This window comes from Equus asinus, chromosome 15, assembly GCF_041296235.1.
Source record: "Equus asinus isolate D_3611 breed Donkey chromosome 15, EquAss-T2T_v2, whole genome shotgun sequence".
Lineage (NCBI taxonomy): Eukaryota > Metazoa > Chordata > Mammalia > Perissodactyla > Equidae > Equus > Equus asinus.
This window is the reverse complement of record NC_091804.1, coordinates 39,475,294-39,616,155: the sequence shown is the minus strand read 5'-3', so window position 1 is coordinate 39,616,155 and position 140,862 is coordinate 39,475,294. Positions and strand designations below refer to the sequence as shown.

The 140,862-nt window shown below is 58.3% G+C and overlaps 3 long non-coding RNA genes and 1 other non-coding gene across 4 annotated transcripts; all 4 read right to left on the bottom strand.

The window, feature by feature from the left end:
* Positions 1-11,993: 11,993 nt before the first annotated feature.
* On the bottom strand, positions 11,994-12,121 carry LOC123277487 (small nucleolar RNA SNORA19). The gene has a single exon (XR_006514438.1). It is a non-coding gene; the product is annotated as a small nucleolar RNA SNORA19 (small nucleolar RNA).
* A 58,087-nt stretch (positions 12,122-70,208) lies between these two features.
* Positions 70,209-80,826, bottom strand: LOC139040338 (uncharacterized). Its single transcript, XR_011494679.1, has 3 exons — positions 78,739-80,826; positions 78,136-78,229; positions 70,209-73,554 (listed from the first exon to the last, which is right to left on the bottom strand). It is a non-coding gene; the product is annotated as an uncharacterized lncRNA (long non-coding RNA).
* Positions 80,827-100,187: 19,361 nt separating this feature from the next.
* Positions 100,188-112,319, bottom strand: LOC123277357 (uncharacterized). Its single transcript, XR_006514245.2, has 3 exons — positions 108,077-112,319; positions 106,467-107,905; positions 100,188-106,087 (listed from the first exon to the last, which is right to left on the bottom strand). It is a non-coding gene; the product is annotated as an uncharacterized lncRNA (long non-coding RNA).
* Positions 112,320-136,571: 24,252 nt separating this feature from the next.
* Positions 136,572-139,992, bottom strand: LOC106825687 (uncharacterized). The gene is made up of 3 exons (XR_011494678.1): positions 139,681-139,992; positions 139,226-139,288; positions 136,572-136,992 (listed from the first exon to the last, which is right to left on the bottom strand). It is a non-coding gene; the product is annotated as an uncharacterized lncRNA (long non-coding RNA).
* Positions 139,993-140,862: the final 870 nt, after the last annotated feature.

The following is a 140,862-nucleotide window of genomic DNA, read 5'->3' as shown; positions in this document are numbered from 1 at the left end:
AATGAATGAATGCGCTGGTCAGCGGCAGAGCCAGGATCTGAACCAGGCTGGCCTGAGTCCCAAGTCAGTCCTCCCGTCCACAACGAGAGACCAGGGGCTCGGATCCAACTGGCCGGGGGGCCCTTGACCGTGGCTCGTGCACAGGCTGTGCTGCCCGGAACCCTGCGCCCTGCGGACAGGCTGCCAAGGAAGCTTCTAGATGGCGAGGAGTTTGGCCACCGTCTAGGGGGGCTGCCCTCCACCTCGGGCCTTCGCGGGCCCCTCCCCCCAGCTCGGTCTAGTTTTTATTTTTAGCGGCGAGTTTCTGGGCGCAATGAACCCTCCTCAGGAGAAGGCCAGCGAGAGGATGAGGAGGCGTTTTGAAATCCGGTGGGAAAGTAGGTCAGGCCGGCCGCTGGCGGGGCTCCAGGCGATAAGGCCCCGGCGAGTCAATAACGTGAGCAGAGAGTTGGTGACATAACTCATAACCGGGAGGAAGCGGCAATTAAGGGCCATTGTGCAACGGGGACAGGGCTTCCTCGCAGCTCATAAAAGCAGGCGGGGGAGGAGGCGACGCTGTGGTTCTGGGGCCGCGGGGACCGGGGGCTGCCTCTACGGGGGGAGGGGAGGGGTGGCACCCATTGTCCCTCTCCCCGTCAGCCCTCAGGGAACTGGGAGGCCAAGTAAGGCAGACCCCTTCTGCAAGCACCTACTGCGCGCTGGCTGGGCTCAGGGCTGGGCTGGGGCCACAAAGCCGGCCTTCTGCTGCTGTGTGGAGTTTCGGGCGCAGCTGCACCATTTTGATGCTGCCTTGTCAAACGGAAGATCGCTTTGATTGTGGAGTGAGCTGTACAACAGACACCTGATCCTTATCCCGTCCCCCCTCCCCGACTCCAGTTACTGGGGATTTTCAGTTTCTCCTTTATTGTCTCTATCGTTCAGTCCTTCCATGAGCGCTCTTTGCTTGTATAATCAGTTATAAAAACACACAGACACAAAACATCAAATCCGCATGGGCACTTTTCTCTTCCTTGAAGAAGCCAGGCATGTGCTCGCCCCAGGACCTTTGCACTTGCTGTGCCCTCTGCTGGAACGCTCTTCCCCTAGATATCCATACTACTCATCCCTCACCTCCTTCAGATCTTCGCTCAAATGTCACCTTCGCATTGCAGTCTCAGCTGACCAACCTTTTTACGACAGCACACTCACCTGCTGCTCTGTCTACCTCCCCTGCTTTACTTATATGCGCAGCCCTCACCGCCAATTAACCCTCTCCATCTGCTGCTCACCTATTTTATTGTCTGCTTGGTCCCACCAGTGTGGACCAAGCCATCAGTAAAGGGATTTTTGTCCGTCTCGTTCTCGGCTGCATGCCCCGTGTGGGGAACTGTGCCTGTGACACCCTAGGTGCTCAGGATGCATTGGCGAATGAATGAATGAATGTTTGCTATTATTATTGACTGATGAAGAGGCTGACCCTTTGCTGGTGTGGTTTGGGGGCTGCCCCGGGTTGGGCCCTTCCTGGATGCTGCTGGTGGGTCAGAAGCTGGGGTCACCTGAGCTGCTTCGTGGCCCTGGTGTCTGCAGCAGGCGCGTGTCCTGACCGGCCAGTGCCGTCTGGAGGTCCCCGCTGCTCCTGGAGCCCCTCGGCCACTTTAGCTAAGATGCCAAACGCCCACCCGGCCGGGCCTGCCTGGCCGTGGACGTTCTCGTGCAGGTGGCCACACTCTGCAGGCAGGGGTGTCCTGGCAGAAGTTTTCACGGCAGTGTGCACACTCACACAGTCAGCGACACACACGCTCCCACACTCACGCTCAGACCAGGGACACACTCACAGGCACACAGTTAAACATACTCACTTAGTCACTCACACGACACTCGCTCACACGCTCAGACATGTCTGCACACACAACTGTGCACACGGCTCCCTGCCCAGGCTCCCGCACACACAGCACCCACCCGCTCACACCCACACACTCTCGTCACACACGCGCACAGGCATCCGCACGCTCACTCACCTTCCTAGAGCCACACACTCACACTCTCACACGTTCTCAGACACGCTGTCGCCCCATGTGCACGGACTGTGTGCCCCACGCCTTCTGGGCCACACACACCGCCTGCCCATCCTGCAGGTCAAGGACCAGGGGGCCGGTCCCCAGCTGTGTTTTGAGGAGTGGGGACAGACCACCGGCCCTCACTCCTGCCCACCCTGAGTCTCTCCACGCTGACGCCGGGAGGCTACCACGCCACTGGTCCTGGGCACTTGGGGTCAGGGCCAGGTGAGGCTGCGGCGGTGCAGGCCACCCACACCAGCCGTCACAGTGCCGCCTCGGCACGGCCACCACTCATCCCGGGCCCCCGCCCACTTCCTCCCCATCGGAGGCAGTTTCTGGGCCCGCCCGGCACCCGGGACAGAGGAAGGAAGCAATCTGTCCCAGCCATGGGGCTGCCCCGAAGGCCAGGGACGTGCCAGGTGGCTCCCTGACACAGGTCCCCTGTGGCTGGGCTGCCACCCCGTCACCCACCGGGGCACCAGGGCCCAGGCCTGGGCCACGATTCAAGGGACCGGGCTCCCTGAATCCATGCCCGAGGTTGCCCGCACCTTCCCTTCCATCCTCAAGAACAAGGATGACTGACAGGCATGGAGTCTCGCCGGTGCCAGGCACGGTCTCACTCACCACGTCACCTCGCTCAACCCTCAACAGAGCCCTGCTGGCCAGTGTTCTCACCTTGTGTTACAAACAAAGAAACAGAGGCACAGAGAGGCTCGGGGACTGGCCCAAGGAGCAGGGTTTGGTGCCCAGCGGTCTGGCTGCAGACCCCTGCTCTCGACCTGCCCTGGCGCTCCCAGCTTGGCTCTTTGTTTCTTATTCGCTTTCTTGAGCCTCTGGCGTCCACGGCCTCCACCCTGCTCGTCTCTCTGACTCCTGGAACAGTCTCGTGGGCAGGGACCAGCGTCAGCCCCGCTTAACAGAGGAGGAACCCGAGGCTTAAGTGACCCGCGGGGGGACAGCAGGGAAGAGGCAGGCCTGGTGTCCTGGGTCCCAGGGCTCCTTCTGCCACGCCAGGCCGCCTCCCTCCCATGCCAGAGGCCTTGACAGGCCCAGAGGGAGGGGAAAGGGGCTGTGGGGTCTTGGTGGCCACACCACAGATCAAGAAATAATAATACACTTATGACAACAACAAGAAGCTTTTTTCGCTTTTTAAAAGAAGTGGGAAATAATGACCGTTCAATAAAATACACAGACATTTCTGGGTTCGGTTTCACGAGTCCTCACAGGTGCCGTCGAGAATCAGCCACCCAAAACAAGACGCAAACCTCCCTACGACCAGCTTCCCTCCTTTCCAACCGCCCCCCACCCCGCAGCCCCAGGCGCCCCCGCTCTGCTCCGCGGAGGGAAGCTCATGGGGGGCGCTCGCGGCCCCCAGCTCCTTGCACGACCCCTGCGAGATTCCTCCAGCAGCGTCCGCGCTGGGGCCTCTGACCTCCGAGCGGCGTCCACGGTGAGACAGCCCCACGGCCCGCGTGTCCGCCTGCAGGGGGCGGGGCCTGGGGTTCAGCTGCTGTGAAGTCCTCACACACTGAGCACCTTCTCTGGGCCGATCGCAGCTGCGACCCGCGGCCTCCGCAGGTCCCCAGCCCAGGAGGCGGCACCGTCCCCACTTTGGGGCAGGAGGAAACGAAGCTCAGGGCGAGAGACCCAGAGACACACAGCTCACGGCGGCCGAGGCGGGGCGGACGCAGGAGCGCAGGTGGATGGAGACGAGGGGGTCGGCCGGACCCCAGGGCGTGTTGAGCGGAAACCGAGGGGGGCAAGAGCGGCCGTGGCAGCAGCCTGCGCTACTAGGCAGCTGCTAAGGGCCTGGCCCTGCGCTAAGCTCTTTGCACAGGGCAACCCTTTCAGTCCTCCCAACAACTCTATCTCCTTTTACGATTGGGGAAACTGAGGCACAAGGATCTCCAGGGTCACCTAGCTAGTGAGGGGCGGAGCTGAGTTTGGTCCCGGGTGCTCTAGCACTGAGTGTGTTGCAGCCACCGGCGACCCTGCCACAAAGGCCCTCCTTCTATTTAGTCGGTGCCCCTAGCAGAGCGGGCTCGGGTCCCATCTTGCCCTAGAGGCATTTCCACTTGCGGTCATCTCCCTGCCCAACCGGGAGCTCCCCTCCTCTGGTCAGCTCAGGCTTCAAGGGCCTGGTGCTGGGAGAGCAGAGAGCAGGGCGGGCGGTCAAGAGCAGGACTGTAAATTCAGCCTTTAAATCCTGGCTGTGTCCTTGGCTGGCTGTGTGACCATAGATCAGTCACTGAACCTCTCTGAGCTTCCATTTCCTTACATGTAAAATCAAAGATGATGACGGTGATAGCGACCTCGTTGGGACTCAGTGGGTTGGGTGTGGACTTACCAGAGCTGACATTTCCCTGCATGTTGCCACCTGCCTGGGCCTCTCGCTGCTTCCCCAGCTGCACAGCAACCTTGCAGAGCAGACACTGTCTACTCTCCATTTTGCAGACAAAGAAACTGAGTCTCTAAATGCCATTTCCAGGCTAAAACTCACCAAACACCCGTCTCCTGCCAGGATGTCTCTCCCCTGAGCTCAGGATGCAACATCCAGCTGCCACTCAGCACCCCGCCCCCACCCCGGCAGCCGTCAGACCCGCAGGTGAGAAGCTGACTTCCCTCCTCCCCGTGTGCCTCGCGCCGGCTCTGTCCTTCGGGGCCTCAGCCAGAAACCTTGTTGTCCTCACCGCCTCCTGCTTCTCCAGCCCCCACTCGCCCACAGTGCATCTGTCAGCCCCCAGACACGATCACGCCCCCCAAAGCCCCACCCAGCCTGAGTCACCCATTATTGCAGTGTCCTCCAAACTCTCTCCCCCATTCTGCCGTTTCTCCCTCCCCGAAGGAAGTCAGGTCACACCTCTCCTCTGCTCAACAGCCTCCCGTGGCTCCCATGTTACCCAGAGAAAAGACAAGGCCTGGCAGTGACCCAGCATGGCCGGCCCCTGCCTGCCCCTCTGCCCACTCCCCCAGCCATGCTGGCCTGCTGCCTGCTCCTCGAACACGCCAGCCATGCTGCAGCCCAGGGCCTTTGCACGTGCCATTCCCACTGCCTGGGACTCTCTTCCCGCAGATAACCACACGGCCCCTCTCTCGCCTCCCTCAGGTCTCTGCTCGCCCAGGACCTTCCTCGCCCACTCCGTCCCCATGAACGAACCGCCCTTCATCGCACTCCTGCCCCCTTCTCTCCATGGTACCCACCACCTGCTGACACGGGGAACTTTCAGTCTTACTGATGTTGTTGTTATCAGTTGGGACGCCCCCCTCGCTCTGCCCCGCAGGGCAGGACTGTTTCTGGAGTATGCACCGCAGCGCCCTCCACTCCCAGCGCCTCCGTGTCTGGTTTAGCGCTTGCTCCGTAAATGTCTGTCCAGTGCTCGAATGGGCATCACAGGGGCTCCGTGACTTTCCCAGGCCACCAGCTTAGGACAAGGCGGAGCCAGGATTTGGACGCAGGGGTCCGAGTCCCACACTTCATCCTTAACCTCCCAGAGCCTGGTTCCAGGCCAGCACCCCGGAGAGGGTGGCCGCTCCTGATTCTTGGGGTGATGTGCCCTTCCCCAGCCGCGAGGAGGGCTGGGGGCAAGAGGGAGAGGTCAGGCCGGCTGTGGCCACAGCCAGTAGGGGGTGAGTCATCAACCCCATGGTGACAGGTGACATTCCATCCCCTTCCCCAGGGGACTTTGGCCCGAGATAAAGGGCTCACCCTGCTTCTGGGAAGAGGAAGACAAACAGCGGGGGGGGTGGGGGGGGGTGGGGGGGGTGGGCGGGGGGCTGTGCATTGTGCACATCTGGGCTGGAGGCCCCAGGGTCCAGTCAGGAGGGTCGGGCTGGGCTGGCGGGGTGACCCCTGAGCCTCCCTTCCGGGGTCAGACCCAGCACCCGAGTCCTCTCCTCGGGAGAACGGAGGCCCTGCGAAGGCAGCGCCAGCCTCCCGGCGGGCGGGCAGGAAGGCCCTGTGTGCCCCTCCGGCTCCCCGGGCATTTCGGCGTGGGGCAGAACTCAAGCTGGCCGGCAAACACTTTCTAAAAAGGACTGTCGAGGGACCTGCAGACTCCAGCCAGACGGGCTGTATTTGATTCACATTTTAGTTTTTTAAAAAGTCCTAAGGATGGGGGCTGGCCCCGTGGCCGAGTGGTTAAGTTCGCGCGCTCCGCTGCAGGCGGCCCAGTGTTTCGTCGGTTCGAATCCTGGGCGCGGACATGGCACTGCTCGTCAGACCACACTGAGGCAGCGTCCCACATGCCACAACTAGAGGAACCCACAACGAAGAATACACAACTATGTATGGGGGGCTTTGGGGAGAAAAAGGAAAAAATAAAATCTTTAAAAAAAAAAAAAAAAAAAGTCCTAAGGATGCAAATAATACTTGAATAGGGTTCTGCTGAAGAGACCGGAGCACACCCTCCCCCGTGACTTTATCACGTCCCCAGGACGGCGTTTGGCTGCAAGCAACAAGCCACAGGCTGCAGTGGCTCTGCCGGCTGGGGGTCCCGTTCTTCTTGGGTAAAAAAAATGTCCAGAGATGGGCAAGTCCAGCCTGGCGGACTTGTTCAGGGACGTCACCAATGACCAGCTTCCTGGTCTCCCACTTTGTCACGTGACTTTCAAACTCATGGCTCAAGGGGGCTGCACCGCTGCCAGGCGTTGCACGCTCAGCCCAGGCAGGAGGCAGGGACGGGGCAGGCTGTGCGCCAGCTGAGTGCCCACTTTGACTGAGGACGAGGTGTCTTCCCAGAGCCCCAGCTGGCAGGTTTCTATTCACATCTCATTGACCAGAGTTGGGTCACACGGCCACCCCGTGGCGCCCCGTGCCTGCAAGGGGAGCCGGAGCTGTGATTATTTTGTTTGAGCTCATTGCCGTCCCATTAATTGGGGTCCCATGAGTGAGAAGAGGGGGCGATGGATGACAGGCAGGTGCCAGTGGATCTGCCTGGGGTTTGTTCTGTGCCAGCTGAACACACAGATGCCGTAAACGTGGTTTTCTTTTTGCACCTAATGATGCGCGTTTGGAGATTTGCCGTATCATCGTTTTGGTCTGCTGCGTGGCATTCCACGGGGGGCGGGTCCCGCAGTTCATTTACCTAATGCCACACTCGTGGACACTTAGCTTTGCCCCCCAAAGTCCTCACCATTCTAGACAACGCCTCGGTGAACGTCCTCACGCAGGACTCTCTGCCACGTGCGTTTCTCCAAAACTGGAAGTGCAGGTGGACAGTGTGTCCACCTGAAGTGAGGGGCGTGGTCCCAGACCCCCCCACCCCTGCCAGGCCTCGGCCCGTTTGCACTCCCCCCGCCTGTGTATGAGAGGGCCTGCTCCCTGCTCTCACCAGCCAGGGAATTGTCACTTAAAACTTAGTTTTCCCATTGTGTTGGGGGAAAGAGTGATTCCTTTTGTTTTAAGTTGCATTTCCCTGATTAGGAGAGGGGAAGCTGTTTCTCATTTATGCGTTGGCTCTTTGTATTTTCTCATGTGTTAATTTGCCTCTTAAAATTATCTGGCCATCATTTTCTACTGATTGGTTTCTTTCCCTTCTGATTGGTGTGAGTCCTCTTCCATTCGGGGTAGAAATCCTTTTTTAAAGTATCAGCTTTATTGAAGCGTGATTGACGTGCAGCACGCTGCTCCCACGTAGGCCGGGTTGCTCAGTCTTCGTGCTGCTGATACTTCAGGTGGCAGAATTCTTTATTTGGGGGCTGTCATCCGTCATAGGAGGGTTAGCAGCCTCTCTGACCTCTGCCCCTAGATGCCGGCAGCACCGCCCCTGGCAGAGTGACAACCGCGAATGCGCCAGGGCATCTCCACAGGCCTCCGGGGGCAGAGTCATCCCCAGTGGGAACAGCAATGTAAAGCGCATGCCGTGAGCTTTGACCGGTGCGTGTGACCTGGAACCCACCACACCTCAAGATTTGCGCGTTTGGGTTGCAAGTATTCCCCTGGTCTGAGGCTCGGCTTCAGATCCAAGACCTGCCCCTTCCTCTGGGAGAGGCCTCGGCAGGGTCACGTCATTACTCTGGTCCTCAGTTTCCCCAGCTGTGAGATGAGGATAATCCGAAGGGGAGAGTGGACATGGCTGACACGTCGTAGGTGCTCCATGAATGCCAGCTCCCCCGGCCTTCCATGATGGGGACGTGCTCACTTAGTCAGCAAGTGCTCACTGAGCGCCTCCCGTGTGCCAGGCCCCGTGCGAGGCTCCAGGTACAGAGGAGAAAGGACAGACACGGCCCACGTGCGCAACTGGAGGAGACAGAGGGTAAATCAGCAAACGAGGGGAGGAAGGAGAAGAATCTTCCTATAATGACCACATGCCAACAGGTGCTGGGAAGTCAACCAGACGGCACAGTGTGGTACACGGCTGGGTGGGCGGTGGCTCTTTGGGGAGAGTGAGGAGGTGACATCTAAGTGGAGAGGAGGAGAAGCTGGAGGAGAAGGAGAAGCTGGAGCAGGGGGAGAAGCTGGAGCAAGAGGAGAAGCTGGAGCAGGGGGAGAAGCTGGAGCAAGAGGAGAAGCTGGAGCAGGGGGAGAAGCTGGAGCAAGGGGAGAAGCTGGAGCAGGAGAGAAGTTGGAGCAGGGGGAGAAGCTGGAGCAGGGGAGAAGCTGGAGCAAGAGGAGAAGCTGGAGCAGGGGGAGAAGCTGGAGCAAGAGGAGAAGCTGGAGCAGGGGGAGAAGCTGGAGCAGGGGGAGAAGCTGGAGCAAGGGGAGAAGCTGGAGCAGGAGAGAAGTTGGAGCAGGGGGAGAAGCTGGAGCAGAGGGAGAAGCTGGAGCAAGAGGAGAAGCTGGAGTAGCGGGAGAAGCTGGAGCAGGGGGAGAAGCTGGAGCAGCAGGGAAGGGAGGTCCAGGCAGAGGCAACAGCACGTATGACAGCGGTGATGCTGGCGCCAGTCAACACCTTGGAGAAACAACAGGGAGCAGGGGTGGCTGGGACAGAAGCATCAGGGGGGAGGGACAGAGGTGGGACCCAAGGTCAGGGAGGGGGCAGATGGTGCAGGGCCCGGCTGCCGTGGAGAGGAGCTCTCTTCTATCCTAAGGTACGCGGGGAGAGCGCTGGCTCTCCGGGCACCTGCCTGGAGGAGGCGCACGGGATCCGTCTGTCCAGCTCCCGGCCGCTGCCTGGCAGAACCCTATCAATAACACAGTAACTGGCCTTTCTCCACAGGACCCCCGGCCTCAAGCCGCCTCACGTCCACGGTCCCGGAGCGTCAGTCAACCCTGAGAAGCCGGCCTGGGCTGCGGGCGCCCGTCTCACAGATGGGGAAGCGGGTGAAGCCACTGCGGGGACGTGATCCCAGGGTCCTATCAGTTGAGCCGCTTGTCCTCAAGCCGGGTCACAGCCCTCAGGGGTGAGAGGGGCGTTTCTCTCCCTTCCTGTAAGACGCCCCTCAGATCTGGGACTCAGGTTGCAGTGCTCCCTCCAGGCAAGGCTGCGGGCTGCCCACAGGGACCCCCCGGGGAGAGCAGGGGGGGCAAGGGCTGGGGTCGGGCCCAAGGCCAGATAGGGTTGGGGGGGGACAGGAGGTGCCAGGTGACAGGACTGGGGGCCTGTCCCGCCGTGGGCTCTCGTGGCCCCCTTTCTGGGGTGGACTCTCCTGTCCCTGGGCTCCTCGGCCGCCCCTCACACCCGTGCTACCGTGTTTGCTGGGATGCGCTGGGCCAGGCCAGCCTCACCGCCGCCCTGTCACCTCGGCTGGGCTGGGAGCCGCAGGACCTTACATGTCCTTACATGTGGAACTTAACTGAGACCTGCCTCAGTTTCTCCACCTTGCACCTCCGGCCTCTGCAGTTCCTTCTCATTTGCCGAGCGCCAGGCATGTGGCTGTTGCTGGGGATGCAACAGGGACCCCACCCCTGGTCCCTGTCCTCAGGAGCAGGCAGCCTGGCTGGCTGATGGATGAACAGCCAGCAACACCGCTCAGGGCGGAGGGGCAGGGGCTCCCGGGGCCCACACCCTCCACCATCTCTGGGCCCAGAATGAGAGCATTTTGGAGGGTTAGCAGGGCACACGCTGCCCAGATCGGGATTTCCCAGCCTCCTTTGCAGTTAGCCGTGGTCACATGACTGAGTTCAGGACCATGGAATGTAAGTAGAACTGATGTGAAACCACTTCTGGGTTGTGCCTTTAAAAGGAATGACCCTTTCTCTCTTCCTGCTGCCTGGAATGTAGATGCGATGGAGGAGCTGAAGCAGCCATTTTGGACCTCCAGGAAGCTGTGGAGTGAGGATGGCAGAGCAACCAGATAGAAAGAAATGGAGTTTCTGGAATGGCCCTGAATAACTAAACAAACCTGTCAACCTTAGACCTGCCCCTCCTTGCTGGAAGTAAAATTCTGTCCAACTGAGCCATTTTGGGTCTCGGCCATAGCAGCTCAGGTGGCAGCCTGACTTACACAGAGGGGTAAACACATGGTATTGGGGGAGCCTCAGAGGCATTTCACCCCGCCTGGGGAGGGTAAGTATAGAGGGCTTCCTGGAAGAGGAAACTTTTAAATTGAGGCTGACAATGACAAGGGAGTTTTCTCGAGACCACGTTTCCCGGCAGAGACGCAGCATACGGCAGACCTAGAGGCGAGAGACAACGTGGGCCTCAGGACACCTAAAGAAGCGGCGGGGCCAGTGGCCGCGGGGCTGGGTGGGTGGTAGCGTGCACCTCGAAGGGCTGGGAAAGCCACGAGAAGCCCGCTGGGTTTTGCCCCAAGGGTAAAATGGGAAGCTTGAGGCGGAGGCTGAGCTGATTAGATTTGCTTTAAAACATTTTGCTGCAGAAAAATTGAGGGCTCGCTGTGTGCGACCAGGCACTGAGGATTCTCGCGAACAGACGGGCGTGGCTCCAGGCCTCGCGGGGTTTGCGGCCTCGGGGGTGAGACACGAGGCTCGTGATCCCGCAAATACACACAGAGTGGGAGCAGGGCCGCGAGGGGGCATCGGGGGAGGGGGGGTCGACTGGGGTTCACAGGCGCTTTTCCGGGAAAGGCGATGGGGGAACAGCAGCGGGAGGAGCTCCGGGCAGCGGGAACAGCACAGGCGTGGAGCGCAGACGGCGGCAGGGAGAACAGGAGGGTCAAGGTGACCGTGAGCGAAAGCGGGGAATCCCGAGGACCAGCCGGCTTCGGCCTTGAGCAAGGGCGGCAATGACAGCAGAGGTCGAGGATGGGGGCGATCTGAAGAGCAGACCCTGAATTCAAACACGGTTGTTGGATTTGAGACCATCCAAGCGGAGATGGTGAGCAGGTTCGCGGATACGGGGGTCGTCTCGCACGGATGCAGGTATCTGGCGCGAATACGGGGGTCCGGCGTGAATACGGGGGTCCGGCGCGAATACCGGGATCTGGCCCGGATACAGCTGTCCGGTGCGCAGATGGGCCCCCTGGCTAATCGCGGTCACCCTCCCCCGCACGGATTCGCAAGCTCACCGTTTGCTGCCCTTGGCGTGCCACACGCGTGCCAGGAACTGTGCCCGGCAGAGGCAGTGGCTGCCCCGTGGCATCCTCTTTGCTGGCTGGGTCCAGTTTTGTTAGATGTGCGTCCACCCCGGTGCTCAGGGGCAGTGCCCATTCCCCTCCCCAGCCTCGGAGTGAGTTATTATAGGTCTAGGCCCATCGTGGCACTTCTCCTTTCCCTTGTCGTTGATTGGTTTGGAATTAGGTATGTGATGCAAGCTTGGTCAATGGGAGGTCCTCAGGGGGGGCCTTCTGGGAACAACTTTCTCCCTCACAAAAGGAGACACATGGCAGGAGATACCTCTTCTCTTCTTTACTTGATATTATCCTGTGTGTGTGATGCCTGGAGCTGCAGCAGCCATCTTACAACCATGAGGAGAGTTATCCATAAATTGCTGGGAGTGGCAGAGCAGGAAAATGGAAAGAATGTGAGTTTTTGTTCACATCTTTGTGCTTTCATACTCAACAACCATATTAGATGAAATTATGAATCTCCTTTTCTTTCTGTTTCTTTTCCTTTTTACTTGTCTGAAGGTGACTGACAGCAATGGCCGAATGAGTCATGCTGCTAATTTACCTCCAAAGGTTTGTTCAGCACATCAGAAATATCTTTTCTCTTGACGAAAGAAAAAAGACAATGAAATGTGCACGCCCTTCCCTTTCGTTGCCACCTTGAGTCAAGGGTTCCATTCCTTGCAGCTGGACACATTCTGAGAAAGCGTTTCGTGTGCATTACCTCATTTAATCCGCTCAGTAAACCTCTGAGATTATTAGTGTTATAGCCATTCGACACGGAGGCTCGGGGCAGGTGAGTGGCTTTCCCGGGGTCACAGAGATAGTTCAGAGGTGGGATTTGAGTCGAGGCTGTGAGATTCGAGAAGCCAACTGGGCTAAAGCCGCAATCTCCTTTTAAAAGTCTTTCCCTTAACACGTTTTTAGGAGGAAACCAGGACCCGGTTCTTACTTTTCCCTGGAAAGCTGTTATTATGGTTGGTGGGAAATTCGGAGTGGGCTGCGTTTCTCTGTGCACAGTTGATGGCTGCGATGATACGTTCCTGGCGTCTTCGCTCCGAGAAAGGCCGCCATTGGTGGTTCAATATAATCAAATCATTTCTTATGTAAACAGCCGTCTGGCTCGGGGTCAGCAGCAGCTCCATGAGCAGGAAGGTGAAGATGAAACTGCGTTTCCAGCCCCGGAAAGCAGTCTGCTCTTCAGCAGGAAAGGATCAAGGGTTAACGACGCGGAGCCGGGCGAAGGCAGCCGCTGGGGCCCTGAGCGGCATCAGGAGACGGCAACAGAGAATGGTTGTTAAATGGGTTTGTTACAAAACTTATTTTCTAATGTGATTCATGAAACACTTGCCAAAACATTAGGCACATCCTTCGAAAGCACAAGGGAATAAAAAAAGAGAGGAAGAAAGAGAAAGAGCTGTCTAAAGTCAGTTACGGAACTCTTAAAAGAGTTAATATCCTTAATATACAAAGAGTTCTTGCAAAACAATAGGAAAAGGTAAACACCTTATTATAAATTGACTGCTCACAAATACAGAAGTACAGAAGGCAGGCACACTTATGAAGACAGGATCCACCCCGCCGGTAATCAAGGAAACGCAAATAAAAGTTACAACGATGTGTCATTTTCACCTATCAGATTGGCAGAGACAAAAAAAGATTGGCAATTCTCAGTGTGTCGGGAAATGTCATACTGTCACCCTCGGCTGAGGGACGAACGGAGTCTGCACCGTGATGCTCAGTGGGCAGAAATTTTAAAGCAACCCAGAAATTTAACTCTGTGACATTTATCCTGAGGATGTAATAGGCTGAGTATTCTGTGGACAAAAGTGTTCATTACAGTATTGTTCATAATAGAGAACAACTCGGGAAAAAAAACTCGAAATGCCAAACTGCAGGGGATTCATTGAGTCAATAGTGATAAACATGCATAATGCAATATTATATTAAAAACGAAACTGAGTTAAATAAATATAAAAATTATATTTAGCAGCTGGCCCAGTGGTGCAGCGGTTAAGTGCGCACGTTCCACTTTAGCTGCCCACGGTTCGCTGGTTGGGATCCCGGGTGTGGACGTGGCACCACCACTTAGCACGCCATGCTGTGGTAGGCGCCCCACATATAAAGTAGAGGAAGATGGGCATGGATGTGAGCTCAGGGCCAGTCTTCCTCAGCAAAAAGAGGAGAATTGGCAGGAGTTAGCTCAGGGCTAATCTTCCTCAAAAAAAAAAAAAAGTTATAGGGGCTGGCCCCGGGACCGAGTGGTTAAGTTCACGCGCTCCACTGCAGGTGGCCCAGTGTTTCGTTGGTTCGAATCCTGGGCGCAGACATGGCACTGCTCATCAAACCACGCTGAGGCAGCATCCCACATGCCACAACTAGAAGGACCCACAACTAAGAATATACAACTACGTACTGGGGGGCTTTGGGGAGAAAAAGAAAAACAATAAAATCTTTAAAAAAAAATCTAACATAAAAAATATATATATTTTAAATACTAATTAAAAATGGCAATATAGAGAGATGACCATGACGTAGTGTAGAGAAAAGCATTTTCACGTGCCTGATCTAATTCCTACTAAGCCGTGTGCATGTGCGCAGGTATGTACAAGAGCGTGTTCTCAAGGATGTTCGCCACAATGTCAGCACTGTTGACTTCCGGGCAGCAGGATTTTCAGTAATTTTTACTTTCCTTAAGTCAGTTTCTCAGCCTCGGCATGACTGACATTTGGGGCCGGAGAACTTTTTGTTTCGGGGCGTCCTGTGCGCTGCGGGGTGTCGAGCAACACCCCTGCCTCCCTCCAACAGAGGCCAGGAGCACCCCCACCCCAATCACAACAACCAGAAATGTCTCCAGACTTTGCCACAAGTCTCCTGGGGGACGAAACTGCCCTGGGTTGAGAACCCCTGTTTTAAATACTTTTCTGCATTATTTAAATATTTTAACAACAGGCATGTATTGTTATCACAATCAGAAAAACAAACACATTAAGAAAATATCCAGTAAAGTCATTTGTGGCTTTGCGAATTGGCTGTGGGTTCGGTGGGTGGAATTCACTCGGGGAGCAGAGAAATCTGTTATCTTCTTGCCTTTGATCCGAGGTTCTGGTGAAACGTCTGGGCTTTTGGCAAAGTTTTCCCTGGATTGGTCTTTGCTCAAAGAACAACTTCTTTTCCCTCCAGATTTTAATGCTATAGTTCAACTCCCAAAGTGGGTGTCTCGACTCTTGTGCCCGCTTTCTCTCCTCTCGGTGACTGCCCCCGTTTTGGGGAGCAGCCACACTTCTCTCACGTAGCCCTCCTTTTGAGAGGAGCTGGCTGTCCTCCCGGCTCCAAGCCTGAGCTGATTTTCTCCATCTCACTCTCCGGCCGTGGCTACTGGCTTAAGGATGGACCTGCAACCAGTTTGGTCCATTGAGTCTAGAGGCAACTCAGTACTGCGGGCTTCTGGAAAAGATGTGTTCCCTGCAAAGAGACCTTTTGCATCTGAAGAGAGCGAGGCCTGGAACTGCTGAATTCCAACACCGTGAAGAAAACCAGCCAGAGGAAAAGATCAACACATAGAAACGGGCAGAGCTGGGCGAAACACAGAGGAACAGAGTTTGTGCCCTGATCAAGCCAAGCCTGAAGCTCATCCCTCTGCTAGGCTTTCTGTTTATGGGAGCCAATAAATCTCCTTTTTAGTTAAGTCAGTTTGAGCTGAGTTTCTACTACTTACAGCCCAAAACTAACTGATACAACCCTCTATGATGACAGAAATCCCTCCCAAACTTCTGCTTTCATGTCATTTCAGCAAAAATGTATAGGACACTTACTGGATGCCAGACCTGATGCTCGATCCTGGAAAGGCAGAGATGACACAGTCGCTTCTCTGGCAAACGTGCTGCCTGGTTGGGGCGAGAGGGATGGAGGGAGGACAGCAAAGAGGCAATGTGACCTGTGCTGTGACCTCAGGGACACAACCCTGGCATGGGGTGGGGCGAGGAAATGCTGCCTGAGCCACTCTCAGTGGGAGCGTGGGGCGAGGGGGCGAGATGCCCGGGCGGAGGGGCAGCACGGTCGCCACCTGGACACTGAGAGGCTGCGATGGGCTCGGGCCGGGGAGCCACCTAGAGGAAGAGCAGAGCTGGCAGGTAGGGGAGAGGTGACCTAAGGACCTCAGGGGACCCTGCAGAAAGGGTTGGGTCCCCAGGGAGGGCCCTGCAGCTTCGGGCCATCGTCCCTTGCCTCCTCTGTCCCCTTGTGCCACCCTGTGTTGGGGGGGGGTGGTGGGGGCGGCATGTGTCAAAGCCCAGTTTTCGATTCCAAGGATGGAAAGTCCAAGGTGTCAGTCAAGATGGCGTTTACGACTAACATTCCTTCAGCAGCATTCATCCCACATGAGCACCACATGGCGGAGGGCAAAGACCAACCTGGGCTCGCCACCTGGTGGGGGACAGATAACCACCTAGTGATTCTAAAACACGTAACCCTCCGCCATGCTCTGTGGTCCTCGGATCCAGGCGTTTGATGTTCCAGGGAGGTCTGGGGAGGCTTCCTGGAGGAGGTAGCACTTGAGCTGAGAGCTGAAGGGTGAGAAAGTGTTCCCTCAGCAAAGCCAAGGAGGAAGGGGTTTCAGGCAGAGGGAACAGCTTGTGCAAAGGTGCTGTGGCAGGGAGGAGTGTGAGGCTGAAGGGCTGAGTCCTTCCCATTACACTGTGCTTTTCATGGGTCCTGGCAGCAGGCATGTATTGTTACCAGACTTTCAGGTAGGTCTTGTTATCCCATTTTATCCGTGAGAAAACTGAGACACAGAGAAGCCAAGTGACCTGCCCAAGGTCACACAGCCAGGAAGCAATGAAAATGGGAATTGAACTCCTGTTCCTGATCCTACCCCAGTACGTCTCTCCTGGGAGTCAGCCAGCAGCTTTCCGTCTGACAGAATATTGTTCTTCTTTGAGAACTCAGCGGTTCTCAAAGTGTGGGCCAAGGAACCCTGGGGTCCCCTTCCAGGGGGTCACAAGATTATTTGCCTTTTCATTCTCATTCTCACACGAGTGTGAAGAGTTTGAAAAGTTCATCCATAGGTATTTAGACCCCACATTACAACCAAACTGAGAAACCACCACTGGCGCGTCTCGGGGTGACAGCAGAGAAGAAAGTCCACAGCCGGTCGACGTCCCCCCACCCGCGGCGTCCGTGGGGCCATTTTCTCCAGATGCTGAGACGAGGGCAGCGGCAGAGCGCGGGCCAGAGTCTCCCGCAAGGCCGCCCGCAGAGAGAGTTGCAAAAATGTCAACAGTGCCACTAATGCCAGTTTCTCACTCCATTTTTTCGTTTTAAAATATAGAGTCATTTATTACAAAAATGTTACATTAACATGGACTGGCTTTATCATGCTGTTTAAGTGAATAAAATAAACATTTGCAGAATTTCTTAGTGTTCATTTCTGATACGAATACCGATGGGTAGGATCCACACGAACAGAGGTTCCTTGGGACCCTCAGTAATTCTGGAGCAGAGGGGTCTGCATGCCGCCCTCCCCCACGCGCCCTCCTGGGCCACCACTGGGAGGGGACGGGAGGGAGGGGACCCCAAGCGCAGGGAGCACGAGAGGCTTCCTGGCTGTGCGTTCAGAGCCGAGGGGGCGAGAAGAACTCGCATCTGGAACCAGCCCCCTGAGAGGGCAAGGCCCTGCCCAGAGCCAGGAGCTGGGGGCCCGGCTGGGGCCCGGGGGTAGCAGGGTGGCCCCGGGCTGAGCCCAAAGGGGCCTCAGGGAGGAACAGCTTCGGAAAGGTGGCCCCGGCCAGGCCCTGGGAGTGGCCGGCACACGGGCAATGGGGAGGGGACAGCCGCAGCACTGTCTGGGGCCTCGAGGTGGGAACCGGCCCCCCACAGACCCTTGTCCCTGCTCTCATTCCCGTCCCCAACACCTCAGCCCCTCAGAGGGTCTGGCTCTCATGGGAAGTGGGAAGGGGTTGAGGGAGCAGCGAATCAGCCCCAGACGGACAGCACGAAACGGAAATTAAGTTCCATTTGGAACAAAACAACACAAACAAAAGCTGTCCGCTTGTGAGCTGGGACCCGTGCTCTCCACATTCAAATGCCCCACCTGTGTGGGATGTGACTTTCCGGCCAGGCCTCTTTCTTTGGGCATCAGAGAGGTTGAGTCCCTTGCCCAAGGCTGCACAGCAGGAAGGAGCAGAGCTGGGATTTGCACCCTGGCTCCGAGCCCCAGGCCCTTGACCCTCAAGCTATGCTGCTGAGGGAGGTTGTTCGTCCCCAAGGCCTGGGCAGGGGCTCAGAGGCCGAGCCTAGCGCCGCAGCCCCTGAGGCTGGAGGTTTGGACCCCAAGGCCTTCGGCGGGCAGAGGGCTGCAGCTGGGCCGGGCCGAGTCCCTGGGAGGCGGGAGAGGCTGGCAGGACAGGTTCCTCCAGGTTCTCTCCTGAGCTGGTGGTTTCCCGCAGCCTCACACTCTTCCTGGAGATGCTCTGGACACGGCCCAGAGAGGCCAAGAAGTGGGTCAGGGGTCACACAGGGAGTGGCAGGAAGGCCATGGCCACACCTGAGAGTAGCAGAGGCCCGGGGCAGAGCTGGGTCCCTGCGCCGGCCCGTGGAGGGCTCTGGGGAGGCGAGTGGGCTCCTGACCCAGGCTCCTCATCCTTGTCCTGATGCTGCCCCCTCACCCGCACGTCCAAACATCATGACTGGCAGTTTTATGCCCTAAATATCTCTCAAATTGGCCCACGTCTCCTTGCCTCCACGGCCACCCCAGGCCAGGCCGCCGGCCTCTCCCACCTGGACCGTGGCTGTCACCTGTCTCCACCCTCACCCACTGATGTCTCTTCTTCACATGCCGCCAGGGTGTCCCGATAGAACCCAAGTCATCGCCTGTCCTTCCTCTGCCTACAACCTTCCATGGCTCCCAACTCACTCGGGAGAAGGTACAAACCCCCTGCGCCGCAGACCCCCTCCCGGCCCTCCTGCCTCACTCCTGCCGTCCCCCACCACCTGCCCTCCGACCCGCTGCTCCAGCCAGATGGAACAACGCGATTTCTCAACGCCCCACGTGCTGTCCACCCTCCAGACCGTTGTACATTCCATTCCCTCTGCCTGGAATCCTGTTTGCTCTGTTTTTTCCCTTTTCTTTTTTCTAAATAGAGATGAAATTCGCATAACGTGAAATTAAGCGTTTTGAAGTGGACGATTCAGTGACGTTTAGAACCTTCGCGATGTTGTGCAACCGACTTTCTGACGCCACTTCTGCTGATCAACCGTTTCACCCTTCTCGCTGTTCAGAGGTCACCTGCTAGACATCACCTCCCCGGGGAAGCCCCTCTGGACCCCACCTCCCACATTGTGGGGTAGGGGCCTCTCTGTGTTTCCCCTGTGCAGCACGGACCCCACAGTGCTGCGTTGGCCTCCTGATGTGTGTCCCCACCAGAGGGGGGCTGGCTGAGGGCAGGGACCCTGTCTGAGTCTTTGCAGTATCTCTGGCGCTTGCACATTATACGGATGTGGGACATGTTTGTTGAATGACTAACCAACTGTTGGGAGGAATGTGGACCTATCTTCGTGGAGCTGACGTCCTAGGGGCCACGGGGATAAACAAACGACCTGACAGTCACCAGATGACGTTGTCAGGTCTCCGATAGCAGATCGTGGGAGCACCTGGAAGATTGCGGGCCCTGCCTGGGGCTGGGGACGCCCCCGTGGGTGGCGTGGAAGGGGAGCTGAAGCCGGAGAGGAGCGAACGGGATGAGGGCAGAGGCGGGTAGAGGGTGTACCTGAAAGAGAGAGCAGCGGGGACTCTAGCCGGGCCCCGAGAGTCCCCGCCAGGGCGATGCTCCCCCGGGGAACCCGGCTGTGTCTGGAGACGTTTTCGGCCGTCACAGCTGGGGAGGCGGCTGCTGCCAGCATCGAGCGGGTGGAGACCAGGGGTGCTCGGGACCCCCCCGGTGCTTGGGCCCCCAGCACAGAGAGTGATCCGGTGGGGCTGGAGCACCCTGGCCTGGAGGCCGGCCCTGGGGGACCGGAAGTTGCGTCCGACTGGAGCGAGGATGCTGGGAGAGCTCGGCGGAGGGAGGCTGGGAAGATGTTTGGGCCACAGCGGCCTCATCCCGGGCTTTGGATTTGGGGACTTGGGGGTGGGGGCTTCAGCTGAAGAGAGGACTCAGGGAAGGCAGGACCTGCTGAGACTCAGGGTTCAGAAAGCCACCTCCGGCCATAGCGAGGACTGGACTCTGGGGGTGCCAGGGTGCAATGCGGGACTCGGGGGAGTCAGGGAGGGCCTCCCTGGGGTGGTGACATTTGGGCCGAGAATGAAGCACTTGTTTGATCAGGGAGCTGAGAAGGCTGGGCCAAGGGCACAGCACGTGCAAAGGCCCTGCGGTGGGAACCAGCTGAGTGGGCTCTGGAAATGGAGAGGAGGCCAGCATGAGTGAGGTGTGGACATTACTGAGGGATGCCAGGTGGGGCCTCAGGGGCTGTGACGAGAACTTAGGGGTTAGTCTAAGAGCGAGCGGGAGTCCTGGGAGGGCTTTTCCCCGGGGGAGGGACAGGCTCTGCCTCAGGCTCCAACAGGATCCCTCTGAATGGACCACAGCGGCGAGGACGGAGCAGAGAGACCAAGGGGGACTCTTCTGCTGTAGTCCAGGTGAGCTGGGATGGTCCTGGGTGGCCCCTCACTGTCAGAGCTGCAGGCCCCCGAGCCGGCGGCCTGAAGTCCACAGTAAGACGAGGGGCGGAGAGCCCCTGGCACCCGGCTCGGGCGTTACCAGTCATCAGCGGACGTTACTGTTACTGCGTGATGGTTGTTACTCAGGCACAGAAGATAGTGCCCCGCTCTCCCCTCCAGCCACAGGGCCAGTTTTGGCTCCAAGTCACCCAGGACGGTACAGCCGACAGCGGCCCAGGACAGAGCCCGTGCGACGCTCCGGGCACTGAGCCCTGGGGACGTTCCCGTCACAGTCGACAGCTTGTGAGAAATGCGGTTTGCAAGGCGCCAGTGTGGGGGGCGGGCTGCGGGGCTGTGGGGCTGCGGGGCCCCCTGTTCAGAGCCGGGGTACGTGGACAAGCTCCCGCCCCTCGGAGCCTCGGTCTCCCTGTCCACCACGTGGGAACCCTGACCTCCCGCACAGGTGGCCGGGAGGCGGGACTGGGCCGGCCCGCTCTGCTCTGGAGACAGAGGAGGCGACCACCAGCCTTCTGGGGACGGGACGCCCCCTTTGAGAGCTGGGCCTCTGGCTGGGCACTTCCACCGTCTCCTGTAGACCCTCAAGCCACCCCCTTAACTGTCCTCCCGCTGCGGACGAGCACAGAGAGGCTGGGCCAGGGGCCAGGCTTGCCCTCCCGGCCGAGTGCCCCGCCTGGCCCCCGACGACAGTCACCAGCCCGCCATCCCGAGCCAGGACGTGAGGACAGATGGTGGCAGATCCACAGACGTCCGTTGCACAATTGAGGGTGAAGAACGTTGTTTGTAATTAAACAGGAGAACTCAGACAGCAGCGGCCCCGCGGCAGCCCGGCCCGCTCAGGAAGGGAGGCTGCTCTCTAGCAGCCTGGAAGATTCTGGCTGGGGCGTGGGGGCACCAAGCCTGTGGAGGGCGGCCCTGTCTGCCTGCTCCCTACACCCCCGGCTCCCTCTCTGCCAGCTCCGTGGCCCTCCTCTCTTTGTGCCCCAGCTTCCGAGCTGGTGGCAGGAGCAGGGCTTGTCCCAGTTCTGTCTCAGCAGTTCCCACCCCAGGGCCTTTGCACTTGCTGTTCTCCCTGCCTGGAAGATGCTTCCCGCACCTCGATCTCCCCAGGGTGGCCCCTTCTCCTCCTTCAGGACACAGCTCCTAGAGGCTCCTGGACCACCTGTCACTGTCTATTTTCCCCATAGTACCCGCCATCTGGAAGCATCCCGCCCATGTCTGTGCTGACTCACCTGCGGCCCGGCCCGGCCCTGGAATGTCAGCTTCAGAAGACAGGGAGCTTGTCACACTCACTGCGTGTCCGCAGTGCTCACTCGGTGCCCAGCACACAGTGGGTGCTCGATAAGCATTCGTTAAATAAACAAGGCCCCTGTGTCGCCTCGTCCCTTTTGATCTCAGTCTCTGTCCCCCCGCAGTGAGGCCATCGTACAGATGAGGGAAACTGAGGTAGGGGGAGGGGACGCACCTTGTGGGCTGGCCCCACGAAGAAAGCATCTGCCAGCTGGCGGCCGCCGAGCAGGGCGCCTAACCACTGTCTGGGCTCTCCAGCAGGGCCCCCAGGGTTAGTCTCTGCCACGCCTCGGCTGGGTGACCTGAGACGAGCGACTGTGCCTCTCTGTGCCTCAGTTTCCTCATCTTAGAAACAGGATGGTTATTCTTAACTTCCGGAGTTATTCTTGCGAGGGTGAAATGAGTTAACACACAAGAAGTGTTGCGGCTGGGGGAACCCAGTGGCTGTCAGCTATATGGGTGCCTTTTGAGTGAAGGAGGGGCTGTAGTGGTCCCATTTCAGAGATAGGGAAACTGAGGCCCGGGGAGGTGAAGCTAGTTAAGCAATGGACTATCAAGCCCCTGTCTGTCCAACTCTAATGGCTGCCCTTGTACAAAGACGGTGGTGCTAGGGGAAGCCAGGCCTCAGGACGCCCTGGTCATGGAAGGCCGGTGACACTCGCGTCCAGGGCCTCTCCCCGAGAGGCAGGTGTTGGAGACCACACCGTCACGGCCCCCATTTCCACCAAGGAGCCCCTCTCTGCCATCCTCAGTCCATGGAGTTGAAGTGGTGCTGACCTCAACCCCAGCCTCAAGGATGACCCCGTGAACCTGGTCACAGAACCTGATGGTCACAGAACCTGATGGTCACAGAACCTGATGGTCACAGAACCTGGCCACGGGCCACAGGGTTTGGTTCTGAGATGGCCACACAACCCAACCTAAGCCGATGAGAACCAGTTCTGAGACTTTTATAGGAATAGTTGAGAAAGAGCGCTCGGTTTTTCTGAGTTGCTTGGCTGATATGATAACAGTAACAGTAATAGTAGTAATAAAATAATAGTTACTATTATGGAGCTTTAGATGTGTTAGGTGCTGTTTGATGCTTCACATACATTAATTAACTCAGTTAATCTTCCAGAGACACGGAAAGCTGATGATATCATTCAAGCACCTGGATCCAGCTATGCCTGAAGCAAACACACCCCTGGATTATTTTTTTTTTTACATGACCCAATAAATTCTCTTTTGCTTAAACTGGTTTAAGTTGGGTTTCTGTCCCCAGGAACCGAGAGAGCCCTGACTAATCCACCTGCCTTCCTGACATTATCTAAGCTTCTATCTCTCCATCATTACGGTAGCCATTAACTGTTTTATGCCTGTCACTGACTCACAGGTTTCCACTGTCGTTCTTGGTCCGTCCTGCCCATGTGGAGGCCGCCGGTCTGCCCCCTTTCCTGTGTGCCCCGAGCGGCAGAGTGGGCGTGCGGGCGTGTGTGCACGCCCTTGTTCCAGGAAGGTGCTCTGTGGGGTTTGCCTGGCCCCGAAACAGACCTCGTTATTAGCGTGACGGCGGTTAATGAGGAGTCCCAGCACCTCCCCCGGCCAGCTGCTTTGCATGCGGGTGAGCTCACCGTCCTCCCCACGGCCCCTCAAGGCGGACGCTGCCGCCCAGTTCAGAGACGAGGAAAACAAGGGCCGGAGAGGCAGGCCTGAGCCGCGAGGCTCCGGGCTCCTGAGCGCAGCGTCCACGCCCCCGACTCCAGAGCTGGGCCCTTCCAGATGCGAGGCCCCACCCGGGGCTGGAACTCGGGGTCCACTCGGCTCAGAACGCATGTGTGGAGTCTGTACCTGTGGAGAACACACACATGCGGGCATGAAATAGGCGTGGGAGCTGTGCGTGCAGGGCGTGTGAGTGTGACACGCGTGGCTCTGTGTGCCTGCGGTGTGTACACAGCACGCCCGTGTGTGTAGAATCGACACGTATGTAGAGTGTGAGATTGTGAGTGTGTCTCGCACGTGTGTACATGCCCCGTGCTTTCGCCTGTCCCGTCTCTGGGCAGCAGGCAGGTTGTCGAGGAGAGAGAACAGCGACCCCTTCTTCTCCGCCCTGGCTGGCCACGGTCACCTCCCATCTGGACAGCCGACTGGCCTCCTCCCCACTTCCCCCTCCCCCCCCCGAAGTCCGTCCTCGGCCCCGGGTCAGAGGGAGGCTGGAGCACCTAGATCCGCCAGGGCCTCCTGTGCCCGGAACCCTCCGTGGCTCCCGCCTCACTCAGAGTCCTCACCACAGCCCAGCCGGCCCTGCCTGGGCTGCCCCTCGGGGCCTCCCTGACCTCGTCCTCCTCCTTCCTCCCGCCCAGCCTCAGTGGCCTCCATCCTACCGGGCGCGCTCTGTCCTCAGGGCCTTTGCACGTGCAGTTCCGATGCCTCAGATATGACTTCACTCAATTCTCGGCTGAAATGTCGCCTCCCCAGAGAGCCCTTCTCTGACCACTCACCCTGCCTAAAACACCGCCCGAGTCACTCTAGCTTCCCGTCCTGCTCTGATGGCCTCGGGACTCTCCCCCAGGGCAGTCTGTGCTGGCCGTGTTGCTCATCGGCCACTGCCTCTCTCTCCCACTGTGACTTCAACTCCACGAGCGCGGGCACTATGTCTCCCCCCGCCCCGAGCACAGCATCTGGCGCACAGTAGGTGGAGGTGCTCAGCCAGCGGCCGACAGGTGAGGGGTATCGGCAGGCACAGACCCAGCGGCATGGGGCCAGCCCCGGTCGTGTCCAGTCTCCTCTCGGGCCACGAGGATTCCCGCTGCCTCGCCTGGTCTCCCACCACTGTCCTCTCCGCAGCCCCTCCCTGACCTTGAGGCCCTCCCCCCTCCATCTTGCCCCAGAAAAGGCTTGGATTCCTCGTGGGGGATGGTGTCCCGCCTGACCCCGCAGTGCTGGCCTGACTGCAGGGCTTGTCTCCTGCAGGTCCCGGGGCAGAGAGCCACGGCCCCACGGCCCCCGGGCCCCGGGACTAGACCCCGTCCCTAGGCTCTGCACCGTCCTTCCTGCACTCAAGGTGCTGCCCCCGCCTCGCATTACCACAGACCACAGGCAGGGGCAGGGGACAGGTCGGCCGCTCCAGCCTGCCACACAAGGTGCCGCATTCCAGAACCTTCCGGAAGATTCCGGGCTGTGCTGCAGGCCTCAGCTGCCCCGAACCCCAGGTTCACCGGCTGTTCCCTCCTCATTCGGGACTAGATGTTAACAAAGAGTCCCTTACTCTGCTCGTACTGAGTCGTCTATTTTTAAAAAGAGCAAAAAAGGAAGTGTCAGGAGCTGCCCCGGGGCGTATTCCCTCCAGCCGAGCCCAGGAAGCCCGTCCTCAGGGGCCGCCCCGGCCACCCCGAGGGGACCTGGATCCAGACAACCGAGGTGGCCTCCTTCCGCAGCAGACGGAAAAGCGAGGCCGCGGTTGACTCCGATGCCGAAGGGCTCTGTGAGGCCAGCGCCACTCTACGGTGACAGCTTTCTCCAGATAAAGTTCACATGTCACGCAAGTCCCATTTACGGTGTACAATTCAACGGTTTTTAGTGTGTTTATGGAGGGATGCAGCCTCCCCCACAAGCCACTTTACCTCCCAAACACCCCGAGCCCATTAGCGGTCACTTCCCACGCGCCCGCACACCAGCCCCTGATCCACTCTCTGCTCCTGTGAATTCGCCCGTTCTGGACGTTTCCTATAAATGGAATCGTATGAGACACAGCCTTTTACGTCCGACTTCTTGCACTTAACGCCATGTTTTCAGGGCTCGTCCGCACGGGGCGTGGATCAGGACTCGCTCCTTTTTGTGGCTGAATAATGCTCCATGTGCAGCTCCACAGCACCTGCTCGCCCCTCCCTCTGTCCGTGGACGCGCAGGTCATTCCCGCTTTCAGGCTCTTATGAGGGACGAGGCCATGAACAGTCACGCACGAGCTTTGTGCGGACCCGGGTCCTCCGTCCTCCCGGGCACCCGCCCAGGACGGGCACTGCTGGGGCCTGTGGTGACTCTGTGTCCAGCCCTCCCGGGAACGGCCAGACTGTCTTCCGAAGTGGCTGTGCCATTTTACAATCCCGCCAGCCATGTGTGTGGGTTCTGACGGCTCCACATCCTCGCCAACACTCGTTACTGTCCGTCTTTTGGATTATAGCCGTCCCAGAAGGTGTGAGGTGGTAGGCCAATGCTTTTTCTTAATGAGTCAGAAGTATTTTAAAAATGGGAGAATTGGTATAAAAATCTGGATTTCTGACTTGTCTTGAGGACACTGGCTTTCTGGAATGACTGGGGCGCGTTCCCCGTGGAAGCTGAGTCGCGGCCTCCCCTCCAGGCCGCCCGTCCTCACCCAGCCACCGTCCTCGTTGAAAGGACCACGGGCTCTCCAGTTAGGCCGAAATGCTTCTCGAGCCCAGCTGAGGTTTGCAAAGATGCTGAACCGTCATCGTTTGGCCTTTCTGGAATCATCTTCCCTCCGGCCAACCAGGGGGTGAACTGAGAATGTGTTTAACTCAGCATTCCACACTGCGCGTCGCCTCCTCGGGACCATCCTGCAGGGATTCACTGTCCCTATTTCCAGAGGGGGAAACTGAGGCTTCCAGAGGAGAGGGGGCAGGACCTGCGCTGGGTCACCCTCTGCGGAGGTCGGGGATGGGATGCAGGGCCAGCGGTCTGACCCCAAGCCCTGCGTCTCCCGTGACACCACAAGGTCCCTGGAGGTGCTGTGGCCCGTCTCCTCACACCCTAAGTCTGCACCGGGAGGCCCTGGGGTAAGATCTCTTTCTTGAAAAAGTTGTATTTGGGGAAAAAGCCTGGACAGGCCGCAGCGGCTGTGATCTCACAGAGACCAGCAGCCTCGACTCGAGCGGGAGCCACTCCACCATCGGGCTCCCCACTGGCCCGTGGGCCCCGGGGTGGGACCCGAGCCGCTTGTTCACGTCCGTGTCCCCTGCGAATAGCACCTGCTGACCCGCGGCATCTACTCCAGAAACATCCGGTCCCTGGATGAACGCACTGACGAGACATTTTCAAACAGAATTTCCGATTTTTTTCCTAACCATTCTGTCTACAAAGGCGCTTTGTGAAATGTCTAACTAACCACGACTGACTTTTGACACCAGACGCTTGGGTTCAAATCATGGCTCCTTCACTTGTTAGCGAGTTACTCGACCTCTCTGGGCCTCGTGTCCTCATCTAGACTATGGGGACAAGCGTGGACCCACCTCAAAGTCAGGACATGTCGGTGCTCAGGCCGCTGTTAGAACTGGTGGCTGTCGTCACCATCGTTACCGTCGTCGCCGTCATCCGGCCGGGGCTTCCAGGACCCAGGTGAACGGAGGCGCTGTCTCAGGGTGACTCGGGTTCCGGGCTGCACCGCAAGGGGTCACGGGAAGGGCCACGGTGTTCCCTGAGAAGGGACAGGGAACCAGCCGGCCGCTGAGCGTGAGGGGAAGTGGACGGGCGGCGGTTAGCGCGAGCTGGAAACGCACACGCGCCGGGGTTGCGCAATCTGTCCACCGACAGCGGGGTGCTCCGGATCCCCGGGAGCCAGGAGGGGGCTCCGGGCACCGTGTGGAGGTGCTGGGCAGTCTGGGCCGGGTGATGGGGGCCCAGGCCCGAAGGCCGGACACGCTGGGGTCCCCACGGCCTCGGGCTGGACTGTCTCCCCAGCCTTGGCGACATGACTGCGGGGGAGGAGGGGGTGGGAAAGCTGCCCCCGCTGCTTCTGGCTCAGCGCAGCCTGCCTCCCACCGCCCTGGGGCCCCCTCTCCTCTCGCTTGCAAGCAGAGAGGCTGCTCCCCCCAGGACGGGACCCTGCCGGCCCCCCGACTCTCAGGGCTCCACTTCTCGCAGCTTCTCCACATGCAAGTGGAGTCCTTGTTTCCACCCCAGTGTCCCCTCCTGAGGCGGCGGGTCTCGCTTGGCCCCACCACCCACAGTGGGTCTCCTCAGGGAATAATAACGAGGGCAGTAACAGTAGTAGCTCAGGTTTGCTGAGCGCTCACCATGTGCCTGGCATTGTTACTTTACGAGAAGTGACCCACTTAATCCTCATAACACCCAGTGAAGTGGGCGGCCCCATTACCACCCCCAGGTCACGGGGGGGAAACTGAGGGCCCGAGAGGCAGAGTCTGAACTTTACAGAGGAGCCGGCAGGTGCTCTCCTGGGAGTCCATCTCCGGGCCACAGCATGTGTCTGGCAGCCAGATGAGGACCCGGGCCCCCGACCTCGCTGGCAGGGGACGTGAGTCCCTCTGCGTTACTCAGACGGCGGGTGGGAAATGTCAGGGGCAATTCAGAAGCGACAACTTGTGCCTGGGACCCTGCACGTTGGTCCAATGCTCTCGGCTGTAAGGAACAGAATCCCAACCTGAAGAGACTTTAAAAATAAGGAAACCAGAGGCCGGCCCAGTGGTGTAGAGGTTAAGTTCACGCTCCGCTTCAGTGGCCCAGGGTTCACAGGTTCAGATCCCAGGCGTGGACCTGCACACCACTCATCAAGCCATGCTGTGGCAGCATCCCACATACAAAATAGAGGAAAACTGGCACAGATGTTAGCTCAGGGACAGCCTTCCTCACCAAAAAAAAAAAAAGAAAAAGGAAACATTGTCTCACACACCATTGGGAGTGAAGGGGAATTGAGGATTGGCTCGTTCAGCAGCTTAGTGACATCAGCAAGGACCCAGGTCCTGGGGCTTGGGCTTTGCCCTCCAACTATCTCTCCTTGTTGACTCAAGAGGGCTGCCACTGCTCCAAACATCATGACCTCTCTCCAACAACACTAGAGAGAGAAGAACCTGTTTCTTTTTTCCCTTTATCTAGGAACTTTCATATATAAAAAAATTTTAAATGTTGGTATCAGTGGGAACTCCACATAATGCTATTTTATAAATGCCCTTCTTTTACTGTAATGAGAGCATTTAACATGAGAGCTAACCTTTCAATGCATTTTTAGGTGTACAGTACAATATTGTTGGCCATAGACATGATGTACAGCGGATCTCCAGAACTTACTTCATCTTGCGTCACTGCAGCTTTATATCAACAGCAGCTCCCTGTCGCACCCCTCCACCCCCCCCCCGCCCGGCCCCGCCAGCCCCGGCAACCACCGTACTCTCTGCTCCTGTGCGTTCCACTGTGTTCCATAGTTCACATAAGTGACGTCATACAGGATTTGTCCCTCTGTGACTGGCTTATCTCACTCAGCCTAAGGAGCCAGCAAACCCACTTCTGGGTATTTCTCCAAGAGAATGGAAATCAGGATCTTGAAGAGACGTCGTCACTCCTGTGTTCACTGCGGCCTTACTCACAGCAGCCAAGACGTGGAAACAACCTGAATGTCCATCAGCAGATGAATGGATTAAAAAAATGTGGTCTTCACATACGGCGGATTATCATTGGACCTTAGGAAGGAAGGGACCTCCGCGTTCTGCTGAGGGGACCAAGCCCGGTGTCAGCCGGGGAGCAGGGAAGCCCCTCCCAGACGCGCGATGTCCTGTCAGGTTCCCCGGCTCCCCATGCAGCCAAGCGGAGGGCTGTGGAGGGCGGCCCCTGCGACGGCTCAGGACGGCGGGACCCCCTGGCTGGTGCGGCTGAAGCCCATCTTCCCGGAGGCTGAGTCCAGGGGGTGGGGGCGGGGAGGGGGCAGCCGGAGCAAGGGGTCTGTTAGGGAGGAGGCAGCCGGGGATCGCTCGTCCCCCGATCAGCGCGTCCCCTCGTGCTGTCCGGACCCTCTGAGCTGCCTCTGGTCCTGCGCTTGGGGCCGATTCTGCCCCTTCCTCAGATTCTGTCAGCTCTCTCTTCCCCCCGCAAACCCCTTTCGTGTGTCCGGCCCTTGGCCCACCTCACTCTCATCGAGCCACTCAGAGTTCCCAGTGAACATCCTAGGCCCCAGCGTCCGCACTGCCCCTGCTCATGTTTGTTGAGCGCTCGCTCTCTGCTGGGCCCTGAGCAAAGCGCTCTCCCTACTCCAGGGGGTCCCGGCCAGGGCTGAGTTTCCCGCAGGGACATCTGGGAACGTCTGAAGACATCTGTGGTGGTCACAACCCGGCAGGGAGCGCCACTTGCATCTAGAGGGTAGAGAGGCGAGGGGTGCTGCTACACCGTCCTGGATGCCCAGGGCGGCCCCACAACAGGAGCCACCTGGTCCCAAAGCCAGCGGGCGGAGGGGACAGCCTCTCCTGACGGGTTCTGGAGGAAGGACCCCCGGCTGGGGCACCTCCCGGAGAACTTCCAGTCCTGAAGGCCCTTCGCGTCCAGGGTGACACTCCTCGCCTTACGCTGTCGGGCGGAGGGGTGCAGAAGCGTCTCAGGAGCCCGAGCCCATCTCACTTCTTTAGGGTTTTCTGTTTGCCGCCGGCCTTGTTCCAAAAGTTGCTTGGGGCGGCCAGAACCAGTGACCATGACTCATACTATCCCGAGTGAGAAAGGAAACAAACACATCAGCTCCGTGGACGGAACTGCAGAGCAGCTCCTCAGGAGGGACCGTCACACGGGCCGTGCACAGACGGGTGGCCAGTGAGAAGGCAAGAGACATCTTCAGGAGAAAGCTCGTGTCTTTGTCGGGAATTCTTGTAGCCGCAAGCAGTGGGAATCCAACCCAAAGTGGATTTTAAAAGAGAGAATGGGAGATAAAAATTTACAGGCTTATATAACTAAGTTCAGGGCTATGTCGGCTTCAGACACAGCTGGATCCAGGAGCACCTGGGACGTTTTCAGGACATGGCCTGTCTCCATCCCTCAGCTCTGCTTTGGCCTGTGTCGGCTGTATTTCAGGCAGTCTTTGCTGTCGTGGTGGCACAGGGACCACAGCTGCTCCAGGCTGGCATCCCGCTAGACCAGCCCCCTCAAGGCAACGACATCTATTCCATGGAGCTCAGTTCTGCGGACTTTGATCGGCCCATGTGCCCATCCCTGAACCAATCGCTGGAGCCAGGGGCCTGGGAAGTGCTGACTGGCCAGGCAGGGTCTGGAGCCTGCCCTGGGGATGGGGTCAGCTCACCTGATCCACGCGGACCCAGGGGGTGGTGACACCGCAGGGAAAGTTAGTGTGTGCTCTTGAAGAAGGGGGACAGGCGCTGGGTGGGCCGAGAGCTCCATGAATGCAGCGTCTCGGCCACTTCCCGCCATGAGTCCACCAGGGACGGGCTCCGAGCCTGCCGTCGAGCCCAGGACGCACCCGTCTGCGCCCTGGGCGGGGGCGAAGATATAAATAAGTGTAATTCAAGGCGCCATGTGACACGTCCCGGGAGAAAGAAACAAACCAAGGGCCACAGACACTCCAGGCGAGACCTTTAAACTCACCCTGCGGAGAGGTGAGAAAGGGCACCCACCCAGCTCACAGGAACGGCCTGAGCAAGGCCGCAGAGCTGGGCAGGGACACGGTGTGTCTGAGGAACCAAGGCCACCTCTTCCCTGGCAACATGGGGACGAGGCTGAGGAGGTCAGGGTAGACGGTGCAGGACCAGGCTAACCCAGCCCAGGAGTTTGCCCTTTATCCTGGTGGCAGCAGGGAGCCATTGATGGTTCTAGAGCAGAGCAGATACAGCATCTAGAGTTGTGCTTTCTGAAGATGAACTGGACAGGCGGGGAAGAGGAAGGGCTGGAACGGGGGAAGCTGGGAGGACAATTAGGTGGCTGGTGCCATTGTCCTGGGGCAGGTTCTGGGCATCTGAACGGGGACAGAGGCCGTGGGGTGGTGGCAGGTGGCGGCTTTCCTGTTTGCCTGCCTCCAGAACACCTCAGCTGAGCGCATCCTGACCTGAGCGCAGCCTCCGCCCCAGATCTGCCTCCCCTCTTCCCCAGCAGGCAGCTCCAGCTTCCAGAAACTCCTGGAATGCCCCTTCTCAGCCCCTCCGTGCCCGCCCCTCGGGGCCGGGCTGCTCCTCCCTGATCCGCCCTCACCCTCGCTCCCCGTCCCAGTGTATTGCCCCCAGAGCCACTCAGGGGTCCCCTAAACAGACAAGGCCCCTTGTAACATGGCAGTTCCTGGTCCTGCTCGGAGCCTCCAGGGGGCCCGCCTCACCTGGAGAAGGAAGTCCGGGATTCCTGGCCCCACCCCCCACTCACGTCTGACCCCGTGACCGCTTGACCTCTCCTCCCGGACTCAGCCCTCGCTCACTCCCCGATCTGCAAACAGCTCAAGCCATTCCCTGCTGGAGGCCCTTTCATCGCCCCTAGGGGTGAGGCACACAGTGGGTGCTCAATAGAGGTGGGGCGCGCAGAGGGCTGGAGACAGAGGCCTGAACTCCAGCAGCGGCTCGAGGAGAGGGTGGGGACCCCGGGTGAATCCCCAGCTTGTCCCGTCACGCTGAGCAGAGCCCCCCCCCGCTGGTCCCCGAGGAAGGGACGGTGGCCACCCCCCTCCCCCATGTCTGCTGCACGCGTCCGGGCCAGGGCTGGGAGCGGAGCGAAGGCGGAAGGAAGTGGGAGGACCAAGGAAGCGGCTGCACGCCCGGCCCGACCCCCAGCCCGGCTCCGGCCTCCTCGGGAGCGTGGGCACCAGAGCCCCGGACCAGCTGGCAGGGGCTGGGCACAGGGACCTTGGCCACCACGTCACTCCTTTGCTCTCTGAGACCTGAGCCTCGCCTTTCGGTCTTCCTAAGACGGACTGGAAGATCCAGAAGCTGCGTCCTCCGTGCACTCCCTGGACTGGAGCATGTTTGCCTGGTGGCTCCGTGCACCGGCGGCCAGATGTTGTCCCCAGGGGCTGCCAGCTGGATTTGCACCCCCCCCCCGCCCCGCCCCTGACAGAGGGCTCTGTGTGCTGTCGCTGACAGGGGACAGGGATCCTGGGCAGTGGGGGTGGTCGGGCCCCAACCTTGGGAATGTCCTCAGAGAGTGGAGACCGTGACAGCCGCTGAGTAAGCCACGGCCAGGTGGGGAAACCAAGTCACTGCTCCCGCACAGGGCCGTGGCTCCACAGGCACGTCGCAGCGCCAGAGCCCGCCTGTCTTCAAGCACCGAGACTGAGACGGGACAGATGCCCGCGAGGGCTTGGCCCATCCGCAGGGACAGAACAACGTGCGGGGAAGGGGTGGCGACCCCCATCCCCACGAAGCCGCTGGGCTTCTGCGCGGCCCAGCGCCCTGCGACAATGCAACCCCACGCACGGTCCGCCACCACGCAGCGGGGCTGTCCCAGTGTGTCACACGTGCTCCCTGTTTCATTCATTCAACCAGGACTCCCTGAGCACCGACCGCGTGCGGACTCTGCTAGACACTAGCGGTGAGCCGCACGCCGGACAGCCCGCTCCCGTGGAAGTGACGCCAGTGCCACCGCAATCCGTGTACCATGGGGTGTGCTCAGAGGGCATCCTGTGACGGGCAGGATTTTCCGTGGCACACTTTAGAGGGATTGCGATTGTCCCCATTTTGCAGATGAGGGAACTAGGGCACAGAAAGTCTGTGTGACTTGCCCAAGGTCACACAGCCATTCAGTGGCAGAGACAGGGTTTGAACCCAAGCCGTCTGGCTCCAGAGTCCTGAGTCCAGTGTGTGCCTCCGTCTCCGCAGCCTTTGGGTCCGTGCTCCCGGGTGGGGATGAGCCGCCCAGGTTGGCCTGTGTCTCCGTCCCCTCCGGGTTTGTCTATGGGGCATCTCGACACCGAGGGGACAGCAGAGCCCCAGCTTTGCGGTGCAAGCTGAGTTCCGCTTGTCGCCGACACGTGAGGAAGGGGTTTCAGGCAGCAGAGACACAGGGCCAGGCTGGGGATGCGGGAGCTGCCAGGAGACCAGGCGGCTGCAGCAGGGTGAGCGAGGGGGGGATGGTGGGGCCACCGCGGGCTGGGCGCGAGCCGAGCTCGGATCTGAGAGGGATGGGGCCGGCAGGAGCGAGGTCCGCCTGCATCACACACACACACTCCAGCATCTCACACACACTCCAGCACCACACACACACTCCAGCATCTCACATACACACACTCCAGCATCACACACACACTCCAGCATCACACACACACTCCAGCATCACACACACACTCCAGCATCTCACATACACACACTCCAGCACCACACACACACTCCAGCATCTCACATACACACACTCCAGCATCACACACACACTCCAGCATCACACACACACTCCAGCATCACACACACACACTCCAGCATCACACACACACACTCCAGCATCACACACACACACTCCAGCATCTCACGCACACACACTCCAGCATCTCCTACACACTCTAGCATCACACACACACTCCAGCATCTCACACACACTCCAGCATCACACACACACTCCAGCATCACACACACACTCCAGCATCACACACACACTCCAGCATCACACACACACACTCCAGCATCTCACGCACACACACTCCAGCATCTCCTACACACTCTAGCATCACACACACACTCCAGCATCTCACACACACTCCAGCATCACACACACACTCCAGCATCACACACACACACTCCAGCATCTCCTACACACTCCAGCATCACACACACACTCCAGCATCTCACACACACACTCCAGCATCACACACACACTCCAGCATCTCACACACACTCCAGCATCACACACACACTCCAGCATCACACACACACTCCAGCATCACACACACACACTCCAGCATCTCCTACACACTCCAGCATCACACACACACTCCAGCATCTCACACACACTCCAGCATCACACACACACTCCAGCATCACACACACACACTCCAGCATCTCCTACACACTCCAGCATCACACACACACTCCAGCATCTCACACACACTCCAGCATCACACACACACTCCAGCATCTCACACACACATCAGCATCACACACACACACTCCAGCATCACACACATGCACTCTAGCATCACACACACACTCCAGCGTCTCACACACACACTCCAGCATCTCCTACACACTCCAGCATCACACACACACATCAGCATCACACACACACACTCCAGCATCACACACATGCACTCTAGCATCACACACACACTCCAGCGTCTCACACACACACACTCCAGCATCATGCACACACGTGCACACACACACTGCCCTCAGGCGCCCAGAACCGCTCTGTGCCAAGTGTCCTGGGCCAGCGCTGCGGCGGCCAGCCCTGGCAGGCAGGTGCCCTGGGAACAGCGCCTCCCCTCCCCCGCCTGCGCAGACACAGGGAGCCATTGTCCGCCTGGCGCGCACGGCGGGGCAGCCTCTCAACAGGCTCACCTGGCAGCTGTGCCTGTGCGTGGGCGCCGGAGGCTGGCGGCTCCCCAGGCCCACCTGCTCCCACCCGCCCACCTGGAGACCCTTCTCTGGAGCCTCCTGCCTGGTCCTGCAGATCCCCAGGGCCTTAACTCCCTGGCCCGCCTTCCCTCCCTGACTCCTCGGGTCCGGTTAACTCTCCCCAAGGGGCAGGGCTGGTGGCCAAAGGTGTGGGATGTGGATCCAAACTCACACGCTGTGTGACCTTGGGCAAGTCACTTTGCCTCTCTGAGCCTCAGTTTCCTCATTTATAAAATGGGATGATGGTACCAGCTCCCTCACAGGATTGGTGGGATGATAAGCTGCGTCAGAGCATACGAAATGCTGAGGCAGCGCGAACAGCCAGCGATCTGAGGGCCTGGGCCAGTACCAGCCCCACTGCTTCCCTGCCACAAGGCCTTGGCCAACTGATGACCCCTCTCTGTACCGTGAGGGGGATGATCATTGTCCCTGTCTCTGAGGATGTCCATTCTGTGGAAACCTCACATGCGGTTCAGAATGGGTCTGGCACACAGTAGGCGCTCAATCGGTGCTGGCCGTGATCACTGTCTAGCATGGACCAGGGCTTGTTTATTCATTTATCCCTTCTTTTCATTCGTTCGACCAATATTTTCTGTGTACCTACTATGTGCCATGACTGGTGCTAAGTATCTCACCCCGAAGTTGCTCTGTTCCACTAGGCCATAGTGGGCCCCTGATATGTTTGTTGACTGACTGAATGACAGAAGGTAATTCCGTGACAATCATCAGCTCCAGGTACCCCAAGGACAGCAGCTAAGAGTGGTCAGGTGGCCTGGGTCAGCCCCTCAGGAGCTTGTGACTTCCAACCAGGGCCCTTCGTCTGTGCAATGGGAACAGGACCGCCGACCCTGCTCCACAAGCCGGGCTGTGCTGAGGACAAAGCAGGGCAGAATGTGCCGCACAGTGAGCGATGACAATGGTGGGGCCACCCCGCCAGGGGCACCCCGATCTTTTCAGGACCTGCTCCTTCTCATCCTGGGCCTCTGCTCAGATGGCACCTCCACGGGCAGCAGCACCACCTCCTTGTCCCCACTGCCACACCCCGATGGTTCCATCAGAAAGCTCCCAGCACCGCCTGATTCCCCATGACGCATTTATTGGCTCGTCCAGTTGTCACCTCCCCCGAGACCAGGGTTTCTTGCGCTCCTGACATTTGGGACCAGATCCGTCTCTGTCGTGGAGCGCCGTCCTGCGCACCAACCAGACGCCAGGAGCAGCCTCTCCCCTACCTGGTGGTGACAGCGCCCAGTGTCCCTGGGGATGAAGCAGCACCCAGCTGAGACCCGCTGCTGAGCTCATGAGCTCCGGGGGGCCAGGAATGCTTACGTTCGGTTTCCTGCCACGGCCCAGTGCGTACAGTAGGCATTCAGTGCATACTTGTCGAGTGAATCTTGAGCAGATGAACCCACAGACACATGCTGTTCCGCTTTCCTAGGATGCTTTTCCGCCCCCTTGTCTGGTGAACTCCTACTCACACTTCAAGACCCTAGTAGGCGCTGTCTGTGAGGCAGGTGGGGTGCAGAGGAGAGTGCCCAGCACGTGCCTCTCTGAGCAGCACCCAGGACCCGTCCCGCTCCCTGGGCCCTGCAGGCATGCGGCCCAGAAGAGCCAGCGCTTCCCAGTTTTCAAGAAAGGCCAGAGAAATGGATTTTATGTGAAATCTCCTGGTATGTCAAATGTTGGCAACTAATTCACATTTTAAAAAAAATACTTCAAAGGCCAAACCAAACATATTCCGGGACTGGATTTGGCCTTTGGGCAGCTGGCCGGCAAGGTCTGCTGGGGGGGTGTTTCACGGGTGTGGTCACCTCTGAGCACGATCTGCGAGAAGACGGTTCTGCCTGGTGTCTCTCCTGCACCCCCTTTGCTGTAGCAGTTGGGGGCCGGGTCCTCGCACGGCTGAGGCTGCTCTCACAGGCGGGGGCAGAACCGAAGTTCTAGCATGACCCCCGGGCCGCTGCCCAACCCACCTGGACCGGCTGGGAGCCCAGCTCAGCCCCGAGTCGCGGGTGGAGGTGCGAGTGGCGGGGCTCGTCCCGGGCCCCACAAGAGGTGAACTTGTGGCCCTAAGATCCCCACCCGCCGGGCCTCAGGGCACCAGCACGCCTGGGCTCTCTAAGAAGTAAAACCAGGGAAACCAAGGCAGGGCTGGCCTCCCGGGGCCCTTGGCCTGCAGTCTCTCGGGCTGGCTCCGAGGGAGCCGGGAGGCGGACAGCTCTGGAAAGTCCCTCTTCTTCCGGAACTGGCTGGGTGCCGGGGACAGAGGACAGCCGGGGTCTGCTGGGCTCTCAGGCTCCAGAGCCTCCTCCAGCGTCTGCTCTCCCTGGGACAGAACTTTCCAGAAGGAGAAAAGTGAAAAAGCCCCTCTCTGGGAGCCCCGGGCCCCTGGATGGGAACTGTGCGACTTCAGGGCAGGGCCGTGAACCTCCGTCCCAAGGCCCGGCGTTGGCTGGGGCCCCTTGAAGGCAGAGCCAGCTCTTCTTACCCACGGCCCTCTCAAGGGTCTGAAGGGCCCCAGCAGCCATTTCCTGCAGCCAGACCCTAAACCAGCCAGGCCCAGGGCACATCAGACACGCCACCATCATGCAGGGGTCGGGAGGCCCCCAGACCAGACTTGAAAGCCTCCCCAGCTGTGTGAGCCGAGGCAGGTCGCTTGGGCTCTCTGGTCTTGGTTCTACATCTGTAAAAGGCATCTGTCTGTTATAGGAAGTCAACGAGCACGTGGCACGTGGCCGATGCTGGGAAGGGAGAAAGAGAAGTGATGCGTAGTGAGCATACACTCTGTGCTGGTCCAACTAACCATCCACACGCATCACTCTTCCTCTCACCACATAGCCCTGCACTTGTTCAGTCAACAAACACTTGGCAAGCACCTACTATGTGCCGGGCTCTGAAGATTTAATGGAGAGTGATGTGGATCTGAACTCTGCCCCCTTGGAGCTTATAGCCTGGAGAGTGCAGAGTAATAAACTCCCAAAATTATAATATCAAGTAGTGGGAAAAAAATAATGCAGGGTAATTAGGAGCAATTTAAAAGAGGAAGTCAGAGCAGGCCTCCTGGGGGCATTTAAACAGAGACCCAAATAGGGGAAGGATGTTGCAGGCAGAGAAAACAGCAAGTGCAAAGGCCCTGAGGCAGGGGTGTATTTAACACGTTGGTAGAACAACAAGGAGCCCAATGTGACTGGAGGGGAGGCAATGAGGGAGAGAGAATGAGGATAGGAGGAGATGAGGTTGTAAGGAGAGAAGACGGCAGATTATGGAGGGCCTGGGAGTCCATGGAAGGACTTTGTTTTTTCTGCCAAGTGAGGATTTTGAGCAGAGGAGGGTCATGATCTGACTTCCTATGATTATCCCCATCTTAGAAACAAGGAAACTAAGGCTCAGAGAGGTGAAATCACTTGCCCAAGGTCACACAGCCAGGGAATGGCAGAGGTGGCATTTGAACCCACATCTGTGTGACTCCCAGAGTCTGTCCGTTTCCTCAGCTGCCTCTGGTTCTGGCGTGAGTCTGGGGGCCGGAGCAGGTGGGGAGAGAGGGGAACCCTCATGGCGGCTCTTTGCAGCCCCCTGCCTCTGCCCGGCACGCCGGGTCTCTTCCCCACCCGCCTGCTCCCTCGGCCTCGGCCGCCAGGCCTGGGTGGGCTCCACACATTGGAGACTGCCCCCCACCTCAGGCCAGGCTGGACTTTCGGTGACGGACAAACGGGGCCATTCAAAGGGTCCCGCAGCAGCGGAGAGGTGACAGGCAGGGGCGGACCCTCCGGCGGCTGCAGCTCTCCTCTCAGTGGCAAGTCCCTGGCCTCCGAAGTCTTGCTGGCTTCAAGGACAATCACTTTCTTTTTCTTGTAAAAGGAAGCGAAATTGTCAGCCCTTTGGTTTCACATTGAGCCTGTCGGTGTCTTTCCAGTAACTGAAGAGCCGGGGCTGGGCCGCTGCCCGGAGGCCGCCTGTGCAGACCTCGGGGGCTGTGGTTGATGCCACCTGGCCCCCCTTGCATCACCCTCCTCTCTGCACCCCCCTCCTCCAATCATTGTGGTATCTGGTTTCCCTTCCACCTCAAATGTGAAACCCTCCAGGAGGGACTCGAAGGGGATGTGTGTGACCCTCGGGCTGTGGTTGGACGAAGGCGTTTGTTCTTAGGCGCCTGTTTGCGAGGGCGGTGAACTTCTGGTGCTAAAAGCAGAATTGCTTTTCAGTAAATGTTATTACTCAAAAGGAAGTTGTCTCCACCACCGCCACTTCGAGCCTCTTCCAACCGCCACACTCTCTGTCAGGCCCGAGGTGGGAACAGGTCCCTCCGCGCCTCCCAGTGACCCCACCAAGCCCCTGGGGGAAGTTCGGCCATCCCGGCGGACCCTGGGCAGCTGCAGCTGAAGCCTGAGTACCCACAGCCGGGCCCGGTGTCGCAGCTCAAGGTGCCCGCTGGCTGCTGACTCAGCATTCAGGTCTCCGAGCTCGAGTGGCCTCGGCTGGGCCCAGCTGGAGATGAGGGTGGGGCCCAGGGCACAACGGGGAGCTGCCTGTTGACTGTTTTTTCGAGAACTTGTCCATCTTGGCAACTCATCTCTCTTAATCCGTTTCCTCTTCTGTAAAATGGGGAGATGACACCCCAGGGTACAGAGCTAAGCTTAGGAGTTGGCCAGAGTAGACACTTAACAGGTGGGATGGCTAGTATCGATAGTGAAAACGACACTGGACTTCATTCACACGGCCCAGGCTCCCAGCCCCACCGTCTGCTGGTTGCACGACCATGGCGAGTCCAGTCACCTCTCTGAGCCCAGGGTTTCACTTGTATAAAGTAAGGATGACAATAATTCCCAAGGCACGAGATGGTTGGGAGGACTCAGTGAGGTGGAGCATGTCAGTCATTGCGCATAGTAGGTATGCAATAAGCGTCGGCTCCACTCCTCCTCCTTCTCGCCGTAGGGTGGCTGCCCTGGGCTGTCGCTCTGCCTGAGCCGCGCAGCCCACAGACGTCAGCTTTCTCCCTACCCACAGAAAGGCCCGTGGAAGCGACACCAGGATCCAGAGGGCAGACGAGATCCACCCGGGCCAAGCTTGGTGCAGCCCGTCCTGCACACACTCCCCGTGGGAAAGGAATCCACTGACCACAGGACGTCGGTCAGCGCCCACCCCAGAGCTACCAGAAGGGCCTGGAGGTCTGCTCCTCCACCTGCCACCGCCCGGAAGGAGCAGGCGCACTCAGCGAGCGCCGCCCGCGCTGGGCTCCCTGCCGAGCCTGCTTCACAGGCCGGCTCCTCTAGGCCCGGCAGCAGACCCTCGAGGCACGGCCTCCCATCGCTCGGCCGCCTGCAGGTGCGGGAACCGAGGCTCAGGTGGAGAGAGGGCTGCTGGGCTGAGATCTGAACCCACGCTGTCCCCTCGCCAAGCCACACACTCAACCACCGCACAACGTCCGATGTTTGAGGTTCTCCTGGGGCCTCCATGTTACCAAAGATACATTTATATCCAGAAGCGTCCGGGTGTAAAAAAATTGTATTTGTATTCTGTATTACATTTCTTATTTTGAGATTATGGTAGATTCACATGCAATTATAAGAAATAAACGGAGAGGTCCCACGTACCCTTGACCCAGTTTCCCCCAGTGGTAACATCTTTCAAAACTGCAGTACGGTGTCACCACGGGACGTTGACATGGACACAGGGAGCGGAATGCAGCATCTTTCCATCAGCACAAGGATCCCTCATGTTGCCCTTTCAGGGCCAAAGACTTTCCCGCCCCTAATCTGTCCTTGACCCGGGCCACCACTGATCTGTTCTCTATTTCCATTCGGTCGTGCACCGCATGGCGACGTTTCCATCAACGACAGACCGTGGATACGATGGTGGTCCCACAAGATCAGTGCCATAGAGCTAGCTGTGCAGTGGGCTGTCCATCTCGGCTTGTGTAAGCACCCTCTGCTGTGTTCGCACAATAAACTCGCCTCACAACACATTTCTCAGAATGTGTCCTGGTCGTTAAGTGACACGTGGCTGTAACTGTGTGAGTTCATGCATGTTGTATAAACAGAATCATATGGGATGTGACCCTTTGGCATTGACCTTTTTTACTCAGCATAATTCCTGAAAGATTCACCCAATTTGTGGCGTCTATCAACATTTTGTTCCTTTTTATGGCTGAGTGGCATCCCCGTGGAGAGGATGCGCCAGTTTCTTTAATCACTATCGAAGGGCATCTGAGTGGTTTCCAGTTTTTTTTTTTTTTTTTTTTAAGATTTTATTTTTTCCTTTTTCTCCCCAAAGCCCCCCATACATAGTTGTATATTCTTCGTTGTGGGTCCTTCTGGTTGTGGCATGTGGGACGCTGCCTCAGCGTGGTCTGATGAGCAGTGCCATGTCCGCGCCCAGGATTCGAACCAACGAAACACTGGGCCGCCTGCAACGGAGCGCACGAACTTAACCACTCGGCCACGGGGCCAGCCCCAGTGGTTTCCAGTTTTTGACAATTATGAATCAAACTGCTGTGAACACTGTGCACTGGTTTTTGAGTGAACATAAGTTTTTGTTTCTACATCCAGCGTGCAGCCACAGGGCCATATGTTAGCTTTTAAGAAATTGACCAACTGTTTTCCAGAACCCCGTGCCACTTTATGTTCCCACTAGGAATGCGTGATGCAGTTTCTCCCGTGCCCGCCACCGTTCTTTGTTTTAGTCCCTGGGACAGGAGTGTAGTAACATCTTGTTGTGGTCTTAATTTGCATTTCCCTAATGGCTCATGACGCTGGGAAGCTTTTCATGTGCTCATTTGCATCTGTGTATCCTCTTCAATGAAAAGCCTGTTCCTGGCTTTTGTTCATTTTCCAAATTGCTAGGTTGTTTTTTTTCTTCTCTCCGAAGCCCCAGTGCGTGGTTGTATATCCCAGCTGTGAGTTCTTCTGGTTCTTCTGTGTGAGACGCCGCCACAGCACAGCAGCTGACAGACGGGGTTCGGGGGGACCAGGAACCGAACCCAGGCCGCTGAAGCAGTGAGAACACCGAATGTGAACCGCGAGGCCCTAGGGGCTGGCTCTTTGATCGCTGAGCTTGGAGAGTTCTTGATGCATTCTAGACACCCGTCCTTTGTCAGATACACGGTTTGCAAATCTTTTCCTGCAGTCTGTGGCTTGTCTTTTTATTGTCTTAACGGGACCTTTCACCGAGCAAAAGGGTTTAATTTTGAGAAGGTTCAATTTATCAATTGCTTCCTTTTCTGAATCGTGCTTTTGGTGCTCGGGTCAATTCTTTGCCTAGCCTTCGATCCCGAAGGTTGATTTTCTCTACTTTTTAAAAAATAGATGTTTTATAGTTTTATGTTTTGCATTTAAGTCCATGATGCATTTTGAGTTAATTTTTGTGTAAGGTGTAAGGTTTGGGTCAAGGGTCAAGGTTTTTTTCGTTTTTTTTTTTTTTTCCTATGGATGCTCAATTCCTCCAGAACTATTTACTGCAAGGGGATCCTTCTTCCATCGAAATGCTTTTACACCTTTGTAAAAAAAACGTGTGTGCCTACTTCTGGCTTCCCTATTCCGTCCCGTCCGTCTATGCGTCTAGCCCTTTGCCAACACCGCGCTGTTCTGATTACTGAAGCTGTGCAGTAAACCATAACATCGGGTAGAATGATTCCTCCCACTTTGTAGAAAATTGTATATTGTATTTTAATTCACTGATAAGCAGGTGGCAAAGCTCTGCTCCTTACTCCTTTAAAAAGAGAAGACTGAGGCAGAGACGGCCAAGGGTCCACCAGAGAGTCATGCTCCATCTCTAAGGAGTAGGGCTGTGGACGAGTAGCCACCCAGCCAGGGGACTACATTTCCCAATGGCCTTTGCATCTGGGTGGAGCCATGTGACTAGTTCTGGCCAATGGAACGTGAGGGGAAATGCTTGTGTCCCTCTGGGCTGATGGGCGCCTGCTCCACCATCTCTCCTCTCTGGCTGGACGTCAATCTGGCTGTTGAAGATGGCAGAGCCCCATCAGTCGGGATGCCTGAGTGACCATGTGAGGTACAATTTCTCCTTCCTCTGGCCACCCCAATGACCAAAAACATCTGCATTAGAAATGAAATGCTATAACTCCATGAAATTTAACAAGTTAAAATAAAAAGTACAACTTATAAAATGTCCATCCACGTATAATTTTAAACCATTTCATACACCCCTGGCATAGTCACCGTTTGGGAGATATAAATTCCAATCCTGTATTAGAAGTGAGTCCACACTCCTTCCACAACTAGAAAAACAGAGGCCCAGAGAGGGAAGGGATTTGCCCAAGGTCACACAGCAAATCCATGCTTGAACCCAAGTAATTCCACTAGTTAAGTATAACTGATTTCTGTGAACCTTTGATTCCTTCTGTTAAAGGATGGACAAGTCTGAGCGTGTGTCATCCGAGACTCCAAGTGGACGATTACAAAAACAAATCATAATTAATAATTCCTCATGAGGCAGGTCAGAGAGGTTCCGGGGCCGGGTGGCGCCTCTGAGCACCGGTTTGGGAAGAAGTAATTTTAAGACTTCCTGCCTTTCATGGGGGGTGGAGGGGTAATTTAAAATAGGCCTAATAAACACGGCTCACACAGCTGTGACCCAAGGAACGGAGCGCTCGCCTCCAGAGCCACTCAGCCTTTATGATGTGGGTTTGTCTGTATGCTGAGGTTAAAGGAAAAAAAAGACCGTGAGGGATTTATGGAAAAAAACAACATCAACACGATGATTCCTTGTGGACTGAGCGGGTCAGCTCCTCGCGGTTGCTGAGCTGAGTGGGTGAAAAGGCAGCAGAAAGAGACACTTTGGAGGAGGCAGGAGGGGGCGGGCAGGGGCTCCGCTGTCAGACCCGCACACCCCGGGTACAAGCCTGCCGTGCCACTGAACAGCTGTGAGTCCTCAGCCACTGACTTCACCACTCTGTGCCTCAGTTTCCCCGTCTATGAAATGGGGATTATACAGGACCCACCACCTAGGGCTATTTGAGACTGAAGTGAGGCAATGCATGCCAAGTTCTTAGCACAGAACCCAGCACACAGTAGGTCCTCAACTCACGCTTGCCCTTGTCACATCATTACCGGGTAGATTACCCTTTGGGGACAGAGAATTGAGATTACCCTAGTGCTGTGTTCCATGGTTCTCAGCGTGGGCTTCATGTTTATAAAATCCTGCTTCCTGGGCCCCTCGCCAGAGACCCTGCCGCGCTGGCCTTGGGGGTGGGGGTGCACCAGGTCACGGGCAATCCTGGTGGGCCGGGCTGAGAGCCCCGCCTGTGGGACGGCACGGTCTCCTTGTGGATCTGGGTACTTTCACCTCCTAGTGTGACACACACGGGCCTGCTTCTTCCCTTGTTCACTCGCTGCTGTTTGTCTCTAAGCTCTAACTACGCGGCTGCCTGTGTGTCTAGTCTGTTGCTTCTAATTTCTATCGTGGCGTCCTCCGCATCTCTCGGCCCCTCCCCCAGCACAGACTCCCCGCCCCGCCCCCTTCCCCTGTGACATTGTGACAGCTCTCTCCTCGGGTGCCCCTGCGTTGGGGGAGTTTCTCCGAGTCTTCATATTATTGCTAAAGTTTAACCCGGGGGCTCCCACCAGTGACTGAATCTGCGGGGGTGAGGCCTCAGCCCTGCGGTTTCTAAAATGCTCTCCAGGTGATGCTGAGGAGGAAGAAGGATTGAGACCTACTGGCTTGATCCAAATCTCTATAGTGGAAATACCAGGAGATTCTGGGGAAAGAAGGAATCAGTGAGCTCAAAGTTCAGGTCAGTCCCTGTGCCCGTCGGTTTGTGAGGGCCCAGTGACAGCCGGGCCCTGGGGACACAGATATGATGACCTGAGTCAGTTTCAGAGAAGACAAGAGAGTGGAACTCCAGACTTCAAGACACCAACCTGTGTGTTCTTAACCCCCGAGGTGTAACCCCTGCCCTCCAGTTGTTCATTCCCCGGAGGGGCAGGAAGAGGTATAAAAGGGTAATTGCAATCCACTGTGATAAATGCAATATTAGAAGTGCATGCGAAGAATGGGGTGAAGATTAGCTGACTTAGGAGGGTCAGGAAAGTCTTCCCTTGGTGGGTGAAGGATGGGTTTTGAAGGACGAATAGGAGTTTGCTAGAAAAAGATCAGAAACCAGGAAACATCTATAGCAGATGCTGTTGGTGCCCACACACATCCCCTAGACGCTCCCTCCTGCTCACTGCAAACGCCTACGCTCTGCCTGAGAGCTTCAATCGGGCTGTGGGCGTGTACATAGCCAGAAATTCCAGAAAATTGACGCCCCCGCTATTAGCTCTCAGCTGGCCACGGTTGGGGAGATGGAGGGTACAGAGCCGGTCTCCTGTCCCCTTGGCTGGGATAACTCCAGCGGCATGTTCCACGCTGGCTCCAGTTCTCCAGGGCGTCTGAGGTCCAGGCGCCCACAGTGGCGACAGCTTTGATAACATGTTTTATTGGCTTCCCTCCCCATCTCGCTTACCCACCCCGCCCTGACTATGGGCTCTTCCTGGGCTCACTTCCCAAATAGGCTCCTTGCACTTGAATTCTGTCTCAGGGTCTGTTTCTGGGAGAACTCAGACCAAGACAGCATCCTCGGTGGAGGAGACGACGTGGCCAGAGGCAGAAGCAGGGCAGCGTGGGGCAGGTTCAGAGCCAACACCTGCTCGGTGCCTGGGGCGAAATCTAGAGAGGAGGCCAGGGAGTGGGGAGCAGCCTCGCGCCTCAGCGGCCGCACAGGCTCCCTATCCTCGACCTCTGCTCAGGCCGTGGGCACCAGAGCAGGCAGGGAAATGAGCGATGGCTCAGATTCCTCCAGGACGCTCTGGGGAGGCTGGCAGGCCTGAGGACCCCAAACTCTCCGATTGTCACTTCCGTGACCCACCGGTCCTGGAGTCCCTTGGAGTAAGATCCACTTCTGACCTGGACAGAGGCGGGAGGAGACGGGCAACGGCCACTGTCTTTGATTGGCAGAGACAGGCCAGCTGGGCAACGGCTGCCCGTCCAGCATGGCTTCCAAGGGGGGCTCTCGCCCCAGAGAAAAGACGCCCCACCCCGTCCACCAGTGTCCGTTCCTGGACAACCCCCAGGGGACGGGCCAGCAGTGCCTGCCCACAATCCCGCTCTTCCTCACCCCCTCTCCACGCAGTGCCCAGCCCTGGCAGGCAGGCAGACACCTGGGACTCCAGGCAGGCGTCAGGCCGAGAGCTGCAATGATCATCGAGCTCTGGAGTCTGGGGAGATGACTGTGCCTGTGTGGGCCTCTGTCTACTGCTCGGTCTAATGGGCCGCGGGTCCTGGCAGGGCCACCAGACTGCGAGAAAGAATCCCGTGACATCTGAATCAGGGCCCAGCTGAGGCTCCGACTTTACGGGAGGAATCTGAGACCCAGAGAGGGAAAGAGGCTGATCCGGGTTCACCCAGCAAGAAAGTGTCAGGGAAGGAGTCTGGGTTTCACGCTGTCACTGGGGCCACAGGAGACGTGGGAAGTTTCATTCCTGAGCCACACGGCCTGGGTCCAAACCCTGCCGGCCTCACCCCAGCTGAGTGACCAGGGCGCGCTGGTTAGCCCCTCTGGGCCTCGGTTTCTCCTCTGTGAGATGGGGATCGCGATGGCACCGCCCTCGAGTGCTGCTGTGAGCACTAAGTGAGGCCCTTCTCTCACCTCTCGCCCTGTGGGGACAACTCGGGGGAACGAGAACAAGCCTCCGAGCCTCCCAGGAGGGCAAGAAGCAGCGACTCCTGCCTGATCCTCAGGGAGCCCCCAGAGCTGCCTGCTCAGGCCTGGAGCCAGAGGAAGCCGGTCAGGACAGCCAAGTGGGGGACCCAGAGCCCAGGGGCGGGAGGTGATGCTGGGAGAAATGTCTGTCCATCACCCATCTATCCATTCGCCCATCCATCATCCCTCCACCCATCCATCCATCCATCACCCCTCCATCCATCCATTACTCATCTATCTGTTTATCCATCCACCACCCATCCATCCATTCATTCATCCACCCACCCATCTATCCATCTATCCATCACTCATCCATCCATCTGCCCATCCATCCATCCATCCATTCCACAAGCACATATTGAGCATTACAGGGCGCCAGGCCCTGTGTTGGGCACTGGGGAAACAGCTGTGAATACAATCCCTGCCCTCAAGGGGCTGACATGCTAGGCAGAGAGATGGACAATAAACAACTATATATTTAATACAATGACAGAGGGTGAAGAGTTCTAGGCAGAAAAATACATCAAGATAGGAAAAGTGAATGCAGGCCTACTGTTGAGGGAGTGGTCAAGGAAGGCGAGGAAGAAATGATGGGCCAGATCTGGTGGGACAACAGCGAGTGCAAAGGCCCTGAGGCAGGATTGAGATTGGCCTGTTGGAGCAGCAGCCTAGAGGCCAGTGAAGCCATTGTGAAGGGGGGTATTGGGGGAGTGGGGGCTGTGATTAGGAGGTAAAGCTGGAAAGGCCCTGGGAGCAGGCAGACCCAGCTCCAGCTCCAGCTCCTTGTAGTCAGGGAATGGTTCCTTTCCCACTCCAGACCTCAGAGTTCCTATCAGTATAGTGAAGCCCTAGGCGAGATTGTCCTTTCCCATCTGGGGCTCTGTCATTTACAAAAGATGGCCTTGCTCCTGCCTCGGGACCTACAGGAGCAGCGTCTAGACCGTAAGGGTGAAGAACGCAGGCTCTGGAGTCAAGAGATTTCATCTCTGAGCCTCAGTCTCCCTGGTCATGAAATGGGAATAACAATACCCCCCACAGCAGTCGCTGGGAGGAAGCCGGGGAAGCATCCATTCCGGCACCTTCCCTGGCCGCTCTTCCGTCCTGATGAGTGAGACAGCGTGGGCAGACTCTGCTGACCCTCCCCTCCGAGCTGCAGAGCCTGAAGCCCCGGCGTGCCTCTGCCGTGCTGCTGGCCTTGGCTGGCAGGACGAGGCTGCCGCAAGCCTGGGGCTGGGTGTCCCATGCTCAGTCCTAATCGTAAGGGGATGCTGGGGAGCAGTGCAAATAAAGCCCTGCGGGCAGCTCGGAGGCCCCCCGCCCTGGACATGCTCAACCCACGGATTTGCTCCTCTGGAGAACCCTGGCCGACGCAGTAACTTAAACAGAGAGGCAATCTCCTAACAGGACTTTGGGGGGAAAGGACGATCAATCCAAGAGACAAAAAGGGAGACAACGTGAGCAGGCGATTTACAGAAGGAGATTCCAGACAACCCACGAGCACGCAAAGGGGCTTAACGTCTCTGATCCTCAGGGAAATGCGAACACAAACCCCAACGGGATACGGCTGTACACACACCAGGACGGCTCAAGTGAAAATGGTGGAAAACAGCGAGAGCTGAGGAGCCGTGGAGCGCCCACGTGGAGCTCTCTTATGAGACCGGGGTGAATGCAAAATGGTGCAGACGCTTCAGAGAGAAAGGGGTCAGACACACACACACGCCATCTGGTTCCATTCGTGTAAAGTGCTGAAACAGACACACTACCCTCGGTGACCCTCGGGCAAGTCGTGACTACAAGAGGGCATGAGGGGAGCTCCCGGGGGACTGGAATGTTCTGTTCCTTGATGTGGGGCTGGCTACACAGGTGTGCTCACTTACCAAGATTCGCCAAGTTATCACGCGCAGCCTGTGCATTTTTCTGTGCGTGTGTTACACTTCGGCGAAAAGTTCAAATTACAATAGGGAGTCATTGGGGGAGCCTGGGAGGGTTGGACAGCCAGGTTTCAAGGTCAACAGGGACAAGGCCCCAAATCATGTGACAGAACTGGGTCAGCTGAGACATCTGTGCCGCCGCTGGACGGTCTCTGCGTCCCAGTCTGGGTGGGCATGTCCGATTGGTGGAGCCTGGGTCATGTGACCGCTGCCTCTCTGCAAGGGAGGCTGGGAAGAAAAGAGCATCCAGCAGGTGCGAGGTCAATGGTGGAGGAGGGCAGGCTCTGCCTCAGAAGATGGGGAGTCCCCAGACACTGCGAGGCATTTAGCCCTCCCCCAGTCGACGGCTATTCATTGCTTCCAGTGGCCTCTTGGAACACACTCCTTGCACCCGTGGGGGGATGTTTCCCCAAGAAAGACACCAAATAATGGAACTGCTCAGCTCTATAAAACAGGAATTTGCAGCTTTACTGGACCCTGTAACACTGTCTTCCTGAGAGGCCGTCCCAGCTTACACTCCCACCAGCGGTCTCAGTGTGGCCATTTTCCCACCGTCTCCTTCGCACTCTCCATTATCGATCCTCTTTTTGTCAACCTGAGGAGTAGAAAGTGTCATCGAATCGCTTTTTTTAACTTGCATCTGCCTGATCACCAGCGAGGTCGAACGTCTTGCGGTGTCTTTGCCATCTGTATTTCATTTTCTATAAATTGTCTGTTCCCATCCACCACCCCATTATTCTAGTGGTTTGGGGTTTTTCTTATTATTATTTTGCAGGGGTTTGTTATATATTATGGAAATAAATCATCTGTCTACATTTAGGTTGCAAGTATTTTTCCCAGGTTGTCAGTTGTGCCTTTTGGGGTGACCACATGCTGTTCCCCAAGCTCACAACTTTTCTGAGGCTGGGAACGGACACTGAGGGGAAGGGGTGGGGAGAAAGAGGAAAGGGGATCTTTCTGACCTTACCCCGTTTTGTTCCCACCAGCCCTGAGGACATTTTGTAATCTCTGTACTGGTCATCCTTTCATTTCCTTGTTCTTGTCACCAATAGGAAATAGTAGGAGAGCCCCAGCCATAGGACTTAACTTTCACTTTATGATGTTTTTTTCGAGCAAGTTTACAGAACTCGGTTTGGAGAAGAGTCCTTCCCAGGGCCCTTGGCACTCTCAGCGTCCCTGGTAGGAGTCACTTGGGCTGAGCACCCTCACAGGTGTCCTTCATTTACTGACCTTGTGAATAAAGGAATTCGATTAATTCCAGGAATTTGCAAATTCCTTCAGAAGTTGCCAATAGCGGACAAATGGGGAAATGTGCGTGGGCATGTGGTGAGCAAAGGGCCTGGGGGTGAAACCCAGTGATGGTTGCAGTTATCTGTGAAAATCCTTTAGGGCTCATAAAAGGGCGTGAGAACACGTTTTGGTGCATACAAATACAAATATAATGCGCAAACTCAGGGGTCAGCTAACTATAGCCCTTGGGCCAATTGGGCCCTTCACCTGATTTTGTAAATAAAGTTTTATTGGCACACAGCCACCTCCGTTAATTTCATATTGTCTGTGGCTACTTTCCAGCTACCACAGCTGGGTCAAGTAGTTGCAACAGAGACCACATGGCCCACAAAGCCTAAAACATTTATTATCTGGTACCTTTACAGAAAAAGTTCACCGACCGCTGAACTAAGTAATAAAAAAGATATAATTTAAAGTTAAATTATTATAAATAATTTCACAGTATTTTTAGATACATAAAATAGAGAGATGAAAAATATGATTTAAAAAAAATGTTTGAGGGGGCTGCCCCAGTGACGTGGTTAAGTTTGGCATGCTCTGCTTCAGCAGCCTGGGTTTATGGGTTCGGATCCCAGGGGCAGACCTACACCACTTGTCAGCCATGCTGTAGTGGCAACGCACATACAAAATAGAGGAATATTGGCACAGATGTTAGCTCAGAGTGAATCTTCCTCAGCAAAAAACAAAAAAAAGTTTAGCCAACCATGTATGGCTGGATCTTTCTAAGTTAAATTCATAGGTGTGTTTCACCGTGTAACATGGTTAAGAGTAGGTCTTTGGGTCCAGAAATTTATAAAAAATAATTCTGCTGCTCCATCTTTGTTACTCAGTTACTTTATGCCTCTCGAGCTCAATTTTCTCATCTGTGAAATGGGAGCGATGATAGTACCAACCTCATAGGGTTGTGTGAGTATTTACTGAGTAAAGACCAATAAAGAAGACTCTTACAACAGGGCCTGGCACATGGGAGGGCTGCAGGATTATTTGCTGTTGTTTTCATCATTGCTGCACACAGACAGATTGGGGTCGTGGCTGTGCCATGTCCCAGCTGTGGGGCCTGGAGCGCACGGCTTCCCCGCCCGGAGCTGCAGTCTCCCCATCTGTAGATGGGATCATAATGGTTCCCATCGCTGGAGTTGCTGCAAGCGCTGTGCCTAGCACAGCAGCTGACACACAGTAGGCCTTCAGCACATGGTAGCTGTTGTTGGCACTGTTCCTCTTATTCTGACTTCCTTTCTGACTCCAGAGCCTCCGCGCTGTCTGGAACTCAGCCCTCCTCCCGCCACACAAGGCAGGTCATGACTCGGGACCCGCTGTGCACCAGCACTGACTGTTTCCACCCAGCGGTTGTTTATTTAACTGTCCTCTTAAGTAACTCCCCAGCCATCAAAGGGCTGTTTACAAACCCCACAATTAGCCTTCCTGGAACAACAAATAAGCAGAAACCTAATTAGGAGTGTTTCTCCTGGCTCAAGGCACAGACATCTGAAGGCTCGAGCACGGCAGCCATCAGTGAAATAAACGTTTGTGGGATGTATGGGTGAATGGACGTGTAGATGGACAGACGGATACATGGAGGAATGGACGTGTAGATGCATAGACGGATGCGTGGACGAATGGGTGGGTGGATGGATGCATGGATGAATGTATGAGCGGATGGATGGATAGATGGTGTTCAAACTGATGGATATGGAGATGAAAGGGAGGATGAAAAGATAGAAAGTGAAAGGGATAGAAAAATGGCTGGGCAGGTGCATAGACGGATAGGTGGATGGATGGATGGGGTAGATGAGGGGACAGGGAGAGCAATGGAAGGACGGACAGTGGGTGAGTGGGGAGGTGGGTGGATGGATGGATAAGCAAACGGAAGGATGGGTGGGTGGGGGATGGATGGACAGATGAGGGAATGGGTGGGTGGAGGTTAGTGGAATGCTGGAGGGAGAGGACCTTGGGAACAGAAGCCCTCGTCTCTTTCACTCACCTGGGTCCTGCCCTGTTCTTCACTGAGATGCTATGTCACCACCCAGTACAGGGGACGCTGACCTCAGTGTCAGAACAGTCCTGGGTTTGAGTTCAGCCGCTGCCACATCCTAGCTCTGTGACTTTGAGCAATCCTATTACTCTGGGCCTTAGTGTGCTCCTCTGTGAAGTGCATGCTGGTCACTGTCCCCACTTCACAGGGCTGCTGGGAGGTTAACGGGTTAAGCGTCCAGGCCATGGTCCCTGCTCTGTATAGCCCCGACACTGGGCTCTGGGATTCCCCTGGAAGGAGGGACCCGAGCAGCCTGTGCTGGTGACAGGCCCTCCCCCAAGGAGACCTGCGTCCCTCTCAGGAAAGGGGCAGGACCCGGAGACAGACCCAGGGCTCTGACCACCGCTCTGCCCGGCTCCCTGGACGCCAGCCTCAGGGGCCTCCACTGGGTTCTCCAGTCTGGGGGGTAAAATTGGCGGCTTGACATCCAGAGTGGGTTCAAACCCCTCTTCCTGCATTAGTCACTAGCCTCTCTGCGCCTCGGGAGAATGGAGTCCCCACGTCCTAGGGTTACTGTGAGGACTGAGTGCGCTAACACAAGATGCCTCTGGCGTGGCGCCGGCACACAGCAAACACAGCTAGTCACTATTATTATCGAGAGTCATCGTGGTTGTTGTCATTGTGATTCCCCCACCCGCTACCCCTCCACCCTCTGGCAGAGGGATCGCTCGTGTTTCCCGGCAGGAGATGGCCTTTGGGCCGGGCCTTGAAGGAACAGAAGGGCTCCCGGGCAGAAGGCAGTGCCGGCCCGTACCCAGCTTGGGCAAAGGCGCAACCAGGAAAGCTTTTCCCAGAGGAAGGCTCCCCTGGGAGCGACGGGCTGGGGCGTCCCTGGCCAGAGGGAGCTGTGCCTTCCAGGGGCAGAGGCTGGGCGGGGAGGTGAGTCAGTGTTTGGCCGGGCCAGGCCCTAGCCACTTCCCATCAGGGCGGGCGGGGCTGCGGCTCCCTCCGGCCAGGGGTGAGGGCCTGAGTCAGCGAGTCAGGTAACTGGAGGAGCATGCGGGGCTTTCCCACCTGCACCCCAGGGCCGCTGAGCAGGCTGGGCCGCCTCCCACAGTGGAGAAGCCTCTGCACCCGGGACAGCTCAGGCGCTGCCTGCCTCCACGGCCAACCCCGGGCCCCCAGTCCCGAGAGACACGGAGAGCCTCTCCTCTGCCTGAAACACATCAGGGGCCCAGAACCCTAGCCAAGGGCCTTTCCTGGGGGAAGACAAGAGCTGTGAATCCAATGAGACCTGGGAAGCCAGGGAAAGCCTTCCTGAACAGGGCACACTTGAACCAAGGCCCGAAGGAGGTGAGGAAGCGAGCAGGGGGTGACATCTGGGGAAGAGTGTCCTCGGCAAGGGAAGAGCAGGTGCAAAGGCTCTGAGGTGGAGGCCTGGAGTTTCAGAGCAACAGCAGGAGAGTGTCACGGTTGCAGCCAAGAGGGGGACAGTGGGGGAGATGAGGGCAGAGAGGTGACGGGGCAGGGAGGCAGGTCACACAGGACCTCGTGGACCAGAGGGAGGACTTTGGCCCTGGGAAGCTTCTGAGCAGGGTGAGGATGGGATCTGACTTAGGTTCCAATGGGACCCCTCTGACCGTGTGTAGGGAACTGAGGGGCCAGAACAGAAGCCAGAACACCGGGGAGGAGGCAACCGCAGCAGCCCAGGAGAGCGACGAAGGGGCTGGACGGGTGGGGGCAGTGGGTGTGGAGAGAAGAGGGGGATTCTGGGAACTTCTGTGTACATCAGTCAACAGGGCCTTCTCGGAGGCCTACTGTGTGTGAGCCTGGGGGGAGCTGTGGATACTGAGACTACGAAGGCCAGGCCCTTGCTTATAGTCCAAGAAACAGAAGGCAAATAAACGCAATTACAGGGCTGGCCCGCAGACTCCTATGTAGCAACGCAACCCCATGACATCAGGACTCTCAGGAACCGCACCGCACAGGTGAGGAGGCTGAGGCCCTCCGGGGGAGGATAGGCAACGTGTGCAAAATTACGAGACCCCTCCCACTGGGAAACAGCTGGGCCGGGTTTCACACCCAGGTCTGAAGGGCTGCAGGGCCGGGACCGCCTGACCGCTCTGGTCAGGCACAGATGGGCCTGTGCAATCAGAGAGGGCTCCCTGCAGGGGCGAGGCTTGGCCCAGGTGCCCAGCGATGGGCAGGATTCCACGGGTGAGCAGAGGACGGTCCGGGCCCGGGCGAGGCCTGCAGGTGAGACGGCCTTCTCAGCTGGCGTCTCCCAGACCTCGCTTAAAAGTCGTCTTTACAGCCATTCGTCCTTTTTATTAAGTAAGTTGATTTTGGGTTTTTTCGCTTGGTTGGTTTTTAAAAATAATTTACTGAGGTGCAATTCACATAACGTCAAATTAACATTTCAAGGAGGACAATTCAGTGGCACTTGGTAGATTCACAGTGTTGTGCAACCACCACATCTAACTGGTTGCAAAACGTTTTTATCTCCCCAAAAAGAGCCCCGTACCCATCATGCACTGCTCCCGGCTCTCCATCCCCCAACCCCACGCCCTGGAGACCACCAGCCTGCTTTCCGTCTCCACGGATTTAGCTATTCTGGACATTTCAGAGAAACGGAGTCACACAATAGGTGACCTTCTGTGTCTGAATTCTGTCACTTAGCATAATGTCCTGGAGGTTCCCCCTTATCGTAGCGTGTCAGTAGGACTATTTCTAAAGGGAAATTTGTATTACTACCAGAAAGAGAAAGTAAGTTATTCATTCCTACGGGTGGGAAGTAACCAGAATGTTGCTCACAGCGATGGTGTTAACTCCAGCTGGACTCCGAGGCCTGCTCAGGGCTCCGGGCCGAGGCCCGCTCCACCTTGTAACAGGAGGTGAGCAAGTTCTGGGGGATGTCAAGGCCTGCCAGCACCCAAGTGGGGCTTTTCCCAGGTGCTCAGAACAATCAAAGAACCACAGGTGACATCCTCCCGGGTGTCACCTGTTAGCCAACTCGTCTTGCGTTGGAGATTTCCTGGGTGGACATGGGGTCGGTGTGGTCCTTGAGGGTTAGTCTCCCCAGAGCCTTTGCAGGTGCGTCAGCGGGAAGGGCCCAAAAGACGGGGAGCCTGTCGGGCAGCCACTGGCCCAGCCCAGACAGAATCCAGAGAATTCCACATTAACTGACGCCTCCCCTTTTCAAATCCGTTCGCCTCCGTTGGGCAGGACAGGTGACGTCTGGGTCAGTGCTGGGCTCTCTCTCCTATTCCCTTGATGTGTTTGCCCACTTCTGTGCCAACACCATGCAGTTTTATTTTCTGTACCTCTGCCACACATTCTAATGTCTAGACAAGTCCTCCCTCTTGACTCTTCCTGTTCAGAATTGTCTTGGCTATTTTCTTCGCACATTTCCTCTTTCATGAGACTGCTAACAGACAGGCCTCGAGATGCTAATGACAGACCCCGAGCCACAAAGGGCTTCAAGCTTCATGGCCCATTTCCAAGGCTCCCAGGAACCCGGGGCAGTGTGGCTGGGTGTGGGGCAGGCAGGCTTGGAGGAACGGGGGGCCTTTCCACCACCCCCAACACACCAGTCCTGGTGGGTCACAAAGGAGCCCTGTCTGCCTGTTAAGGGCTTTGAACACCCTTAAAAATAGCAGCATTTGCGACTTCATGTTTCCCCCGTACACTGTGTACACGCTCTCTTTCTCTAAGTCAACTTGAGTTGTAAAGTTTTATTTAAACTTATAGAAAACATTTTCTTCTTGCTTTAAATGAGAAACCAGTATGAAAGGTGAGGCGTTTGCTGTCAGTGCCTCACCCTTCTCCCCTCCCGCTCACTTTTCATGAACACAGACCAGATTCCAGCCGCCTGTCAGCACCTGCCCTCCTATCATTATTATTAATTATTATTATCATCATTATTATTTTCTTGAGGTCACGTTGGTCGATAACATTGTGCACATTCCAGATGTACATCATTGTATTTCAGCTTCTGTGTAGACAGCATGGTGTTCACCACCAACAGCATAGTTTTAATCCATCACCATACATATGTGCCCCTTCACCCCTTTTGCCTTCCCCCCACCCCATTCCCCTCTGGTAACCACCAATCTGTTCTCCTTATCCACGTGTGTATCTTCCACACATGAGTGAGAGCATATGGTGTTTGTCTTTCTCTGTCTTATTTCACTCAGCATAATACCCTCAAGGTCCAGCCATGTTGTCACAAATGGCATGACTTCGTCCTTTCTTATGGCTGAGGAGTATATATACATACACACCATGTCTTCTTCATCCATTCATCTGTTGATGGGCACTTGGGTTGCTTCCAAGTCTTGGCTATTGTGATAATGCTGCAATGAACACAGGGTGGATAGATCTTCTCAATTACTGATTTCATGTTCTTTGGATAAATACTCAAAAGTGGAATAGTGGATCATATGGTATTTCTATTTTTAATTTTTTGAGAAAGTGGAGACTAAATAACATGCTACTGAACAACTATTGGATCAATAAATACATCAAAGGAGAAATAAAAAAAAATACCTGGAGACAAATGAAAATGAAAACACAACATATCAAAACTTATGGGATGCAGCAAAAGCAGTACTAAGAGGGAGGTTTATAGTAATACGGGCCTACCTCAAAAACAAGAAAAATCTCAAATAAACTATCTAACACTTTACCTAAAAGAGCTAGAAAAAGAAGAACAAACAGAGCCCAAAGTCAGTAGAAGGAAGGAAATAATTAAAATAAGAACTGAAATAAACAAAATAGAGACAAAAAAACAATAGAAAGGATCAGTGAAACTAAGAGCTGGTTCTTTGAAAAGATAAACAAAATTGACAAGCCCTTAGCTAGACTCTCTAAGAAAAAAAGAGGGAGGGGGACGGCTCAAACAAACGAAATCAGAAATGAGAGAGGAGACATCACAACAGACACCACAGAAATGCAAAGGATCCTAAGAGAAGACTACGCAAACCTGTATGTCAACAAATTGGATAATCTAGAGAAATGGATAAATTCTTAGACGCGTACAACCTCCCAAATCTGAATCAAGAAGAAACAGAGACTCTGAATAGACCAATCACAAGTACAGATTGAAACTAATCAGAAACCCCCCTAAAAACAGAAGTCCAGGACCAGGCGGCTTCTCTCGGCCCACAGGCCCCGGGTGGCAGCTGGAAGTGCTGGGAAGCATCACTCCAGGGATCCGCCCTCAATCAAGGCCGGCAGGAGAGCACGGACACCTCCTGCTGCTCCCCAGCCACCCCCGCCCCACCCGAGGGGTGACTCAGAAGGCACGGTCTACACTATCTCCCAGAGTCCCACAGCGGACTGAGTCCCACAGCCCGGAGCACTTACTTCTCCATAACGCTCTGCGCTGGCTGCGCTCACTTCCCCACTCCCCTACCAGTGTTTTCTGGGGTCGCCTCCCAAATGAACTGCTTGCTTTCAAATTGTTCTCTTAGGGTTCTGCTTCCAGGGAAACCCAACTCAAGGCGCTCGCTGGAAATTGAAGACATTCAGCCAATTACACAAAGGGGCAAAACAAAACCAGAAACCGCTACCGCTGGGGGCTTGGCGCTGGGGCTGCTGTTTCCTAAAAAGAAAGAACAGGGGGAGGAAGGTGGTGAAGACACACAAGCCCCGGTCAGCCTTTCCTTCCCTGCGGCACCATCAGGAGGACGGGAAGGGAGCTGAAACGACTCTCGCACACTGTGAGTTGATGGGGTCTCACTCGGGGTCCCCGTACCCCACACAGCCGCTGCCAGCCCCAACCACGGCCCACCGTTCATGAACAACTTGCCGCAGGCTGGCTCCGAGGATGGAGGACCTCTCGGCCCAGGTTGGGCAGCTGGCAGGACACAAGGCTGGTGGGCTCGGCGGGCAGTGCTCAGCACTGGGCTGGGCACAGGGGCCAGAGGGGGCCAGGAAGAGGACCTGTGGTCCCACCGTTCAGGCAATGAGCCTTGCACATGGGCTGATGGCCCAACTCTGCTTTGAGTGCGTCTTGAGAAGGGAGAGCTCATGGCCTCCCTCATTCATTCATTCAACAAATGTTTATTGAGGACCTACTGTGTGCTCGGCAAGGCACTGGGGAGACCAAGAGGACAGACCAGAATCCCTCATGGTGCTGACACTCAAATGCGGGACACAGACAAGAAACAAGTGAACACAGAAATAAACTGGAATGAGAGTCTTTGGGGCTACAAAGAAGATAAACGGAATGATGGGATAAAAAGTAGAAGGAGTGTTTGACAGTATTGGCCTGGGGGGGGGGGCCTCTGTGGAGGGGTCGTTTAAGCTCAGAATGGAATGTGGAGAAGAATCCAGCCATGCAAAGAGCTAGAGACAGAGGGTTCCAGATAGCAGGGACAGCATATGCAAAGGCCGGGGGGTGGGAGTGAGCTCAGAGTGCTGGAGGAACAGGAGCAGGCTGGTGTGCTGGAGGAGGGGTGGTGGGAGGCTGGGATGACACGGTCCCCCGGGCCGGGCCAGAGTGAAGGGATGCCTTCGTGGGATCGATGAGTCACTCGGGAAGGCGTCCTCGGGCACTGGATGGAGAGCTCGGAGGGGAGCTGAAGGCGGTGGATCCGGGAGGCGTCTTCTCTTGGTGTCTTTGTCAGTGGAAGGGGAGGCCAAGGAGAATGACCTTGCTCTGCGTGGGGCCAGACTGCAGTGGGGAGGGGCTTCGGATCCCACGACCACGTCTATGTCGTGAGGCACTATTTGCTGAGAACCTGTGCACCAGGCTCTCCGTGACCAGGTCAGAGGCTGCCGGACACATCCCCTCCCGGGAAGACGCTCGCAGGGAGAGGAAATTGCAACACAGTGCCGTGAGTTTTCCAGGGAAGGGCCTTTCAAGTTGGCTTCTGAAGGATGATGAGGAGCTTGCGGTAGGGAAACCATGACCCAAAGGGCAGAAACCCTTCCTCTTGTTTGTCACTGTGCCCCAGCACCCAGGACGGGGCCCAGCACAGGGCAGGTGCTCGGTTGATAACCGTTGAGAGAACGAATGGGAGCTGTCTGCACTTTGGTTATTCAAGCAACGGCCTTCCCGATTTTTGTGCGGTTTGCATTCCAGACCTACTATTACTTAATGTTTTTCTTCAAGTTGACTTAACTTTCTATTTAAATAAATTTGTTTAGAAGGGAAACATTTGATATTATCGCTAGAACTGAAAAAAGCAAAGAACACTTGCCGCAAGTCAAAGATAACCAGAAAAATCCTCATGATGAAAACCAACGATGTTATCAGGGTCTCCCCGTTAAGGGGGCAAAAGGACAAGCGGCAGACTGGGAGGAAATATTCGCAGATCACACATCTGACGAAGGAAGGACTCGGATCCAGAATACAGAAAGAACCCTCCAGGCCACGAATAAGAAAACAGTCTGATTTTTTAAATGGACAAAAAGTTTGATCAGACACTACTACACCAAAGAACATATACGGATGGCAAATAAGCCCGTAAAAAGACGCACAACATCATTAGTCAGCAGGGAAACGCAAATTAACATCACGACGTCATCCCGGTATACACCTATGAGATGGCTAAAATTTTTTTTAAATTGACAATACCAAGTGCTGATGAGGATGAGAAGCAACTGAAACTTTCGCCCGTTGCTGGTGGGAATGCAAAATGGTACAGACACAGGTTAGCGGTTTCTGAGTAAGTCAAACATGTACTTGACCGCATGACGTAGCAGTTTGACCCCTAAGCCTTTCCCCAAGATAAAGAAAAATTATATTCACATGACAACCTGTTTGCAAATGTTTATAGTGGCTTTAATTATATCACTAAACACTGGAAACAGTCCAAATATCCCTCACATGGTGAACAGGTACGCAGGCTGCGGTACGTCCATACGCTGGAACGCTGCTCAGTGATAACAAGGAACGTTACTGAAAAACGTGCTGAGAACACACAGCGAAATAAACACATCTCAAAACCGCGATGCTGAGTGAAGAAAGGCAATGCCCTGCAGGACTCCACTTCCATGACATTCCGGAAACACATCAGATCTAAAGTCCAAAAACAGGTGCCACTGACCCATGGTGACAGAAGTCAGGCTAGCGTTCAAGGTGCATCAAGCCGAGCGTGTCTGTGGAGTGTGGCACAGCCCCACACAAAGCTCCCAAGAGTCTTGCTAGACACGACCGTGTGCCGAAGGTAGGGGGCCCGAGACCTGCTCCTTTCCAGAAAGATCAGCAGGTATTTGGTGTTAGACACAGGTCAGCGCCACGCGGAGACTGTCCTTGGCGTAAAGGAAGGACTGTGGCAGGTTCGCAAGGGGAAGAACCCACCACGCACCCGGACGAGAGCTGGTGCTCTGTCCCTGTGCCCTGTGAAACCGTGACACGCAGCCCCGGGGGCGCCCATCGTCCACTGGGAGAGCACTCACGTGTCTGAGACAGCGTGCTGGCGGGCACGGCAGGGACACGGCGCGGCACTGGGAGGGCGCAGCTCCCAAAGCAGAGGAGCCCACATTTAGCTGGTGCAGTTCAGGAGGAGGGCACTCACTTTTGCCGTTTGCGTCTCTGCGTCCCTCGGCACTACCTAGTCACCCCTCCGAGCTTTCGCATTGGTCGCTCCTTCTGCTGGAGTTACTCCCTTCTCCCACCTGGACCACCCGACCCATCCTAAACTCCCCTGGGGGGGCCTCCTCCTTCTTCTCCCCATCACTTGCAAGTCCCTTGCCGTTGCTGCTTTGGGGTCACTATGCATGTTACCTCCTCTGCCCAGACCCTCGTCCCTTCCCCTCCTCCAGGCCCACGGTCAGTCAGAACCTTTTGTATGCAAGTGACAGAAAACCAGCCCAAACTGTTTTCAGGCAAAAATGGGAAATGTAGCAGCTCACGAAACTGAAAAGTCCAAGGGTGTGTGACTTCAGGTATGGCTGGATCCAGGGGTTCAAGCCCTGTTCAGCCCTGTGCTGATCTCTGTTAGGCAGGCTTTTCCCTGTGACACCCCCGACGCTCCGGGCTTTCGCTGGCTCTCTCAGTCCAACGGAAACGCTGCATGTCCTTCGCAGAGTTCCCAGGATCCACTTTCCTTGGGCGGGTTTAGCATGTGTCCATCCCCAGGCGAGTCGCTGGGCCAGACTTGGGCATGTGCCCACCCCTGGAGACAGGGTCCCGGGACACCCCACCCAACCTCAGGGACTGACATGGGGGAGGAGGAAGTTCTCCAGAAGAAAATTCAGGTGTAACAGGGCACTGACCTGTCCATAACTTGCCATCTTTTCCTGGGAAAGTCTAACTCATCCCAGCATGCTGTGTGACCTCAGGCCAACCCCTTCCCCCCTCTGGGCTTCATGTTCCCCTTCTGGAAAATGGGCAGGAGGCTGCTTGAATTCCAACATTCCAGAACTCTGGGACAGCTTCCAGAACTGGCAACTGCTCCATAAATCCCAGGAACGTTCTGGAACTTCTTGGGACGGAAGTGGAGCATCAGCCAGAGCCCTCCTCAGCCTGCGGCCCGGGAACATGCTTAGAAGATGACAATTGGGCTCCCTTGGGCCGAAATTCCACTCCCGTGGGGGCCTTGCCAAGGAAAACAAGCCCAAGAAGCAGGCATTAAAGGTGCGCATATTTGACGAGTTTTAAGATGACAAATTATTTACACAGGTGTGAGAACCGTCCCCTCGTGGTGGCTTTCTTCCTTTCTCTTCCTCCCCTTTCCAAATTCTTTCCCCCAAGGGCGCTGACAGACGTGCCAAGGGAGGGGGCGGCGGGCGGTGAGGACCTGCCCACAGTGAGTCCTTAAAGCCCGGGCCCCAGGGGAGGAGGCGGAGCCGCAGGACAGCGGGTCGCACCAGGGGGCTCTGGTCACCCCTCCTCTACCTGCTTGCTCCCCACCCTGTCGCCTGGGGAGGCACGAGCCCGAGGTCCGGGCATTTCAAGGCTCCCTGAGTCCTTCAGGAGGATGGTGCCCAGGCCACCCCCCGGGGAAAGCAGTTCCCAGGGTCACACAGCCAGCTCATGCTCAACTTGGAGCTAACGAGGAGAGAGGTGGGGAAAGCAATTGTTCTTGAGCACCTACTGTGTGCCTGACACTGAGCGGAGCCCTGGGAATACACTGTGAATGGAACAGCCCCAAACCCCTGCCTGGAGCCGACAAGGAAACAGGCCAGGTAAATAATGAGTTATGTTCACAAGTGCTTCATGAAAATAAAACAGGGGGAGGGGGGCAGTGCAGGTTGAGGAGGTTATACGTGAGCCGAGAAAGATGAGAAGGAGTCAGGCTTGGGGAGATGTGAAGGAAGGACACGCCAGGCCGAGGGCACTTCACATGCAAAGGCCCTGAGGTGGGAAGTGGGTCGTGTGTTCAAGGAACAGCAAGGAAGCTGGCATGGCCAGAGCACGGGGAGGGAGAGGACATATGTCAGAGGTAAGCTGGGTGCTTTTCGCTCCAGACAAACCCAAGAAGTGGATCTGATCATCCCTGTTTTACCAAGGAGGAAACTGAGGCACAGAGAAGGGCAGGGACTTGCCCAGGGTCACACAGCAGAACCAGATCCCAGTCTCTTCCATCTGGCTCCCAAGCCCGTGCTCCTGTGCTTCTGAGAGGTGAGGGGGCAGGAACGAGGGGTGTCCAGGACCTGCCAGCTCCCCCGCCTGCAGCTCTGCCCTCAGGGTGCGGGGCATCTGGGGGCCGGCCCTCTGCTTCCTGTGGGAAGAAAGCGGAGGCTGATTTAGCTGCTGAGTCATGGGGTACAACAGGCTTCCAGGCCACGGAGGGCTCTGCCTCAGTTTACCCACCTTGAAAATGGATTTAATAACACGTCTGCCCGCAGTGCCGACTTCAGAGGGAGCCGGGAGGGTTAATTACCGCCGGCAGCTCCGGAACCTGATGAAAGCGGGGAGGTGGGCGTAGTGACCGCGCGGGTCATGACTCCCAGCCTGCGGAGGCTGGAGAGGGGTCGCACCCGCTTCTGATGCAACCCCAGGCCCGCTGCTTTCCGGAGGTGGGGGCCCAACATGCCGTAAACATCTGCCTTTGACCACCGTCCCGGCCCCCAGACCCCCGCACCCGGGGCCCTGCGAGCCGCCCGGGCTCCAGTCGCGTCTCTGCCACTCCCCTGCCGGACGCCTGGGCCGCGCTCCTCCCCTCTCGGGCCTCAGTTTCTCCGTCTGCGCAGTGGGGCTGAGAGCCTGGCCCGTCCACAGGGCGGGCTGCGGTCATTGCTCACACTCACGCAGGCGCTGTGCAGCGCCCCCATTTCACCTCCTCAGCTGCCTCGGTTTGAGGGCAAAAAGGGCACGTCGAGCCACAGCCGCCCACGCCATCAGCCGCCCTGGCCTCCTTGCCCTGCTGGGAAATGGGGCAGGACTTTGCTAGAAATAAATAAACGGGGTTTAAAACACCCCTGGGGCTATTGATTGGCCTCTTGTCAGCCCCCATTGGCCCCCAGCACCGGGCTCCAACGCCCCTGCCCCTGGAAGCCCCGACCCTGCGTCCCCGGTCCTGGGTCGGGATCTAGGCCCACCCCCGCCCCCACGCACGCGCACACCGCGTCCTGGCTCTTGGTCCCGCTGTGCACGCGCAGCTGGTCCCCGGGGACGCCTGGATGCTTCTCCTCTTGCAGGGTCAGCTCAGCGCGGGACAGGTTCTGGGGCCGGAGCCCCTCCTCCCCGCTCTGACCCCTCCGCGAGGCAGCCGCGTGCCCACCTCACAGGTGGGGACACTGAGGCTCTGAGCTGCAGACGCCAGAGCCCGGGGCCGGCAGGAGGCGGAGGCCCACGTGGGGTCTGACCCGGGCCCCTGGGCTCACCCGCGCCTCGGGGCCGGGCCCTCCGCGACGACGCCGGGAGCAGGTGCAGGTCAGGTCCAGGCCGGCCGCTGGCGGGCAGAGCGGGGTCCGGGGCTGGCGCGGGCTGGGGGCTGGTGGCCGCCCTCCGAGCCCCCCGAGCCCCCCGAGCCCCCCGAACCCCCTGCCCCGCACCCCCGCCGCGCTGGCCGGGCCGACCCCGAACCCGCCCCGGCTCCCCGCGCCCCGCCTCTGCGCCCGCGGTGCCCCACACCCTGCCCGCTGGCGTCGTCTCTTGGTTGAGGTCTCTGTTCAAATGTCGCCTCCTCAGCGGCCGTCCCAGGCTCCCTCGGTCACACTCTCTGCTGTATTCCCCTCGGAGCCCCCATAACTCTGAAACGACCTCACATTCCCCACTCCACGGACATGGACCCGAGTCCTGAGAACAGAGGGGTTTCTGTTTTGTTGGCTGTCACATCTCCAGGACCAGGTAGAGCCCCCGAACACAGTGGTGCTCAATAATTGTTTGTTGATGTAATAAAAAGTCTTTAAAAGATAAGAATAACTGTATGCTGAGGGGAGGGGTGGACATCCCAGGGGACGGACGTGTCACCGAAGGACTGAAGAACTTCCCCAGGTCTTAGTGTGGTCAGTGGCATCGACGTGACAATGGCAATACTGGTTGCGGGCACTGGCTGTGCTGGGCGCAGTTGGCACACCGGCTCGCTCAGTCCTCGCAGAGGCCCCGTGAGGTCAGTCCCATGCTGACCCGCATTCTCCAGATGAGGAAAGTGTGCTTTAGAGAGGTGAAGGGACTTGCTCCTGGTCACCAGAGGCCACCATGCCCTGCCCCCCGACCTCCAGAGCTTCAAGGTCCCCAAAAGATGACCCCGCCCCCGATTCCCAATGCAGCCCAGAGAGGTGGTGTGTCCTGCCTGACGCCCCCAAGCTGGTCAGCCGCCTGGCGTGTGGCTCGCTGGCTCCCTGGCAGTCGCTCAGCGCGTCAGGAGGGCGGGCAGCCTGGCGGTTGGCCTGTCCTGGGACGCGGGCAGCCAGCAGTTTCTCTCCCCGGACTTTACTGTACATGATTCAGCGCCAGCCCCAGTTGTGAAATCTGGGAATCTTGTGGGCAAGGCCAGGCCCGGGGGATGGCTGTCTGGGAAAGAGAGGCCGGGAAGGGGTTAAGGGGGGCAGCGGGCCCCCCTGGGGAGGCGCTGGGCCAGGCCAGCCGAGAGCACACCAGTAGCACCGGCCGGCCACCGCCTGCGGCCTGACTCTGACATCACAGCTGCGTCAGTCCGGCCGGCCCCAGCCCCCCACTTCCTTCCCTCCCGCAGCCCGCGTCCCCAGCCACCTCCCCAGCCTCACTGTCCGCTCCTAAGAAACGGCAGCCTCCGTCTTCCCCGGGAGGGAGGGGTGGACCGGGAGAGGGCGATGACACACGTTGTGCATACAGGAGGCGCTTAAGTGAGAGCAGTGATGGATTTGAGCCAAACTCCAGTACTGTGAGCAAGACAGGGCGGTGAGGGGCGGGGGGTTCCAGAAGGGGAGGGACTTGCCCGGGGTCACCTGGCTGCATGTCACAGTTGCTGGGATGTCACTGAGACCCGCGGCTCGCCCCCCCCTTCACCGGAAGCACGTGGTCCTCCTGGGGGGTCGCAGCGGGCTTCTGGAGGCTGGGAATTTTCTTCCTCCTCTCATTTAGTTTGTTAAATTCAATTAGACCAAACGGGCGTTTGTTCAACTCGAGGGCCAACAGGAGGATTTCACACGGACTGCTCACAGACCCGCGGCCACAGCCGGCGTTGAATTAAATAAATTCCGTGTTTGGAATCTCACAAAAAGTCACCGAGCGCGTCCCCTGCCCCAGGGACCATTCACCCATGTTGGACTCAGTCCTCAGGGGAGCTGTGTGAGGGCAGTGTTGTCACCCCATCTCACAGGGGAGGAAACTGAGGCACAGGGAGTGACAGCTGGGAAACGGCACCAGCGAGAATCTGATAGCCAGTGTGGACAGTGCCTGCGCCCTGTGCTGAGAGTGTCACTCACACCAGCTCTCCGGTTCCCCTACCGCCCCAGGAAGTAAATACTGTAATTCTGCCCATTTCACAGATGAGCAAACGAGGGGTTAACGTGCCCGGCGAGCACACGACCAAGCGGCAGAGCTGGGGTTGGAACCCAGGCACAGAGCCAGGGCTGCACACAGTGGGTGCTTAGGGAACGCAAGGGCAACCAAGTTGGAGACGCGAGGGGCTCCCAAGGGTGTCCTTCCCCCGAGGGATCCCTGGTGTCAGCTCAGGCCCGTCCTGTGCAGGCCTGGCGCGGCTGGAAGAGGATGTGCGGCCACAGCTTCTCCAGGATGCCGTCACTCCCATGGTGGCAACAGTCCCGGAATCCAGACACCATCGTCAGAACCACCTCTGAGGAGGCTCATTATGCTCGCATTTTACAGAGCAGAACCAAGGCCCAGAGAGGGCATGTGACTTGCTCAAGGTCACCCAGCAGGCATGTGTGGGCTATAGCCCTGCTTCCACCTCCTGAGCCTGCCCTTGCTGGCAGAGGCCCTGGGGTGACTTTGAGGAGGAGCAGATGAAGCCCGGCCTGCCCCAGCCCCTCCTTTGAACAGGCCTTCCTCTCTCCCTCTCTCTTTTCTAACTTCTAGCTCAAGTGGAATGAGCCGCACATGAGCCAGGTCACAGAGGGGAAACAAGAAGGCGTTCCTGGCAGAGGGAACAGCATGGGCAGGGGAGAGACAGCTCACGGAGCAGCAAGAGAGAATATCTAGGGGGCTGGGGTGGAGAGAGGGAGGGGCTGGGGTGAGGGCATGGGGACCTTGAATGTCATGCCAGGGAGTCCGGGCTTTGTCCAGGGGCATAGGGGGGACGTGAAGGCTTTAGAGCAGGCCGGAGAGGGTCACTGACACGGGCCAACTGCTGCGGTCCCCTCCCGCTGTCTTGTCTGCTTCCGTCCCAGCCTCCACAGCCCCTTCTCCACTCACAGCCAGAGGGATCCTGTGAAAACCCAAGTCCGACCGAGTTCTGCCTCTGCTCAGAACCCTCCATAGCTCCCACCTCCTGCAGAGAAAACGCCAAAGTCCTTACAACGCCCCACAAGGCCCTGTGTGCTCTGCCCCTGCCCTCGCCTCCTCCCACTCTCCCTCACTCACTCGGCTCCCCACACCGGGTTCTTCCTCAGGGCCCTTGCACTGGCTGTTCCCACTGCCTGGAATGCTCTTCCCCCTGAGGGCTCCCTCCCTCACCTCTACGGCTTGTTACTCAGGGGTCACTTGCTCAGAGGGGCTGTCCCCAACCCCCCGTTTCAATCCCTGTGTCCTGCTGAGTTCCTCTCTGGAGCTCTGAGCCTGTCAAATATAATACACAGCTTATTTATCCTGTGTATCGCTTGCTCGCCCCACTGAAGTGGGAACTCCACGGGGCAGGGACCTTTGACTATCTCGTGTCCTACTGTGTCCCCAGCGCCTGACACGCAGGAAGTGCTCAATAAATATTTGTTGAATGAATGAATGCTTTTCTCCCTCGGAATGGTTTTGGAGGGCTTAGCTGGAACAGAGCTCGGGACCTTCGCTCCAGGGTCCACGTGGAGGAGTGACTTGCCCAGGGTCACCCGGCTCCCAAGCGGCTAGTCAACCTGACCCCAAAGCCTGTGATTTTTTTCTCTGTTCCAGGCTGCCCTTCTGGCGTTTAGGCCCCACGTCAGCCACATTACCACTGCTGGGGCCTCTCCGTGGCTCCACTGTAAGCTGGAGGCTCAGGGAGGTGAAGTGACTTGCCCAAGGTCACACAGCAATTAAGGGTGTGAATTCAGGTCTTCCCACCTCTGTGTTTTGGGCACTTTCTGCTAAGGCAGCTCTGTGTCTCCCCTCCTCCTTCCCTCTTTCCTGCCCGCTGCCTCGATATAGACCACAACCCCGGGCCCAGCCCCGCCCGCCACCCTGGCCGGGCTGAGAGCACAGCGCCTGGTCCCACATGCCTCAGGGATGAGCTACAGAGAGTGTGACCAGGCCCAGCTGACACATCTCAGCAGATGTGGGCCTGTCTCCCCGGGTCCAGCTGGCCCCGGCCGAGCCTCAGCCCCTCCCCCACCCCCAGGGCGTGGTGCTGGCCTCGCGGGGCACGGAGAGGCATACGGTGACCCTGAGGAGTTCGCGATGGCAGATTGGGGACCCAGGGCTGGGACCAGGGCCAAGGCCTTGTGGTTATGGAGGAAAAAGAGACTGACTCAGGGGTTGAAAACTCAGTGCCACCAGGGGCCGGGCAGGGGTTTTAAAGGGTGAAGTGGGCCGGGGGAAGGCAGTAAATAGTTCCTATTCCTGGGCCTCCGTTTTGGAGATGCAAGAGGGAATGGTGGGGACTGGGGCACGTGCCCTGTCAAAAGCTGAGTGTGGCCTCTCGGGAAGGGGGACCCAGCACAATCAGATCTTCAGATCTTCTGATTTTCCAAAGGGAGCCAGAAACACAGGATTTCATGTCATATCTGCAGATTTTTAAGTGTTGGCTCCATTCATTAAAAAATTATGTGTGGGCCGAACGAAACCCACCCGAGGGCCAGGGTGAGTCCCCAGGGCCCCCAGTTTGCAAGCTCCGCCTGGGCGGACGGAGCAGCCAGAGAAGGAGCCGCTCACAGCCTGATCCTGAGTCAGGATCTGAGGGTCGGGTGGTGGCCAAGACCCAGTGCCAGCAGCTCCGAGGGCCTGCGGAGAAGGCTCCTGTCATCTGGTCCTCCTCCTCCCCACCTCGGGATGAGCTCCCCGCACACGGCCCGCCCGCCCGCCCGCCCGCTCCAGCTGGCTGTGGGGTGGAAGGGGGCTGGGCGGGGACTGAGGTCGCCTTTCCCACATGGGACACAGCTGTGGATGTGTTTGCCAGGCGGATCCTAATTTCTCTCTCCCATTCCCCATGGCCATGCAATACCAGGAAGTAAGTGACTCTTTCTGAGCCCTGGGTTATCCCCAAAGGCCTGCCCTCAGCCGCCGGTTCACACCCCGCCCACCCCCCATGCTTCCACGAGCATTGCTTTGTATCTCTGCCACGTCCCTTTATGACCAACTTTCGGATGAGGAAACTGAGGCTCAGAGAGGGAAAATGTCTGGCCCAGGGCCCCACAGCGAGCATGCAGAGGAGCTGGACTCAAACCCAGGCCTCGCACGCTTGACCACGGGGCCTCGCCGCCTGTCTTCCTGCTGGAACCCAGCCCATCCTCCAGTGCTGGCCCCACTGCTTCCTCCCGGTTTATTTAACTAGCCACCAGGCCCTAGGCCAGGGCTGGGCACTCAGAAATGAATAGATAGGTTAGTCTCAGGCTCCCCGTAGTGTTTGTTGAATGAATATTTCACCAACTCCTTGGGAATCTCATTTTCCCCAAAGTCGTGGGGGATGTGGGGCCCCTGGCCACATCCGGTCTGTCTCAGCCCTGGCATCTCATTTCTCTGACCACGGGTCTGCCTGCTCCCAGATGCCTACTCCAGGATGGCCCCCAAGCTCTCTGCACATCCATGCACAAAGTGAACTCAGCAGCTCCTCCCAACTGCTCCCGCCTCCTAGACGTCCCCACCAGCTGCCGATGGCCAAAGCCTTGAGCCTGAGCATTGTCCCCAATGCCTCCACATCCACACCCTCGGCCCAGCTGGTCACCGAGGCCAGGGAGTCTCGTCCTCAGTGTCCTGCAGACCCATCTGCCCCTCGCCTCTGCCCTGAGTGGCTGTGCTTACTCCTCACCAGCTGCTCCACCCTGGTGCTCCCTCGTCCCCAAATCCAGCTTCCCACAGTTACTGTTTGCTGGGCCGTCAGATGCAGGGCCTCTTCACCTTCAGAAGGAAACCCAAGCGCCTTGGCCAGCCTTCCCGCCCTGCCTGGTCCAGCGACCTCTCTCCGTGCCCTGTATGTTCCAGCCAGCCTGAACCACTCTCCCTTCTCCCATACACTATGTTCCCACTTGCCTCTGAGCCTTTGCACAGGCTGTTCCTCCTGCCTGGAGTGCTCTTCCCCTCCCAGCCCCACTTCTTGTCTCACCACTGCCCAAATGCCCTTCAGGACCCAACTTAGGAGACACAGGCTTCGTAAACCTTCTTTGACCCCCAAAGTCTGGTTTAGTACCTCCTGGAGTCCTACGTGTGTGAGTCAGGCTACAGCTGCAGGAACCAGAAACTGGTCCAGGTATTTTATGCAGAAAGGGCGGAATACAGGGAATTGGAAGAAAATCACTAGAAGGGCGGGAAGGGCTCCGAAACAAGGAGCAGAACTGGCCCATATGGGAGCTGCCCCTTGGCCGGTCGGGATGGTGGGGCATCAGCAGGCCGCGCGGGAGCTGGTGGCTTGGAGAACAGGCCACCCAGCAGCTCTCTGGAGACAGGAGCCCCCCTCCCCAGACCTCCAAACTGGTCACCAGGCATGTACATTGCTGCAAGAAAATGCAGTGTGTGGCCATGTTTATCAGCAGAAAGAGAGCCACAGCAAAAACCAGACGGCCTCCACTCTCTGAATCTCCCGGGCGGGCATGTGATCGCGGAACCTAAGAGCACACAGAACCGTCGCTGCAAAGGAGGCTGGGAAATGTGGCTCGCAGCCGTCCAGTCTCTGCGGCCTCTGGCTGGAAGGAGACTTCAACGTACACAGGTGTCGAGTGCCGTGACACTCAGGTGACGTCGCAGGGTCCCCCGCCACGACCCCCACCCGCCTCTGGGACGCGTGCTCTGCTTGCTTGTCTGTCTTTCCTCCCAGACAGTGACTGCTTTAAGGGAAGAGAGGGTGTCCTGGGTACCCCGCCACCAGCATTTGTTGGGCACTTACTATGCTCTGAGCACTAGGCTTGTTTACACACTTACACGCTTGTTTACACACTTACAAGCCAACAGGTAGGAATTCTTGCCATCCCCGTGTTATACATGAAGAGGAGGCCCAGAGAGTGAAGGACTTTTCCCAAGGTCAACCAGCCGGTGAGCATCAGAGATGAGATTACAAAGGAAATCTGTGTGACTTCAAACTCCAAACACCCGGCGCTATGAGAGGCGGCTTTGTCTTCTCACAGGCATCCGGAAAAGGCGCGGAAATGCTGTGCCGTGAACAAATGAATACACGAGTGCTCTTTCCGTTGGGACACCCGGCATCCCCATCTCAGCTGCCTGCATCCCTCTGGGCCTGGGTTCCTCTCCAAGGTCAGGGCCTGAGGAATAAAGGAAACTCCTTGCTCTGCACTGGGACTCCTGGGGGTCTGTAGGCAGCTTCTAGGCCTGATGACCACCGCCCTCTTAAAATTGCTGACGTTTCATGTCTATGTGCAGTTTTCTAGAGATATAGTTCATTGCTTTCATTAAACTTTCAAATTCCAAAAACTTGATAAATTGCTGCATCAAAGAGGGATGAGGGATATTTCTGCCATCTTGACCTCGGTGCAGACCTTATGACATTGCGTGCATTCACTGCTGCATCCAGCCTCTCACTTGCCCATCCAACCACTCACTCCTCCATCCACCCATCCATCCGTTCATCAATGCATCCATCCAGTCTCCAAGCCACCCATCCACCCATTCATCCATCCATCCTTCTCATCCACTCTCTCATCTATCCATCCATCACCCATCCATACACTCAGGAAATTACCAATCCATCTATCCATTTATCCCTTTATGCATTTTCTCATCTAGCCATCTATTAATTCATCCATTTCATTTATTATTCTATTTACTCATTTAATTATGTTATCTATTCATTCCTCCATCAATAATTCACAATATTAAACCGTGAGTTATCCGCATCCTCTACCTCATAATTTGTCATCCACCACCATTTCTGTATTCACCCACCCCTCATCCATCCACCCATTTATCCACTAATTTCTTTATTCATCCATCCGTCCATCCATGCATTATTTCATTTGTTCATCATGTCCCTCATGGATTCGTCTAGGCTTTGGTTTACCTGTCTCTTCATGCATTTCATCCATCCGTAAACATCCATCCGCCCATGTACCCAGTCATTAAATCTTCCATTCGACCGTCCGCCCATTCATTCATCAGGTCATCACTCATCCTTCCTCCCATTAACTTCTGCATCCACCCATTCAGCTCCCTGTACCAGGACCAAGACATGAATCACCGTGGGCTCCTCCCTCGAGCAGCGCACAGGCTGGTGATGGGAACAGAGAGTTACAACTCAAGGTGGAAAATATTAAGAGGTCGAAGGGAGCTCCAGGCAGGCACCTTCACAGGAACAGACGCAGGTCCACCTGGGGCTTCGGAGAAGCCTCCTCGGAGGAAGTGGCATCCAAACCAGGAATCAGAAAGACAGGAAGACACTAAACAGGCTCCCTTAGATCTCACAGAGGGTGACTCAGAGCACCCATCCACTGAGATGCTCACGGAGCTTGTTAAGACATTGAAGGCTCTGAGAAGTCCTGCAGCAAACGCTCCATTCTTACACACAGTAACTCCCAAACTCTTGGGCCCGTGGAACCCTTTTCCCCATGTCACTGCTCTCAATGTCCCAGAGAATCTGTGTCCTTCAGACCCTATTTGGGAAACGCTAACCTGGTGTAAATTCCTTGTTTCCACAAACAAGAAAACAAAGTTCCACAGCCTGCCCTCAAAAGTTTTTCCATCTGGAGGTAAGATGTGACACACGATACATGCCCAGGACTCTCTTGCTTTGTGTGTGTGAGGCAAATTTTCTCTGAGCTAACATCTGTTGCCAATCTTCCTCTTTTTTTTTTTTTGGCTTGAGGAAGATTAGCCCTGAGCTAACATCTGCGTGACTCTTCCTCTATTTCGCATGTGGGACGCCACCGTAGCACAGCTTGACGCGTGGTGTGCGTCTGTGTCTGGGATCCGAACCCGAGACTCAGGCCAGGGAGGCGGAGGGCGCTGGACTTCACCACCACGCCATGGGGCGGCCCCGGGACTCTCTTTTAATCCCCAGAGCTGAGCATGGAGCCTGGCACACAGTAGGGGTTCAATGAGCATTTGTCAAAAGAACATTGTCATCTTCGAAGGAGGCTCTGCAAGATGACCGCTGGTCCTTAAACGCTCCTGCTCCCCGGCGACCCCTGTGTGACCTCAGCCAATCCACAGCTCTCGCCTCGGTTTTTCCATCTGGGAAATGGGCAGTAACATCGCGCAGGAAGCCCATGCCTCACTCAGCTTTGGTTGCGGGCCGTCTCGGGATGTAGCTCTGTCCCCTCGCCCCTCCCCAGCCTGGCCAGCTGCCTTTCCAGCTGGGGATGAGACCCAGAGGCCTTGGGGCCATGGAGCCTTCGGGCTGAGGCCGAGACCTGGAAACCGCCTGTGTAACCAGCCGGCCGGGGCAGGACTGGAAATTCTCCGGGACGGTCGCTGATGGAGCGTGTCCTCCCTCCACCTCCTCCTTTCCCCGCCGCCCGCGCTCGCTCAGCTCCCGCAGCCTCTCCAGAGGAGTCAGACTGGTTTGGGGGGGTGGGGGGGCGCCAGCTCCCTTCCTGCCATGCCCGGGCCCAGGCCGCGTGGCCCGCTGGGCGTGCAAGCTGTGCCGTTCCAGAACACAGGGCCGGATGCCCACGCCAGATAAAGGGGCCACTAAGCGCGTCCTCAGCCCAAGCCCAACCCTTGTGCAGTTCAGGTCTCTGACCCCCAGAGACAGCCACCGGGATGAGCGGATATGCTCATCTGATGGGGCCACGGGGCCTCCGGAGCGTCCAGGGGCCATTGTCCCAGCCAGTCTTCGGGCTCCTCGCTGCCACGAGGCTGCAGCCTGCCCGTCCCCCACACGGGCTCGTCTCCACCCTCCCGCCAGTCAGGCATCTATTAGGCACTTCCTGTGTGCGCAGCCTTGTGCGGGGTGCTGAGGACACGGAGACAAATAAGACAAAGTCCTTGCCGCACGGAGCTCACGGCCTGCTGGGAGGGGGCGGACACCTGAGAAGATAACGGGCGTGATGACAGGATGAATCTCGAAATCCTCGCGCCGAGGGAAAGAAGCGGACAAGGGAGGACGTGCTATATGATTCCACTTGGAGAAACTTCTGGAAAACGTAGACTGAGTTACAGCAATAGAGAGCGTGGAGGAGGCCGGGTGGGAAGGGCGGCGACAAAAGGACACAGGGAAACCTCAGGAGTGGAAAGTGATGGGTATGCTCACAGTCTTGGTTGTGCTGGTGGCTTCATGAGCGCATCCATGTGTCAAAACTCACCAACGTGCACACTAGAACACGCGCCGTGTCTGTTGTACCTCAATAAAGCTGTAAAAGAGGAGATAATTGTGAGGCGACGTGATCAGCCTGGCGATGGTGAAACTCAGGACGGGCACAGAAGGATTGGGAGGGCAGTCAGGGAGGGCTTCCTGGAGAAGGGGGCTATGGAGCAAAGTTCTGAAAGTGAGAATGAGTCCCACAAGGAAAGAAGAAAAGAGAGTAGTGTTAAGTTCCAGGAGGCCTGAGTTCAAATCCTGGCTCCTCTGCTTATGGGCTGTGTGGCTTTGGGTAAGACACTTGATCTCTCTGAGACTCAGTTTCCTCATCTGTAAAATGGATGCCATGATAGCATTTATCTCACAGGGCTGGTGAGAGATTTAAATAACAGAAAGCACTTGTCCTGGCACCCAATGGTCACGGCTTCTACAAAAGCCCTGAGGCAGGAAAAGGCAGTGACCTGGAACAACGGTGAGGAAGTCTGAGTGGCCACAGCACAAAGAGGGAAGGAGAGGCCTCGGGCCAGGGCTGCAGGCTGTCTGGGTCGTGGTGAGGGCTGGACTGTCCCCTGAGGCCGGGGGAGCCAGGGACGGGATAGAAGCAGGGAACTCTCATCCTCGAGGCTATCCTTTTATCAAGGTCACTCTGATTATACACATAAAAAAAAATCAGAGTTGGGAAACTGAGGCCTGAGTGGAGAACGACTGGGCCATGGTCCTGTGGAACCCAGAGCTTGAAGGGACGTCGTCTCTCATTCATGCAGACCCCTCTGCAGCCCCGTAAGCAGATGAGAGGCTGTTACCTGCAGCTGCTTGCATGCCTCCAGTGACGGGGAACTCACTAGCTCAACTGTGGGGCAGTCCTTCCTGCAGGACCCAGCTAGGAGAGGCCGTCCAAATTGGTCCCTCTGGCCTTGCCCAGACCCCGGCTGCTCCCCCGGCCAGAGTCACACGGGGAGGAGCCCAGTGGACAGAGGAGGAAGTGGGAAGAGATGGGAGCTACAACAGAGACTCCCAAGGTGCTGCCGTCAGCTCCCTGCCATGGAGCCTGGGACATACCGTCCCCTTCTCTGGCCTCAGTCTCCCCATCCGTGAATGGGGGATGCTCGTTGCCCCACAGGCTCCTTCCAGCTCTTAGAAGTACGTTTGGCCCTGCTGCGGGGCCCAGCGGGGCTGGGGCGGGCACAGGGCGTTCACCAGTCCGGCCCGTCCACTCCCCTTGGGGGGCCGGGGTCGACCTCGGGGCAGGCAGGCCAGGCCCTGTCTGTCTGGGGATAAAGGCAGGCGCCCCAGGGTGCAGCCAGCTTAATAACAGGCTCGAGCATCCAGGGGGTTTGAACCCGGGAGACTAGGTTCAAACAGAAATTGGGAGGCCCACGTTCCTGTCTGTCGCTGGGCCCATGGTTCCCACACCCACCGCGCCAGCCCCCACTCTCTTCCAACCATTCACCCCCAGGGAGCCTCCATCTGTGTGCCGACCACATGCCAAGCTTCCTACTGTCCACGGAGCAAGAGCCACACTCCTGACCCTGGCCCACGACGGCGGCCCCACCGTACCTGACCTGGTCTCCTACCCTCTCTCCTCATTCACTCCTCTCCCTGGGGCCTCCCTGACGCTCTGCAAACAGGCCAAACTGGTGCTGCCTCAGGGCCTTTGCACTTGCTGTTCCTCCTGCCCAGCACACTCTTCCTCCAGATCTTGCCACGGTGGCTCATCCTCAGGCCTCAGCGCAAGGTCGCCTTCTCAGAGGGTCCTCCCCGACCCCCTCCTGCGGCTCGCTCTCTCATCATCCTGCCTTACTTCCCCACCAAAGGCTTCACTGGGATGTCTCGCACCTGGGCTCGGCGTCCGCCTCTCCCTGCACTTGGAGCTTTGGACGGCAGAGGCCAGTACTGGCCCTGCGCTGGCTCTGATGTCGCCAGGCCCAGGCCGGCCACAGTCTGGTTCCCGCCTGTGCACGTAGGTGAAGCAAACAGGTGAAATGGATGCTGCAGATTTCGAGCCCATGTGGGAGGCTGTCAGCGCTCCCTCTGTGTAGACCCTCTCGCCTCCACGTGGACAGGCCGGAGGGGCCCCAGACGGGTGTGCAGATTCACCATGCCCCTGTGCACACCGCATGCACACACACATGCATGCACGCACACGCCACACCCCACGCCCCCTGCCCCGTCCTCCACACCAGTCCCTGACACCCAAACGTCTCCGCTTTCCCTCCTCTCGCTGGGCACCAGCTGGCCCCGTGCGACTTCTCCCCCGCCTGCCACCGGCCCCGGGCAAGTCAAGGATGAGGAAGGGCCCAGGGTGGGCTGGCAGGGTGCCACATGAACGTGGCCCCCAGGGCCCTCGCCCCCCGTGTGCAGCCAGACACCTGTGTAATGAGTGTCATTACTGGGGACCCGCGGGCAGGCCCCGGCTCGCCCCAGCCACCCAGGCTGCTAGCAATGCTGGGGATGGGCTGCGGGCAGCGGCGGGGAGGGGTGGCAGGGACATCTCTGCTCTCCGTGGCCCCAAAGCTCAGCCCCAGGTTTCTGGGTCAGCAAAGATGGCTCCCATCTTGCACACGGACTCCCAAACCTCAGACCCTGTCACCGTCCAGGCTGGGCTCAAGAGGAGACGAAGAAGGAGAAACACCTATTGAGTGCCTACTGTATGCCCACTTGTGCTAAGAGCTGGTATTGACACGTCCCGCTTCAGACACCACCTTGTCCACTCACCGTCATCTGATTGCTTATTGTCTGTCTCCCCAGTTTGAGCACAAGCGTACAGAACATGTATTGAGTACCTACTGTGCACCAGACTCTGTGCTAAACACATTACTCACTCACATGTCCTTACAACAACCCCACGAGGTGGGTACTATACTTATTCCATTTTACAGATAAGGCTCAGAGAGGTAAAGCAACTCGCCCAAAGTCACACAGTGGATAAGTGGTGGACCAGGAGCTAACGCAGCCCATCCGGCTCCAGAGACCATGTTCTTCTCTGCTGCATAACATCTCTTCCGTCAAATCAGGAGATTTTTGTCACCACTGTGCCCCTAGAGCCAAGTCTAGTGCCTGGCACATAGTAGGTGCACAAAAAAATAGTGACTGAATGAATGAGTGGATGAAAAAATGATCTCACTGGGTTCTGACAGTATCTTTCCAAGTGGAATTTACAGATGAGGAAACCAAGGCTCAGAGAGGTGAAGTGACTTACCCTGGGTCACACAGTGAAGGCGTCACAGAACTGAGATTTGAACCCCGGGGGTCTTTTGTAAAAGCAAGAGTGGGAGCTCACGGCCCTCTGCTCTCCCTGTCATGTCCCTGATCCCCCTCTGGGCTGCCCCCACCTCTGAATCACGGGGCCCAGGAGGGCGAACATGTGCCCATCTTGGCATCCACCTGGGCCTGGCACACAGTAGGCCTTCAGAATGAAATTCCATCTCCTCCCCTTGGCTCTGAGGCCTCCCAGGATGGGGATCCTGACAGTGTCACCCATCGCCTCTCCCCCTCTTGAGTCCCGAGCAATGATGAATTTCCCAAACACACCCTACTCTCGCTCTTACCTCAGGGCCTCCCTGCATGCTGTTCCCTCTCCCAGCAGCACTCTTCCAGCACCTCTGCCCCAACCTCAGCCCAGAGGGCACCTCCTCTGCCAAGAAGCCCGCAGCTCTCGGGGCTGCGGGGATGACCTGGCCGCCCCTGCTGACCCGTGGGCCGTCCACTCCCCGCCCCAGGTTCTTCCTTGCCTCTTCTTTGGGGCAGCCATCCTGAACTGTCCATCCACCCGCTCGGTCCCACCCGCCTGCCACCGACCCTCAGGGTGAACTCAACCTGGGTGAGAGTTAGCTCGTCTGGCAGATGGGGAGAGAGTTTGATTGTCACGGTGAGTGACAGCTCACTGTCCGTCAATCCGGGTCACGTTGGTCCCCTCCCCACTCACATCCTCCCAGTGGCGCTGGCCACAATCCCTGCATGCTCTGACAGCTCCAGCATCACCTCCTGTGACTTTCACTCCCTCGGCGTACCAGGCAGCTGGCCTCCTTGAATTTCCTGGAACATCCCAAGCCCAAACCTACCCCAGGGCCTTTGCCCTTGCTGTTCTCCCTGCTGGAAATCCTTCCCAGGGTCCTTTCCTTCTGTTCCTTGGATGTCTCTCCATGTCACCTCCTCCAGGAAGCCCTCCCTGAGTGATGCAGCTCCCAGACACCCCTGTTTATTCTTGTCACAGCACCTCTCCCTGGCAGAGAACGTCTTATCCGTTCCCATGTCTGCTCAGGGCTCTCCTGTCTCCTCCACCAGGATCCAGGTAGAGACCCTGCTCGCTGGTGTGCCCCTGGAGTCTGGTATACAGCAGGCGCTCAACAGCAGTTGGGGACTGGGGGGAAGATCATTAAAGCACTGCCCCACCCCCAGCCCGGAGTCCGGAGGCTGAGATCCAGGCGGCCCCATGCCCACCGGTGGGGGGGCCTCCGAGCCCCCGCGCCCATCTGGTTCCCAGCCCATAAAAACCGCCACCCTCACTTGCCCCGGGGGTGGGGCAAAGGGTGCCGGGGGTGGGGCAAAGGGTGCCGGGGGCGGCCACCAGGTGGGGGACTTGCGGACGGGGACGGTCAGCGTGCAGCCACTATGTGTGTCCAGAGGTACTTACAGCCCAGTGCAGCCTCCCAGCCGCCCCGGAGGTCAGGACCCCCGTGTCACCTCTGCCATCACCCCAGCTCAGCAGCGCAGCCTCGGGACCCAGGCTAACAGCCAGAGAAAAGCAGAGTCAGGACTCGAACCTGCGTGGCCGGAGCCGAGCTTGCCTGCCTGCTGCCCGCGCTGGTGCCGAGCGGTCCCAAGACAGACCCGACTCAGAGCTTGGGCGGGGTACTCAGCACCCCCCCGTGCTCGGTTCCCCAGCTGTGAAACAGCCCACACGGCCCCTCCCTTGTGGGGTTGTCGAGGGGATGGAAGATCATCCAGGGGCGCCTAGAGCTGCTGGGATTCGAGGCTGCCCCGCGCAGCTGCAGGCCCCGTTCCCCCCTCTGAGCCTCAGTTTCCCCATCACTGTGAGACAGCGCCTCACGGGCAGTAAGTGCTTAACAAGTAGGTCTGCGGCCCCAGAGGGCAGCCCGGCTCAGCAGGACCTCTTCTAGGTCACTGGGGCAAAGGTCCGGAGGTCGCAGGCGGCCGGCCGGGGGAGGACATTCTGGGGCTGGGGGAGGGCGCCGAGCGGACGCTCAGGAGGCTGCAGGAGGCCAGGGTGACTCACCCGCCAGCGGGCTGGGGGCTGGGCCGCGGCCCCCCACGCGCCCCTCTGGGCCCTGCCTTGTGCCCAAAAGTGCTGTGTCATGCTCTGTCATGTGGCTCCGGGTCATTAATACCCGAGTTCTGGGAAGCTTGGGCCCAGTTCCCGGAAGGGGTCAGGCAGTTCAGTAAACACATTGGCTGGTTGGTCGTCACAGCTGAGCCGGGCGGGCCTGCAGCTCGGGAGGCAGGAGGCGGGGACGGCGGCCAGCGGGGGCATGGGAACCGCCCCTGGCCTTGCGCGGGGCTGGCACCTCCGGGGCAGCTGGCCCAGGCTCTACAGACAAAAGGGGAAACTGAGGCTCAGAGAAGGCAAGACGCTTGCCAGAGGTCACACAGCGGGTCCAGGGTTCAAACCCTGACATCGGACTGGTCACCCAGTGCTCGCAGCGTCTCCCGGACTGATGGGCGGACGCCCTGCGTCCTCCTGACCTGGACTCCGAGGCCCATCGCTGGGTGATGGACACGAGTGGAGCGTCTGCGAAGGAGGCAGGTTGGGAAGCACCTCGGGCCGCCCTGCGGCAGGTCCCACAGTAGTAATGCCGCCGGCCAGCACTTCTGAGCACCTACTGTGTGCAGGGCACTGCTTGAGGCCTCCCACTAACCCACTCACTTACTAACAGCGCCTTCACACAAGTGGCCACAGCCAGCGTCCCTAAAGCGACGGCCAAGCGCCCCCCTCGGACCCCCGCACGGCCCCACCGGGTGGCCGCTGTCCTCGCCCCGCTTCTCAGATAAGGACATGGAGGTGGCAGAGCAAGCAGCTGTGTCGTTGGTGGTTGCAGAAAGCGCACTGGAGTCACCTGGACCCGGGGATTCCAACCTCGGCTTCTCCCCTCCGGCTGTGTGATCTCATGCAAGTGATTCCACCTCTCAGAGCCTCAGTTTCCCCCTCCGACAAATGGGGAGGACTATGGTGCTCAGGTCACAGGCCTGGTGGGAGCACATGAGGAGCATTACAGAGCAGTGCTTAGTGCAAGGACTTTGGGTTCCAGGAGGTCTGGATTCCAATACCACTCTGCCACTTCCTGGCTATGTGACATTAGCCGTGTTGCTTAACCTCTCTGGGCCTCCTCTGTGCCCTCTGAACAATGGGCATCATGATAACACCTCCCTCATGCAACTAACGGGAGGAATGAATGAGCTGACGCCCCCGAAGCCATCCGTGCAGGGCTGGGCGTCCTGTGGGCCTCCACGCAGGCAACTCATTCTCATATTTCACCAAAGATGACTGCACAGGCCTGAGGGGAAAGGGCGCCTGGTGGTGGACAGAGGACGAGGCAGCCCTTCTTTAGCACGAGCCCCTGGAACAGAGGTCAGCCGCGTTCTCCGCGCTCCCTGCCCTCCGGCCTGGCAGTGCCCCCATGGGCCTCATCTCTCCTTGCGGCGGCCTCCACCAGCCCCAGCCCCGTGGTCCAAACTCCCACCGCATTGTTCCCGCCTTCACACATCTTCACGCACAGGGCCCGCCGCCTGGCCTGCCCCCGCTCACCCTAGACCGGCTGCCTGGTCTATATTTCCCCCATCCTTTGCCACTCGGATTCAAAACCACCTCCTCCAGGGAGCCTGCCCTGATCCTCCCAGGAAAGCGAACTCTCCCGGACTGGCTAACCTTCCCTCACCCCTTTCCATCCTTACACATCAGCTATTTTTGCACGTCACCTCAAATTTTGGCTGCTGCCAGGTGGCAGATTTGCAAGGGACATTTGGAACCAGAACTTCATTGCCTCTAAAATACTTAAAGAAACCTGCTAAACCGAAATTAATAAATCGTTCATTAATCCACCTAAACTTCACACACCAGTATTCAATTTCTAATTTAGCATTTAGGAAATGATCTGCAAATGAGAACGCTCCTGGTTGGGCAAGTAGTCCCTGGCATCCGCAGAGACTGCCAAGAACCCAAGTCGGGGGTAAAATAAAGGAGCTGTGTTGGCAAACCATTCGGAAGTGTAGTTATTAATATTATTAAAGTCCTTTTGTGACTTTTTCCAGCCCTGCTTTAGGTCTGGCCTCTTGGTTTATTTCCCAGCATCCTCCCCGCCATTATCGCGTCTCCTCTTCTCTCTGGGTCCGCTCTCTTCTTCCCTCCCTCCGCTGTAACCACAGGCTCCCGTGTTCCCCCCCTCGCCCGCGATCTCACTGCCGCACCTCCCGGACGCCCTCTCGTCTCTGTCAGAATCCCACCCTCCTCTGCAGCCCGCCCAGGCCCCACCTCCCTCCCGGTGCCCCCCACCACCACCTGCAAGATGACAGGGCTGCCTGGAACAGAGGTGTCAAAGTCCCGGCCCGCAGGCCAGATCTGGCCTGTGTATTTATAGCTCTGCACCAACAGGTCAAAATCAATCCAGGTTTACAGCTTCTCACGACAAACTGGCAGTCCGGGCCTTCCCGCGTGGTGGCGTTGGGCTGAAACTGAGTAGCGCCCACCCTCTGGCAGGAGCCTGCCCCTCACCAGCCGCTCCACCCCGGGATGGGGTCGGGGGCGGGCGGCGAGTTTGCATTCCTCATGGAGGCACAGACGTCCCCAGGCTTCCTGCAGCCTCAGCACCACTTCTGGAAACATCTCAGTGGGATCCCCCGATCTGGCTGAAGTGAGGGACCCCTGCCCGCTTGTCCTGTCCTCACCCCCACTTCACCCACCCACCCCCCGCCATCAAGGTACGTCCTCTGGACACTTCAGTTCTTTGAAGCACAGTTTGAAAAACCGCATCCCCTGGGGCCAGGTTGTGACCACACTGGGTTCTGAGACCCCCCACCGCCCCGAGACGGACTCAAGTGACATCTCGGAGGAAAAACCTTCTGAGGTGGCCCCGAAACCAGGTCCCTCTCAGTAAAAGGCAGCGCCTTCGCCCCCACCCTAGCTCGGGCCAGAGCCCGGGTCACCCTCAGCTCGCCCCTCCATCTCTCTCCCTCTCCAGGTCCAGTCCAGCAAAGCCTGCTGACTTCCCCTTCAAACTAGACCCAGAACCCAGCCCTGTCTGCCACTCCGTGTCTCCCATCCTGGGACCCTGCGGCCACTCTCCCCACGGCAGCCAGAGGGATCCTGTTACACCAGTAGTTCCCAACTGGGGGCGACTTTGCGCCCCAGGGTGAATTTGGCAGTGTCCGCGGATATTTTTAGTGGTCACAACTTGTGGGGGGAGGGGTGCTGCTGGCGTCCAGTGGGAGGAGGACAGAGATGCCTCTCAGCCCCTGGGGATGCACAGGGCGGCCCCCACAGAGACTCCTCTGGCCAGATGTCCGCAGCTCCACAGCTGTATGCCCGAACCCGGGTCAGACCCTGTCCCTCCCTCACTCAGACCCTCCAGGGGCCCCCACCTCACTTGCAGTAGAGTCCAAACTCCTCCTCCTGGGCCCCCAGGGCCCGGGTGATCTGCCCCCCAGCCTCGCCCTCGCTCACTCAGCCAGCTTGCTCTCCTTGCCCTTCCCCACCAGGGAAGACCTCTCCCACCTCAGGGCCCTTGCATCTGCTGTTCCCAACATCTGGAGCGCTCTGCCCCAGACATCTGCAGGGCGGGCCCCTCACTTCCCCCGGCTGCCTGTCCCTCGTGTCACGGCCCATGTCACACGGCAGCCCCCAACCCCTTGTCGTGGATGTGGCTACCTGACACACTGCATCTTCTATCATTTGGTTCTTGACCGTCTCCCCTGCTAAAACACAAGTGCCAAAGGCAGAAAGGTTGTCCATGTTGCTCACTGTGTCCCCCCTGTGCCTGGTGCCTAATGGATGCTCCACAGGTATTCACTGAGCGAGCGAGTGACTTGGTCCAGTGGGCCTCCTGTGCGTTCGAATTTTAGAATCGCAGGGGTTGGTGCGCTGAGAGCTGGGGGGTGGGTGACTCCTTTGTCCTGGCGGGAGCAAGTCTGTAGTTCCAAGGCTACAGGATCTCAAGCATCCTCCAAGCTTCCGTTCCAGGCGGGAGCGCTGCCCAGGGGGTCCTGGAGAAAGACCAGATGGTGAGAAGGAAGGGAGGCAGGGGCTGGGCCAGAGGCTGGGGACGCCGGGCCCGCAGGGGTGGTGGGTGACGGGCTGCTGGAGACCCTGGGACCCCTCACAGAGCAAGAGCTGTGCCCGGGGCCGTGGGGGAGGGCCCTTCTGGAGACCTTGGGAGCGAGCTCGGAAGATGGAGGTGGACAGTCGGGCCTGGGAAAAAGCCACCAAGAACCAGGGCCAACGCTTTAAAATAGAGATGGACCTCAGAGGAGTTTGACCAGGACCCTATCTTGCAAAGTGGCAAAAAAACAAAAACATAGATTTCCTCTTCCACCTAACGCAATTATCATATAATTACACGAATTCTTAGGGTGAACACAGAGAAGCTAGTGTTGATATATTTCAATATATCTAAACAGAACTGCGTAACAGCACAGTGCAATGTCCTTTTCATCGGATTTGACCAACCTGACATAATCACGGAAAAAGTGGTTTCTATAAAATTATTCAGCCGGTGGCCGCCACAGGGCCCTGGTCACTGGCCCCAGAACCGGCCGCCCACTGCAGCCTCTGGAGAAGTAGATGAGGCTGCAGCCCCACCCACCCCAGAGAGGGTCCTGAGCTCCGTCCCCATCATTTGAAACTTGTGGTTCATAAGGCTGGCCCGGCACACCTGACTGGCAGGCCCTGCTCAGGTGGCCGTGCCCTCGGCCCATCCTGCCCCCCCAGGCCACTCTCCCCGGCCCCTCACTGGCTCTAACCTCCAGTTCCTCACCCCAGGAGGGGCCGGCCCAGCCCCTTCAGTCTTTAGATGACTGACCAATTATTGCACCCACTTTAGAAATAAATAATAAACCGGGAAACATATTTCCTATGATTTTTAACAATTAAGGGACTAATTATCCCATCTCGAAGGTGGTCTCAAATAAACAGGACACACGCTCCACAAAGAAAATAACATCAAACCAAAGTAGATTGGGCACCGGATCCCGGGAATACGAAAGGGGACAAGGCTGGTGTCGTCCTCACGAGCTCGTGTCAGTGGGAGGAATGACTGAGCTGTGGTGACCACACACTGTGGCCACCAGGGCGCCAGGGCTGTGGGAGAGCGGACACACTCCCGTTCAAGGAACGAGGAGAATGACGAGGTGAGGAGGAGGGAGAGGGCTCCGGGTGGAGGGCACGGCTCGGGCAAAGGTGTGCAGGGAAGAACTCTGGCCACAACTGGATTGTGGGCAGGGCCGGATCTTCTAGAACCTTCTGTCCAGAGGTGTCCACAGAGCTGGGTTTTATTTACTGTTTTCAATTTGATTCACTGGCCAACATTTAAGAATCAGGACTTTTCACAGTCGACCTTGGATTTCTGGCTTCTCTTGACAAATGGAAAGATCTGGGCCGCGTGCCGGCTGTGAGGCGGCTGTCCCCGGAGCAGGGCCTGCTCACTGCAGTCGCCGGCCAGCCCACCTCACTCCTCGTGTCCCCTCCTGACCCCGAGGTGTCGGAGTTTTTGACTCCCTCTTCCAACGCTTGCCAGGGAGGACGCTGGGGGATGGGGCCCAGAGAACTTAAATAACTCTCCCAGGGTCACACAGCACCCAGTCCTGCTTGGGACATGAAGCACCTCCCCCTGGAGGCCCCGCAGACCCCGCCTCAGTCCTCCAGGAGCCGCTGACCCCGGCCCTGAGCCCCAGAGGCCCAGGAGGCCGGGCCGTGGGTGCCCGTCCTGTTTAGGTTTTGTGGTCTCGTGAGTAACCGAGTGGAAAAAAACAAGCTTGAAAAGATAACAATTACAACGAAATTAAATCAAATCAGGCCCGTGACTCATTTATGGAGCCGTAAAAACAGAAAACAAAAACAAGCTGGTTCTGGAGAAGGGAGGCCAGGACGAGGAGGGGAGAAGTCAGGGATGGGGAATGAGGCAGCAGCGAGCGCCTCCCAGGCCTGGCGGTTACTCCGACGATGAGGCGCGGGTGCCAGGCCCGGAGCCACCAGTGGCCGGGGGCTTGGAGCCTGGGCCAGGCCCAGACAGGGGCTGGAGTCCCTGGATGCGGTGGGATGGCTGGTCTTGTCCTCCCAAGACGCCCGCAAGCTGGGCCCCATTGGCACGCCATTCTACAGAGAGGGGACGCTGAGGCTCGGAGGGACCCCGGGACAAGCCTCAGGTCACACGGCCAGGAAGTGGGAGGGTGAGATTCGAACCCGGCCCTGAATCTGAGGAGCTTCAGTCTTGCCATCCGGGAAATGGGCGCCCGAGCCCCAGCCCGGTGTGGGGGCGACAGAGGAGTCACATCGGGGGGGCCCCAAAGTGAGACCCCAGCACGGCCCGCCCTCCAGTCTCCCTGTCCTCATCCCTGCGACAACGGGTCACGTCAGGTGATGTCTGGAGGCCGGGAGCCCGAGGGGCTGACCCAGGGGAGCTTCAAAGCGTGGCTCTGCCTGTTCCCAGAAGCCTTTGCCCCCCGGGGATGCAAGCGGAGCCAGAGGCAGGGTCCGAGGGAGCCCCCGCTGCCTGTGACCCCCCAGGTCGCCCCGACCCAGGGAGGAGGCTGCGCAGGCAGCAGGGAGCCGGGCAGGAGCGGGCTGGGAGCCCAGGACGGTGAGGCAGGATCTGAGGGGCCGGGAGCAGAGGGGAAGGGCAAGCAGCAGCCAAAGACGACACACCCACCACCCTGGCCGGAGAGCTTCCAGTGGGTGGCCCCACCCACTCATCCCCCCATCCACTCATTCACTCATTCCCCATCCACTCATTCACTCATTCCCCATCCACTCATTCCCCATCCACTCATTCCCCTATCCACTCATTCACTCATTCCCCATCCACTCATTCACTCATTCCCCCATTCACTCATTCACTCATTCCCCATCCACTCATTCACTCATTCCCCCATTCACTCATTCACTCATTCCCCATCCACTCATTCCCCTATCCACTCATTCACTCATCCCCCCATCCACTCCTTCCCCCATCCACTCATTCACTCATTCCCCCATCCACTCATTCCCCCATCCACTCATTCACTCATTCCCCCCATTCACCCATCCACTCATTCCCCCATCCACTCATTCACTCATTCCCCCCATTCACTCATTCACTCATTCCCCCATCCACTCATTCCCCCATCCACTCATTCACTCATCCCCCCATCCACTCATTCCCCCATCCACTCATTCCCCATCCACTCATTCACTCATTCCCCCATCCACTCATTCACTCATTCCCCCATCCACTCATTCCCCCATCCACTCATTCACTCATCCCCCCATCCACTCATTCCCCCATCCACTCATTCCCCATCCACTCATTCACTCATTCCCCCATCCACTCATTCACTCATTCCCCCATCCACTCATTCCCCCATCCACTCATTCACTCATCCCCCCATCCACTCATTCCCCCATCCACTCATTCCCCCATCCACTCATTCCCCCATCCACTCATTCACTCATTCACCCATCCTACTAGTCTTTCCTGAGCACCTTCTTGTGCGGCGGGCCACGCTGAGGGCTGGGAACATGACGATGACCAAGAGAGACAAAACTGGAGCCGCCATCCTAGAGGGGGTGACAGGCAATAGCAAAAGCTACAGAGACATATTAATCAAGGAAGGCAGTGTCAGGGGTCAGCAAAGGCGTCCCTGAGCTGTGACCTTTGACCAAGACCTGAAGGAAGACTGAGAGAAAGCCATCTTTGGGACAGGTGTCCCAGGGAAAGGGAACAGTGAGTGCAAAGGGCCTGAGGTAGGAGCATGCCTAGCATGTTTGAGGAACAGCAGGAGGGCCCGTGCACCTGGGGCGGAGGAAATCCTCCCCACAGCCAGTGGGCCTGGTACTACTGTTAGCTCCTCTCAGAGAAGAGGAAATTGAGTCTCAGAGGCGGGAAGTGACTTGCCCAGAGTCACACAGTCAGGAAATGGCAGCAGGGAGCAGAGCACAAGTCAGGCTGTGTGGGGAGGGGGTGGGTGCATGACACAGCTGCATGGCCTGGGAGTGACTCCCAGAAAGCACACGTCACCTGCCTGGGTCACAGCGTGGATGCCGTGGTGGTGCAACCCGGAGCCCTGAGGGTGGCCTCAGCCGGCCCCCACCCTTCCTCCCCGCCCTCTGGTCCAGGGGTCGCTGGGTAGCCAGGAATCCAGGGAACTAGTTCAAGCCAGGTTGTGAGTGACCACCAGCAGTCCCCAGTTTGTCCCCATCCGGGGGTGACCTTTCACCAGGTCACAGAAGTAGTTTGGCAGCCTCAGTTTCCCCATTTGTCAGATAAAGGGTCTGCTTAGGTGGTCTCCAAAAGCAGTTGAGGATCCTGGGGTCAGAGGGAGGTGTGGCTTCCTGAGGTCACACAGCCCGGGAGTGACAGAGCCAGGTGACCCGCCTGCCGGCTCAGAGCGCCCCCTCCTCCCGCCTGGACGATGCTTCCTCCTGGAGCTTGGGCCTCTCCGCCGGTCCCGCTGTCCTCCGCCCTGCACCCCCTCACTGGTCACCCTCCCTGCCCTTTGCACACGCTGTCCCCTCCTTGGAAAGACCTTTCCTCTGTGCCATGTCCTCCACCCAGAAAGGAAGGAGACAGAGAGAGACAGGATAGAGGGGAGAATATAGAGCTGGCGAGGGCAGGGGGTCAGAGAAGGCTGCTCTGAGGGTCAACATTTAGCTGAGACCTGAAGGGGGTGAGGGAGGGAGTCATGTGACTACAAGGTGGATGAGGGCTCCAGGCAGTGGAAGCAACACGTGCAAAGGCCCTGAGGTAGAAAGATCCAAGACTTATTAGAGGAACTGCAAGGGGCCATCAGGCTGGGAGAGAGTAAGCGAGGGAGAATGTGGGAGGAGACGAGGTCACCGAGAGGTGGAGGGTTTGTTGGATGTGGGGTCATGCAGGGCCCTGTGGAAGAACTTTAGGTTTTACTCTCAATGGGAGGGAGCCCTGGGAGGGCTCTGGCCCGGGGAGGGGCAGGATCTGACTTCGGTTCTAAGGGGATCCCTGAGTGGAGAATGGGCTGCAGGGGGTGAGGTCCCCAGGTGGGCGATGCTGGTAGCATGGACCAGGGTGGGGGCGGTGGAGGTGGGGAGACGCAGGACGGATTTCAAAGGTGGGGCCGACAGGATGTGGTGAGCAGCGGGCTGTGGGGGCGCGTGAGAACAAGGGCTCGGGGACCACTCCCAGGTTTGGGGGGCACCTGGAGGACAGAGGAGCCTTTAACTCAGACGGAGTGGCTTCGGGGGGAAGATCAGGAGTGGGGTGGTGGCTGGAGGCGAGTTTGCACCTCCTCAGTTGCCCCGTGGCTGGCGGGGGGCGGGGGGCTGGAGTCGGGAGCAGGCGGGTGCGCAGCTGGAGCGATGCCTTTGGAAGCTGCTGGTGTCTAAGAGTAAGACTGTCTGCGGCCCCCGCCCCTCCCCCCTGTCCCCGGTACCAGGCCTGGCCCTGGGGGGCCTCAGGGACCCACGAGCGTGTGTGCTGAGCCGGGACCACGCCGGGCGCTTCCCCTCATTGACCCGGTTCATCCTCACGACACCCTGGAGGGGTGAGGACCAGCGGAGCCCCACCTGATGGAGCCCAGGGAGGGAGTCTGCGACGTGTCGCCCAGCACAGGGGGGAGTCAGTGAACTAATTCCGGAGGGCTGCTCCAGCAGGTGCAGGGGGCAAAGGGCACGGCCGCTGGGAGAGTCACCTCCATTCCTTTTTTTTTTTTTTAAAGATTGGCACCTGAGCTAACAACTGTGGCCAATCTTCTTTTTTTTCTTCTTCTCCCCAAAGCCCCCCAGTACCTAGATGTATATTGTGGCTGTAAGTCTTTCTGGCTGTGCTGTGGGGGATGCCACCTCAGCATGGCTTGACGAGCAGTGCCATATCTGCACCCAGGATCCAAACCGGCAAAACCCTGGGCCGCCAAAGTGGAACATGTGAACTTAACCACTCGGCCACGCGGCGGCCGCGGTCACCTCCCTTCTCACAGCCCCTGATCGTGACGCTGGGCTCTGGGGCTATGAGGAGCCCCAGTTCCTGAATCGCCAAAGTCACCTCCTCCAGGCAGCATGCAGGATTGCCTCTTGGTGATTGTGGGACCGCTGGGAAGGGCTAAGGGCAAACCTGGAGCTCCCCAAGGCCAGTAGGAGGGAAGCTGAAAGGAGCTGGGAGGGACGGGCGTGTTGCAGTCAAGGACTGAGGCCTCCAGCCCGGGGATAGACGAGGTCTTCAGGGCAGGCTTGGGGGACGGTGAGGTCCCCCCACTGCAGTGCTCTAGAGGCCGCTCCGGCTCCCGAAGTGCCCTCCCGCGAGGCCTCCCTCTCCACCGCTCCACAGCCCAACGCCCAGCGCCAAAGACTGCACTTTGCAGAAGGTTCCCCGCCATGACCTGGACGGAGCCTGAAAGAACGCGAAGGCTCACGCAGGGGCGTGACATTGACTAAACACCTACTGCGTGTCAGACCTCTGGCCCAGGGTCCCCAGCACGAGCGGGGCCCAGGCACGATTCAGACGCAGACCCACCTGGCCCTCAAGCCGGGTTCCTCCCCCTGTGGGGCTCAGAGCCCGCTCGGCAGCCACGAAGGACAGGAGCAGGAGTGGGGAGGGTCCCCAAGGGACAGGGAGGAGAAGGAGACCCGGAGAGGGTTTGTGGAGACCAACCCTGGACGGGCCCTGGGCGCAGACCTCAATCTCTCATCATAGTCCCAGTTGAGACCCCTCCTTCCTCCCAGGCGGTGACAGGTTGATCCAGGGACTGGAAACCCTTTCTGTCAAGAGCCAGCCAGTAAATATTTCCTCCTGGGGGTCTTATGGTCTCTCAAGACTCCTCCACGCCACAGTCTAGCGAAGGCAGGTATAGACGATAAGTTAACGAATGGACACACTGTGTGCCAATAAAATTTTATTTACAAAAACAGGCTGTGGGCCGGATTTGCCCTGAGGGCCATAGTCTGCCAATCTCTGGGCCAGTGAATGCAAAAAGGAGCACTTGGCACATAGTGGGTGCTCAATAATGTTTGATGGCTGAGTGAACTGATTCTGAATCTCACTTTCTCCACCCGCTGAAAAGAAATCATGACAATGAGCTGTTGGTTGAGTGCTTCCCCTGTTGCCTGGGCCCCAGGAAGCCGAGCCTGGCCTCACGTCGTTCCTCCTGATCTAGGAGATACTTCTATGAGAGACGGCTGTCGACGTCCCGTGTCACAGGAGCTGAGGCTCGGTGGCCCAGGCCGTGGGGCTGGGAAATGTCCAAGCTGGGATTTGAACCCAGGTCTTCTGAAACCAGGCCTGGGGCTCCCTAAACCACCCGGGGTCCCAAAGTTGTCCCTGAAGAGTGGAGACAGACCGGGGCCCTGGGGCCCGCATGGGGCCTGGTGCGGGGTCTGGCGCCAGACCCTCAGCTCAGTCCTGGGTGTCTGTCCTCCCCTGCTGGGCGTCAGCTCCAGCCCCCGAGCCAGGGGTCTGCTGCCAGCACCTGCTCCTGGGCAGAGGGTCAGACACACAAGGGAGGGAGAGAGACACAGTTAGAGGGAGATGGGACAAAGACAGCGACAGAGGAGCCAGGGAGACAGACAGATGGAAACAGAGACACAGAGCCAGATGGAACTGGAGAGGGGCTGACCCATCTCCCATCCCTCCCACCCTCCCTGGGACCTCCTCACTGCCCCGCCAGGCTCTCCATCACCACCGACTGCCCCCCCAGGGAAAGAACCATCCAGCCCCCACACAGTCCTGGGTTGGAATCCTGGTTCAGGCGATGACCACTGTGTGACATTACACAGGTGACTCTCCTTCTCTGAGCCTCATTCTCCCCATCTGTGAAATGAGGATGATGCTGACTCGGACAGCCGTACTGGCTGCTGGATAAGACCGAGCAGGGGTGCCTGGTACCACAAGTACCTGAGGACCCCAGGGGCCCCTTCCTGGGCCGGGGAAGGGGGGGTAAGGACATACTTTCTGAGCTCAGAGCCTGTGTTCCCCTGTTCATTGGTCATTCATTTACTCATTCTTTCAATAAACATTTATTGAGCACCCACTGTGTGCCAGGTGCTGTGCCGCGTGCAGGGGATGCAGTGGTAAAGAAACGAACATGAGTGCCTGGCTGGTGGAGCTGGCGTTCTAGAGAGAGACAGACACCCACCCCACATGCACGTGACCCCGATGCAGCAGGCAGGGAGAAGGACGGGGGAGGAGATGGGGCCATGGGGAAGAAACGCCCCGGGGGCACACTGCCGAGTACTGGCCAGAGCTGAGCACGTACGTCCCTCATTTCTGTCACCCTGAAGCTCGCAGCAATCCCAGGAGACAGGTTCTCTATTGCCCCTATTTCCTGGGTGAGGAAGTAGACTCAGAGAGGTGAAGTGACTTGCCCAAGGTCACACAGCTGAAAAGGGGCAGAGCCAGAATTCAAATGGGCCTCGAAGTCCTGGGGACAAACAGAGGGTATAACCCAAGGTGGGATGGGTCCATGCCACCCCTGCAAGACACCAGGGCAAGGGCTGGAACGGGCGCCGGGCAGGCAGAGAACGAGACTCGCGCCAGAGGCCTCAGCAGCGGACAGGTTAAGCACAGGGAATCTGGATTCTCAGGCTCCCTGGCTGGGCCCCAGCTCGGGCTCCCGCCACCGCAAGGCCCCAGATAGGGTGACAGCCACACCCCGCCTCAGCCGCTGGCCCGCGCCGCCTGCTGGGAACACACAGTCCTCAGGACCAGGAGGCTCAAAATAGAAAGCTCGGAACCTGGGCCGGAGCCTGGAATGCCGGGCGGGCGGGCTGGGGCTGCGGATGCCGAGTCCTGCCTGGCCCTGGGGCTGGCCGGGCCGCAGAAGCTTCCGGATCCAGCACCAGGGCCTCGGTCTGTCAGGCGCAGTTTCTGAGACTCCGGCTCCAGGATCTGATGGACCTGGCTCAGCCTCCGACTAGCTGAGTGGCCTTGGGCTGGTCACCTACCCTAAGGGACCTCAGTGTCCTCATCTGCCACTAGCTCAGACAGTTGTTCATTCAGTCATTCAACAAATGTTTGCTGAGCACCTGTAGGTTCTGGGCCCTGTGCTGGGGCCTGGGGACGCAGCAGAGACAAGCTATGTGCATCCGAGGCGACGAGCGCCCCAGGGGACAAAAGGCAGGACGGGGACATGGAATACGGGGGGCGGTGGGGGGTCAGAGAAAGCTTCCCATGCAGGTGACACTTGAGCAGAGCCCTGAAGGAAGGGAGCCCTGTGGACCCTTGGGGAAGAGTGTTCCAGACAGAGGGAGCAACCAGTACAAAGGCCATGAGGCAGCTTGAGCTGTTTCAGAGACGCAGAGGAGGCCAGCCTGGCGGGAGGGGCCAGTGCGGAGGGGTCAGGAGAGGTCAGAGGGTGCGGGGCCTGGCGGCCGAGGGAAGGACTGGGGGCTCATTCTGGGAGTCCTGGGGATCCAACTCAGCCAGGGAGTGACCGGGCTGGTCCATGGCTTTAAGGGACCCTCTGGCTGAGCGCGGACAGGACATTCGGGAGGGCGAGGGGAGGCTTCTGTGCCAGTGTGGATGGTGGCAGTGGCGGTGGAGGCAGAAGGAAGGACTCGGAGGCCCTCAGGGCCTCGCGGCCCCAGCAGGAAGTCGGTGGTCAGGGGCCGAGCCGGAGGCTGACTGGTTTGTCCGGCCTGAAGCCGACGCCCCCCCCCCCCCGGCCCCCCGTGGGCCCAGGGCTGGGAACTGTGCCTGGAATGTCAGCCGCGAGCCCGCCCGCCATGCCCGTGGGACCCGCTGGGAGCCAGGCGGGCACCCTGGCCGCAGCGCTGCCTACGCACAGATCCCTCGGGCCATCAAGCAGGGTGAGTGGTAATGACGGGACCCGGAGCCGAGGGGGGACCGCCAGCCAGAGCCCCCACTGCTGCCCCTTCCCGTCCAGTGAGCAGCTGCCGTGTGCCCAGCCCTCGCCAAGCCCCGCCCACCCCCTCAGCCCCTCGGCCCCTCGGCCCCCCGCCGCTGGGACCTCCGTGGGACCCAGCAAGAGCCAAGATGGGCAGGAGGCGAGATTCACACCCAGGACCACACCTGGCACGCCTTCCTTGCGCTGCACAGGCAACAAACTGCTGCAGAGACCAGGGCGAGTGCGGAGGAGGAGCACTAGACTGCGAGTCCCCCGGGGCTTTCTCTGGCCCTCAGCCCCCTCAAGTGTAGCAATATTAATTCATTCACTCCATCATTCATTCATTTACAGCGTTTCCTGGGCACCTGCCCCATCCAGGCCCTGCGCTGGGGGCTGGGGGTACAGCAATGAACAATGCAGACCAAACTCCCCCCTGAGAGATGGCGACATTCCAGAGCAAGAAGACAGCAAGAAACAGGATTACAAGTGGGGTAATTTTCTAGGATAAGCTCTCAGTACCAGGAAGAAAATAAAACAGCCCGAGGTGACGGAAATGAGGGGCTCACCGGGGAGGGCTTCGCTCAGGGGTGACTTTGTTGCTGAGGCCTGACTGCAGAGAAGAAACCACGTGAGGAGCTGCGGGAAGAGTGTCCTCCATCCCAGAGGGAAGAGCAAGTGCAAATGGCCTGGGGCAGCAGCATGATTAGTGTGTTCATGGCACAAGGAGGAGGTCAGTGTGGCTGCAGCTGAGCAGCAAAGAGGAGAGAGTGGGTGGGCTGGTGGCAGGGACTGTAGTTAGAGAGGCTGGGGAGTTAAAGGGGCTGGCGGTCCCCCTGAGCCTTGTGGGCTGCTTCTGCTCCTAGTGCAGTGGGAGCCATGGAGGGTTCTAAGCAGAGGACGGACAGGATCTGTCTTGAGTTCTAAGGGAATCCCTCTGGCTTAGGAGGGCAAGAGTGGAGGCAGGGAAACCAATGAGGAGGCCACTGCAACGGTCCTAGCAGGAGAAGGCAGGGCTGGACCAGGGCAGGCCAGTGGCAGCAGGCCCTTGGATGCTTGGACGAGCACACTGGTGGACCAGCCTTGGGGGCAGAAGAGGGAAACCTGGGTTTAGCGCCTGGGCAGCCAGGTGGCAGGGGCTGCCATCACTGTGGTGCGGAAGACCCCAGGTGTGTGGTCAGGGCTTGAGGCTCCGCCCAGGGTAAAAGAGGGGCAGCCAGTCTGCCCGCCCTGCTGCCAGCACAGAACCAGGAAAGGGATCCTCTGGAGAGAGGGCCCCAGCGTGGTGAGCTGCAGAGGCCCGGGCGACACAGCCCTCCACCGGTCCAGCCTCACCCACGAGGAGTGAGTGCACGGTTCTCTGCTCCGCCTGAGAATGCCAGTGGGCTCCCTGGACCTCCGGAGCGGGGGCAGCAGCGGGGAACAAGGTTGCCCGTCCTGTCCACCCACCCGCCTCCCCCCACAGCCTGGAATCATGGCCAGTCCTTCCTCCCCACCTCCGTCCAGGCTGTTCCCTTCGCCCCCTCCCCCGCCTCTCCCACCACCCAGCTCCTACTCGCCCCCCAGCAGCCCTCAGACATGGTGGCCAGAGTTGCTGGCCAGTCCCGCATCTGGGAAGCCCACTCCAGGCCCTGTCACTGCACACTCCCCCGCCCAGCTCGCCACTGCTCGGGTCTCTGGTTCTGCGTCCCCCTTTCGTAGATCTGAGGTCCTGGAGAGCCAGCGGGTTCCCAAGGTCACGGCAAGGTCAGTCACGTGCCAGGATTCAGACTCAGGTCTGTCTGCTTCCAGAGCTCTCGACCTCCGAGCCAGACGTCTGCTGGCTCAGGGGGCGAGGCTGACTCAAGACAAGGACGTGGGGGCCAGCGGTTTACGTGGGAGGTGACCCCAGGCACTTAGGAGAGCACAGCAGGGAGTGAGGACGGGAAACGAGGAGGGCGGGCAGTGCCTCTGGCAGAAGAAGCAGAGAACCTTTGTGGGCCCCCCAGGCGAGGGAGCGGGTATCCCCCCCTGCCGTCCCACTGCCCTGCTGGCCGGGGCCTCTCACCCGCGCCCCACACTCCTGCGGCTACAGGGAGCCCTCGGGCAGGGACACTGGGGTCAGTGGCCACAGGTGTGCCCCCGCAGGGCCCTGCGCCCGCTCCCGGGGTCTTCCCAGAGGACTCCTCCGCCCCTCCCTCTCCCCACGCTGCCTCCCGGCTCTGCCCCCACCTTCTGACCCAGAAACAAGCCTGAGAACCAGAGCTGGTCCATGGGGGAAACTGAGGCCCGGAGGTGGAACGCCCTCGCTTCTGGGCCTCCCACCTCCCAGGACAGTGCCACCAGGTACACAGACAGCGACCTTCACTGGGATGCGGCTGAGCTGCGTGACCTTGGGCAAGTCCCTCTGCCTCTCAGAGCCTCGGTTTCCTCATCCGAAGAAAGAGATGATAAAAAACTGCGTCACGAGGTTTTAGCGTGGATTGAGTGTGACCTGTGCATAAGGGCTCAGCAGGGCACACGGGCTCAGCACAGCACACAGCAGACACCAGGAGCTGATCCAAATGCTGGGGTGTAAACGAGAAGTGCCTGGCACAGACATGCCACTCCATAGACAGGAGCCATTATTATTACAGTTGTCTGCGTTGTTTAGGACACTCTCCATAACGGCCCGAGCCCAGCCCGGCCCTGTTGGGACAAGATGTTGGCCAGGTGGCCTCCCCAGCTTCCTGGGTCCCCCAGCCTCTTGCTCAAGGCTGCCTGAACTTTGGGGAAACAGAGGAGGAGGAGGAAGGGGCGGGGGCTGCTGGCGGTAACCGCGGGCAGTGACCCCGCCTGAGAGGCCCCCACTGCCCCGTCCCCCATCCGCCGAGCCCCCGCCCGTTCCACGCAGGGGACGCCTTGTCTTGCGCAAGACAGGAAGGGGGAGGCCCGGGGTGGTGGCGGGTGACACCAGGACCCCGTGTCCACCCGGCTGTAGACGGGGTGGGCAAGGGAGGCCCCAGCCAGGCTTCCTGTGTGCTGACTGCACGGGGCAAAAAGGAGAAGTGGGGTCCTGGGTCACAGGGACATCTGGGCAGCGCCTTCCCTTCCCAGCCCAGCTCTCCCGCCTGCCGCCCTGATCCAGGGGCCCCGAGTTGAAATCCCAGCGCCCCATCTCCAGCTGCGTGACTTCGGACAGCGCATGTGCGCGGCCTCCGGTTCCGGGCGCTCCTGGGGAGCATGGAAACCCTCCTCCAGGCCTCCAACCCCTCTGGGGCATTGTCGTCATCGTCCCCATTCGCAGACGAGGAAACTGAGGCCATAGGGTGTTTTCAAACAGCAACCACCACGCTTGAAGATTTAGAAGCTTCATGGGCAAGGGCAGGCCTGAGGACCTACTGTGCGCTGGAGACACAAAGATGAGGCCAACGTGACCCCATCTTTCCACCCCGGCCCGCAGCAGGCGTGACTAGTCAATTAGGATTCTCCCTCCTGGGAGCCCAGATGCAGCCTCAGAACCCTGCTCTCCAGCCACTGCCACCCGGAGCGCTGAGGCCAGAGTAAGGGAGGAGAGTGCACTGGCCTGCTCCATCCCAGCTCCGGGCCGGTTCAGAGGAGAACCTTCCCAGGAAAGAGGTTGCCCTCTGGCAAGCTACCTTTGGGTACTTCTCTGTGACCAGGAGCTCTGGGACCCATCTACCCCTGCCAGCCCAGCCAATCAGGCCTGAACACGGCGTCTCCAGAGTAAGCATCTACGAAGTGGGGCTCCAGAGTGGCTGAGGAACAGCGCACAGGGCTGGAGCAGCATGTGGGGGACCAGAGGCAAAGCCTGGGCTCGGGGACAGTCACAGAGCCCCCAGGCCTGGGCCTGCCCCCTGGAGAGGAGGGGCTGGGGTCCAGGGCAGGGCAAGGAGGGGGCCAGGGCAGGAAAGGCCAGTTCCCCGGCATGCTGTGGGGTCCAGCAGCAGAGCCAGGGCACGTCCAGTGACCCGGAGCCCCAGGGTGGACTGTGCAAAAGGAAAAACGAAACTGAATGCAGAGCCCTGGGCCGCCCGCCAGCCCCGGCCACCCGTCTCCACATTGGCCGCCATCACCCTGGTCCAAGCCACCCTCCTCCTTGCCTGCACATCCACAGGTGTTTCCAATCCGGTCCCCTTGTCCCCTGCCCACTCTGCTCACACGGCAGCTGAGGGGATCAGAAGTGTAACCTGACCACGTCGCTCTCCTGCGTCAACCCCCCAGGGACCGCCCATCACATTTAAGGCAGAATCCAGATGCCTGACCCTGGCCTCTGAGCCCTGGACGTCTGGTCGCTGCCCCCCCAACACCACCTCCTACCTCTCTGCCCGTCACTCAGGCCTCCCCAGGTACACAAGCTTCTTTCTGTTCTTAAGGAAGCCAACCGCACTCCCACCTCTGAGCCTTTGCCCTCGCTGTTCCCTCCACCTGTAACACTGTTTCCCCGTATTCTCCCTCGGTAGCTGCATCTCATCAGTCAGGTCTCAGTAAATGCCACCCGACCCCGGGGCCACCCTGGACGCCTCCCTCATCGCCCTCCACCACACTCCCCTGGTAGTGGCTGCAGCACGCGTCCGAGTCTGGAATATCTCCTCATTTGTTCCCTTGTGTGCCCACCTCCCTCAGCAGAGTATCAGCCCCACGAGGGCTGGCAATGTGCCCACCTGCTCCCTGCTGTGTCCCCAGCACCTGGCGCACAGTAGGGGCTCAATAGATACTGGTTGAAAGAGATTGAGAGGAAACAGCTTAAACCATCTAGGGGGCTCCCGCTGGGGTCTTCCAAGTCCCCGTTCACCGTCCCTCCCTGGGAATCACAGGCTGGTGCCCCTCACGTGCTGACCGGCAGCCAGTGCACCGTGCTGGGGGAATCCTGCTTTCAGTGGGAAAGAGGATCGATTAGTGATGTCTGCCAAGGCCAGGCAGGCGGGGAGCATCTGCAGGCATCTGTGTCCGGTTTGTTCAGTGCTGTCTCCAGCCTCCCAGGACCATGCCTGGAACACAGTAGGTCTTCAGTAAATACTGGCGGAACGTCAGATTTGTGGGTTCTTCATCTACTTGGCTATTCCCTAAGGAAGAAATGCCACTTTAGCTCATTCAACCAACAACCGTCAGCCACCTGTTTGGTGACGCTCCACTGTGTGCTGACGCTGAGCACAGTCCGGGGAGACGTGCTGATCCTCTGTTCACAGAGGAGGAAGCCGAGGGGCTGGGACTGGACCGAGGTCACCCAGCTGGGTTCAGCTGACCCCAAAGATCTCCCAGAACCCAGGCTTGTGGGGTGGGGGAGTGAGGCCACTCCCAGACTCCTGCCCCCCACCCGGGGCATCACAAGGCCCCCCTGGGGTACGGGGTGAGGACAGGCAGCTATGCTTCCCTTTTGGGACATGTCACAGGGCTGTGGTTAAACGGAAGCGGCCCCTGCCCATCCCAGGCGCGGGCTCTGTGGGCCCCACCCTCTCCATTCCCAGCCCGGACTCTTCCCTGCTGACCCTGGCCGTCAGTTCCCCGTTCCTCTTTTCTCCAGGCAGGAGGAAGCGGGTGGGGCCATGGGAAGATCCAGAGACTCAGTTTCCTCATCTGACAAGTGGGCTCCACCCCTGCACCGTCAGGAGCTGGTCTCCAGGAGTGGTGGACATTCACTGAGACCATTCAGCAAAGACACAAAGCCAGGCATGGCGGGCGGGCGGGCAGGAAGCAGAGGTGGGCAGAGGGGCCTCGTGACCCCGTCTCCCTGCTCAGACCCACCCAGGGCTCCCCACTGCCTTTAGCCTAAGACCACGCCGCTCTGCCCGTGGAGTCTGTCCAGCCCAGCCCTCAGCCTTCCTCACTCCCCACTCACCTCTCACCTTGCTGCTCCAGCCACATGGTCTCTTAGAGTCACCTACCCATCTGCTCCATCCCACCATAGGGCCTTTGCACATGCTGTGCCCACTTGCTGGAACATTATTTCCTCCCTTTCTCAGCTACTAAGCCTCTGCTCATCCTTTAAGTCTCAGCTCTGCTTCTTCCAGGGAGCCTTCCGGACCTGCCCATTATAGGCCCTCAGATCACCTTGTGCTTGTCAGTCACAAATTGACATTTCTGAGGGTGATTTGGTTAATGTCCATCTCCCCCACTGGGCTAGGAGTTCCTTGTGGGCAGGCCTCATTCTCTCCCCAGCGCCTGACACAGAGTAGGTGCTTTATTGATATTTGTTGAATGAATGAATGATAAATGCAGAGTGAAAGGAGCAGCAGGCAGGTCCTGCCCTCCAAGCACCCTCTCCCACATCCAACTCTGGCCTTGGGCCCTGACCCAACCCTGCCCTGCCCAGACCCCTTCCTCAGGGACGGCTGCTTCAGCCACCCCACTCCTGGTCCCCAGAGCGCCACCTCCCTCACCTCTCAGAGCTTTACTCTCCTGGATGGAGACCAGAGGGCTGGCCCTTGATCGCGGGCCTTCAGACCGGGTTCCCCTGCGCCTGGTATTCTAGGACGGGCCTTGGGGTCTCCCTGCAGGAGAGGCCAGGAGGCCCCCGACCCCGACACCAACCAGAACAGCCCCCCTTATCTGTGTTGTGTTCAGGGCAGTCACAGTGACACAGGTACTTGGTCAGGACTTCGCCAACACACACTCAGCAAACACGAAAAGCCAGGCTCAGAGCCGAGGAGCCCCTGCCCGGAGGGTGGCCGGGAGGGCAGGCATGGCGTCGGCTGGCTCAGCCCTATTCCCACACGGGGGCCCCCAGCTCGGGCCGCGCCTCCCTCTGGGTGGCCCCCACGCTGCGGTGCCGGTGGCTGCCTTTATGGAGGCCGCGCATCCTCCTTGGTGGAGGCCGCGTCCTTCCTGTGGAACCCGGGGAGCTCGGCCGGGGTCTGCTTCCACCTCCCGGGCCAGCCTCAGGGGTGACACGGGCCACCGCCCTGGGGTCTGCCGTGAGCAACCGGCACCACAGCTTAGAAGAAGGAAAAACACCGAAAACCACCGGACAAGATGTTCCCAAAGAGGGCAGTGGGGGCTGAAAACCCCCATCTCGGCTCCTGCTGAGGCCGCCTCCAGACTCCCGAGGGTCGTGCTGCGGCCATGAGGGTCCCGCTCGGTCGCCCTCTCCTCTGGGCAGCGTGGGGCTCGGGGAGGGACCTCCCCCCCACCACTACTCCAGGTCCGGGCAGCGCCCCTGGGAGGGGAGGGCCCCGTGACCAGCAGTCACCGTGGCACCTGGACCACGTCCCCACGGCCGCCTCCTCAGGAGCAGCTGCTGAGACTGCCCCAAGCACAGAGTTTTGTGTACCTACTGTGTGCCATGTCCGGTGCAGAATGAGAAGCAGGTCCTGCAGAGTGGGGTCAGGGTGGACACAAGACACTCTGGGGAGCGCCTGCCTGCGTGAGGAGAGGGGGCAGGTCGCAGAAAGATCCAGAAGAAGTGTGTTCCAGGAAGAGTGAAGGACGAGGGCAAGGCAGGGCAAGGGGTAGGAAAGCTCAGTGTGTTGTTCAAAGTCCGTGTGGCCAGAGCAGAGGGGGAGGGAGGGAGGGGGCGTGGGGGGGGCACGGGCCAGCCCTGCAGGGTCTTGTGGGGTGCAGAGGACCAGGCCTCTCGGAGGGCTTGGAGCAGGGCAGTAGCCTGGACTGACTGAGGCTCTAACAGGATGGAACAGGGTGGGGACAGGGAGGGGCATGAGGAGGGGGCACCATGTGATGACCGAGGAGGGGGACGCGGGTCAGGTCCTGGAAGAGGCGGAAGGCAGAGCCGGCGGGATTTGCTGACGGGCTGGATGTGGGTTCAGAGAGAAGAGTCGAGAACAACGCCAACGTTTGAGGCCTTGTCCCCGGGTGGCTGGCAGTGCCGTTTTCGGAGCAGAGAAGACACAGGGTTAAGTGACACCCGTGTCTCTGATTTGGGCAACTGAGCAAGACAGAGGCCTGGGAGGAGGAGGAAAAGGCTGGGCCTGGGGAGTCCGCGTGGCCCCGGGGGACCAAGGGACGCACTGACGGGGACTGGGGAGCCCCCGTAAAGGCACGAGGGATGCGGGCGGCTGAGCTTGCCGGGCACAAGGTCAGGGATGGCAGGGGAGGCTGGAGCCCACCTAGAGGGCGTCCGGGAGGCCTGGGGCGGAGGGGGAGATGGCGTCCGGAGGTTCCAGAAGATGGAGCTCAAGGAGGGGAAGGGCCCGGGAGCCGAACACGGCCCAGAGGACGAGCCAGAGGAAACCCAGCAAATCCAGGCCCACCCGTGCAACCCAGAGGGCGGGTGTCAATGAGACTGGAACTGCTGACAGCCCAGCTGGGCCCCTGTCACCTTCAGAGCCATATTTCTTTGGGGCAGCCAAAGAGGCTGAGTCCTCATTGGTCCAAGTCAGCCAAGGGAATTCCTTTCTGGAATTCCTCCATTGTCATGTGGGACACCAGGGGAAGTCTACTGGGATATTTAGGAAATATTTCCCTGCCTGATAAAAGAGTGAGGTCTGGATGAGAAAGGTCTCTTGTCTGCCCACCCCATTCTCTTCTCAGTTAAGATGTGGTTATGTGGGATGTAATGTCTGGTGCCACAGCAGCCACTCGGGCCCATGAGGAAAACAACTGTGAAGAGATCCCAACCCAGAACCCAGCTGACTGATCCCAGAACAGCCCAACATCTGGGCTTCTTGTTCTACGATTTAATTAAATGTCTTTACTATTCCAGGCATGGAAGATGGCCTCACTGGGACAAGAAGAAAATGGGAATGAACCCTGAGGCGGGGAGAAAATAGAGAGGGCAGGGATAAGAAGGCTGAAAAGGGGCCTTTTAGAAAAGATTTCATTTGGGGCAGCAAGCTCCTGGGAGAAAAAAGTATCACTTTGCAGACACTTAACCCCTCACCTAGAAGTGTGGGTGCCACAGACAGATGCACCTCATGCTACAGGAGAGGAAATGAGGCCCGGGGCCATCAACAGCTGCCCACAGCAGAGAAAGGCTGGCTCGGTCACCCAGCCATGCTGGTTATCTCCCATGTGTCCTTGGACCTCTCTGAGCCTCGACTTCTCCATCTGCCCCGGGGTTGAGAACAGCAGGCGGCCGTCCTGGAGGTCCTGAGCCTCAAGGAGCCGCGAGCGCTCGGAAAAGTGGCTGAGAGGCAGTGAGCACAGGGCTCCGTAAGCGGAGGCTCCTGTTTCTGCAAACAGTAGGCGCTCCAGGAAGGGCCCTCTCCTTCACCTTCTGTATACCGGGCGCCCTTCCAATCCTATGCGTCCATTACCCTGTTTACTCCCCACGGCAGCCCAGGAGCCTCGGCCACTCCCCAGCTCCCGGCTTCCCTGGCCCCACGTTCAGTGACTCACCCTCAGTGAGCACCCTCAGGCCCACCATGGCCCCACTGTGACCTCACTGAGTTCCCTCCACCCCTGCTCGCATGCCTCCTGGGACAGACAGCTCACTCTCTGAGAGCCCCACTCTCCAAAGTCCTTTGTCCTACGTGGCCCTAGGCGAGGACCTGGGGCCTCTCTGGGCCTCATTCTCCACACCCTTGCAAGGGCATCATTGCAGTCCCCCTGCTGGGCAGGTCACATGGCCCCGGAAGGCCCTGGGCGCAGAGCCTGGCCTAGAGCTGTGCTCGGTCAGCAGGAAGAATGGTTATTAGACGTTATTGTTGCACGGGGCTGGCCCTGCCTCTGCATCTGTTGGGTTTGGGAGCTGAGGTGCCTGGAGTGTCCCCGGGCCGACGCAGCAGCTGGAAGAAGGGGAGGGAGCAGGGGCTCCCGGGACCGCCCCGCGGCCCCTGGCTCCAGCTCGTGCCCCACCCAGGGCCACCGCAGTCTCTGAGGACCCATTGTTCCTGTCTGGCTCGGCTCCAGGGTCCTGGCCCTGCCCAGGCTCCCACTTCCCTCCAGGATCCCCGCCACCCCCGGGGCGTGGGCCTCCCGACAGGGCCCTGGAGAGGGTGCCAGATGTGGCAGAACCCAGCCGTGGAGCACGAGTTCGAATCCCGCTCTGGGCCTCCCCAGCTGTGTGACCTGAGGCACTTCCCCTCGGGGCCTCCGCGTCTGCATTCGTCACACGGGTGATGGGACCTCACAGAGCTGGAGTGAGGATTCAGCGAGGGTGGGGGTGGCAGAGTGCCCAGCACAGAGCAGGCCTCAGGGAACGTCAGTCCCACTTCCTCTGTTCCCCTGGCCTAAGGGACGGAGCCAGAAGAGCCAACGCAGGGTCAGGCGGGGGCATGAGCAGAGCACTGGATGAGGAGTCGGAGGCCAGGGTCCCAGATCTGACCCCTGGCCCTGCTGTGTGACCTGGGGCAGGCCGCGGGCATCTCTGGGCCCTAAATGAGGGAAAGAAGAGACCGGGACCCTCCTCTCTCCCCAGGAAGCAGAGGGGAGGGGCAGAGCCAGGCTTTCTTTTCATTTTTTCATTTTCAGCACAAAGGGCTTGAATGAGAACCAGCTGCCGAGACAGAGAATCCTATTGTGAAGGCGCCAGAGGCTGGGGCGAGCGGAAGAGGCAGCCTCCCGGTGCGGGGCTGGGTAAACAGAGGCCGGGCCTCTGCCAGCGAGCTCACGGCCTGCCGGCTGGGGGTCTCCCGCACCTCCTGCGCGGCCTCGGTCTCTGTGCCCCGCCCAGGCGTCACTCTCCTCGTCTGCAGCCTGGGTGGAGGAAGGCTCTTGCCGCCCAGGCACGAGGAGCGTGTTGTCACAGCTCTGCAGAGCCCGGCTCCGCCAGCCGCTGGCCATGGGACTGGGGTTAAGCCACTTTAACCTCCCTGTGCCTCAGTTTCCCCATCTGTGAAATGGAGACAATAATAGTTCTAACCTGCTGGGAAGATGAACCAAAACAACTCAGCCCAGAGCCTGGAGCACAGGAAATATTAATGATGCACATTGTTCTTATTATTATCTCCTGCACTGGGCCTGCTACAGCCCCTCCAAGGAAAACCTTCTTTCCCCTGAGTACTGAGTCGTCTCGACAATTCCATCACGTGTTTCCTGAGCGCCTAGCACGTGCCAGCCTTGAAGCCCACATTCCAGGAGAAGAAAGATGCTAAATGCAAGGCTGTGTGTGTAGGGCTTGGCGCATACTTGGTGCTCAGTGATGCTGTTCACCCACCCCTGGCCCTGTGGCTGCTCTGTGCTGGGTTCCTGCTGGGGTCTGAGGCACAGCCCTCCCAGGGGTCCCAGGCAGAGGGTCTGGATGGGGGGAGGAGATTGGCATGTGGAAGAGGCAATATCCTGCAGTGGAGGATGCCCAGGTGGCCTCGGGAGCTGGAAGAGGTCAGGGCGGGCTTCCTGGAGGAAACAACTATGAATGAAATTAACATCTATTGAGCATTATTCTGTGCCAGGCACTGCTGTCTTCACAACAGCCCTCTGCAGAAGGTTTTCTTCTCACACACCCGTTCTATGGGCAGAGTCTGAGAACAGAGAGCTCGGGAGCCTGCCTGAAGTCACACAGCAAAGACGAGATGGAGCCACAATTGGAGCCCTGAATTCTGACTCAGTCACTGCCCTGCTCCCCACGCAGTGCTCTCCAGCCTCCGGGCCTTCTATGGGGCTGTTCCTTCTACCCAGACCGCCCGCTCACCGTCTCCTCCGGCAGGAATCGCCCCGATACAGCCTCCTCTGCAGCCCGCTCCCCACTTCTCAGACCCCCCCAAGGCCTCAGTGCTTTATACATCGTGGGGGGGCGGGGGGAGGCGTCCCTGATACAGACTCCTGAGAGGCAGGGCTGGCCCGGTTCCCCCCAGGAACGAGGAAGGAGGGGAACGGGAAGTTCTGAGCCTGCCCCGCGCCCCCGCGCCTGGCTCACAGCAGCTCAGGAGGTCGGCTCTGGGGTCAGCCCTGTTTTCCAGAGGAGAAAACCCAGGCGAGGAGGGGAGGAGGCCTGCACAATTCTGGAGCCCGGGCCGCCTCACTCCTGCTTGCCGCAGGCATGAAGGGACCCAAAGCGACTCTGAGCCTCGGTTTACCCATCAGTGAAATGGAGCTGGCCGGGCCCTTCGGGGAGGAGGAGACGCAAACAGACTTGCTCACTGGGGCCGGCGGGCAGGAAGCCCTCCCGCAGGCTGGCCGTTACTATTACTGCCATCATTATTGTAGCTCAGCGACCTGCCCTGTCAGACCCGCAACCCCCACACCTGCAGCTCTTCCTGTAATGAGACCGGTGCCCAGGCCTCAGCGAGGGGCCCGGATCGCCCGTTTAATTATAATCTCTGGGAAAGGAAAACAGCCCCCTGGGCGGCCGCGCCGCTGTGGCCGCAGCCTGTGGGGGTAACCTGACGCCCCTCGGCCCGCCCGCCCCGCCTCTGTCAGAGTCCCGCCCAGGTAACACTCCTGTTTTTCCAACCCCAAACCGGGGCTGGCATGAACTCAATGCCCGGCATTGTCCTGGGACCAGGCCCCCCAGGGCCCCGGGCCCGGCCTCATCCTTCCTCCAGCTGGGGATCCGGCCCCCAGGAGGTGTCCCACGGGAGATCAGAAACTGGCGGGCCCGCTGGGCGGCCTCCTGTGTGCTGGGTCCTCATCTTCTTGCGTGTCCCCTCCTCAGGCCTATCCAACTTCGCCGCCTGGAGCGGCTTGCACTGTGCCCGTTCTCCAGATGGAGAGACCGAGGCCTGGGGAGTCGAGTCGTTGCCCAAGTTGATGCAGGTGGACTTGGCGGAGCCCAGGTCAGGCCGGATCAGGACCTTTCCCAGGAGGGGCTGGGCCCTTGGCCCTCACGGGACCCAGGCATCGGGGGACTTCTGGGGAGTTAGGCTCCCTGCTGGGGCTCCTCAGAGCAGAGACAGGAGGCCCGAACCCTGGGGCCAAGGGTGGCGTGGCTGCAGGCTCGGGTTCCCCCACAGCACTCGGGGGTCCAGTCCAGCCCTGGCCCTGCCCTGCTGCCCTCTGGGCCTTGCTCTCCTGAGCTGGAAGACGAGGCGGGGAGAAGATTCAGGTCGCCAGCTCTGCGAAATGCTTAGCAGGTAGTAAGCGCTCGACGGACAGGCGATTAAAAGCCAGAGCTTGGAAATGGCAAAGGTTATTAGCAAGCACACAGCAGCTGGGAAAAGGGAACTAAGACAGCGTGAGACCCCCGCCATGTCACCCGTGACCCAGGGGCCAGAACTGAAAATAGAGTGGCTCGGGGCACTCGCCCGCCACCCCAGGGGGATGTAAATTGATGCACGTGCCCTCTTTTGCTCCCTCCAGATCCCCGCCTTCCCCACCCTGAGCTGTGCCTGGGAAGCTGACCTGTGTGGAGCTTCCTGTCAGTTCACTGAGTGGAGGTGCCGCCAGAGACGGGAGGGCAGACCAGGGACAGCTCCTCCCTGCTGCGTCCCGGGCTGGAGCCGTCCTTCGTCACCGTTCTCAGCTCCTGCCAGGGGCTTCCCCATGCACCCCCACCCTGCAAACATCAGCGGTCCACTGGGGCCAGCCCCGCTCTGCGTCTGTCCCCGTTGGTTCCCGTAACCCTGCCCACACCTTTGCAATGGGCTCTTTGAAGCTCTCCTCCAGCTACTCTGTTTGAAAGGGGTATTTCCTGCCAGATCCTGACTATTATCCCATTGGAAATAAACACGGCAAAATGTGAAATTTGACAAAGCCAGGTGATGGGGACCTGGGGCTCATGATACCATCTTCTGTGACGTCCTGGGTGGTTGAAATAGTTCCTGAGGAAATAAGGAGACAGTGGAGAGAGAGCAAGCTCAGCGGCTGGGAGGCCCAGCCCATCGGGCTCCTGGCTGAGGGCCCTGAGGTCAGTAGATGTCACAGTGTCCATCCCCCAGCCTTCGGCCACACTGGCCCACTTCTCTCTCCTCCTGGGCCCCTTCTCCCCTTTCCTGACTCAGTACCTCCCTGTAGGAAATGGGCAGCACGTGGGGGTCACTGCAGAGGGGCCCCAAGCAGGACCACTGCGCCCCCCACAAGGAAGGGCCTGGCCCCCACCCACAGCTCCCAGCCGGAGAACCAGCAGCCCGGAGGAAATCCAGCTCCAATGGGACGTCATGGATGGGGGGTGGGGCGGAGGGGTCTCCAGAGAACACTTACCCCTGGGAATTCCCGCCTCTCTTCCAACCTCAGTTTCTCCATCGGACCAGGCCCTGTCCAGCCCTTCTCGCAGAGATCAGTTTTGGATTTTTCTTGTTTGTTTGGGGGGATTTCTTTTCACATCTCCATCCACAGTGACTCAGACTGTCACTTGTCACACAGGCCCACATGGAATCATTTTGTGCACTGTTTTGGTTTCGCATCTGGCCCTTCTTCGCTTTTCCTTCTCTCTCCCCACGTTGGCACTGAGAGTGGGTTCTTCCTTGTTGTCTGTCAGCGTGAAAATCCGACGCAGACGATGCCTGGATGAGGGGTTTCTTTATCTGTCATTCCTTTTACGAGCCAGCATCCCACGGGACAGCCTTCAGCGTCTGGCTTTCCCACTCGTCCTCGGGCATTCACGACAGCGCTATTCCCGATCGCCCAAAGGTGAAAACAGCGTCCATGTGCAGCAATGGGTCAGCGGATAAACGTAACGCACGCCGGCCACGCAATGGGGCGGTATTCGGCCATAACAAGGAACGAGGTCCCCACGCCCGCCACGTGCACCTCAAAGCAGTGCAGATGGAAAGAAGCCAGACACCAAAGGTCCTATGTCGTGTGACTCCGTTTACGTGAACGGTCCGGAGCAGACAAACCCGTAGAGACGAGGCTGAGCCGTGGCTGCCGGGGCTGGAGGAGGCGCAAGGACTGACGGGTTTAACGGGCGCCGGGCCCCTTTGGGGTGACGGAAATGTTCTGGAACGACGTGGAGGTAACAGTCGCACAACGCAGTGAATGTAACAAATGTCACTGAATTGTGCACTTTAAAATGGTTCACTAATTAATGATTAAAGTGATTTTATGTTTTGTGAATTTCATCTCAATTTTTGAAACTATAAAAGATAGGAATGTATATGTTCCTCCTCTTTTTTAAAATAAAAGTGGAACACCATATACGCAATATTTTACCTAGTTTTTTTGAGTTAAAAATAAACCCTAAGGAAAAAAATACCTGTGTGATTAAGAATGTTTAAAAACAGGCAAACAGAAAAGATTTTTCTCACACAGGGCACCAGAGAAAACTGTGAGCCGTTCTTTTTAACAGCTGTGTACTAGTCCATGGTGTGGACAGACAGAATGGAGTCACCTGCTTCCCCAAAATGAAGAATGACGAGTTTTTTTGCCTCTTTCTCTTCCTTTTCCTTTGGTCTCTACACACATGTAGGCTCTTGACGCGTGAGGCAAGAAGGATTGTATTTCGCCCTTGCTCCAATCCTGTTTTTTCTCCCATTTTTCAGATGAGAAAAGTGAGGCCCAGAAAGGAGAAAGCCGGGGAGGGACGGAGCCAGCGCTCCACGGCAGGCCTGTCCGGCCCGGACGCCCACAGCCCTGGGCTCCCCTTGCTGGGGATGCAGCGGGAAATGATGCTGACCGAGGGGCCTGCCGGGGGAGGCGTCCTAGTGGGAAACAGACGAGAACAAGATGACAGTAACCTGTGGCCTGTTCCCAGGTGTCAAGGTTGTAGGGAGAAATCAAGGAGGAAAGGGGGAGGACGGGACGGGGGAGGTTAAATTTTAAATAGGGCCCTGACGGGGGCCTCGCTGGGGAGGTGATGTTTGGGCAAAGACCTGGAGGAGGTGAGAGAGCGAGTCCTGTGGCTTTCATCCTCTCCAGGGAACAGTGTTCAGAGCAGAGGGAACAGCAAGTGCAAATGCCTGGAGGCAGGGAGCTGTGCAGAGCTGGGCGTTGCTGGGGCATGAAGGGAAAGAAGCAAGGTCAGGCCACGGGGGGCTTGTGGCCCAACTGAGGTGGCCGGGCTTTATTCTGGGGCCAGTAGGGAGCCATGGGAGGGTTTGGAACAAGGCACATTGGAGGTTAGACTTGGGTTTCCACAAACTCCCTCCAGCTTCTCCGGGTGGGGGAGGGGGGCAGGAGAGCACCTCGCTGGCGGCTCAGACTGGGAGGGGTCGTCGTGGAGATGAAGGGAGTCTGTCTGGGGCTGGACGGCTGGTCTGGAGGGCGGAGGGAGGCCTTGCCCACCTCCCCTCCACCTCTGCACCCTTGAATTTAGTCCCCTTGGAGGAAGCCAGCTCCCAACCTCCCCAGAGAAAGTGCCAAGAAGGGAAGGAGAACTTTGCTGACTCAACGGCTTGGGCCTCCCAACTTCCCTCCAGGGGAGAGCTAAGCCCGAGGGTGGGGGGCGCTGAGGGCAAATAAATAAAATAAATAAAGCAATTACAACCATGGTAAGCGAGAGACAGCAGTTAACAAGGTGACCTGACGTGTGGGGATGTCATCAGGGAGGGCTTCTTGGAGGAGGTGGTGTTTGAGCCAGAATCGGAATAAGAGGTAGGCGTTCAACTAGGCCAAGATAGAAGGAAGAGCATCTCAAACAGAGGGAACAGCACCTGTCAAGACCCTGAGCCCAGAGGAAGCCTGGCAGGTTCACGTTTCTGAAGGGAGGCCTGGCTGGGCAGCAGGAGCCCTGTGTGCCGAGCCCAGGGCAGACGGCAGCCTGACCGGGAAACACGCCCAGCCTGGCCCCACACAGGTCAGCTCCTGGCAAGGGTAGCTTCTGTCGCGGGGAGCTTGCCTTGGTGAAGCTCCCGGCCCGTAATCTTCTCTGAGCTTCACCGCCGGCCAGTATTCGGCAGAGAAACATGGCAAGTCCCAGGAGCTGTGCTTCTCTTTGGGGAGACGAGGAAAGTGGGGCCCGGAGGGGTCGTCGACTTTGAGGGGTCACGCCAGGAGAAGCTGCCCAGAGTTCCACGCCCGGCACAGCCTCCCCGGCCCCTCCCTGCTCCTTGCAGGACCCACTCGGTCACACTTGGTGGGGGGCCTTAGGGGGCAGGGGCTGCAGGAGAGGCAGAAAAGTCACAGCAGGAGCTGGCCCCACTGCCCGCGGAGGCTGGGAGGGGACGACAGAGGAGAGACAGAGAGAAGAGGAGAGGAGGGCAGTGAGGGAAAAGGAAGGAAGAGGCAGATAGGAGAGGGAGACAGAAGCAGAGCGACAGAGACGGGCAGAGGGAGGGGAGCGAGACAGAGACAGACGGAGAGCCCAAAATGGGGAGACAGAAGGAGACAGAGGGAGAGACAGAGCCGGCCCGGGCAGGCAGCGCCCCAGAGCCGCCAAGTCTCGAACTCACCGCTTCTGGGATTTAAGAACCTTGCCAAGATCCCAAGGTCTGATTTGAAAGCACTGATGCTCACTCGTTCGCCAAGCACACACTGAGCACCCACTGGGTACCGTGTGCCAATGCTGTTCCAGGCACTGGGGCAGGCCCGCAGACTCAGCCCGCTCTCCCAGGGCCGACACCCTGAGGGGGCACAGGTGTTTTCCAGCAAGCAGACCCACGGATGTGTTTCTCCAAACAGTGATAAGGGCTTGGAGGGTGAAGACAGGGAGCCACGAGCGGGTGCCAAGGAGGCCCCGCTCCTGAAGGGGCGGCAGCCCAGGCTGCTGGGGCCGGGCTCAGCGGGAGATGAGGGGTGAAACAGCGGGACAGCGGGAGTCCCTCATGGAGCAGCCAGGAGGCCAGTGACCCGGAGTCAAGAGGGCGGGTGAGGCAGGGCGTGGGGCGGACGGGAGCCCAGAGCAGTGACGGGGTCCCACCCCACAGGCCTTATAGGACCTCGAGGGGCCTCTGAGCCGGGTGGGACCCGAAAGGGCTCCGAGCTGGGGAGGGACATGGTCTCACTTGGTTCTAAGGGGATCCTCTGGCTGCAGGTGGGGAACTGACTGAGGGGCCCGAGGTGGAAGCAGGGAGCCCCAGGGGAGGTGCCCGCAGGGGTCAGGGCAGGTGATGGGGTGGACCCCGCAGCGTCCGGGAAGGTGGGGAGACAGGAGGGAGTGGGCAGCTCTGCCCTGGAGAAGCAGGAGGACTGCAGGGGACCAGGGCCCCACAGGAAGACTCCTTCTCCAGCACGCCACCAACCGCCCTCTTTGGGCCACCACGAGCTGCCCCCCAGCCTCTGTGTCACAGGCTCCAGAGAACCCACACACTCTCGGTGGCCTGAGACAAGACTTCCCAAATTTGCGTGCTTCCTTCTGCTGGAGAGTTTGCAGATGGAAGAGAAAGGGGAGGTGGCGAGGGGAGGAGGAAGGGACACCGTCCCCTTGCCACAGACACGCCGACACCCGCCCCACACACCTGCCTGTGTATGAGCATCGAGTCAACATGTGCACACCTGAAACTCACACAGGCTCCTGTGTCAGTCACGTCTCAATGAAGCTGGAAAAAAGGAAGAAGAAGAAAGACGCTCCAGTGGGACAAGCACCCGGGGCCCTCCGCCTCTTCAGGAAGCGTTAGGAGTAAGTGATTCATTCCTGCCAGAAATGAGACGAAGAGACGATAATAATAGCAGTGGCTGCTCCTGCAAACTGATGACATGCCAAGGGCTTCCCAGATATTATTTCTATTTTTATAAATTGTCACTGTGTATTTGGATTACAAAATTAAGAGACTCATTGTAAAAAAACGAAAAAGTGAGACAGACGGAGGGGAGGGAGAGGAGAAGAGGAAGGAGAGGAATTCTAACTTTACGGAAATATATCTAACTCACTCTCCTCCGGGCATACTGGCCTTCTCACCGCCCCTCAACACGCCAGGCCTGTGCCTGCCTCAGGGCCTTTACACCTGCTGTTCCCTCTGTCTGAAATGCTCTTACCTCAGAGGCTGGGCCCCATGGCTCCCTCCCTCCCTGCTCACGGAGAGGCCTTCCCGGACCCCGCACAGTCCCTCCACCAGTCTACGGTTCTTCTTCACAGAACACACAGCTCCCTGACACTGCATTCGTTTACCGTCTGTCTGCCACCACTAGAATGTCAGCTCCGTGATGGCAGGGACTTTGTCTGTTCACTGCTATATCCAACATGTTCTGAACCACTCCTGGCACACAGTAGGTGTTCAATGCACATTTGCACCAGTGAATGAACGAGCAAATAAATGCATGGGCGAATGAGCCGTCTCTCCCGCAGCTAGAGCAGGAAGAGGAGTCCTCTGAGGGCAGCCACAGGGTCCTGCTTGCGTCTGGCACACAGTAGGCATTTGTGGAATGAACAGATGGACAGTGGGGTCATCTGGAATTGAGAGGCACCAGAGCAGAGAAAACAAGACAGAGGAGGAGAGATTTCCCCAAGCGTTGGCACCTGTCCAGGCCTGCCCCTGTGTCAGTCACTTCATCCTCACAGCCACCCCCCGAGGCAGGTTTTATTTTAAGCCCATTTTCCAGATGAGGAAACTGAGGCTGAGTGAGGAGAAGCATTTTTTCCAGGTCCTGCAGCAGGAAGGGGCAGGGCTGGCCCTGGAAAGCAGGCCTGTCCGCTTCCGAGTTCAGGGCCCCAAGCCGAGTGCGCCCGGCCTGTCCGAGCTGCCGACCGCGGCCGATCACCTGCCGTGTGCTGAGCGCAGGGCTGACCCCGCCGGTGGAATTTGAGCCAGGACTCTCCAGCCTCCGACATTTGTAGGAGAGACCAGGCGTCCACATTTTTGGTGAGGTCTCCTGCTCTTCAGCACCAGCTACCAGATCAAACTTTGAGGAAACACTGCAGGTGACACAGAGCGAGTCCCAGGGCTGCGAGTTTGAGACCCTTGGTCCAGGCTTGGGATTTCTGGGAACGTGGACACCGTGGAGGGTAGGGCAGGCAGAGAAGGCTTCCTGGAGGAGATGGAATGAGGCTGGCCTTGGGCCTAAGGAGGGTGGGGCCAGCCTGACAAGAGGAGACCTGTGTGAGCGAAAGCAGGAGGGGCCTGGGACTGCCCTCAGGCCACGCCGGGGGTCAAAGCAGGCTGCTGCCCGGAGTCCCTGCTGGAGAGGCCCAGCAGGTCAGACCAGATCCACGCCAGGGACCCCTGGGGGTCAGAGCACCAGGGCCACAGCCTCTGCCCCCACCCCCACCCTGCTTCCCTGCCATCCCCCCCGTGGCCCTCTGGGATCTCAGCTGCCTGGGACACATTTCCCAGAAGACTCTGTGTCCCTGTGAAGTCCCACGGGGCCAGCTGGAGGGAGGCACCGAGAAGGGCCCGGCGCGGTGGCTGCATGGACTGGTCCCGGCCTGGGCCTGAGCTCGTCCACCCCTTGGACGAGGTCCTGAGCTTCTCTGTGCCTCCATTTCCTCACCTGTAAATGGGGTTGAGGGGGGTAACCAGCATCTGGGGCTGGCATGCAGCTTAAAGGAGACAATGTGGTTTGACACTTTGAAAGTCTTTAGTGCTTAATAAACAGTGAGTGGCAGCGATAATTAGAGTTATCAATATAGCGACATGCCACAATTTCAAATCATATTGTCAAATAGGATGGAGGCTGGAGACATCAGTATGAACTCATGTTTACCTAAGTATAGATACAGACGGCCACAGAGAGAAATACTTACAGCAATGTGCATGTACCGGGGTTGGTGTGCACACACACAGGTGTATTTCTTTGCTCTGTCAGCTGAGAAGGCCTGAAGGAAATGCCATCCCACTAGCAGTGGGCACGCCTGGCACCAGATCTTGGTTTCTAATACCATTTTCCAAAAAAAGGAGCCAGGGCTCCGTGGAGAAGTGGCTGATTCTAAGACTGGGGCAGGAGGCATGTGAAATGAGCAGCCTGTGGTGCCCGGAGCCAGGAAGTGCTCAGAAGAGGGGCAAGAGAGCCAGCTGGAAGAGCTCCCAATGGTCAAAGCTGGAACAGTTTAAGTAGCAAAATAAAGTATCGGGGTCGGCCCGGTGGCGTTAGCGGTTAAGTGCACACATTCCAGTTTGGCGGCCCGGGGTTCGCCGGTTCGGATCCCGGGTGCAGACATGGTACTCCTCGTCAAGCCATGCTGTGGTAGGCATCCCACGTATAAAGCATCCCGGGTGCAGACATGGTACTCCTCGTCAAGCCATGCTGTGGTAGGCATCCCACGTATAAAGCAGAGGAAGATGGGCATGGATGTTAGCTCAGGGCCAGCCTTCCTCAGCAAAAAGAGGAGGATTGGCAGCAGATGTTAGCTCAGGGCTAATCTTCCTCAAAAAAAATTAAACTAAAAAATAAAGTGTTGAATTATAACCCAAAGCATAAATAAAATAAATGTCCATGAGTCCACACTGACACAATGAAAAGAATGAATAAATAACTCTAGGAGGAATGGACACACGTCCCATGCAGAAGAACGCTAAGTCGTTTATCTAGCGGAGCCTAGCTCCCTGCTGCTCAGGTCGGGGCTGGCAGAGTGACTTCCAGGGAGGACAGCACGGAAAGAGGAGAGAGCGACGGGATGGTGGGGAAACCCGAGGAGGGCTACCTGAGCCAGGTGACCAAGGTCGTCATCCGTTGTGAGTCACGCTGATCGCACGTGCCCTCGATGTGATGGGGTAAAAAGTCACTTTGCTGCTGAGAGCCCCCGACCCAGGACCCAGGACCGAGTGGAACCACGAGAGGAACCTCAGACAAACTCTCCCAACAGAGGCGCAGCCTGTAAACCCCGACAGCCCTGCTCCACGCCGCCAAGGTCACCGGAAACAGGGAGAGTCAGAGAAACGGTCACAGCAAAGGGGGCCTAAAGGGACGTGACAACTCATGTGACGTGGATGGGATCACGGTCCAGAAAAAGGGTGTCAGGTAAAAACTAAGGGAATCTGAATAATGCATCAACACCGCTCCATGAACTGTGACAAAGGTCCCATCCTAGCGTTAAGGCGTCAGTCACGGGAGAAGCTGGGGGAGGGGGCTGTCTTTTCCGTTTCCCCGTAAATCTAAAACTGTTCTCAAAAACAAAGTCTATCTTAACAGCGAGATCCTCTTTCCAGTATGCTTTTTTGCGCATTCTTCCAGTTCTTGGAACGACTCTCCGAACCCGGCTGACACGTCCTCGACATCAGCATCTCTATTGTTCTGCCGTCCGTCCTGTGGGTTCCAGACCTCAGGTGTCCAGACCAGAGCATGTTCATCGCTGGGTTGATGGGAAGTGGCCCTTTGTGAAAACCTTTCTGTGTGGAAACTGTGTCCTGAGCACAAGGACCTATTCCCCGGACGTGGGAGGACTGCCACACGCCACATAACGACGTTTCGGTCAACAACGGACCGCATCCGAGATGGTGGTCCCTTAAGATGAGCACCATAGAGCCGGGGTGTGTCGTTGGCTGCACCATCTGGTTCGTGTAAGTGTGCTCTGTGATGTTCGCACAATGACGAAATGGCCTGACACATTTCTCAGAACGTGTCCCCGTCATTCAGTGACGCATGACTGTAAACCTTTGGTTCGTTCAGCCTGTAGACACCTGTGTTTACCTCAATGTCCAGCAGTTGCCATCATGGGGTCAACCTCAGGAGTCATTACTGCTCTGGGTTAAAGTTCCTTCTTCCTTCCGTTTTTCCAGTTCTGACCTCAAGAGGCCAGTGCCCCCGTCTCCAGGCAGGGGTCCATCTGAGAGGTGGTCCCAAGGCTCCACACAGGACAGCATCCATGACAGAGAATGGTCTGGCTCAAAACGCCAGCAGTGCCGCTGGTGAGGACCCTGCGGTAGAGGAAGGAGTGGGCCCCAACCCGCTGGACCCCCCGCTCCACGCCTCCGCCTTGGCCCCGAGGGCAGCTGACACCGTCTTGGGGGAAAGAGGCAAGGGGAAGCACGAGGCAAGACACCCATTTCTCAGAAAGTCTGGGTTGGAAGTCGGGGGCCTGGGTTCAAGTCTTGCATCTGTGTCTGACTCATAGTGTCACCTTTGGTCCCTCACTTCCCGTTGTCTGGACCTCAGGTTCCTCATCTGGGAGTCAACAGCCTGGGCCAGCTGATGTCCCCAGCCTTCCCCAACTGACACAGCGCTGTTGAAATCAGGGCTGGCGGTGTGACGCCCCCTCCCCAGCCTGCCTCGCCCTCCCAACCAGCACTGACGTCCGAGCCCAATGCCGTGTTCGCGACGAACAAACTCGCGTTCATGCCAAGCAAGCGCACTGCAGTGTGTCCTCCGGCTGCAGTGACCGGCCGGCCGGCGTCTCTCTACTTCTTTATAACGGGAAGGCTGCCCCGGGGGGCGCGGTGCCCCATCGCAGGGCCCGGCTCTGGGCTGGAAGCGAATCACAATGAGTTTGCACTTTGTATCTTGCAGTCACTCAGTCCTTGTTTACCACAATCTCCGCTGGAATGACATTCGAATTCCTCACCCTGCCTCCAAGGCCCTGAAGGATCAACGCCTCCCTCTCTGTCAGCCCTCTGCCTCTCGCTCACTCTGTTCCAGCCACAGTGGCCGCCCACCTTGCTTGTCCTGACCTCAGGGCCTTAGCCTGTCTGTTCCCTTCGTCTTCAACACCCTTCTTTTAGGTCGCAGCTGCTGCTCAGAGGGGCGCTCTCCAGCCACCTTATTTCAAGAAGTCGCTGGTCACTCTCCATCACACCCCCACCTCATTTCCTTCTAAGCCTTTACCGCCGTCTGAGATGCTGCTCTGGTTTGACTTGCTCACCATCTGTCCAAAGGCGGGGCTTTGGCCTGTTCTGTTCTGTGATGCGACCCCAGTGTTCTGCCCAGGGCCTGACACGCGGCAGGGTCTGAGTAAATATTGGTGAAACGAATGAATGAATGAAACCAGAAGCATTGAAATCCTCAGCAGTGGCCCTAGTCTGCAGCTGGAACAGCTGGTACTGGCTGAGCACCTGCTGTGTGCCAGGCACCGGGCTGCTGTTTCACCCCTGCTGGGGCGGGTGGTGTTTTGGTCCCCATTTTGCAGATGAGAAGACCGAGATGCCCAGGCTTCAGGGTCACCAAGGATAGAGCTGGCTGTGAACCCAGTCTGGGGACTCCAGTGTTTGGGCTCCTTCCCCCTACTAGGTTCCAGGGAGGGGAGCCAAGCCCTGCCCCCCCAGCACACGCACCTGCCTGTCCCCACCGCCTGGTGGAGCCCCTGGGGCCAGGATGGGAGCCGGGTGCGCGGGCAGCCTGGCCTTGTGCCAGCCCGTGCCAGGAACCGGCTTAGGGAGCAAGCAGTCTGGACCAGTCCAGGGGTAGGTGATGTGGGCCGCTTGCCCCAAGTGGGCTCCTAGTGTTCACCAGGGCACAGAGGGTGGCAGCAGGCACAGGGGGCCTCTGGGAGCCTGAGGCTCCGGTCCCCCCTGCCTTCCCCTGGCGGTAGAGCTAACCCCTGAGGCCCCGGCCTGGCCCCTTGCTCAGTTTCGTGCTCTCAGCCTGGCAAAGGGAAGATCATCCCACAGCCTTCTCCAAGCAGCCAGGCCCAGAACTGGGCGACGCCGGGCCCACAGAAACCCTGGCACCTAGCACCTGCCCGGAAGAGGCCCCAGGGTGGGCAGGGGATGGGCAGGTGAGCAACAGCTGAAAAGCAGCCTGCGAGTCCTGAGTGCAGATCCCTCCTTGAACGCGTGCTAGCTGTGTGTCCTTGGACAAGTCTCTTAACCTCTCTGGACCTCCACCTCTGGCAGATGAGCAGTCCTGTTGATTCAAGTGCAAGCTCCAAAGGGAGAGAAGGAGGGGGAGGACAGGTTCCCCCTGGGGACGGGGAAGTCCCCTAGTCCGCCTCCCACCCCCAGAGAAGGTGGCTGCCCCGCTGGGCCTGGAACAGCCAGTGGGAGTTTGGCACAGAAAGGAGAGGAAAGGGCGCTCTGGGCAGAAGGCACAGCCTGGGCAAAGGGTGGGCATTTCGCCTGACAAGCCTCTTCCCCACTGAGGTCCAGCTCCAGCCCCACCCTCGGAGGGCCTCCTGCGCGCTCCATTGTGGGAGCCCCCCCCATCAGGGCAGCTTATCTCCCTCCCTGCACTTATGGCAACCTGCTTCGTTTGTTTGTTTTTTGCTCCCTCTGCCAGGTTCTCCCAGGGCAGGGACAACTCTGTCCTGCTGGCGGCTGGGTCGCAGAGTGTAGCTCAGCTCACGCTGAGCACCTCGGGAGCCAGCGACCCCTTTCTGTGCCGTAGATCCCTCATTATGGAAGGAGCTCCCCCACGGCTCCCCCTCCAGGGTCACGACGAGAATCAAATGCGTTAACGTTCGTTCGTGAGCCCTCAGAACAGAGCCCGGCCGCAGCCGGTGCCCTGCACGAGCGTGTAAACAGAGAACGCGATGAGTGTACTCAGGGTGACGGCACACAGATTGGAAAGTCACGATACTGTCGATCACCACGCTGGATAAACTCTCACCCTGCGGTTTACGTTTACATTGCATTTTCTGTTTTCCTTCTTCCTGACTTTTTATTTTGACAAATTTCAAACCCAAATTTCAAACAGCACAAGGGGCATCTCGGTTCCCCAGCCCTGGACCACTAGCCCCACACACTTGCCCTGCCGCTAGATGGAAGAAGAAAGACAAACGTGTAGGGTTGTATTTTCTCGTCTTGTTTTCCTTCCTGACCCAGGTGGGAGCAAGGTGAAGACACTGAGATAATCGCCCCGTAAACACTTCAGCTGCTGTGATTTTTCATTTAAATCTCTCACTCCGTGGACGGATGAATTCTCGGGCACCAACTGTGAGTGATTCACTGATCTTATAAATCGGTAATTCTACAAATCTACTCATTGATGAACCCCTGAACCTGCAGGCGGCCGGTGCTAGACACCATCGTCTGCTGGTCCTGGAGTCCGCGCACCGCTGAGGTTTGCTCCCTCGGTGTCTGGGATCCCGGCGCCCAGGCCCTGTGGCTCAGTAGCCTGTGCTTGCGGCTGGATTCCACCCTTGGGTGCCTCTGAGGCCTGATTCCCACTTCCCAGAAGCCGGTGGCGGGGACAGAGCAAGGGGAAAACCCCGCCGGTCCCAGCTCCTGACGCTATGCCCAGCCCCAGGGGTGCCAAGTGGCACAGGGACCTGGGTCACCGGTCCAGGGGTGAGACCCTGGCCTGGCCACACCCAGTGGCCCTGCAGGGCCTCACCGGGGTGCCCAGGCCCTGCTCAGGCCAGCCGGGTGAGGGGCAGACAGCCGGCCCCCACCCCCGCCCTGTGCATGGAGCAATCCTCTGAGTCACCCCCACCTCATGACTCGCCTGCCTGCCACCACCAAGGCCTGTAATTACGGCCGCCGCCTCCTCCTCTGAGGCCGGGTCTTATCGGCCCATCGGGGCAGGCCAAGCAGGGGGACGCCCCAGAGGTCCCCCACAGATGCGACCGGTCCTGGGGCCCAGTGGCACACGATCCAGGTGTGCCTCTGCCATAGGTGGCAGCTAGCCCCGAGCCCAGAGGCTGCCCTTCAGCTCCCAGAATTCCCACTGTGCAATCCCCGAGACTCTGCCTCAAGGTCCACCGCTCCAGCCGTTTTCCTGCTAACGTGGAGACGGATCGCTCACAGGCGTTTCGGAGGGAGCTCTCCAGAGCCCAGCCAGGCAACCAGCCCGGTTAGGACCGGGGCTCAAGGAAGGCCCGGAGGGGAGCTGCCTGTGGGTGTGGCTGTGCTGGAGAAGGGGCGACGGCGGAGGGGTCATCCCCAGCCCTCTCTGGAAGTAGATGACCTTTCACTCCCTTGTTTCCCCCTGGAGGAAGGAAGTCTGGGTCCCATTCCACGGATGAGGAGACTGAGGCTCAGAGAAGCAGCAGACCGACTCCCATCCCCTGGGCCGTGGCACGGGGGCTGTGCTGACGTTGGGGGAGTGGGTGGCGGCCGTTTCCAGGGAACAGGGATTCCCCCAACCCCCAGCAGAGTTGGGGGATGCTGGCGAGGGCAGTCCAGCTGCAGTCAGACACCCTGAGTTCAACCCCCAACTTAACCCCTCTGTGCCTCAGTTTCCCCAACTGTCAACTGGAGACAGTAACAACGCCGGCTTCATCTGGTTGTTGTGAGAATTAAATCCACGTGCGCTGAGACGCCCCCTGAAGGCACGCACAGGCTCCTCCCGTCCTCCTCTTGATGTGGGCCGATCCCTCCTCCCCTGGGTTGATGGAGGCGGGAGGCCGAGGTGTGAAGGCGAACTCTGGGCCCCCATACCCTCCCCACCTACACAGGCCCCTGGGAAGCTGCAGCTGACCCCAGGCTGCCCCCCACCCCAGGCCAGGGTCCCTAGGATTAGCACCCCCAAGCCACGCTCAGAAGACACTCACAGACACCTCTGGAGGCCCGCACGGGGCGGCTGCTCGGCAGTTATTAATAATTTCCTCCCTCGTCCCTCCTCAGACCTGCTCAACCAGTCTCCCCGCAGGCGGCCCAGCAGCCTGACATTTGAACCAGCTATTATTCTCTCACTTCTGGGAGAAGCGAGGCGGGAAGGGCCCTTGTCCTCCTGCTGGCAGGGGCAGGGGACAGGTTCCTCCTCGCTCCCGGCTCCCCAGGTGCCGCACTCAAGCTCCCCAGAGCCATGGGCTCGTGGCCCCTTTCCTGAAGCCCAGGGAGAGAGACAGAGATGAAGTCTGCCAGGGCGCAGCCTGGAAACCCGTCTTGAACAAGGGCAGGTGTGTGGGGTGGTTAAGACTCAAACTCCGGTCTGGATTCACGGCCTGGCTCTGCCCTTTACACACTGTGTGGCCTCAGACAAGTCACTTCACCGCTCTGAACCTCCGTTTTCTCATCTGCAAAATGAAGTGATGAATTCCCACATTGCAGGGTCAGTGGGATTTAAAAAGCCTCAGGCCCAGTGCCCAGTAGGGCACACGGGAGACAGTTCTCTGGGGCCGGGGTCTGCTCACGTTCTTTCCTCCTGGGGGGGCAAGTGGGGCTGGGCCAAAGGGCCAACTGGAGCTGCCCGTGAGACAGAGCAGTGAGGCCTGGAGGCGCCAAGACTTCGAGGCCCAGGCCCATCTCCAGCCAAATCTGAAACCCACCAGTGGGACAGGCCGGGGTGCGGCCCCCCAATTACTCCCTTTCTCTGTCATGACCGCTCGTGGCTCCTCCTCTCAGTTAGGGCGTCTGCAGCACCCAGCACACCTGGCCAGACCCGGAAGGCCTGGTGCTGCCCGAGGCATCCACTGGCCAGGGGGAAAAGGGTGAGTCCTGGGGCCTTGGGGAGTCATCGAAGGCCCTGAGCAGGGGCGGCCCCGAGCTGGGCAGGTCAGAAGCTTGAGGTCTAACACTCAGGGCCTCCCCAGCTGTCCCTTTCCCTGGGGGAATATTGGAACGGCCGCGAGCTCAGGTGCCTGGTTCAGATCCAGGCTCCGATACTTGTAGCCAGCCGTGCGGCCATGAGCAAGTTACTGCACTTTTCTGCACCTTGGTTTCCATCTGTAAACAGGGGTAATAATAGCCGAGAATTAGGGGCAGTTTAAATGCAGCAACGACTTGTAAAGCACTGAGCACAGTACCTGGTACATAGTAGGTGCTCAATAATTGTAAGCTGGTAGTTGTTTCTGCATCTACCAAGTAGTTTTGCTCTTCATGCTGTTCCCTCTGTCTGGTAGGCCCATCTCCATACTTCGCATATGAACTCCTATGCATCCCTTAAAGCCCCACCTAAATAGTCCCTCCCCTGAGGAACCATCCCTGACCCCTTACACACACACACACACACACGCACACAGGGGAAGTCTTCCCCTCGGGGCTCCCTGCCACCACACATGGCACCTCCTGGCAGCACCATAGGTAGATAAGCTGCTGCCTGTGGGGTTCACCATGAGATGGCCGGCGCCTGGCATGGAGGGATGTGGGTGGAGGGCTCTCTCTCTCTCCCTCTCTCACTTTGTCTCTTTTATTTCTCTTATAATTTCAACCAAAACCAGATGCGAAAAGTCCCCACAGATGTGGGGAGAGCTTCCAGTTTCTCGTCAAACTTTGAACATTTTCTCAGGCCACCGCCAGAGCGAAGGACAGCGCGGATCCCACAGTGTGGAATCAGGATGGAAAAGCCCTTTAATCAAAGACGTTATCGATTATTTAAAAGGAAAACAAAAGGAATGTCGCGGGGCGAGGTAAGGAGAATGGGCCAGCCCTGAGTGCTGAGCTGGAACAGTCCTGAGATAAGTTGTCAAGTAAAACAAAAATGAAACGAGGCAAGACCGGGGTGTGAAGCAGACCGACTGCCGTCCGGGCGGGAGGAAGGGACGATTTACACGTTTGTTTGTGTGGACGTAAATCAGCTCTGGGGGAAGAGAGCGGTTAACAGCAGCTCTCTCTGGGGAGGGCAAGTCGGAGGCTGGGGGTCGGGGAGGGCAAAGACTTACTTCTCACTCCATATCCTTTTGTGCTTCTTGGATTTTGTACCATGTGTTCACAGTAGCTAGTCAAAAATAAGCACATGAATCAAGTTTAGGGCTTTGCAAGCCACGTACTCCAGCACCAGGCCCCATCTGATACAGGAATACTCCTCAGCACCCCTGGCAGGCTATCCTACCTTGAATGCTCCCACTGACGGGGAGCTCAGTAACACACCAGCTAGCTAATCCATCCTGGGGTAGCCTGGAAGGGTGGGTTTGGTCTCAATGAGAGGAGGCAGATGCGTGCTTCTGGGGCTGCAAACAACGCCTCTCTCTTGACCCCAAAAGTGGGTGGGAAATGGGTGTTCCTGCCTGGGAACCCACTCTGAGGGCCTGCCTGTCCCCAGGCCCAGGCAGGAGGTAGGCAGGGTGGTAGGGTGTGCTCCACTGTGACTCAGGCCCCACAGGTGCCCGGGACACAGCCAGCTTCCAAGGACAAGGCTGTGACTCAGGGCCACACAGCAGGGCCAGCCCAAGTGGCAGCTGGCGGGCCACCAGCACACCCGCGCCCTTCCCAGCCTCGAACCCCAGCAGGGCCTCTGTCCCAGGCACGCATCTCCTGGCTCACCACTGCCCCCTTGGCAGAGGGCGCAATGAGGGGATTAAGGCTCTGGCGCCAGACAGCCTGTGTTGAAATCCTGCCTCCACCATTTGCTGGCTTGAGCCTCAGTTTCTCCATCTGTCCCGGGGTAGCCACATTGCCCCGCCCGCTCGCAGGGTTACAGAGCTGCTCTGAGGGATCCAGTGCAGCGTCCAGATCGGCCCGGCTCAGAGTCCACACTCAGTGGCTGTCGGCCGCTCCCGTTGTGGGGCCAGCCCGATGCGGGGGTCGCCGACCCCGGAGCCTCCAAGGGAAGCTTGGCTGCCCCGGCTCAGCCCATGTGGCGTGGACCGCAGGCCCTGGAGGAGCAGTCTTCCAGGGCACCTGGCTTCAGCAAGCTCCCCCAAGCGACCCCCAGGGAGTCCTTTGTCCCCCTGACAGGGAGCCGCTCCACGAGCTTCCCCGTGTCATGAGCTGTGTCCCCTTGCCTGGAGCAGCGGCCCACGCACAGGCATCGCATGGGGCCCCGGGCTCAGAAGCTCCTATGCTGGGTTTCAAGCTGGCGCCATCTTGAAATCCTTAATTTTGGACAAGGGGCATCACCTTTGCCGCTGCACTGGGCCCCGAATTCTATACACACGAGGCCGACACCCGGTGTGTGTTTTTGAATGAATGAATGAATGGATGGATGAATGATCTACTGGATGCAGGCTTGTGGCATCTCACCTGAGAGCCGTGGATTCCAAGTTCCCTTCTACAGATGGGGAAACTGAAGCTCTGCAGGTGGGCAGACTCACCCCAGATCACCCAGAATTGGAACCCAGGCCTGTCGGCCCGGAGCCCAGGGCCCGTGGTCTCCCCGGGCGTGGCAGGGGCAGCTTCTCCCGCCGGGGGAGGCCACAGCCTGGGGGTCTCAGGGCAGCCGGGCCACACCTCCAGCCCTGCCCTCCCCCGAGCTGTTCTGCTTCCCTTTTCTCAGCTGGGGAAACTGAGGCCCAGCTCAGGGAAGGCACTGGCCCAGTTTGGCAAGGGTGCCTGCCCCGGAGGCGGCCTGGCGGGGTGCCCGGTCAGGGGGTGGGGGCCTCTGAATCGCTCCTCAGTCCCCGCCGACCACAAGCGGGTTGGGTGAAAGGCAGCTGCTCCCCGCCCGCTTCCCCGCCAACGTGGGCCCAAACAATGGGCCTTTGTGCCCGGCGTGGGCGGGTTGTCAAGGTGCGCGGCCCTGGCCCTGAGCCCTGGCCTCAGCCTCCACGCGGGCAAGGGGGCCGGGCCAGGGGGTCCGCGGGGGCCGGGAAATCCAGCAGACGCGGGAGCGGGGCCTCCCTGCTACAATCACAGCAGAGGAAACCGAGGCACAGAGAGGGTGCCCCACGCCCGCCAGGCCACACAGCACCTGGGCATCAGAGACAGGACGGGAACCTGGGACGCCAGCCTCCCTCTTGCTATGGTCTGAGTGTCCCCGCCGTGTTGAGGGGCTTGACATCGCTGCTGCTGACCCCTGCCCTTTGGGGGGCCAGCAGGGCCAGATCCCCTTCCTCTGTCTTCTCACTAGCCCCGTGCCCCCTTCTAAAGGGGCTCAGCCAGAGTGTCACCCCAACCTTCGCCGTCTCCGTCTCTGGGGGGCCCCCTCAGATCACATCAGCCACAGCATTGCTGGGAGAATGTCGCCCCTCCCAGGGCCCTGCCTGACCCACTCCAGAGCGCTCCCCTTTCACCGTCACGTGCCCAGCAGGACACCACCTGGCCAGGTAGGCCCTGCCCTGAGCCCCATTTTACAGGGGAAACTCGGGGCTCTGTGAGGCGGCTGGGCTCCCCGGGGCCACCCGCTCGGGATGCAGCAGTCAATGCACATAGTTAGACTCCAGAGATTTCCACGACCCCCAGGAGGAAGAGGAGGCTGCAGACCAGGCCTCGCCCTCGCGGCACCAGCCTTCTCGTGGGAAATAAAGAGAAGCCGCTAGCAATAGTACTGACAGCCAGTAGCGACCAGTTATTGAGCGTTTCATAAGTGCTTTGTGCGCAGAACCTCATTTCATTGTCACGAAATCACTAGGAGGCAGGTATTATCATATTCCCATTTTACAGATGAGGAAACTGAGGCTCTGAACAGAAAAGTCACAGCCCCAGGTCACACAGCAGAAAGTGGGAGGAGGCGCTAACCCCTGGGCTTCTGGTCCCCAGAGTCCCAGTCTTGTCTGCTTCCTCCTCCACCACAGCCAAGCTCCCTACACGTCCCTCGGATGCAGCCGCCCCCCCGTCCTCAGCACGTGCCAGGACGGAGGCGACAGCCCCACCCCCGTCCTCATCCAGCACGGGACAGACAGCATAAGAATCCAGAATGAGGATGCCAGGCAGGAATGAGCCAACCCTCACCGTCCACGCTCAGGAGGCTGGAGGAGCGCCGTGGTCTGTTCACCCGGCAGATCCGACTGCGAGAGTGACAGACACCCGAGCAGCCACCCCAGCGGGGACGGCTCTCCAGAACAGAGCCTCAGTGGAAGGGGAGCTGGTCGCAGATGCAAACGTATGAGGGACGCCATCCGTACAGTTACTCCCACAAGCAAAGCAGCACCCCAAATCCCTCGGGGGGTGTGTGTGTGTATAAAAGCTAAAGATGTGGTGCAAGCACTTTGGGAAACTGGCCATAGCTTCAAAAACTAAATACAGGCATGCCCTGTCTCTGGCAGTTCCACTCTGGAATATACACTAGAAGAAACGCATTCTCGTGTCCACCAAAAGCTGTGAACGAGAAAGTTCACAGAAATGGGGAAGAACGCACGTCTGCGTAGACAGCAGGGCAGTTAAACCATCTGTGGTCTGTTGAAACAGTGGAACGCTATGCAGCCGTGAAAAGGCATGAAGCACTGACACGAAACACGGACTGAGCTCACCACGGGCACGACGTCGAGGGAAAGTGCCTGATGCAAAGAGCACACACGGATGGACGCCATTTACACGAAGTTCAAGGACAGCAAAACCAAGGGCTCAAACGGGTCTGTGACTTGATCCGGGTGGTGATCCCACGGGCTCTCAAAATTGCCCAGTTAGATTCGGGCATCTGACCGCACTTTATCCGTCCATCCGACAAACACCAGGACAAAGATGCACGTGGCGTCATGAGCACCAGCTCCAGGGGCGCAGCAACTTTTAGGAGAGACACAAATGGGGGCAGGGCAAACTGGGGTCCCCTGTTTGAGGTGTTTCCTTCTTAGGCTGAGTGATGGCTGTGCAGAAATTTATTTTACTATCCTTGAAACTTTTTTGAAGTGTAAAATATTTCATTGAAAACCAAACCAAAAACTAGACCCATTTCCAGAGCTTCTCCTGCTCCAGAGCGTGCCGTGGCTCCCTGCTGCCTGCGGGCCGAGGCCTACCCTCCTCTTGCATGCCATTCGAGGCCCCGTCCTGGGCCTCACCCTGTCTTTCCAGCCTCCTCTCTCGCCTCTCCCCAGCAGCCGAGCTGGTCGCCTCGCTCTTCCCCTAACACGCCTCCCACATTCCCATCTCCTCGCCTTCCTCCCACCTGGAATGCCTCCTCCTTCCTGCTGCTTCCTCTGTGCCAGGCACAGGCCGCGGGCTGTCGGCTATTAACCCCTGAAGCCGGGGGCCGAGCCATGGTGAGACAGGGGCATCGCTTTCAGACCCAAATCATCTCCACTGCCACCCCCAAAGCCACCCCAATTAATCCAAGCACAAAGAGAGGTCCTGCTGTGCCCACGGTTCCAAGACAAATCCCCCCACACCACATTTCCTGAGTGCCTCCGATACAGAAATCTGGCCCACCGCCCGGTTTGGTCTTCACTCATCCCTAAGGATTGGGTGTTTATCACTCTCATTTTACATAGGGGGCAACTAAGGCTCAGAGAGGGCAAGTGACTTGTTCAAACACTCAGCAAAGACTGTCTTGCTCCTGAGATCTTTTTCTCTGAAAGCTTCCAGTCATGACTGACTCCCAAGCTTGTTCCTGCCTCAGGGCCTTTGCACTCACTATTCCTGCTCCTGGAATGCCCTTTTCCCGGATCTTCCTGTGCCCAGCTCCTTCTCATCATTCTATTCCCTGAATTCAGGTCAGAGCAGGCGCCTTCCCAGAAGCCTGCTCCCACCCCCTTGTAAAGTAATCCCACCCCCATCTTTCTCTGTCACATCTCCACATTTTATTCCAGTCAAATAACTTAGCACTATCTGAATTGTTCCACATATTTATTCATTCACTTCCACACTACGTGCCGCATGCACATCCCTTTAGGATGTCCACACCACAAGGCAGGGTTTTGCCTGTCTTGTTCACTGTTGTGTCCCAGGGCCTGGTGCAGTAGATGCCCGGTAAGTGAGGCATCTGGCTGAGTGTGCCTACCAGCGTCCCACCGCAAGGATACGGCAGAGAAGGCAGTCAGGGACCGTCTTGGGCCTGAATCTTTCTCTTCACCGATCAGCTCTCCCCAGGTCCAGGGCTGCACTGGGTCCAAAGAAACAGGAGAGAGAGGGGACAACAGGCCAGGCCGTGCAGCCGGGCAGGCCCCCACCACAACCCACCCGACAGGTTGGAAAGGGCCTCACCTCCCACCGAAAACATAAATTTTTTGCTGTTAATATTTCTGAGTTTGTGTAATGGTGTGATTTTCCCCTGATCCTGTCGCCAATTTTTAGTTCTCAGTTTCCTGTTTGCATTGTGGCTCCATTTCTCCAGATTTTTAGCATTTTCAGGTGCTTCTAAAGCTCATATGGCCAGACAGGGTAGAGACCAAAACAGAGAGAGTCAGAGAGAGACCCCAAGAGACAGAAGGAGAGAAACTGAGGCAGAAAAGAGAGAAACAGGTGGACAGAGAGAGACAGATGGGGACAGAGAAAGACAGAGAATGACGATGACAGAGATGGGGGGGACCACAAGACAGCGCCATCTGACTCGCATGTCTCCTTCCATACCACACACCTCAATAACAACAACGACGACAGTAACAATAACAATATTTATTGAGCGCTTACTGTGTGCGAGCACGTGCTACACATGTTTGCACGTGATCTTGTTTGACTCTCACAACCACCCTGTAAGGGGAACTGAGGCACAGCGAGGTCACCCAGCACACCCCCAGGCACAAAGCCAGCAGGTGGGGAAGCCAGGTTTGCCCCAGAACCAGGCTGAACCATCTTCTCCAGCAGCGGGCCTTGGGGTGTCCGGGCTTGTTTTGGGGGAGCCCTTCTCAAATTTGGCTGTGCCAGCTACCTGTCATCCTGATGCGACAGGGCCGGGCTGGGGCCCAGGACTCTGCATTTCTAACAGCCCCAGGCGGGCCCGATGCTCTGAGGCCCAGACCACGCTCCGGTTTAGAGGGGTCTGTCACCCCGAGGACCCAATCAGCCACCACTCCAACCACCACCCACACCCAGGCCCTGGGGCCATGGCGGCCCTCTCGTCTCAGTTCTTCCTTCTCAGCACTTCCTGTCCATCTGTCATCAGATTCCCGGGAATTCCCCGTGAGAGGCTTGCACAAAGATGTTCATTGTCGCATTGTTTATAGAAGGGCAAATTGGAAGCACCGAAAAGTCCACGGTAAGGGGCTAACTACACCGGGATGGATGCAGCCATCCCAAAGATGGCAGAGCAAAGCCCAAAACATACGTGACGTCTGACCTAGCAGCTCCACTTCTAGGAACAAATCCTACGGCCTTGCACGTGGGCACAGATGCTTGCACAAGACTGTCTGTTGCAGCGCGTGGTGGTGAAAGCCTGCCAACTCCTGACGCCCACCGAGGCGGCGCTGGCCCATTAGGTCAGCCTCCGTGAAGGATGCTGCACAGGCTTAAGAGGAGCCCGCTCGGCACCCACGCGGACCGTCTCAGGAGCTGCTGCAAAGGGGAAATAACCAGACGTGGAAACAGCGCGCACATCTGCTGTCTGAGGGAAAACAGAAAGCAAATAAATGTTTTTGTTTGTAGGTGCGTGGAACCCTTCTGGAAAGCAAAACAGGGAAAGGTCTCAGGGAGGACCTGAGAGGCTGGGGACCCGGCAGGAGGGGACAGACTTGTACTGTTATTTCTCGTACTTCTGGTATTTGGGGCTGTGTGAATGTATTAGCTATTGACGAAAATTAACGAAAGTTAAACATTTTTAAATGACGGAGGAGTGCTACGTTCTTGGATGTGAGAAAATGCTTGTGATCAATTACTGAGGGAAGAGGAGGTGATCCGATTGATACAGTGTCATGTTCACCTCTATCCACGTATGCAGGTACAGAGAGAAACGTCTGGAAAGACTGTCACCAAATTGTTCACACTGGAGTTGCCACTGTTCATGAACTACACGCTTTAACTCATTTAATCTTCACAAGCGGGCAGGTGGACGGACTGGTATTGTCCTCATTTCACAGATGGGGAAACTGAGGCCGGAGCAGTGAGGCCCCCTGCCCAAGGTCAGCCAGGGGGCAGGCAGAGCTGGGATCCGAACCACAGCCGTCAGTCACACGGCCCTCTCAATTCAGACGTGGTTGCTTCAAGTTTTGGGCATTATTGGAAATCGAGGCAATGAACCCAAGTGTCTCTCTCTTTCTCCCCACCCCTCTCTCTCCGTCGTTTTAAACAAAGCTTTTAAGAAAACGCCCTCATGGAGCCGGCCTGGTGGCATCGTGGTTAAGTTCACATGTTCCACTTCGGCAGCCCAGGGTTTGTCAGTTCGGATCCCAGGTGCAGACCTGTGCACCGCTTGGCAAGCCATGCTGTGGCGGTGTCCCACATACAAAATAGAGGAAGATGGGCACGGATGTTAGCTCAGGGCCAGTCTTCCTCACAAAAGAAATAAATAAATAAAATGTAAAAACAAAAAGAGTGTGTTATATAGTCAAGCAAGGACAGAGAGAACGTTCCAGAGAGAAGGACACCAAAGAGACTTGCCACCGAATGCAGGGCCTGACCCTTGATTGGAGTCTGGACCGGGGGAAAAAGTAGCTATAAAGGACACGTGGAGCAATCCCAGGATTCAGATGTGGCCCGGCTCTCAGCTGACATGACTGAGTGGATGCTTGGCTCCTCGGGGCGCCGGGCACCGCGGTTTGTGGAAAACGCCCTCGTGCTTTGGAGACGCTCCCCGGAGGGTTTAGGGTGAAGGGTCGGGACGTCTGCAACTCTGCTCACAAAGAGAGCAGCAAAACTCACATGGAGAAGGCACGAGGGGCCCGCCCGGTGTGGACAGCTGGGATGCGGTGAGGGGACCACAGAGGTTCATTGTTAAGCTTTTCTCACCTTTCTGTAAGTTTGAAAACTTTCAAAATAAAACGTCGGGGGAGCTGGGTGGCTGTCAGCAGCCGGCGGTGGGAAATGAGTCGACCTCAAAGGGGCCCCAGGAACTTTATGGAGCGATGGGACCATCTCTATCTCGATCATCGTGGTGGTTACACAACTATATGTTTGTCAAAATTCATAGAACTAGCCGCCAAAAAAGGGCAGGTTTTACCGTATAAAAATCTTACTTCCAAAAAACGTGACTTTAAAAAAGAAAAGTTAGAGGACACAAAGAGCCAGCAAGGCCCACACTCGCCAGCGAGCGACTCCAAGGAAGCCTCTGGAACACGGTGGGTGTTGCCTTGGGCCCGCCTCGCCCCAGCCTGTCCGCAGCGGACCCGAGGGGTTCAGCAACGCAGAGGGGCTGGCCCCCCAGGTCCTGGGACCTGCAGCCCGGCCTCGGGGAGCGTCCAGCTGGAGCTCCCTCCTGAGCCTCCTTGGCCTGAGGCTGGGGCCTGTTTCCCCAGGGCCAGCAGAGACATAACGAGTAACCTTCTCATGTGTCCTAGAGAAAGCAGGGCTGGGCCTCCGGCGTTCGGAGCCTCAGCAGAGACAGAGGGGCAGCGGAACCACCACTTGTTGTCACTCCATCCACCCTCCCCTCCGCCCCCCACCGCCACTGGGTACAGCCAGAGCTGTAGGGCCCAGAGGAGGGAAGCAACTTACCCAAGGTCACACAGCAAGACAGCAGCTCAGACTGGGATGGACTATCCTTAAACTAAAGCTTTGAGCCTGTCGCGTCTGACCACCCCCATTTCTCAGGTCAGAAGACCGAGGCCCAGATCTGTGTGGGAGGGCACATCGGCAGCGTCGGGGACCCCAGACCCTGGCCCCGTGGTCCTGAGTGGTGTGGTTCCCACAGGCTTGTGATGAGACGTGGGAGAGGGGGCTGTGAGCCTCCAGGCCTAACCACCATCCTCCGTTGTCCCCACTGGCCCCTCCCAAGCTTGCCCTGTGCCCACCCCACTGGGCAGAGGGCCGGGCGCAGGGAGGAGGCGGGGGTCCCACGGCCGCCCCCACTGCCCCAGGGAGTGCCCACATGGCAGAGAGCCATGGACTCTGCCCAGCCCATGAAACTCACCTCACCCAGAACCTGTTTCAACTCCTCCAGGTCTCCTGGCAGCTGAGGAGGCCTCATTAAGTGATGCCAGCGCCTCCCACACACCTCGAAGACGGGGAGGGGGCACATGCCAACAATGGCGCTCTATGGCGCCTTCCCCAGGGACCCCGGCCCCTCAAGGGCAGACGCAGCACAGCGCCCTGTGGCCCGGCCTGGGAGCAGGCCCCACCGTGACACAGCCCCGCACCCTCCCCTGGGCAGGCCCAAGGCCCACGGGGTTGTTCAACCTCCTTAATTAACCGGCAGTGATTAACAGGCCACCTTGGAAGGGCCCCGGGGCTTCAGGGGGGGCTGGGGGCTGGGGGCTGGGGAGGGAGGCAGGGCCCCCAGTCACGGTAGGCTCAGAGGCTCCCCCGCAAGTGGAACAGGGAAGGGGCCCCCGTGCTACACCAGAGGGTTGGGAGCAAAACAGCCCAGCCTCCCCATGCCGGCTGTGTGACGCTGGGAAAGTGGCCTCACCTCTCTGTGCCTCGGTTTCCACTGGGAGGGAGGGAGGGTGGCACTGAGACTTGATTAATGACTGTTTGTGAAAAGGTCCTGGAGATGCTGCTGATAACAGGCCCAGCTATTATTCTGGGAAGGCATCGAGGAGTGTCTGAGCCCATAATTACCGAGAGGATGAAAACAGCGAGCAACAAAGAGGAGGCCTCGCCCGGCCCGGCCCGGCCCTGCCCACCGCCCCCCACGCCCGCCCTCTTGTCCTGCCAGGGCCCCTCCCCAGGGCAGGGGCCCCGGGGAAAGGAGGTTTTGGACCCCAGCCTGGGCCTGGAGCCGTCTATTCCTCCTCTCAGCCCCTGACTCTTCAACTATTTCCATCCATCCCTTTGCTCACTCGTTCATTCATGCCACAAACGTTTATCAACCACCTACTGTATACCAGGCAATAGAGCAGTGAGCAAAACCAACATGGTCCCTGCCCACGAGAGCTCACTCCACTGCAGGAAGCAGATGATAAGCAAATAAGAAAATTCCATCAAGGGAGCACGATATTTTTTTAAAATAAAAAGGTGATGTGATCGGGAACAACCGGGAATACTTGAGCTCATGCACTCAGGGAGGGCTTCCCTGAGGAGGTGACATTAGAGCTGAGAACCGGAGGATAAGATGGAACTGGTGAGGGAAGAGTGTTCCAAGCAGCAGGAACCGCGTGTGCAAAGGCCCTGTGGTGAGAACTGGTGTGTTGGAGGAGGCTGGAGCAGAGAGCAGGAAGGGGAGAGTTGTGGGAGGTGAGGTCAAAGAGGGGGTGGGGTGGGGATCACGCAGAGCCTCTGGGGATGCAGCGAGGAGCCCCAAGTGCATCCTCGGGACAGCAGGCAGCCATGGGAGAACTGAGCACCGGGGGGAAAAAGGGTGGAGCATCTCCCCAGCACGTTTGCAGGGCCTGCTCGATGCCCACAGGTGGGCTGATTCAAAGTCCAAGTGGCCGAAGGTCCTAGGGAGGATGACTTTGCTGTTTGTAGAGCAGTTTCCCACCTGAGCCTCCAACCCCAGCCCCAGCCCTTGCTAGGGGTGATGCTGGGCCTCAGTTTCCTCTCCTGTGAAATGACAAGAGAACAGTCTCCCTCTGAAGGGGACAGGCACTCCCAACTCCAACGGGGATGATGATTTGAATCCCCAGCAACTGGCAGAGCAGGAACTCCCCAAGCGCCTGCCGTGTGGTGCAGAGACCCGCAGGGAGCACCACCCTGGGAGCTTGGAGGGGACGCCCAGCCGCTCCTGCGGGCTCCGGAGCAGCGATGCCTGAGCCAGATCCCAGCTCTGCCCCTTAGGAGCTGTGTGCCTTGCGCACATGTCTTGGCCTATCTGAGCCTCAGTTTCCCCATCTGTAAAATAGGGTTAATAGTAAGACCTCCCTCGTGAGTGCTATGAGAATGAACTCGGTTCCCATGTGCAAGGCAAGGAGAGAAGGCCCGGTAGAGTGGTCGTTCTTTCTGACTCATTTCCTGAATTCCTTCTTTAAGCTCCCCCCGCCGGCTGCCCCCCACAGACACCCTAGTGCTGGACCTCTCAGCTCAGTGCTGCCCGCCTCTCGGCTCCACTTCCTCCCTGCAACCAGAGGGATCCTTCCAATCACATTTCTCCTCTGCTCCACACGGCCGCAGCTCCCCACTGTCCCCAGAACACAGTCCCCACAAGGGGACTGCGCACATCCCCAGCCTCCTCTTGCACCACCCTCCCTTCCCCCTCTGCCCTCCAGCCTGAACGACCTCCAGGCCTCCAAGCGTTCCGTCCACCCTGCCTCAGGCCCTTTGCACATGCTGCTCCTTTTGCCCAGAGTGTCCTTCCTCCCACTATTCTGCCTGAGCTAACTCCTCCTCCTGTGGGGGATCATCCGGGGCTCCCTAGGGCGGCCAGACATGGCTCACTTCCCCGTCACAGCACCTGCTGAAGGGACATGTCAGAGTCCCCGGCTAGGCTGGGAGCACGCAGGGGAAGGAACGAGGTCTGAGCATCTCTCTCCTGAAGACAAGAGGGTGTCTGGGCAGGGAGGCAGCGGATACAGCGAGTGTGTCGGGCGAGTTGAGGTGGTGGCGTCACGTCGAGACGAGTGGAGCTAAACCAGGCCGAGAGGAGTGAAGCTGAGTTGAGACGACAGGGAGCCGAGCTAAAAGAGCCCGAGACTGAGCGGGACCAGCTTGGGATGAGTCGAAGAGGGGGCTTGAGGCGAGCTGGGGTGGAGTGAACTCGGTTGAACTGCGTTGAAGTGAGTTAAGTTGAGCTGAGTTGGGTTGACTTGGGTTAAATCACGCTGAGTTGAGTTTTAAACTGAACTGAGGTGCGTAGAGCGGAGGTAAACCGAGTTAACGGGACCAAGATGAGTGCAGTCGAGATGCAGGAACTGAGTTGAGTTGAACTGAATTTGAGTGAGTTGAGTTTTGTTATGTTGAGTTGAGGAGTTGAGTCAAACCCAGTTTAGGTGAGTTTTAAACAAAGTTGGGTTAAACCAGAGTTTCCCAACTTTCTTTTTATTGTTGCCCCCTAAGGAGCATTTGTAGACATTTTTTTCCTAGTTCCCTCCCTATGAAATTGTAATGCCACAGATTTACTGTATGTCTGTTTCTGTTTTGTATGTATATCTGGGCTTTATACATTAAAAAAGGTAAGTTTTTTCACCCCAGAAGCATCGATTTCCACCCTCTTGGGGGCAATTTAGCACCCATCACACCGCCCATCACACCACCCATCGTCCCTGAGAATGTGTAAGTTAGGCTGAGCTGAGGCGAGCAGAGCCGCACCTCTTCAGAGTGGCTCGGTCTTGTCTTCCTGGAGGAAGGGTCTCTGATGCGGGTGGAGCCCACGCAAGGCTGAGGCCGAGGCCAGGCCAACCTCAGCTCCCGTGCCGCTTCCACCAGGCACCGCTCCCTGCAGCCCTGTTTCCTCACCTGTGAGACGGAGAGAGAACAACAGAAGGAGCGACAGACGCACAGGCGCGGGAGCAGGGATGAGCCCGCGTGCGGAGTTTGGCGGAGGGCGGCCCTTGGTGGGACGTGGAATCTGCGCACAGAGCAGGGCGTTCTCAGACGCCCGGAGGAGATCCAGACTCTGGACAGAAAACATGGCCCAAAGGGCTGGATAGTGACAAACGAGAAACAGCATAGTGCCCTGGGGCCGGGTCGGGGAGGAGACAGACCCGGCCGGGCCTGGGGGCGCTGCCCGCTGCCCCAAGACCCCGAGCCAGCGCCATATCCACAGAGCCACTCCTGTCCCCAGCCCGGGACAGGGGCCCTGGGAACGGCCTGTGGACCCCGGGACCCTGTGCCGAGTGGCGGCTGTCACTCCTCTCCTTAACCCTAGAAAGCTTCTGTCAGCATGCACGGTGGCCCTGAGGGCCCAGCGGGACGTCCCCCAGCAGGGCGCACACCCAGGGACCCCCTGACAGAGAGGTAGGCTCGGGAGCCAAGCAGATGGAGGGCCCGGCCTCCAGCTGGCGACCTCACCTCTCCGAGCCTCAGCTTCCTCGCCGCAACAGTGGGAGCACCACCCCACCTCACAGGGAAGGAAGTCACCAGGGGGGCCTCACACCGTCATCGGGGACACAAGGTCCCGAGTTTAGTCCCACCGACCACGCACCTACTATGTGCCAGGCACCAGGACCGGCACTTTCCGCCCACGGCCCCAAGGCCCACGGCAAGCTGGGCAGGCAGAGCTGGGATGCACCGGGCTGACACTCCAACCTGCTCTTACTCACAAGGCCACAAGGCCGGGGGGACGCCAACCACTTCTTGAGCACCTACTGTGTGCCAGGCACTGTGCTGAGCATTTACAGGATTCACCCGCCTCATGCTCACAATGAACCCCATGAGGTCAAAACAGCTCCATTCCCAGGTGAGGAAAGCTGGGGCGCGGAGAGGGAGGGCCTCGAGGACCCAGAGGCGAGGAAAACTGAGACCTGCACCCAGGCCTGTCTGAAGCTGACATTCTAGAACTTTCCACCACACTGATAGTAAGAGTAAGAAGAGCAGCTGACCTGTATTAAGCGCTAGCTGTGTGCCCGGCCTGCTCCCGACACCTTGTCTACATCGTCTCACTTCCTCCACACCACCCTCTGCAAGGGGTGTTACGATCATTTTCTCATTTTCCAAACGAGGAAACCGAGGCTCAGAGAGAGATGTGAACTTGATCGGGGCCACACAGCGGGAAAGGGGCGAGCTGAGACTCGAGCCCAGGCAAGCTGGCCCAGTGCCCACGCCCTTCATCTCCCCTCTGCACCCCTGGCTCCTGACTCGCCTCCTCCAGGAAGCCTTCCCCAAGATGCCTCCCCCCGGCCCCCGCCATCAATGCACGCGCCCTCAGCCATCCACCGTGCACGCGCTTGCCATGGGCCGGAGCACCATTTGTCCCAGAATTCATCCTTTGGCGGCCACCCCCTCCACCAGCCTGGCCCCCGCGGGGGACCCTGGACCAGCCAGGGCCCTACCTGCCCCATGATGATTAAGTGGACCAACTGTGACCCGTGTCCCTGGACCAGGCCTCGCGCTGGTGACCTCAGCCGGGCGTGGTGAGGGTGGGAGGATGGGGAAGCGGTGGAGACATTCTGTGGGAGGATGGGGTCCCCCCGCCGCCCGCCCGTCCCTGGGAGGAGCTTTGGCAATCGGAGAAGGCAGTGGGCCCACCAAGAAAAGGAGGAAGAGAGCACAGGCCGAGGCAAGAGGCTCGTGGCCGGGGTGAATCAACACCCAGTGGGCGGCGGGGCCCGGAGGGTGGACTCCACAGAGCCGCCGGCCCAGGAGGGAGGCCAAAGGCGGGCAGAACTCAGTGGAGTGGGGAGGGGGCACACATTTCGAGCCCCTGTGTGCCAGCGGCCATTCGCCCAGAACTTCCCAACTCTGCCCAGCGGCCCTGCAGGGCAGGGGTCCACATCCCCATTTAATGTAGCGAGATACCCGAGATCAGAGAAGTAAAGTGACTTGCCCGGGGTCATACAGCATCTAAGTGGTGGAGCTGGTATTTGAACCAAGGTCCGTGGCCCAGAAAAGGGGTTAAAAGCACAGTCTTTGTCGTCGGACCTGGATTCCAGTCTGGGCTCCCACTTGTAACCATGTGGCCTTGCACACGGCACAGCTCCTCTCTGGGTCTCGGTTTCTCTGTCCGCACAACGGACGTGACAACACACCAATGTCAGAGATTGTCAGGTAGCATCTCTGAGCCAGCACAGAGCTTGTCTGAAATCAGAGAGGAGGAGTATCATGGGACAGGTAGTGTGGGCCCTATTTGAATGCCCCCATTGCTGGGGAGCTCAGTCTCTTACAGAATAGATTTTCCAGCCACAAACTTCTCCTTACTTTGAACTAAATAAGACCTGCCTTTCCCTGGGACCGTCCCAGGCTGGCCGTGGAGCCCCCCTGCCCCCCTCTCCTCCTCTGTAAAATGGAACCGCTGACCTTGCGCAGAGGGCTCGGTTACTTGACAACCGAGTCCTGGCCTCCTACTGTGTGCCAAGCATCGGTCTCGGCACTGGGGACACAGAAGGAAACAAGACCAACAAAGTCTGTGATCCTGTGGGGCTGATGCTTCACGGAGAGGACACAGACATCAAACATAAACTCTTCAAAAATATAATCACTAGATAATCTTTTGTTGGGGAAGTCTCAATACCAGGAGCATCCAAACAACAGAGAACATTTAGAATTTATTTTTCTGATCTTCCATTTTTTAAGTGACATCATTGTACAAATCAGATGATGCTCCTTCTTGCCTTAAAACCCTCCCATGGCTCCCACCGTCTTCAGGATCAAGTCTAGATGCCTTGGTACAGCCGACACGCTCCATGTGGTCCGGCCCCTGCGGACCTCTCTGATCCCCCAGTCCACTCCCCTGGAGCTGCCCAGGCACCCTCACTGTTCCTCCAACACCCCACGCTCTTCCAGTTCTCAGGGCCACCGTCCCTGCTGTTCCCTCCGCCTGAAGCTGTTCCTCGCACTCTCCAGCTGGCCAACTCGTCCTCGGGACAGTCCCCCTCCTCGTCCCTGGGAGACGCATCTGGGCCCCGTCCAGCCTATCCGCTGGGCTGGCTCACTCGGCCTCCTTCTCCAGGCCCCTGCGAAAATCCACGCAGAACGGAAAGAAAAATAGCCAGGAAAGAGCGTGAGTCATTTGTTTACAGGCTAATTAATTACTAAGCTCGAAAACTTGATTTCCATTCTTCCTTTTTTTCCCCTCTCTGCCCTTTGAGAATGTTTGGAATCCACATTGTTTCCCAACGCAAAAGTATGTCAAGGTTATTTTTAGCAAACGCACATGACCGCCGGGACTGTTATTCACGCCCGCGTCAGTGGGGAGCCGGCCACGGGGCCAGGCTGCTTCGTGCTGTTCAGCGGTGGCTCCTGGCAGGCGGGCAGGTCTGCAGGAGCCCTGACAGCCTTGGCGTCCATGGGGACCCAGGCCGGGTCCAGGGCTGAGGGCCCGGGGGCTCCAGGCCACAGTTCCTCCCCTGACCAGGGGCTGCGCTGCAGGAGGGGCGGGGCGTTCTCCCAAGCCAGGTGCACAAATGGCTTTTTCCTAGACTCGCCGGTGGGGACCTGGGACAGGTCTGCGGCTCGCCCCTCCACGCCTTGCCTTCAGAGGGCAGTGGGAGAAGCCTTCCTGATTCACCTTTGGTTCACCCAGGATGGAGCCGTCCTCGCGCTCTGTCTAGCTGACACCACTGCCCCCTCTGCTCACGTCCCCGTCCCCACCCCGCTCCCACCCTCCTCACTCCTCCCACCAGACGCCACTCGCCCCCCCTGCTCTCAGAGGGCCCAGGGCGCAGAGCGGGGGTCCCGGGGGCAGGCACGCTTGCCAGGGGCTTCCTTCCACGATGGCTGTGCCCCTGTCCTGGGACAGGCCCAGCCGCGGTGGGGAACCTACTTGCAGCTGCCTCACGGGGATAAGAAAGGACCTGTCTCAACAGACACTGTCACCCAGCGATAAAGGGGACAATACAGCTGTGGGGCAGAAGACCGTCACCCCCAGAAGGCTGGCTCTGTGATGGTCCCTCTGTGTCCCCAGTGCCTGGCACACGGTGGGTGCTCAGGAAGGACGTGCCCGCTGACGGTGACCTGAGCTCCAGGCTTACTGTGCATCATTGGTTGAGTCACTTGCCTTTTCTGAGCCTCCGTGTCCCTTCTTGCAAATGGCAACTGACCTCTAATCCTAGAGCGGAGGTGGCACCTTCAACTGCCCACGTGAGCCAGGTAGGGACACAACGTGAAATGGGGGGGGGCGACTGACGCCATGTCCCCTGTGTGGGGACAGCCACTCCTCAGCTCCAGCACACAGCACCTGTGAGCCCAGAGTCCCCGCATCTTCCAGAGATCCAGATGTTTGCAGACAGTGTCCTAATTTTTCAGTGTTGGCAGCTCATTTTGACTTTCAGCAAAAGAACCACATGGGCCAAACCCAACGCACCTGGAGGCCAACCTGGCCCATGCGCCACCGCCGGTTTAAGGCCTCGGTGGTGAGTGTTTGTGGCTCCCTAGGTCTCAGCGGGCCTGTCCCGCCCAGGCCTGGAACTGGGCAGGAGGGAGCTGGCAGCGCAGGCCTCAGCCCGCGTGGGAGCAGCTATTATCCCGGCTTAGGGGGCCGGGCCGACTCGCCTGCAGGCTGCGGGCATCGCCTGCCGCGCTGCACCTTCACTTAATTAAGGAAGCCAATAAGCATCGAGGTGGAGCATGGAGATAGGTCCAGAGTGAGTTAGCACACTGCGGCTGGTGACTGGATCTGCTGTGAGTGGCCCAGACAGGAGATCAGATTAGGACTCGGTGTGAGCCCAGGATGACCCCGGGTCCTCACGCTCAGGGCCCAGCGGCCCCTTTCTCGCCCTGACTCCGCAGGCCTCAGGGCCGGGCGCAGCGTCTCCTGGTACCTCCCTCCTGGCCACAACTGGCCCTGCAAATGGGCATGTGACACAAAGCTTGATCAGCCAGCCTCCAATACCCGCACAGGGTGCCAGGCCCCATGCTGGGCACCAGGGACAGCAGTGGAACCGAGGCAGATGAGGGCCGGTCCTCAGAGGGCTCCGGGTCTGGGGAGGAGGCTGATGAGAAGCAGGGGAACACAGCAGCCCAGCGCCGGGTGAGCGCGTCAGGGAGCTGGGCAGCACGGGCCACTCGACAGGGCAGCCAGGAGGACCCCCCAGCTGCGACCTGCAGGCCGCGGAGTGTGCCCATAGCACCGTCCGCACGCCACCAGCCGGAGAAGGGGGCTTGCGATTCACGGCGGCACGATCTGCACCAATGTCACCCCTCCTGCCACCCCTTCACGGATTCAGCACATCTCTGTGGAATACCTACTGTGTGCCAGGCCCAGGCTGAGCGCCGGGGGTCATCATGAACAAGACAGACAACAGGCCCTATCTAAGGAAGGAGAAAGACAAACAAATAAATAATGTATCACGTGGTGGAAGTCAAGAAGAAGGACTGGGGTGACAGCTAGCAGGGTAACCAGGGAAGGCCTCCAGGAGGCGGTGACCTTGAGATGAGACCTGAGTAAGGCAAGGGGCCCAGCTGTGCAGCAGAACTGGGGGAAGAGCCCGAAGGCCGAGGGAAGGGCAGTGAAAGGAGGTCAGCCCTGCCCAGTGCGACAGGGAGGCCCGTGTGGCGGGAATGCATGAGCCAGGGAGAGAACAGTGAGACAGGTGGAAAGGCCGGGGGCCGGAGCAGGCAGGGCCCTGTGCCCTCGGGAAGACTCGGAGACGGGAGCCATGGAGGGTTATGGGCAGAGGGCCGAGAGCCGACTTAGGACCCACCTGGAAGCAACGGGCCCCTCGGCCGCGCGTGGGGAGTGGGCCAAGCGGAGGAAGGTGGAGTCGTGAGGCCACAGAAGGTGCTCTGACCCCCTGGTTGCAGGTGGAGGGGACCCTGGCTGGATTCTGATGTATCTTAAAGGGAGAGCCGACAGGACTTCCTGACCGATTCCTGGATGTGGGGCAAGAGAAGAGTCGACTCACCCGCGTCTGGGCCCGAGCACCCAGGAGGACGGACCTGCCCCTCCTGAGAGTGGTTGGCCGTGGGTGGACCCAGAGCGCGGTCCGGACCCTGCCCACTCCCCGAAGCCCCCTGCTGACCCCGACCCCAGCTCTCCAAGGCCCGCCGTGGAGGGCGAGAGTGAGGAGCTGGCCCCACCCAGGCCTCCGGGCAGGAAAGGGGCACCCAGGGCCTGGCCGCAGGATGACACAACACTTAATTTCTCCGCTGAGTTTTGCAATGGGCACCCTTTATTGACTGGCGGAGCGAGGGGATGTTGCAACCGCCCCAACGGGTGATCATGGCTGATGCCAGGCCAGGCCCCCGGCATCCTCTTGACCCACAAGGACTGAGTCCCAAACAGGCCAGCCCGGGCCTGGCCGTGATGGTGGCACGGCGGGCAGAGAGAGCACTGGCCTCAGAGCCCACCCAGTTGAAAGCTCAGCTCCTCCACTGGGCTGGTGACCTTGGGCAAGTCACTTCCCTCTCTGGACCTCAACTCTTCCTCTGAAAAAACGGGAGCAATTAAAGGAATTATTCTTAAATTACTGTAAAACTGTTACCCAGCACACCGTTTAATGATTATTGAGCACTTGCTGTGTGCCTGGCCCCATGCTGAGCGCTTTCTGCACATCATGTCATTTAATCCTCATGTCAACCTTTAAACTGTCATTTTCCTATTTTGCAAATGGGGAAACTGAGGCTCAGAGAGAGGAAGTGACTGGCCCCGGTCACCCAGCCTGTCAGGGGTGGAGCAGGGACTCGGGCTCAGGGTCTGACTCTGAACGCCGGCTCTCTTGTCAGGATGCCACCATGGCTGTCTCCTCCCCCGTAAAATGGGAATGACAGGCTACAGGGCGTTAAGCAGCGCCCCCCTCGTGGCTGGTGTCTGGCACCTGGGGGCACTCAGAACACAGTGGGCATTATTATTGTTAGCAGAATTGTCGTTACTGCCAGCACACCCC